The following is a 126106-nucleotide window of genomic DNA, read 5'->3' on the forward strand; positions in this document are numbered from 1 at the left end:
CAGGTTGATCTGCTCTGCCTTGTGTTTGGCAGCATGAAGATGTCCAAGTGGATGCTTTTATCATCAGGGCCAGATGCCTGAGGCCATGTCAAATTCAGCCAGTATTTATTGAGCCCCCATCATGAACCAGATGCTTTTGGGTACCAGGGATGCAATTCACAAGGCAGACAAGGCCCCTGCTCTCATGGCTAATGTACTAGTTGAAGGAGCAACAGAATAAACAAGTAAATAAAACCTCAGGGACCTCTCTGGTGGTTCAGTGGCTAAGACTCTATGCTTCCAGTGCAGGGGTCTTGGGTTTGGTCCTTGGTCAATGAACTAGATCCCACAGGCTGCAACTAAAGATTTCTCATGCTGCAGCTAAGACCCAGGGCAGCCTAATACAATGCCCAAATAAAAAGAAAACCTCAGTCAATGTGTTTTGAAGAAATAAAATCGCACATTGCACTAGAGAGTACAGTGGAGGGTTTGTGGGGGCAGTGTTAGATAGTGTGGTCAGAAAAGGCCTTTGTCGTGAGGTGGTCTGAGTGGGAGGAGCCAGCAGTGGTGGGTGTGGGAGGAGCCAGTGATATGAGGGGTTCTGGTGGGAGCCTGGTCGAGGTCTCAGGGGGAATGACAAAGTCTCTGATCTGAGGCTAGAAGAGCCCATGCAGTCCAAGGGGAAGGAGCTGGAGTGCAGGAAGAGGAGGAGTAGCAGACAGGGTGGAGGTGGTCAGGAGCATGATAGCTGGGCTCTTTTTAATTATGGTGGAGAATTTCAATTTTATTCTAAATTCCACAAGAAAACACTAGAGAGTTTTAAGCAGAAAAGTGACATGGTATGATTTAGTTTTAAAATCTGGGAGCTTCCATGGTGGCTCAGTGGTAAAGAACCCGCTTGCCAATGCAGGGGACACAGGTTTGGTCCCTAATCTGAGAAGATGCCACATGCTGCAGAGCAATTAAGTCCTTGCACCACATCTGTTGAGCCGGTGCTCTAGAGCCCAGGAGTGGCAATTACTGAGTCCACGTGCAGCAACTACTGAAGGCTGCGTGCCCTAGAGCCCATGCTCCCCAATAAGAGAAGCCCCTGCAATGAGAAGCCCGAGCAACAGTTAGAAAGTAGCTCCTGCTCACCACAACTAGAGAAACCCCGTGCCACAAGGAAGGCCCAACACAACCAAAAATAGTAAATAAATAAAAAAGACAGCTCTGGTTGCAGGGTCTAGGCTGGAGATGGTGTGAGGATAGGGATGGGTGGCAGAGAGATACAGGAAATGGGACGGATTTTGTAGGTACAGCTGTTAGAACTTGCTGCTGGATTGGATTAGAGGGTGAGGGCAGGAAGTGAAGGCTGACTCCTCGGTTTTTGGCCTCAACAACTGCAGGAATGGTGTTGCCCTCAACAGAGAAAGGGGAAACTGGGTGGAGCAGGTTTGGGAAGGAAAATAGTAGGTTCTATACGAAACACGTGAGATGGGAGGCAGAGATCTCTCCAAGTATAGACATCAAGTATCAATAGATGAATTGTATATGTAAGTCTCGGGAAAAGTCAGGGCTTGGTATATAAATTTGAGAGTCTTATTTATATAGATGGTGTTTAAAGCCCCAAGACTGGATATATTTGCCTAAAAAATTCATCTAATTTCTCCCTCCCTACTGGCTCTTTTAGGCTTTCCTGGTGGCTCAGTGGTAAAGAATCACCTGCCAATGCAGGAGATGTGGGTTCAATCCCTAGTCCAGGAAGACCCTCTGGAGAAGGAAGTGGTGACCCACTCCAGTATTCTTACCTGGGAAATCCCATGGACAGAGAAGCCTTGAGGGCTAAAGTCCATGGGGATGCAAAAGAATCAGACACGACTGAGCAACTGAACAACAACTGGCTCTTTCATTTCATTAAATAAGCATGCACAATTATTTCTCATGCTAAATGGGACAGAAGTCGAACCGATCCCCGGATCAATCAGCCAAACAAAATAATCTTTTCTCAGCCATGAATACCCCCACCCCTAGCCTGGCCCCTATCTCAAGAAGCCAAGCTCCTTCAGGATCCATGCTGAATCTGATGGAGCAGGGTTTGCCTTGACCATCAAAGGTGTTGCAGAGGACACTGACAGATGACGAGTCGCTCCCTGGTGACTGGGGGTGTTGCATGCTTGTTGGCCCTGCTTTCATTTACATGGGCTAGGAGGAAGGGGGAGAGTATTGGAACAGAGCTTGTCCATGGCCAACTGATAAGAGACTCAGAAGAGAACTTCACAAACCACACACAGGATTCTCAAGAAAATGTCAATAGAGCACAAAAGGACTTCTTTGGACTGAAAAACATTATTATTTTTTTTAAAATTATTGAGGTATAGTTGATTTACAACGTTGCCTTAGTTTCTGCTGTACAGCAAAGGGAATCATTTATACATATATGTATATGCATTCTTTTCTTTTCCCGTGCAGGTCATTACAGATTATTGAGTAGAGTTCCCTGTGCTATACAGTTGTTTAGTTGCTCAGTCATGTCTGACTCTTTTGCAACCCCATGGACTGTATCCTGCCAGGCTCCTCTGTCCATGGGATTCTCCAGGCAAGAATACTGGAGTGGGTTGCCATTTCCTTCTCCAGGGGATCTTCCTGACCTAGGGCTTGCACTCATGTTTCCTACATTGGTAGGCAGATCATTAACCACTGAGCCACCAGGGGACCCCAAATACAGTAGGTGCTTATTACTTAACTATTTTGTATATGGTAGTGTGTACATGAAGATCATGGCATCTGGTCCCATCACTTCATGGGAAATAGATGGGGAAACAGTGGAAACAGTGTCAGACTTTATTTTTCTGGGCTCCAAAATCACTGCAGATGGTGACTGCAGCCATGAAATTAAAAGACGCTTACTCCTTGGAAGAAAGTTATGACCAACCTAGATAGCATATTCAAAAGCAGAGACATTACTTTGCCAACAAAGGTCCGTCTAGTCAAGGCTATGGTTTTTCCAGTAGTCATGTATGGGTGTGAGAGTTGGACTGTGAAGAAAGCTGAGTGCCGAAGAATTGGTGCTTTTGAACTGTGTTATTGGAGAAGACTCTTGAGAGTCCCTTGGACTGCAAAGAGATCCCACCAGTCCATTCTGAAGGAGATAAGCCCTGGGATTTCTTTGGAAGGAATGATGCTAAAGCTGAAACTCCAGTACTTTGGCCACCTCATGCGAAGAGTTGACTCATTGGAAAAGACTCTGATGCTGGGAGGGATTGGGAGCAAGAGAAGGGGATGACAGAAGATGAGATGGCTGGATGGCATCACTGACTCGATGGCCGTTAGTCTGGGTGAACTCTGGGAGTTGGTGATGGACAGGGAGGCCTGGCGTGCTGCGATTCATGGGGTCGCAAAGAGTTGGACACGACTGAGCGACTGATCTGATCTGATCTGACATGTCTATCCCAATCTCCCCATTTATCCTCCCCCTTTGCCCCTGGTAACCATAAGATTAATAACACGATTTTCTAAGTGAAAATGCAATAGAGAAACAAAGGAGGACGATCACTACTGAGAACCAAACTAATGGTCTGAAAAGCAAGCAAAAACGGTAGAAAGTTATAGAAAAGCAGACATAATAATGAGGGGAAAGACAAGGGATTGGGATGACAGATCTAGGAAATCTAATGTGTAAAACTTAGAAACTGCAAAAGAAGAATAAATAAATAAGTAAATTAAATGAATAATGAAAATTGTCCTGGGGCTCATGGCTCAATTAAAAAGCTCTTACAGCATCCTACCAACCCAACTGAGACCAGGAAGCACAATTTTTAATTAATCTTAAAAGCTCTACTGAGCCCCATATAAGATTAATTGAAAACTGTGTTTCCTAGCGTCAGTTGGGATGATGGTAGGATTCTGAATAGCAGAGGCTGTTTGGAAACAGTTAATCATAAGAGCAAGGCAGCCATAATCACTGTAATAGATGGCAAGGTTGGAGTGGAAATCAGATGACCCTGACCCATAGGAAACTAGGGCAATGACTAACAGACCGTAGTGTTCCATGGAGTGAGTGGTGGATAGTCCAAGAGAGAATTGCAACGTGCTGACGTCAGTTGCTGCGATGGAAAAGCATGATCCTGTGACCAGGTTCAAGGTCTTAGTTATTGATTGAAAGGAAAGCTACTTTCTTTTGAAAGGAATCCTGCAATGCTACCACAAATATATTCAATAAATATTATCCAAATCCTCTCTGAAGAGACCTATGGCTGTATATCAGAGTACTCATATACTAGACAAAGGAGAACAGCCAGATTTTCAAGGGACCTACAATGCCGTCAGTGACCTTGCCTGGTAAACTGAGGAGTGAATGGAAGCTGGGAGTAAATACAGCTGGGACCCAAATCTTTCTCCTAGTGGGTCTAATGTGTTTCTTTCAGCATCTAGCTTTTCCTGACTAATGCAATTAGGTAATAACTAAAACCATCCTCCCCTCTGGTTTCCCAGATTGGAAACCTTTCTTCCCAACTCTCCCTCTCTCCCACATCCCATCAGTTACTAAATTGTAACTGAGCCTTCCTTATTCATTGTTTAAAATGATCAGTTATGTAACTCTTGCTACAAAGACTTCATTCAATTTAACATATAATTTATGAACACAATCAAAAAATTCCTTTTAACTTCACAAGAATGCTATCAATAACATTGAAACTCTGTGCCTCCCTTTGTTTTATCTCCCTGCCTTTTCCTCTGAAGTAACCACTATCCTACTTTTTACAAAATACTTTTATCACACATTTATGCTTCTCTAAACAGTAATGTGTTTATTTTAGAGTTTTCTAAAAATGATATTCTGTTGTAGTTTTCTGAGATTAGCTTACAATTCAACATTGTATTTTGCAACCATTCTTATTTTGGTGCAGAGCTGCAGTTCACAAATATTACTCAAGTTCTTTGTTCATCCTTCTGTTGATTAATATTTTGGTTGTTTCCACTTTGGGCTATAATGAATGAATTATTGCTATAAAATATTCTTGTTGCTGCCTCCTGGTGCACATGGGCAAGAGATTTTTGAGTATATCCCAAGGAGTAGAATTATGAATGTTTAATCTATAAGACAATGCTTAATTGTTTCAAAATTAAGTATGCCAACTTCCATTACCACCGGCAGTGTGTAAGAATTCCCACTGATTTGTATCACCTGCATACTTAGTGTTGCTGGATTCCAACTTGTTCTCTAACTTGGTATTAACCCTTGTTGTTCAGTTGTTAAATGGTGTCCAACTCTTTGTGACTCCAAATGCAGCATCTTAAAGTTTTACTCAGGTTGTGCAAATGGGCTAAGTTAGTAGTCTATGGAATTTATACTAATGACTAAGATTAAGAAAATCATTTTAAAAGACATTATTTGAATTATTAAATTTAAACATTAATAGAATAAACTTATTTAAACATCCATGTGCCCACCTACATACTTTTATATGCTCTTAATAATGACAAAGGTAATAACTTACTTTATCTCTACAGCAAGTATAAGTAATTTAGGATGTTTCATTTAATCTAGGCTTCTAGAAAGAAAAATTCAAAGTCTTACATAAGGGTTAATGCCATATTTGCATTTTTATTTTACAATGTGGGAAAAATCAGAACAAAAATATACAGAAATCTTGTATGTCCAAAGTTCATATACCAATTTACTTCAATTTGAGTTAATTTGGATTAAAATTTAATTCTTATTTATTTTTGCTATTGTAACTTCTATTTTTTGATTTTAAGATCTTAGGACAAGAAGATTTTAAAATATCTTTCAATTTGCAACAATACATTTGAAGGGAATTTAGACCTGAAATCTTCTGTATTCATTTTTATTTTCTCTTCAGCCTTTTATGGGCTGATTGCCCATTAGCTTATTGTCCATTTGTATTTCTTTTGAACTTTTTTTTGGGAACAGTGCGGGAACCCTGAGATCATAAAACCAAAGTAACATTTCTTTATTTTCATTCAAAAGCCCTTTAAAGGATATTTTTTTTTCCTTAGAAAATTATTAAGAATTTGTTAGTTTATATACACTCGTCCATATGTGTCTAGTCTTTTCCTTCTTGTCAATGTAGTATTTACTTCTAATCAAAGGATTTAAAATTCAAAGCATTTCAATGTTTCATTTGAAAAATTCTTTTCCAAGTAGAAAATCTCATCATTTTAAGATTTAGTTCTATGGGAATTCCCTGGAAGTCCAGTGGTTAGAACTTGATGCTTTCACTACCAGGGTCTGGTCTGGGTTCTATCCCTGGTTGGGGAACTTAAGATTTAAAAAAAGAGTTAGTCTTATGGACTATTAGTTCATAGGAGACACTAATATATTTAATATATTTGGGCAAACTGGAGTGTAGCTGTGTAGACTGTACTTTCATTTTCCAACTAGAAAGTGAGTGAAAGTGAAAGTTGCTCAGTCATGTCCGACTGTGATTCTCTAGGCCAGAATATTGGAATGGGTAGCCTTTCCCTTTTCCAGGGGATCTTCCCAACCCAGGGATCGAATCCATGTCTTCTAGCATTGCAGGCAGATTCTTTACCAGATGAGCCACAAGCGAAGCCCAAGAATACTGGAGTGGGTAGCCTATCCCTTCTCCAGGGCATGTTCCTAACCCAGGAATCGAACCGGGGTCTCCTGCATTGCAGGCGGATTTTTTTTTTTTACCAGCTGAGCTATCAAGGAAGCCCTTTAAACTAGGAAACTTCTCAACGAGCCAGTGTACTTAAAGTTTGGCTGGATATTTAGATTTTGTTCAGGTCAGTTCAGTTCAGTTCAGTTGCTCAGTTGTGTCAGACTCCAATCCCAAAGAAAGGCAATGCCAAAGAATGCTCAAACTACCGCACAATTGCACTCATCTCACATGCTAGTAAAGTAATGCTCAAAGTTCTCCAAGCCAGGCTTCAACAGTACATGAACCGTGAACTTCCATCTGTTCAAGCTGGAATTAGAAAAGGCAGAGGAACCAGAGATCAAATTGCCAACATCCATTGGATCATTGAAAAAGGAAGAGAGTTCCAGAAAAATATCTATTTCTGTTTTATTGACTATGCCAAAGCCTTTGACTATGTGGACCACAACAAACTCTGGAAAAGATGTATTAATTTTCTCTTGCTGCAAAAAAACCAAAAACCAAAAATCACCCCAAAACTTAGTGGCTTAAAATAACAACAATGCTTGATTTCTTCTTCTTTTTTTTCTTTTTAACATATGTCTCCTCCCTCTTGAACCTACCTTCCACCTCCCACCCCACCCCACCCCTCTAAAATCAGGTGCTCTGTGCTTGATTATTTCTCATGATCTGAGGGTTGGCAGCCCAGGTAGTTCTGCTGTACTTACTTGGGTCCCTTTATGGGGCTGCCCACAGTCATCTGATGGTTCATGCAGGGCCCATGATTGTTTAGGGTGTCAAAAGGGAGCCAATAGGAATTACAAGACCTTTTATGACCAAGTCTCCGGGGCTTACGCAGTCTGACTTCTGTCACTTTTTACTGGTCAAGGCAAATCACTTATTTTACAAAATTATACGTGAAATGTCAATTTAAGGGTGTGAAGAAATAGACTTTGTCTCTTGATGAGAAGAGGTGACACATCACAGAGATGTAGATACAGCAAGTGTGAGTTCTTTTCTGTTTTTCAATATAACTCATTTTATTATGAGCCAAACTCATGAATGGAGAAGGCAATGGCACCGCACTCCAGTACTCTTGCCTGGAAAATCCAATGATGGAGAAGTCTGGTAGGCTGCAGTCCATGGGGTCACTAAGAGTCGGACCTGACTGACCGACTTCACTTTCACTTTTCACTTTCATGCCTTGGAGAAGGAAATGGCAACCCACTCCAGTGTTCTTGCCTGGAGAATCCCAGGGACGGGGGAGCCTGGTGGTCTGCCGTCTATGGGGTTGCATGGAGTTGGACACGACTCAAGAGACTTAGCAGTAGCAGCAGCAAACTCATGAGTAAACTTTCATTATACCTTAGCTGTGTTGGGAGGCGTGGTGCAAAATAGCCTTGAAGGAGAAAGTCCTCGGGGAAATGATGAAGGGCCAGAAGTACCCAGGCATTGTGTACTGATTGCTGAAGAACATTTCCTGCCTTTGGCTATGCTCGGCGCCAAGATTTAACAATTAAACATAAAAGACGTTGCTTGAGAAAATGGGTCATAGATAAATACATGGGTCATTAAGAATGCGTTGTTCCTTGAAGTATCTTTTACTGATTATATCTTAGTCTTGTACGTGTTCTGCTGGCCGTATGCTCTAAGCTCTTTGTTCCTTGCTCCTATAAAAAGGCTTGACTGCAGAAATAAACTTGTCAGTCCTTGCAGAGACTGTCCAAGTGTTGTTCTTTCAGGTTCGCCGTTTCCAAGTCCCGGGGAAAAATCCCCACAAGTAGCGCCACGAACAGGGACTTGAAGGAAGACTGAACAAAGTGGCGAGCCCTGCAGAAAGGGGTAAGCAGGATGGGACAACATAGCAGTAAGATCCCTTTCATTTCTATAATGCATCACTTTTTGAAACAAAATGGTGTTAATGTTTTAAGAGATCAGTTGAATGACTGCTATCATATTTTACTGGAACATAATCCGTGGTTCCCAGAGGAGGGGATGCTCTATCTAGACATATGGAAAAGGGTTAAGAATAATGTTTTGTGAGCATATCGGCAAGGTTACATGGTCATTCATACGGGCTGTCATAGAACAAATTGAAGGGCATAAAGTTGATTTGGAAGTAGAGACTATTCAGTCTTTACATGAATATGAGCTTAAGGAACAAGATATGCAAGGTGCTTTGAAATATAAGAATGTTATGCTCAATCAGACACAATCCCTGGAAAAACAGCTTGGAGATGTATGTATACAGGATATGTCAAAACTGAAACCACTTAGAGCAAAGGTCATTTCATTCAGCGAACAGCCCAAACCTGAGGTTTTTCTTTCTGCTCCGCCTGTAACAGCAATTGCTAACTTTGCTTGTACTAATCATTTCACTCCTCCTCGGGAGATGCCTGCTTGCGCTTTCGCTTTCCCAATACAGTTTGATCAGCTTGCCCAAGGCCAGAATGCTTGGGCTGGTCTAGATTTTGGTATGTTGTCCAGCTTTAAGAAAGCATGCTCTCTGTATGGACCTACTTCTCCTTACTGTGTAGAACTCCTCAGAGGATGGGCTGATCATTGGATGCCATATGATTTTTTTCAAGTAGCAAAGATGGTTCTAAATCCTCAACAATTACTTTAATGGCAAATGTGGGTTAATGATGAGGCCCAACAAATGATGATTGACCAGCAATCTCATGGTAACCCTGCCAATTTGACCTATAAATACTTACTGGAACGGGAGCCATAGCTGATTGCACAATTAGCTAATCTTACCCCTCAGATGTTGCATTTCATTAAAGAAATTTCTTGCAGAGCATGGGCAAAGGTTAATAGTGTTAACTCTGTTGGTTCATTTGTCAAAAGAGGAATATATCCAATTTATAGAAAAATTAAAAGATGCCATCAAAAAATCTATCAGAGATGAAACCTTACAAAATATTATTTTAAAAAAAATTGCCTTTGAAAATGCTAATGAGGAATGTCGATCTGTGCTCAGACCAATTCAAGAAACCGATTCTCTTATGGAGTATTTGAAAGCTTGTAGAGATATTGGATCTATGTCCTATAGAGCAAAATTAACGGCACTAGAAACTTTTAATGTGCAAAAGGCTGCTAATGCTAAATGTTTTAACTGCGGGAAGGCTGGCCATATGAAAAAACAATGCCACATGCCAATGCAGACAGCTAAAAATAATAATACTTCTAATAAAAAAAAGACCCCTGGGAGTTTGCCCAAAATGTAAAAGGGGATTCCATTGGTTGAATAAATGTTATCCAAATTCGATAAGGATGGAAATGCATTGACACCAGAGGCACAACAAAAACAACAGGGAAACTAATAAAGGGGCTATCCTCTAGCCCCACTACAAAAGGAGGACCCAACATTATGACACCGCAAGCAGCTACATCTAAGAGTGCTTGCATTGATATACCTAGTCCTTATGATATGGAATTAATAGAATTATATAATCCTCATAAAATCCCCACTGGATATTATGGTCTGATCCCACCTGGAACAGTTGGACTAATTTTGGGATGTAGCAGCTGTACAATGAAAGGTTTAGTAGTATTGACTGGAGTTGTGGATGAAGATTATAAAGGAGAGATACATGTCATAGTGAATGTCATAAAATTAGGAAATGTATATCTACAAAAAGGGGAATGCTTTGCACAATTATTACTTTTGCCATATGTCAAACCAATGAGGGCATCTGATAAAATTAGGCAGGAAGGTTTTGGTAGCACCAATCTTACTGCTGCACTATCTACCTTATTAAAGGAACATCAAAAGCCTATGCTTACTCTAAAGATACGGGGAAAAAATTTCACAGGTATGTTGGATACAGGAGCCGACATTTCCATTATTAGAACTGAAGAATGGCCCCTTGAATGGGGTAAGACTATGGCTCCTTCCAGACTATTGGGGATAAATAAGGCTGATGCTACACAAACTTTCATCAGTACATCCTATTTATAAGCTTATGGTCCTAATCAAATTGTAGTTTATATCAAACCATATATTACCAATATCCCTATTAATTTATGGGGAAAAGATTTTCTCGAACAAAAGCCACAATTTCTCTAAATGAGCCTTTTTGGTGGGGGCCACCGAGTTAACACCACTGCCTCTTGAATGGGAATCTAATGCCCCAGTATGGACACCTCAATGGCCCCTGACTAAAGAAAAGTTGGCAGCTCTCCCACAATTAGTAAATGAGCAATTACAGAAAAATCATATAGAGCCTTCATTTTCCCCATGGAATTCTCCTGTTTTTGTAATAAAAAAGAAATCAGGAAAATGGCGAATGTTGATAGATTTAAGAAATGCTAATAATACTATGATTCCTATGGGGCCATTACAACCTGGATTGCCCTCCCCTTCCATGGTACCAAAAGGCTAATCTGTAATTATTATTGATTTACAAGACTGATTTTTTACTATACCTTTGCATCCTAAAGATAGAAAACGTTTTGCTTTTTCAGTTACTTCTATAAATCGCATGGCTCCTGTTAAAAGATTTCAATTGAAGGTTTAACCTCAGGGAATGATGAACTCTCCTACCATTTGCCAATATCTCATATCTGTTTTATTACAACCCATCAGAGATAAATATCCTACTGCCTTCATAATTCATTATATGGATGACATACTCCTTTCCATGGAATCTGAACTCTGTTTACAACAGCTATATGACAAAGTCACCACCACTCTTCAAAATCATGGCCTACTTGTTGCGCCAGATAAAATTCAATTGAAAGCACCCTTTAATTACTTGGGACATGTTATGGAAGAATCTAAGATAAAACCTCAAAAAACTCAAATTTCTGTGCATTCTCTATGCATGTTAAACGATTTTCAAAATTAATAGGAGATATTAATTGGCTTCGGTCATCTATTGGCATTCCCACCTATGCATTACAAAATTTATTTAAGATTTTAGAGGGACCTCCTGACCCTACTAGTCCTAGACAGCTAACAAAAAAAGCGAAAGAAGAATTAACATTTGTTGAAAAATACATTCAACAATCTTTCTCAACTCGGCTGGACCATACCCAACCAGTCTATTTATATATATTTCCCACCAAACATTCACCTACTGCAATCATAGCTCAAAACAGCCCAATAGAATGAGTATATCTACATACTAAACAGTCAAAGAAAATCGTATCATACATTGAGAAAATAGGACAGCTAATTGTATCAGGAAGGAGCCGTGTACAAACCTTAACTGGATTTGATCCATATGCAATACATGTCCCCTTGACAAAAAAGGAATTACAAATTGCCTTACAGTATAACACGACCATGCAAATAGCATTAAGTGATTTTCAGAACGTTATCTCATTCCATTTGCCGAAAAGAAAATTACGGGACTTTTTACAATTTACTAAATTTATAGTAACTAATATCATTGCCTCCCAGCCTATTTCAAATGCACCTACCTATTTCATTGATGGCAACAAGAAAGGCATAGCTGGGACTGTCGGCCCTGATATCAAAGAGAAATTACCTACTACCTATTCTTCAGTACAAAGAATTGAATTATATGCTTTATATGCTCTTTTGTCTCTTCAACCATTATCCTTCAATGTCTATACTGATTCCAAATACCTTGCTTCCCTTTTCCCCGATTTTGTTACCGCTTTTTTATACAACCTAGATGAAGAGTTATATATTATCTTTTCAAAGACTCAAGCCTTAATTCAATCATGTACGGAACCTTTCTTCATTGCACATATACGTGCTCATTCAGGTTTACCTGGCCCCCTGGCAGCAGGAAATGATGCTGTTGATAGGTTCATAGCTCCTGTCTTTACGTCTGCTATGGATGAACACGCTAATCTTCATACCAATGCTAAAAGATTGCACTCTAAATACCATATTCCCCTCACTGAAGCGAGACATATCATTAAGTTCTGTGATGTCTGCGCTCCTCTGCACTTACGTACCACAGTTTCAGGAGTTAATCCTCGTGGGCAACAGCCTAACTCCCTTTGGCAATCTGACTTCACTCATTGCTCCTTGGGAAAGTTCTCTTTGCTTTTTGTCTCAGTTGATACATTTTCAGATTTTATATGGGCAGTGCCTGTCTCTTCAGAATCCAGCAAACACGCCATTTCCACACTTTTACTCACCTTCCCTGTTATGGGACTACCTTCGGTCTTAAAAACAGATAATGGGCCTGCATTTACCTCTCACTTGTTTCATTCATTTCTAATGGAATGGAATATAACACACATCACAGAGATACCCTATAACCCCCAGGATCAAAAAATTATCAAAAGAGCCCATTGTACTCTTAAAACTCATTTATTAAAACAGAAAGGGGGAATATGGAAGAGGAGATACACTTCTTATCCTATGAACCCTCAATTGTTATTACCTTTAACTCTTTATTCCTTAAATTTTTAAAATTTACTAAAAGATAGTTCTGATACTCGTGCAGACAGACATTTTGCAGAGGAAAACAGTAAGAAACCGTTAGAAGCCAACACACCAATATGGTATAAGCAGTTTAATCAATGGTTGCTAGGAATCTTACGACTCCTAGGCAGAGCTTACGGTCTTGTCATTGCAGATGGAGAAGAAATCTGGGTTCCACCTCACCATGTCCATTACTGAGAAGGACCCCAAGACCAGACTCCCCCGACAGGTGACACAGCTGACGCGAAAGGTCACGTCAATGACCATAGAGAAGCCGAAGAGAAAACGTCAACGTCTGAACCCCTACCGTAGGACCTGAGCAATGGCATGTGTGGAAGATTGCTGCTGCATTGGAGTGCTTTGCCAGTGTGTATGGGACTGCAAAAGCCTTAAAACCTCAAAACTATACCTTTTTATACGATAGTACAGGTTATATCCAATCTTGTGTGCACCTCCCGTACATGTTTATTGTAGGTAACTTCGACATAGATCTTTCTGCTAAGGTTGTTAACTGTATAACACATGCCTTGTATACGTGTTTAAACCATACTATTTCATATCATTATGTCAACATTGCAATAGTCAAGCAAAGATCTGAATTGTGGCTTCCTATTAATCTCACAGAACCATGGACCGACTCTGTATTTCTCTGTTTTGCTCAAATATGGCTTAAGGAGGTCAAAGCGCAGAATAGGATGGATTATTGCTGGCATTCTTAGTCTAATATCTATTGTTACAGTAGGAACCCTATCTGGTATGGCACTACATAATTCTATACAGATGTCTCTACTCAAGACTCCATGCCTCCTATGATGGAGTCCAACTAGCAGCTGCCGTGCTTAAACTAAAAACAAAAGGAGGATATGTTGGGAGGCACAGTGCAAAATAGCCTTGAAGGAGAAGGTCCTTGGGGAAATGGTGAAGGGCCAGAAGTACCCAGGCATTGTGTACTGATTGCTGAAGAACATTTCCTGCCTTTGGCTATGCTCGGCGCCAAGATTTAACAATTAAACATAAAAGATGTTGCTTGAGAAAATGGGTCATAGATAAATACATGGGTCATTAAGAATGCGTTGTTCCTTGAAGTATCTCTTACTGATTATATCTTAGTCTTGTACGTGTTCTGCTGGCCGTATGCTCTAAGCTCTTTGTTCCTTGCTCCTATAAAAAGGCTTGACTATAGAAATAAACTTGTCAGTCCTTGCAGAGACTGTCCAAGTGTTGTTCTTTCAGGTTTGCCGTTTCCAAGTCACAGGGAAAAATCCCCACAAGTTGCTTCATTTACTCCACAATAGTTTAATAGATGCTATTCAGAAAAAAATAGTTCTTGAGTAAGCATGACATTTTTTTGTTCTCAAATATATAGTCAGACAGTTTGGAAAAAATATGAGTAAAATTAACATTTATTATAAATCAAACATGTCTTTTATAATTGCCAGAGAAGAAACTCCAGAAAAAATATTATTCACCCATTGCTAGATTAAAAAAATCCAAACTAATCAGAAGAATGACATTTTAGCTATGAAAACATTTAAGACAATTAAGTTTCAAGTTTGTATTCTAAATTTTTTACAAAGGATGAAATATAAATACAGATTTAAGATAGTAATTGCAATTACTATCACATGTGAATCCTCAGGAAGTGTGATTTCTTTGAGGACTGTGTTACAGTGATCTACCACAGTAGCCTTTGAGATTTCTTCCAGGATATATGTAGAATGCTTAATGGGCTTTCTTATATCATCCATAGCAATTGAGGCATTTGCTGGCCTTTAAATTTAAAAATATTCTGCTGCTGCTGCTAAGTTGCTTCAGTTGTGTCCGACACTGTGCAACCCCATAGATGGCAGCCTACCAGGCTCCCCTGTCCCTGGGATTCTCCAGGCAAGAACACTGGAGTGGGTTGCCATTTCCTTCTTCTAGAGACAGGCAAATGAATCTCAGTCAAATTTTCCTTTAATGGAGAATATACAAATGGTTTTTTTTTTTCCAATTTATCATTTCTTCTTTTTTTAAATTGTTGCTGTTCAATTATTAAGTCGTGTCCAACTCTTTGTGACTCCATGGACTACAGCATGCCAGGTCTCCATGTCCTTCACTATCTCCTGGAATTTGCTCAAACTCATGTCCATTGAGCTCGTGATGCCACCAGAAAAAAAATTAAATTGAAGTGGTAGTTGAGTACTGGAGTGAGTTGCCATTGCCTTCTCCAATCTTTTATTAGTTTCAGGTATATTGTACAACAGAGTGATTCAATCTTTTTGCAGATTATACTCTATTAAAAGTTATCACAAAATAATAGCTATATTTCTCTGTGTTGTACAAAATATCCTTGCTGCTTATCTATTTCATACAGTGTAGTTTTATCTCTTAATCCGTTCAGTTCAGTTCAGTCACTCAGTCATGTCCGACTCTTTGCAACCCCATGAATCGCAGCACACCAGGCCTCCCTGTCCATCACCAACTCCCAGAATTCACTCAGACTCACGTCCATCGAGTCAGTGATGCCATCCAGCCATCTCATCCTCTCTCGTCCCCTTCTCCTCCTGCCCCCATTCCCTCCCAGCATCAGAGTCTTTTCCAATGAGTCAACTCTTTGCATGAAGTGGTCAAAGTACTGGAGTTTCAGCTTTAGCATCATTCCTTCCAAAGAACACCCAGGGCTGATCTCCTTTAGAATGGACTGGTTGGATATCCTTGCAGTCCAAGGGACTCTCAGGAGTCTTCTCCAACACCACAGTTCAAAAGCATCAATTCTTTGGCGCTCAGCCTTCTTCACAGTCCAACTCTCACATCCATACATGACCACAGGAAAAACCATAGCCTAGACTAGACAGACCTTTGTTGGCAAAGTAATGTCTCTGCTTTTGAATATGCTATCTAGGTTGGTCATAACTTTCCTTCCAAGGAGTAAGCGTCTTTTAATTTCATGGCTGCAGTCACCATCTGCAGTGATTTTGGAGCCCAGAAAAATAAAGTCTGACACTGTTTCCCCATCTATTTCCCATGAAGTGATGAGACCGGATGCCATGATCTTCGTTTTCTGAATGTTGAGCTTTAAGCCAAACTTTTCACTCTCCTCTTTCACTTTCATCAAGAGGCTTTTTAGTTCCTCTTCACTTTCTGCCGTAAGGGTGGTGTCATCTGCATATCTAAGGTTATTGATATTTCTCCCCACAATCTTGATTCCAGCTTGTGTTTCTTTCAGTCCAGTGTTTCTCATAATGTACTCTGCATATAAGTTAAATAAGCAGGGTGACAATATACAGCCTTGACATACTCCTTTTCCTATTTGGAACCAGTCTGTGGTTCCATGTGCAGTTCTAACTGTTGCTTCCTGACCTGCATACAGATTTCTCAAGAGGGAGGTCAGGTGGTCTGGTATTCCCATCTCTTCCAGAATTTTCCACAGTTTATTGTGATCCACACAGTCAAAGGCTTTGGCATAGTCAATAAAGCAGAAATAGATGTTTTTCTGGAACTCTCTTGCTTTTTCGATGATCCAGCAGATGTTGGCAATTTGATCTCTGGTTCCTCTGCCTTACCCCTATCTTAATTTCCTATATCTGTGATTCAGTTTCTGTTTTCAATTTACCCATTTCTTTTCTCCAGAAATATATCACTGCTGCAGATGCTGCTTTTGAGTCCAAAGTCTGGGATTCCTTTGCAGTCCTGAAATTGTGGTTTTCTGCTCACTGTCTTTCAATGTTCCCAGGCACTCATATAGGGAAACCAACTCCCAGTTGTTCAAACATTAGATGAAAATTATTAAAGTTTAGTCACATTGGCCATTACAGGGAGTCTTGTGTTTCAAAGAAAAAAGAAATAGTCCAATCAGGGGGAAAATCCTTGCCCCTAATCTCAGGAAAAAATACTTAAACAAAGTGTCCTAGGATTTCTAGTAAATCACACATTTATCCCACACTTTAAGGCAGTGGGGCCCTTGTCTTGAGAAAAGGCTATCATCTAAATCTGTATCTTTTGTTCTCCTTTAAGTTCTATTTTGGGCTTCCCAGGTGGCTCAGTGGTAAAGAATCCGCCTACCAATGTAGAAGATGTGTTTGATTCCTGGGTCGGGAGATTCCCTGGAGGAGGAAATGGTGACCCACGCCAGTATTCTTGCCTAAAGAATCTCATGGACAAAGGAGTCTGGTGGGCTACAGTCCATGGGGTTACAAAAGAGTCGGACACAACTTAGTGACTAAAGAACAACAGCAACAAATTCTATTAATATTCCAGTAAAAGTATCCTAGCAGTTTGGGAACACTCAAACCTCATTCCTGCTGGGCAACTTAAATGCAAATGTAACAAAGAAAGAAATTATTAGTCTCAAGTTGAATAAATGTGTATCTAACTTGATAGCATCTTCAAATAATTTTGAAAAAATTCAAGAGGACAGAGCTTAGATCACTTTTCCTCTAAACTTGACTCCACAGGCTTCATCGGTTCAAAATATTTATGTGCTGATGCCACTAACAACATCTGGGAACCACCACTGTGCAGAAAAAACTATGATTGCCACCACTGTTATATATCTGAAGTCCTCTTACGTGCCGATGGTTCTGAAAGCCAAAGTAATTTCAAGTTCTTTGGACCAGGTTAAGGTAAGCACAAGTCAGACCAGCTCCAAAACTCACAGAGAAAAACTCGTTTTGGAATCATCATCTTCTGCTTTTGAATCCTTCCCAGTTTAATCAACCAGTTCAAGTCATCATAAGTTAAATGAGAACCAGTTAATCTCAGTCTCTTTATTTAAATAAATGATCCAAACATAAGAAGAAAACATCACACGTATATGATTCAGTAAGAGGAAGACAAAACCATTAGAGGGAATCCAGACCGTTTGCTAGTGCCAACCCCGAATCAACAGCAGATGGCGCCAGAGGACCTTAGTAGGAGCCAATCGCTTTGCTACCTCCAAGATTACCTTTTATTTCCCACACCATTTACCCAGGATTTCTAGGGAAGGAGTCATGGTTCAGACCATAGATTCTGGAGTCAGACTGCCTGGCTTCACAATACCGCATTTGCTCGCTGGGTGACCTTGGACGAGTCTTGAACTTGATTTTCCTCGTTGTAGAATAGGGATGTTAAAAGCTCTATCTTGCAGGATTGCTGTGAAGATTATGTGAATTCTTACATATAATCACAGGCAATGGCTTTTTGTACACAATAATCTTTCAAAGTGTTATTTGTTAGTGGACACACAATATAAAAAGAAGTTCTGTTGTGAGAGCAAAAGCATAATATTTAGGAGGGTGAGAAAAAGGGTAAATTTTGTGGAGGATTGAAATTAAGTTGCTATCTGAATAAAATTAACTGTCAGTTCTCTCTGTAAAGTGTCTTTTGTAAGCTTCTTGAAAACCAAAAAGTAAAAACCTACAGTAGACACACAAAAGGTAGAGAGAAGGACATCAAAGCACACCATCATCCAAAATTATCAATTCACAAAGGAAGATCACAAGTAAGGAAGAAGCAAGGAACTAAAATGTGGGGGCAAGAAAACAATAGGATGGCATTAGTAATTCCTTATCTATCAGTAATTATTTTAAATGTAAATGGATTCAATCCTCCAATCAAAATAGAGTGGCTGAATGAATAAAACAACAAAGCCCAGCTATATGTTGCTACAAGAGAGTCACTTCACTTTTAAGGATACTGAAACGAGATGCCAGTCCAGGTTCGATGCACGATACTGGATGCTTGGGGCTAGTGCACTGGGACGACCCAGAGGGATGGTGTGGGGAGGGAGGAGGGAGGAGGGTTCAGGATGGGGAACACATGTATACTTGTGGTGGATTCATTTTGATATTTGGCAAAACTAATACAATTATGTAAAGTTTAAAAATAAAATAAAAAAAAGGATACATATAGGCTCATTAAATAGATGGAAAATTATATTCCATGAAAATAGAAACGCAAAAGAGAGCCGAGGTCCTATACTTATATCAGACAAAATAGACCCTAATTCAAAAGCTGTAAAAAGAGACAAAGATGGCTATTATATTAGAATAAAGGGTTCAATTTATCAAGGATAAGCAATCATCATTATATATATACATCCAACATCAGAACATTTAAATATAAAAGCAAGTACTAACATCTCTAAAAGGAGAAATAGATTACACTACAGTCAGGAGGCTAAGAATAGTCAGTGGGGAAAGGATAGTCTTTTCAACAGAAAGTATTGGGAAAATGGATAACCATGTGCAAAAGAATAAAATTGCATCCCTATCTTACTCAACACATGCACACCAACTTGAAATGTATTAGTATTAAAGACTGAAATGTAAGATCTGAATCTATAAAATCCTAAAAGAAAACATAGAGGAAAACACCATAACGTTGGTTTTAACAATGATTTTCTGGAAATGACACCAAAAGCAAAAATCAAGTGGAACTACTTCCAGCTAAAAAGCTTCTGCTTTTAAATGAAAACGAAAAGGCAGCCTGTGGAAAGGAGGAATATATTTTCAGACCATATATTTGACAACAGGTTATTATCCAAAATACATGAGGAGCTAATATGATTGCATGGCAAAATAGTAAATAACCCGATTAAAAGATCTGAATAGACATTTTTTTCCCCCAGAAAAAGACATACAAATAGCCAAGAGATACACAAAAGGATGCTCAACATCACTAATCATCAGGGAAATATACATTAAATCACAGTGAGATATCATCTCACATTGTCAGAATACCTGTCATCAAAAAATTAGGAGGTAAGTGTTGGTGAGAATTTGGAGACAAGGAACCCACCCCATAGGCACTTTTGGTGAAAAAGTAAACTGTTGCAGCCACTATGGAAAATGGTTTGGAGGTTCCTCAAAAAATAAAAGCAGAATTATCATGTAATTCAGCAATCTCACTTCTGGATATATATTCAAAGGAAATGAAATTATTATTTTGCAGAGGTATTTGCAACTCCATGTTCATTGCAGCATAGTTCATAATAGGCAAGACAGGGAAACAACTTGCATGTACATCACTGGAAGAATTTTAAGGACAATATATACATGTACATATATACATGTGTGTGTACATACACACAGAGTGGAATATTATGCAGCCATAGAAAAGGAAATCTTGCCATTTGAGACAACGTGGTGGGACCTTGAGGGCATTATGCTAATGTAATAAGTCAGATCAAGAAATAAAAATAGCTTTTTTTTTTTCACCTGTTCTCTGCTGGCTATACTTCTGCTCCCCAGGTTGTTCTGGCATCTGGGCCCTGGTCACTCAGTACCTTCCACCATACCCAGCAACTCGCTCCACATCTTGAATCTCTCCGAGGCTCGGAGCATCTCGGCAGTGCGTCTTTGTGATGCCACCTCAGCCGAGGCCTGCAGCGTGCAGTGAGTCAGTGCAGACCCAACCCCGAGTCCCCGCAGCTCCGTTGGGGCCACCGTCTCGGGTTGCCCCACACAGTGCTGGGTGGCCGCCATGGGCTGTTGGTACTGCAGGCTGCTCCTGATGCTGCTGTTCCTGGTGCCAGGCTCTGGCAGCGCCTGCGAGAGCACCTTCGAGCTGCCTGACAATGCCAAGCAGTGTTTCCACGAGGACATCACACAGGGCACCAAGTGCACCCTCCAGTTCCAGGTAATTACTGGTGGTCACTGTGATGTAGATTGTCGACTAGAAGATCCTGTTGTACAAGGAGATGAAGAAACAGTATGATAATTATACCTTCACAGCCTCAAAAATGGGACATACAAATTTTGCTTCAGCAAAGAATTTTCTACTTTCACACATAAAAATGTATATTTTGATTTTCAAGTTGGAGAAGATCCACCTTTGTTTCCTGGTGAGAATCGAGTCAGGGCTCTTACCCAGATGCAATCTGTCTGTGTTTCAATTCATGAAGCTCTGAAATCTGTCATTGACTATCAGACTCACTTTCGATTGAGAGAAGCTCAAGGCTGAAGCAGCGCTGAGGATCTAAATACATGAGTGACCTACTGGTTAGTAAGAGAAGCCCTCATTCTTCTGGTGGTTAGCATAGGGCAGGTATTTCTTTTAAAAAGCTTTTTCTCAGATAAAAGAACCAGGACAACTTGTGTTGAATCTTAACTACATTTTGAGAATTGATTACATTGCCACTGTAATATTGCTGTCCTCTAATTAACTTTAGGTACAGAAGAAGTTAATATTGGCAACATTTTTAGAATCTTACTCATACACCTGTGGGGGTGGGGGGAGGGATGTACAATGCATATCCCCAAGCTGTGGAAAGGACACCTTTTTTTTATTTGTAAAGGTAGAAAAACTTTGGGGCTTATTTTGGGCTATTCAAAAATATTCAACACAATGATCTACATTTTTATGGGTTGTTACTATCTACTCTTTGCACACTAAACTTTAGTCATTTTGATACCTTTTAACTATTTAAAAGTACTTTTCTGGTAAGTTGTGGATATTTTAAAAGCCTTTAGTTTAATGTCAACATGTGTTGTGGAGGAAGAAAGTTACCTTTTAGTTGTTTATAGTAAATAAAGTTTTGTTTTTAAGAAAACCAAATGTGATTAACTGTAGCCAAAGCCCTAATCTGCACTGTTTAATTTTATGAGGACACAAATCTACCATAGAAATGTTAGTTAATATTGATAAAATTTTAAATTGACACATCACGGTTTAATTTTTTTCTCAGTAGCTTGGAAAATGTCATTTTTGTTCTTTGGGTTTATTCTATGATCTATATAACCAGTTATGTTATTTTTTTTCTTTCATAAAGATATTCTGACCTCACAGGAGCAAGTATGTTTCAGTAACATAATAGAGTTTACACAAACCTTAAAAAAATCAGACTATTGTTAACAGGTAGAATAATTACAGAATAATTTAAGACACTACAATGGGGAGCAAAATGACATGAGAAAACTTTTAGTGAGTTATTAGCACATGTTACATTTTCAGTGCTTTTACAAAGAAAAAAGGTGATCTGTTTCATTGTAAACATTTGAATTGACTAGTTCTTGCTCTAATGTGGTTTTAAGGTCTGGAGTCATTCCCAGCTTAAATTGACAGTTGTTAATATGAAAGTTATGAAAGTAGTGGAGAAGGCAATGGCACCCCACTCCAGTACTCTTGCCTGGAAAATCCCATGGATGGAGGAGCCTGGTAGGCTGCAGTCCATGGGGTCGCTAAGAGTTGGATATGACTGAGCGACTTCACTTTCACTTTTCACTTTCATGCATTGGAGGAGGAAATGGCAACCCACTCCAGTGTTCTTGCCTGGAGAATCCCAGGGACAGCGGGGCCTGGTGGGCTGCCATCTATGGGGTCACACAGAGTGGGACACAACTGAAGTGACTTAGTAGTAGTAGTAATATGAAAGTAAAAGTGTAAAAGTGCCATACATTTTATTCTAGTGGGTGTGATGCACTGAGTAGTTGGTTTCTGTGGTTTTTTCTTTCTTTTTCTTTTTGTTGTTATTGTTTTTTTGTCTTGCACATGTAATTCATACAATTTCTGATTTAGCAGCCCTATGGCAGAAAGTGAAGAAGAACTGAAGAGCCTCTTGATGAAAGTGAAAGAGAAGAGTTAAAAATGTTGGCTTAAGCTCAACATTAGAAAACTAAAATCATGGCATCCGGTCCCATCACTTCATGGCAAATAGATGGGGAAACAGTGGAAACAGTGTCAGACTTTATTTTTCTGGGTTCCAAAATCACTGCGGATGGTGATTGCAGCCATGAAATTAAAAGACGCTTGCTCCTCGGAAGGAAAGTTATGACCAACCTAGACAGCATATTCAAAAGCAGAGACATTACTTTGCCAACAAAGGTCCGTCTAGTCAAGGCTATGGTTTTTCCAGTGGTCATGTATGGATGTGAGAGTTGGACTATAAAGAAAGCTGAGCTCCGAAGAATTGATGCTTTTGAACTGTGGTGTTGGAGAATACTCCTGAGAAGACTCCTTGGACTGCAAGGAGATCCAACCAGTCCATCCTAAAGGAGATCAGTCCTGGGTGTTCATTGGAGGGACTGATGTTGAAGCTGAAACTCCAATACTTTGGCCACCTGATGCAGAGAGCTGACTCATTTGCAAAGACCCTGATTCTGGGAAAGATTGACGGCAGGAGGAGAAGGGGATGACAGAGGATGAGATGGTTGGATGGCATCACCGACACAATGGAAATGGATTTGAGTGGACTCCAGGAGTTCGTGATGGACAGGGAGGCCCTGGCGTGCTGCGGCTCATGTGGTCACAGAGTCAGACATGACTGAGCGACTGAACTGAAGATGATTTAAAAATTTAGAATGTTGTGTGTGTTTTTCTTATTTGATAATCTTCATTGGGTTCATTGGGTTGTACTGCATTCAATGAGTATTAAACAATGCATTTTCTATACACCATAGGGTTTAGTCTGTGTTTATATTTTATAACTTGTATAGATTGAGCTGACTGAAATAAGATTTTGCTCCAAGTATTCTAGGATAGAATACAAGATGATGAAAAATTGTGTTTAAAGCTCTTATGCTGTTAAAAAAAAATTACTACTGCTTTTTCCATGTTTCTCTTCCCCACCTAAAAGTGATGAGTGCTGGCAATATGAATGGCATATTGTTAGGACTTTGGTATGTGGTACCACAGAATACTGATTGGACAGCAATTTTAGTCACTTACCACCAGGGACTAGAAGTTAGCTCTTAATTCTTAGTTGTCTTAAAATGCACATACACTTCTGCATGTAAGAGCAAGATGAATTCAGGTTGTCCTGCTTTCTAATTTAAAATGCTACAGTGTAGCAAAGGATGAACATATTTTCAACCCTTTAATTCTAAAATGTTTGAAGACCAAATAGCTACTCCTTCAACAATATTTATCAATGGATTAAGCACTGAAGTTTAAGATTTTGCAGATTTCTCTGTTGGGGTTCTTATATTGGAGTTGTCCTACAGCTTTTTAAGTGTCCCTCTATATTTAGATCGGCAAATTTTAAACAGTAATGTTAAAGTGATTAACCTGAGAGTATGGTAAATGTCCTTTTCTGGTTGTCTGCCTACTCTGTTGTGTTCAGATAGTTACACCACAATTAAGCAGAGTTGGGTATCATCAAAGTGCTGAGTTTGGCATAGATAATGCATTTATTTAATCTGTGCCTATCAAAACTTCATGATATTTAAAGACTATTACCACAAATAACCTGTGATGAAACTATTGAAGTATATTAAAAAGTTTTAAATCACCACTGTTACTTGTTGTAGAAAATAATACTGACTTAATCTAGTCTGTAACTTGTTAAAGTTTGATGGCTTGTCTATACTTAATAGGTATGTATATAAAAATTAGAAAATACATGTCTACCTGCATATGATTACTACGTAAACTTTTCCTTCTCCTATATAATTTGTAGCTCATCTTTTTTCTTTAATCCTTTTATAACTTGTTGCAACAGTTTGAATTTCTCAAATGTTTATATTTGGACACTTGGCTGAGAATACTTATTTAAACATCATTAGCTGTATATATTTTTAAAGTAGAATAAATAATGGGAAGGGACTTGATATGCAAGTTTATACTAAAATTCCAACTGTGTGAAGATACATTTAAAAATATTACTTTGTTAATAATCTAAACATTCTTTTTATTAAAGAAGCAGATGGTCTGGGGTTCACAGCTTTATTCCTGGTTTGATGATAATCAGCTTTGAAAACACAGTGGACTGAAAAGCAATTTTATTCTTTTAAAGGTTTCCTTTAAATCTCTATACTATCCATTTTTGCTTCAGTTTGTAAATGTGTAACATTTTTTTGTTAAATAGGACAAAGCAGACCCTATGACTATTGTTTTCAAAAAAAATTAAACAAATTTATATATATATATTTATTTAACTTATTTAACTTTTTATTTATTTAACTTATTTATTTAACCATTTAACTTATATGCAGAGTACATCATGAGAAACGCTGGACTGGAAGAAACACAAGCTGGAATCAAGATTGCCTGGAGAAATATCAATAACCTCAGATATGCAGATGACACCACCCTTATGGCAGAAAGTGAAGAGGAACTCAAAAGCCTCTTGATGAAGGTGAAAGTGGAGAGTGAAAATGTTGGCTTAAAGCTCAACATTCAGAAAACGAAGATCATGGCATCCAGTCCCATCACTTCATGGGAAATAGATGAGGAAACAGTGTCAGACTTTATTGTTTTGGGCTCCAAAATCACTGCAGATGGTGACTGCAGCCATGAAATTAAAAGACGCTTACTCCTTGGAAGGAAAGTTATGACCAACCTAGATAGCATATTGAAAAGCAGAGACATTACTTTGCCAACAAAGGTCCGTCTAGTCAAGGCTATGGTTTTTCCTGTGGTCATGTATGAATGTGAGAGTTGGACTGTGAAGAAGGCTGAGCACCCAAGAATTGATGCTTTTGAAGTGTGGTGTTGGAGAGGACTCTTGAGAGTCCCTTGGACTGCAAGGAGATCCAACCAGTCCATTCTAAAGGAGATCAGCCCTGGGATTTCTTTGGAAGGAATGATGCTAAAGCTGAAAATCCAGTACTTTGGCCACCTCATGCGAAGAGTTGACTCATTGGAAAAGACCCTGATGCTGGGAGGGATTGGGGGCAAGAGGAGAAGGGGACAACAGAGGATGAGATGGCTGGATGGCATCACTGACTCGATGGACGTGAGTCTGAGTGAACTCTGGGAGTTGGTGATGGACAGGGAGGCCTGGCGTGCTGCGATTCATGGGGTCGCAAGGAGTCAGACATGACTGAGCGACTGATCTGATCTGATATATATATATATATATATATATATAAAGAAATAAAAATGCAGTATGATTGTTTTGCAGAAAGTTTTCACTTTTGTCTCAGGTTCAAAGGATTTTTTAGCAAAATAAGTCACTCATTCTATACAAATAAATTATATTTCTTAGAGAATTATCTAGCTTACTTTCAACATACTAACATTAAAAGAAAAGAGAAATAGAAGAGGACACATCACTAAATTGGGTTTTGACCAACATCCAGGCTTAAACAGCGCTGGGAAGTCCTCTGACACAGCACATCTGGGATCCTCACTGGGAAAAGGTCCTAGGCAGCCCATCTGTCCATTCCATGGGTGAGGCTTTGGACTGCTGTCTGTGGGTTCCTGCTTACAATCTCCAGGCTGCAAATGGTATCATGAGCCTGTGAGCAAAACTGCAGCTCTGCTATCATGTTAATTATTATTATTATTTTTTTACAATGCTGTTTGCTTTGGTCTGCAAATCTTGGAATGTAGTTAAGTCCCCAGTTGGCTAGATCCTCTCCAGGGGCTCAACAAACTCCGAGATCCACCCTCTGTCTATGGTGCCTCTCAGCCAGCAATGACAGCAGGCATGGCTGACACAGGAGTAGTTAGGGCAGGGTCAAGCAGGTTAGAAGCAAGGTCTGAGGCCTGCTCTGCTTTGCCTCTGAAGCCTAAACAAGACTATCTATTTAATTTCTCTCACTTATATGTGGGATCTAAAAAAGCCAAACTCATAGAAACAGAGACTGGATATTAGCTGACAGGAGCTGGGGTTGGGGGAAATGTGGAGATGTTGACAAATGGGTACCAACTTCCAGTTATAAGATGAATAAGTTCTGGGAATCTAATGGACTGCATGGTGACTATAGGTAACAATATGGTATTATATACTTGAAAGCTGCTGAGAGAGTAGATCTTAAAAGTTATCACTGTAAAATTAAAAAATGGTAATTATTGTATTGTATGTATGTGAAAATCGCTTGGTCATGTCCAACTCTCTGCAACCCATGGACTGTAGCCCGCCAGGCTCCTCTGCCCATGGGATTCTCTAGGCAAGAATAGTGCATGGGTTGCCATTTCCTCCTCCAGGGGATCTTCCTGACCCAGGCATCGAACCTGGGCTCCCACATTGCAGGCAGATTCTTTCTGTCTGAGCCACCAGGGACATTTTGCAATATTTACATGTATCAAATGATCATGCTATGTATCTTATATTTACAAATATGTTAATTATATGTCTAAAGAACTGGGAAAAAAAGAGTTCCTATTTTGTTTTACGATGGGGAAATGTTATATTGCAAGGAGCAGAAGCTTCTGGGTATTGAGAGCCTGGGTATGGAGGTTGTACTGGGCTAGTCATGCTGTTTAAGAGGGCTGAGGACCCCATAGATTCGGATGGTGACTATTAACATATAGTTAACGATATTAGCTCAGCAATATGTGAACCATGAACTTCCAGATGTTCAAGCTGGTTTTAGAAAAGGCAGAGGAACCAGACATCAAATTGCCAGCATCCACTGGATCATGGAAAAAGCAAGAGAGTTCCAGAAAAACATCTATTTCTGCTTTATTGACTATGCCAAAGCCTTTGGCTGTGTGGATCACAATAAACTGTGGAAAATTCTTCAAGAGATGGGAATACCAGACCACCTGATCTGCCTCTTGAGAAACCTATACGCAGGTCAGGAAGCAACAGTTAGAACTGGACATGGAACAACAGACTGGTTCCAAATAGGAAAAGGAGTTCGTCAAGGCTGTATATTGTCACCCTGTTTATTTAACTTATATGCAGAGTAAATCATGAGAAACTTTGGGCTGGAAGAAGCACAAGCTGGAATCAAGATTGCAAGGAGAAATATCAATAACCTCAGTTATGCAGATGACACCACCCTTATGGCAGAAAGTGAAGAGGAACTCAAAAGCCTCCTGATGAAAGTGAAAGAGGAGAGTGAAAAAGTTGGCTTAAAGCTCAACATTCAGAAAACTAAGATCATAGCATCTGGTCTCATCACTTCGTGGGAAATAGATGGGGAAACAGTGGAAACAGTGTCAGACTTTATTGTTTTGGGCTCCAAAATCACTGCAGATGGTGACTGCAGCCATGAAATTAAAAGACATTTACTCCTTGGAAGGAAAGTTATGACCAACCTAGATAGCATATTCAAAAGCAGAGACATTACTTGGCCAACAAAGGTCTATCTAGTCAAGGCTATGGTTTTTCCAATAGTCATGTATGGATGTGAGAGTTGGACTGTGAAGAAAGCTGAGTGCCAAAGAATTGATGCTTTTGAACTGTGGTGTTGGAGAAGATTCTTGAGAGTCCCTTGGACTGCAAGGAGATCCAACCAGTCCATCCTAAAGGAGATCAGTCCTGGGTGTTCTTTGGAAGGACTGATGCTAAAGCTGAAATTCCAGTACTTTGGCCACCTCACGCAAAGAGTTGACTTATTGGAAAAGACTCTGATGCTGGGAGGGATTGGGGGCAGGAGGAGAAGGGGACAACAGAGGATGAGATGGTTGGATGGCATCACTGACTCAATGGATAAGTTTGAGTGAAGTCCAGGAGTTGGTGATGGACAGGGAGGCCTGGCGTGCTGCGATTCATGGGGTTGCAGAGTCGGACACGACTGAGCAACTGAACTGAACTGAATGATATTGTGTTGTGTATTGGAAGTTGCTAAGAGAGTAGATCTCAGAAGTTTTCATCACAAGAAATAAACTGTAAAATTGCCAACATCTGCTGGATCATGGAAAAAGCAAGAGAGTTCCAGAAGAACATCTATTTCTGCTTTATTGACTATGCCAAAGCCTTTGACTGTGTGGATCACAATAAACTCTAGAAAATTCTTCAAGAGATGGGAATACCAGACCACCTGACCTGCCTCTTGAGAAATTTGTATGCAAGTCAGGAAGCAACAGTTAGAACTGGACATGGAACAACAGACTGGTTCCAAATAGGAAAAGGAGTACGTCAAGGCTGTATATTGTCACCCTGTTTATTTAACTTATATGCAGAGTACATCATGAGAAATGTTGGACTGGAAGGAACACAAGCTGGAATCAAGATTGCTGGAAGAAATATCAATAACCTCAGATATGCAGATGACACCACCCTTATGGCAGAAAGTGAAGAGGAACTAAAAAGCCTCTAAAGGTGAAAGTGGAGAGTGAAAATGTTGGCTTAAAGCTCAACATTCAGAAAACGAAGATCATGGCATCCAGTCCCATCACTTCATGGGAAATAGATGAGGAAACAGTGTCAGACTTTATTTTCTGGGCTCCAAAATCACTGCAGATGGTGACTGCAGCCATGAAATTAAAAGACGCTTACTCCTTGGAAGGAAAGTTATGACCAACCTAGATAGCATATTCAAAAGCAGAGACATTACTTTGCCAACAAAGGTCCATCTGGTCAAGGCTATGGTTTTTCCTGTGATCATGTATGGATGTGAGAGTTGGACTGTGAAGAAGGCTGAGTGCCCAAAGAATTGATGCTTTTGAACTGTGGTGTTGGAGAACACTCTTCCAACACTCTTGAGAGTCCCTTGGACTGCAAGGAGATCCAACCAGTCCATTCTAAAGGAGATCAGCCCTGGGATTTCTTTGGAAGGAGTGATGCTAAAGCTGAAACTCCAGTACTTTGGCCACCTCATGCGAAGAGTTGACTCATTGGAAAAGACCCTGATGCTGGGAGGGATTGGGGGCAAGAGGAGAAGGGGACAACAGAGGATGAGATGGCTGGATGGCATCACTGACTCGATGGACGTGAGTCTGAGTGAACTCTGGGAGTTGGTGATGGACAGGGAGGCCTGGTGTGCTGCGATTCATGGGGTCGCAAAGAGTCGGACACGACTGAGCAACTGATCTGATCTGATCTGATCTGGTAGTGTGATGGATGTTAACCACACTGGTGCTAAACATTTTGTAACATATGCATTCAGTAATCCCCACTTACCTGTAGTTTCCCTTTCTGATGGTTCAGTTATCACCTGAAAATAGCAAATGGAAAATCCCATAAATAAATAAATTAATATGTTGCAAACTGTTCACTGTCCTGAGTAGGGTGATGAGATCTTGCACCTTCTTCCTTCCTCCAACCTGGTGTATGGATCAACCCTTTGTTCAGTGTATGCAGTTGTAGGTCCTACTCACCATTCATTGCTTAACAACCGTCCTCAGTTACCAAACTGACTGTCTGGACATTGCCGTGCTTGTGTTTAAATAACCCTTATGTTACTTAAGGGCTTCCGTGATAGCTCAGTTGGTAAAGAATCCACCTGCACTGCAGGAGATTCCGGTTTGATTCCTGGGTTGGGAAGATCCACTGGAGAAGGGATAAGTCACCCACTCCAGTGTTCTTGGGCTTCCCTTGTGGCTCAGCTGGAAAAGAATATGCCTGCAATGAGGGAGACCTGCGTTTGATACCTGGGTTGGGCAGATGCCCTGGAAAAGGGAAAGGCTACCCATTCCAGTATTCTGGCCTGGAGAATCTCATGGGCTGTATAAGTTGATGGGGTCGCAAAGAGTCGCATATGACTGAGTGACTTTCATTTTATGGTACTTATAATGGCCCCGCAGCACAAGAATAATGATGCTTGCAATTCAGATATTCTCTTACTGTGCCTAATTTGTAAATTAAACTTCATCACACATAGGTATTGGAGAAGGCAATGGCACCCCACTCCAGTACTCTTGCCTGGAAAATGCCATGGACGGAGGAGCCTGGTAGGCTGCAGTCCATGGGGTCGCAAAGCGTCGGACACAATTGAGCGACTTCATTTTCACTTTTCACTTTTCACTTTCATGCATTGGAGAAGGAAATGGCAACCCACTCCAGTGTTCTTGCCTGGAGAATCCCAGGGAAATGGGGAGCCTGGTGGGCTGCCGTCTATGGGGTCGCACAGAGTCGGACATGACTGAAGTGACTTAGCAGCAGTAGCAGCAGCACACATAGGTATGTATAGGAAAAAGCAGTTTGTAATAGGATTTGATACTGTCCATGGTGGCAGGTATTCTCTGGGGTCTTGGAATGTATCTTCTGAGAATAAGGGGAGACTGCTGTATATCAAATGATTATGTTGTACACATGAAATGAACATACTATTATATGTTAATTGTAGCTCAATTAAAATAAAAGGATTAGGGAATAGAGACAATGGCTGGAGGGGCATATATGGTCAGAGACCCTCTCTTCATGGGTGAGACAGAAGTCATTGATGTACTGGAAGATGAAGTGTTGGCCTCCTCCTTAAAGTGTTACGATGGTAAATCTCCTTAGTATGGGGACCAGAGTGGATTACATCTGGAGAATCTCACCAGAAAATAATTCAGAAATCCTCAGGGCATCAGGAAATGGATTTAGTCCTAAGCCATGCCGGTTCCAGAAAGCTACAGGTTGGAGTCTTCACCCTAGCCTCCTCCAAACTGCCTCACTTTCTTCCAGTGAAGGACTCTTAGGACAGAGAGAAGTTCTTCACTATTAACCTGTGTTCCAGGGACTAAGGCACTCCATTTCTGTAACACACAGTTTATATTCTTCTTACTTCTCACTTGACACTTTTTCTACCATCCTCTAAATAATCTTGCGCTTTTGGTATTGGTGAGGTTTCGTACAGATGCTTCATTGGTTGTATTGTTTACCCAGCCTTCAGCCCATCGTCCTATGGTGGGAGGAGGCAGATTCAGTTTTAGCTGCAGTCTGCCCATATTGACCATACCATTCAGGCATCTGCCTTCCTTCTACGTGAGGAATACCACTTTCTTTAAAACATGTATTTTGTGTGATGCGAGGATTTCCATGGGCTTTCTCTTCTACTGTCTCTTATGGGAAAAATTCCTACAGTAATCATTCTGGTAAATTCATATAAAAATTCCTACAGGAATCATTCTGGTAAATTCATATAAAAGATGATTTTGGATTTCTAGTTGGATTCTATAATTCACTGTCTTCTGGGTTTCAATATCTTGATTCTTTCTTTGTCCTTGTAGCTCTTTGCCTCTGAAAAGTGGTATTTAGCACTCATAATTCTTTGTGCTAAACCTCCCTGGCTGTTTCCACCAAACCCCACAAGTACCTTTCTGCTGAGAGTGTGGGTGGCATGGTGGCGTATTCTTGGTATTTTTACTGAATGTTTTGGTAAGCTAAGTTGGTTTCTTGTTACTATATACAAATATTACAGTTTATCAATTTTGGAAAAGTCCATATAGAAAAGCCTTACCAGCCACTCTATTTCCTAAAACTTGGAAAGTTATGCAAATTCATAGCCAAAAAGAACTCAAACTGGACTTTCCTGGTGGTACAGAGGATTAGAATTTGCCTGCCAATGCAGGTGCACAGGTTTTATCCCTGGTCTGGGGAGATTCCACATGCCGTGGATAACTGAGCCTGAGTGCCACAACTGCTGAAGCCTGGTGATCTAGGGCCTCTGCTCTTCAAAGTGAAGCCACTGTAATGAGAAACCTGTGTACCAGAATGAAGAGTTCTCACTTCAACTAGAGAAAGTGATCACATAGCAACAATGACCCAGCACAACCCCAAATAAATAAATTATAAAAAAGGGGATATGAGACTTCAAAACAAGTATCATTTTTTAAAAAAAAGAACCCAAACTTCCTGTGTTTGATCATGAACATCTGTGAAATCCAGACAATAGAGCCAATCAGTCAATTAATTAACTTATTATTAACTTCCCTATAAGGTTGCCTGTCTCTGCAGTCTTTACTTGGATGGATGCCTCAAAGCCCCTGTTTCCTGGCCCTCTCTCATACTTTGATTTCTTTCCTTCCCTTCTCACAGTTAAGGTTACATCCTGCTACATACCCTGAGTTAATGTAGTGACATGTGTGTGTATGAACATTTAATTTCATCTTTAATGACTAATTTCTTTCTGCTTTGGGAAAGCAGCAATAAGTTACAGATCAGGGAGGTCCAGACTTCTTGGGCCACTGAGTCTCCTGGGAAAATCCTAGCAATTTGTCAGGACTAATACGTCCTGTCTCTGTAGCCTGACCCTCCTGCTCCTCCTCTGACAGGTTGTGCAGAGCAGTTGAGCTGTCTGAGTTCTACAGCATCCTTTGAGATCAGATCCAGAGGGCTCTCCTCTCGTAAAGTGAAAGACTAATGAAGCTGTTTTCGTTTTTATACAAAAGAATTCTTCCTGCTCATCTTCTTCCTGATGTCATATAGATGAGGCTGCAGTACTTTTTTAATTGCAGTTTTTCTTCCTGTGATGTTCCTGCGTGGTTTTTACTTGAAAAGCAGCCAAATGATAAATCACATATAAATATCCTGTCTCCTCTATCAGATCTGATAAGACTTAATAAGAAGCCACATTGCCTCCACCTTCTGGTATATTGTGGTTTGTCTTGTATATCTTTCAAGCCTGAGATTTGCAGAATTGGTTGTTATGTTAGCAACAAACTGCTTGTTTTTGAACATTAAATTTGCCTTATTAATTGCTGAAATCCTATGTTTAAAAAAAATAGTTATTTACTTATTTTTATTTTGGACTGTGCTGGGTCTTTGTTGTTGCACAGGCTTTTCTCTAGTTGCAGCGAGCAGGGCTACTCTCTCTCAGGCTTCTTATTGCAGTGGGTCCTCTTGTTGCAGAGCTCGGGCTGTGTGGCTTGTGGGCTTCAGTAGTTGCAGCTCATGGGCTCAGTGGTTACTGCTCACAGGCTCTAGAGCACAGGCTCAGTAGTTGTGGTACACGGGCTTAGCTGCTCCAAGGCATGTGGGATCAGGGATAGAGCCTATGTTTCCTGCATTGGCAGGTGGATTCTTTACCACTGAGCCACCAGGGAAGCCCCTGAAATCTTGTATTTTTAAAGTGAAAATAGCAATAACCTAAGTAATGTCATAAAAATATTCCTTCTTATTTGAGGTAATTCCTTTTAAATGTCTAGCACAGTGCCGTTTAGTCTTTCAATAGACATTAATTGTGGTGGTGGTGGTTTAGTCGCTAAGTTGTGTCCAACTCTTGCGATCCTGTAGACTGTAGCCTGTCAGGCTCCTCTGTCTGTGGGATTCTCCAGGCAAGAATACTGGAGTGGGTTGCCATTTCCTTCTCCAGTGGATCTTCCTGACCCAGGAATTGAACCCAGGTCTCCTGCATTGCAGGCAGATGATTTACTAACTGAGCTATGAGGGAAGCCCCCCTGACATTAGTTGAGCATCTATTAAATTATAGAGAGTGGCAATACAGAGCCAGTCTCCTCGAAATCTGGTTTGGGAGATTAAGTGGCACATAACAAAATGAGCTAAAAATTTCTGGGGAAGGAAAGAGACACTAGAGAGTCATACTCAGACTTTTCATGCTTCCACTTACAAGTGACACAGGTGACACCACCCACGTTTCATTGGCCAGAATGAATCACCGAGGACTAGAAAAATAACTATTTGATGAGTATTACTGTCTATGCCACATCCTTCAGTACAACTCTTGATAGCAGTGCTGTCAGTTTTTTCTTGCCTTGGAGAAGCTTCTGAGATACAGCTTTGTGCAGAAATTGAACGTGATCTGACCCTCCCTGAGTAGGATTTGAAAGCATTTTCTATGTGATTCCTTTGGCTGGTGTGTCTCTGACTCCTTTGGTAATAATTATCTTGCTGATTCTAGGTTCACACTCCCTGCTGAAATCAATTTTTCAGCAGACATCTTCACTGTTTATCCTTCCAAGATGGTGTCTGGGACAAGGGGGTTTCTTACTCTCCAGTGGCAGTGGGCAAGTGTCCTTGGTCTGCGTGCTCTCTGCTTAGAATCTGCTTGTTTTTGATTTAGTAGCTTTGATCTGGTCTGGTCTCTGGGCATCTGATTGCTGGACCTGTGGAGAAATGAATGAGGTCAATTCAGGGCCAAGCTCTTTGTTAGATGTTGCTGATCATAGACTGCAAAGGGCTGAACAAGGATGATGGGCTGGACCTCAGTCAGCTCGTGACCTTGCTCTTTCCTTCCTGCCTTTGTGATAAAGTGGTCTTTGGTAAAGGAGCCTTTACTAATCCTGGTACATCATGCAAGGAACACAGATGGTGAGGTGGGTCTCCAATAGTTTGGTATAATATCTCAATTAATTATTTCCTTTTAAAGTTATATAAATCATTTTGAAATCAAAACTATTTTGTAATTTAGTCACTAATTGGTCCTAAGGGAATGTTGCTCATGCAAGGATGCTTAATTATTAACTTCCAAAGGAAAGAGATTAACTTAGCATCTTAAACTTCCATTTTCTAATGTGCAAACTGGGAATAATACTGCTACATTACAATGTTGTTGTAACATATTGTACTGCCTTACAATCCATCAGGCCAGTTAAAGTTGTCCTAAGTCAAAGAACAGAATTCTCTCTGCTCTTTATTTCTGCACTTCTCAATACAGAAACTATTGAGCGAAATGTTTTTTATAACAAAATTTTCTTCCTGTTACAGTCATGTGTGGTTTGGATTGAAAATGTGACAAATGGTAAATATATCAACATCCTGCCCTCTTGGCCATATCTGATTAAGACCAGAACATGAGACTTCACGGTCTTCACCTGTCAGTGAGCTCTGGTTTGTCAACTGTGTATTTGGATACACAGATATGTGCTGCATCTATATGGTTTTAGAACTGGCTGTCTCAGCACTGCTCTGAGAATGGAGTTACCTTTGTTTCTGGCTATTGGAATTTACTGTATTCATTGCAAAATGTCAAAGTTGTAGTGAACTGTACATCGCTTGTACCATTTAATAGTATTGAAATGTCATTACAACAAATGATGTAAATTGCATTGTGCTATTAAACCCTCACAACAAGTTGAATTATGTTTTCAAAACAATTCTTTTTGATAGGGATGATTTGTGTAAAACATTTCTCAGTACCATTCATTCATTTATTCAACAGACATCGTTTTGCATTTTAAATTATCCAGGCACTGGGGATATGGGGTTGAATTAGACATAGAACTTTTACCAAGTATATTCCAGCTTATAAAGCAAAATGAGCAAGTACACAACTTAATTCATGACAGTGCACAGATGGCAAGATAGTTTCATGAGCAGTACAATGGTGGCACGGGCTTCCAGGGTGGCTCAGTGGTAAAGAATCCACCTGTAATACTGGGAAACATGGGTTTGATCCCTGGATCTGGAAGATCCCCTGGAGGAGGAAATGGCAACCCACTCCAGTATTCTTGCCTGGAGAATTCCATGGACAGAGGAGCCTGGTGGGCTACAGTCCATGGGGTTGCAAAGTGACTGAGTGACTAATGCTTTCACTTTCACTTTTCTGTCTGGGGCAGTTCCTTTAACTTATATTTTGTATCTTCTTTAGGTATGCTTTATAGTACAGTTGTGTTCAGAATCCTACCAAATCAAACCCTCAATATACAAAGGGGGAAAATGTGAAGTTTAGAAATGCCTCGTCTTTCTAAATTATGTATTTTCTTCTTAGGACTTCAAAATCGTATATTGGAGGGCTAGAGTTGAATGATGACTCCTACTTTCTCTTTATTTCCTGTAACAATCTCTTTCTCTCCCTGAAACCTCATTTGGTGACAATCTGAAATGTAATAAAAGGAAGGGGATTTAGCATGTATAAAAAGCCCCTTATATACACATATTGTGTCTCTGTATCTATGTATGAATATATTCATCTATCACCATCAATCCATCCTTGAATCTACCTAATCAATTTATTTAGTATCTATATTTCTATTGTAATTTATTTCTTTATAGTTCAAACAATGAAAATCCAATGTCTTCATCAACAGACCATTCTAAGATGTTTAAATATGAAAATAATATTGTGATCGTTTAAAAAATACCATGGACTTAGATTTTACTTGACCCTACCTTCTAGGAATTTGTCATTCCCAGCTCTGCCGCCTTGTGGTATTCCTGTAAACTGCATGCTTACAAAGTGGAACCTGATAGCGATTGATATTAGCTGAGCAAGGTAATGCTCAAAATCCTTCAAGCTAGGATTCAACAGTACGTGAACTGAGAACTTCTAAATGTACAAGGTGGATTTAGAAAAGGCAGAGGAACCAGAGATAAAATTGCCAACATCCATTGGATCATAGAAAAAGCAAAGGAATAAAAAAAAATCTACTTCTGCTTCATTGACAATGCTAAAACCTTTGTGTGAATCACAACAAACTGTGGAAAATTTTTAAAAAGAGATAGGAATACCAGACCACCTTACTTGTCTCCTGAGAAACCTGTATGCAGGACAAGAAGCAACAGTTAGAATTGGACACGGAACAATGGACCGGTTCCAAATTGGGATAGGAGTACATCAAGGCTATATATTGTCACCCTGCTTATTTAATGTATAAACAGAGTACATTATGAGAAATGCCAGGCTGGATGAATCACAAGCTGGAATCAAGATTGCTGGGAGAAATATCAACAACCTCAGATATGCAGATGATACCACTCTAAAGGCAGAAAGCAAAGAGGAACTAAAGAGCTTCTTATGAAAGTGAAAGAGGAGAGTGAAAAAGCTGGCTTAAAACTCAACATTCAAAAAGCTAAGATCATGGCATCTGGTGTCATAACTTCATGGTAAATATATGGGGAAAAAGTGGAAACAGTGACAGATTTTATTTTCTTGGGCTCCAAAATCATTGTGGATGGTGACTGCAGCCACAAAATTTAAAGATGCTTGCTTCTTTGAAGAAAAGCTATGACAAACCTAGACAGTGTGCTAAAAAGCAGAGACATCATTTTGCTGACAAAGGTCTGTATAGTCAAAGCTATAGTTTTTCCAATAGTCATGTATAGATATGAGAGTTGGACCATAAAGAAGGCTGAGCTTTGAAGAACTGATGCTTTTGAATTGTGCTGGAGAAGACTCTTAAGAGTCCCTTGGACAGTAAGGTGATCAAATCAGTCAATCCAAAAGGAGATCAATCCTGAATATTCATTGGAAGGACTGATGCTGAAGCTGAAGCTCCAATGCTTTGGCACCTGATGTGAAGAGCTGACACATTGAAAAAGACCCTAATGCTGGGAAAGACTGAGGGCAGAAGGAGAAGAGGGTGGTAGAGGATGAGATAGTTGGATAGTATCACTGATTCAATGGACATGAATTTGAGCAAACTCTGGGAGATAGTGAAGGACAGGGAAACCTGGCATGCTGCAGTCCATGGGGTTGCAAAGAGTTGGACATGACCTAGCTACTGATCAATATCCATGTAAGAAGCTGAAACCTTCATGTGTTGGGCAAGTGCACTGATATAGTGAGTGGACTATGATTTGACCTTGGACTTCTGTTGTAAAAGTTAATTTTTAAGTATTCGGAACTCAGAAGGCTAGCGCCCACCAAGGACTATGTAGAGAACTATGTATAGACTATACAGAATGTCTACTTGAGTGGAGGGCCAGCAGTGAGCCCTGGAAAATGTCAGGGGTACAGATTGAAAGGAGCCATCAACACAGACGTCTCCTCTGCCTGGAATACTCCAACCCCGCCACTCCTGGGAGAGACAGTAACCTGGACCTGGAGTGGAGTGAAAGAGAGAGGTTTATTTTTTCCTTTTCCTTTTTCAAGAAGGTTGAATGATTCATAAGAGAACAGATAGACTTCCGGGTGCTATATGGCAATATGGTAAAAAATGTAATATTTCTGAAAAATAATTAATTCCTATTCTGCAAATATAGTAATTCCTGTTTTTAGTATCAGTTACAAGTAAATAGTCTGAGATGTGAACAAAAGTTACGTTAAACAATTTTTATGGTAACAGGGCATGCATGTTAAGTCACTTCAGTTGTGTCCGATTCTATGTGACCGTGTGGACCATAGCCCACCAGGCTTCTGTCCATGGGATTCTCCAGGCAAGAATACTGGAGTGGATTTCCATGTCTTCCTCCAGGGGATCTTCCTGACCCAGGGATTGAACCCGTGTCTCTTGAGTCTCCTGTATTGGTTGGTGAGTTGTTTACCATTAGATTAATTACATAAAAATGAAGATATGGAATTTTCCTTTCCATCTTCCTTCATATCCTTATTCATTTCTTCCTTTTTCTCTCTGATAATGATTGATAAATTATTACTATTAATGAAGCTAACTATTAACAAAGTAAATCCTTACATATGAACCTTCAGATTGTGAACTTTAAAGATATGGACATGCATCCCCATGTCCGAACACGTAAGGTTGTTCACCTGTGTGTTGTACATTGTCAGGTGCCTGCATCCTTGACAAGGGGTTGTGCTTTTGTGTCCTTTATTGTACCTGTGTAGAGTATAGGCTTCCCTGGTGATTAATTGTAAAGAGTCTGCCTGACAATCCAGGAGACACATGAGACGAAGTTACCATCTCTGCGTCAGGAAGATCACCTGAAGGAGGAAATGGGACCCACTTCAGTATTCTTGCCTGGAGAATCCCATGGACCAAGGAGCCTGGAGGATTAAAGTCCATGCAGTCTTTAAAGAGTTGGATATGACTGAGCACACATGTACGTGATCCAGGACCCAGTCTCCAGATCATTTTGAGAAGGAGGGAAAGACCAACAATTTCATCCCCTCAACTTGATGGTTTCCATCTCACCCTCTCCGCACTCACCTGTGAATTCCCACACATTTTTTTTCTGCTGGCCTGATAATTATTCTTGAGTTTCAAGCCTTCTTGGAGTTCTCTGCTTCCACCCAGAGCTCAGTCCCAGGGAATATCAGTGCCTGATTCCACCAGAGATAGTCTACACAGGTCAACCAATCCCACACCCTGACCCTACCGGATCTCATAGTTTGTGGGGATCAGCCAGGATGATCAGGGGAGAGAGAATCACTCATGCTTTTTAATGCGACTTTTCTACACCACCCCAGTCATGGCATCTGGTTCTCAGGGACCACGGAAGCAGGAGGTCAAGGGACCATGTTGCTCATATAAGGAGATGTTGAAGATGCAGAAGCTCATTGGTGTCTGAGCTGCAGAAAGTGGCAGATGCAGCCTCCGATAGTGCCTGAAATGGTGAGAGGTGTCGCTATTGGCTCTTGGGAGGGAGGGTGTAAGGGGTGGTCTATATAGACCCCAGTCGGCACCCTGACACCTCCTCACAGGCTGATCCTGCAGCTGGGACTGTGACCTTGAGGACGTGGGGTCAGGATGGCTCTGGGCAGACACCTCTCCCTGTGGGGACTCTGTGTCCTCCTCCTTGGCACCGTGGTGGGTGGTCAAGGTAAGAGCTGCCCCTCTGTCCTGTTTCGCAGCAGGGAGTAGATGCCTTGGTGAAGGGAAAGGTGTCTGGAGTTCTGGAGCCCAGACAGCCTCACTGTTTTTGACCAAAAAGGAGCCATGGTGACTGTGAATACTGGTTCCTCTCCTGTGCGGGGTCCACTGGTCATAGCAGCAGATTTTACAGAGCAGTGAGGTTTTACCTGGACCGAGCTGGGTCAGCCTGAGTCTCTCCACTGTCTCCCTTGTTCTCAGGGAGCTTCTAGGGTCCCATTGGCTTCCAATGTGCGGAAGTTCCAGCGACTGACCCAGCTGGGACTCTGGGCTGTTCCCACACGCTCCACATGCCTGGTGTGTGAGCACTGACTCTAGATCCCCATGTTTCCTGTGTCTGTGCTCCTGTAGGCTCTGTGCTTGTGTGCATGCATGTGTGTGTGTGTGTGCGTGTGTGTGTGTGTGAGAGAGAGAGAGAGAGAGAGAGAGTATGTGAGTGAGGAGTGTGTGAGGGTGAGTGAGGAATGTGTGAGGGGTGTGTGTGTGTGTGTGTGTGTAAGGGGGGTGGAGACTGTGTGAGAAGAACTGGGCTGCTGAGCAGGGACTGTGTCCATTGGTCTGTGAAGCACACAGGGTCCCACAGGGCTGGGGGTCATGGCTGCTACATGTAACCAGATCAGAGATACTTTGCACCTGTCTGTCTCTCTCTGGCTCCTCTCCCCTACCCCCTGGGCTCCCTTCTGCTTGTTGACATGTCTGCCCAGCACTGGGCTCTGTGACAGACTCTGCCTGCTGGCCTCGCCTGTCTCCACCAGGTGTCCATTATGGAGCAGAGAAGCCCACAGCCAGGAGAGGGGACCTCTTGTCTGTAGAGATCAGTTAATGTGCAGCCCCAGGTGTATAAATTCCCGAGTCCCTGCCCTAGTCCCTCTGACATTTCCTGATGTGCTGGGGGCCTGGGATGGTCCTTACCTCTCCCAGGATCTGCTGAGACTCTATAGGGAGCTCTTTCTCTCTCATGCCCTCTCCTGTCCCTCCCTGGAGCTGGTTTCCCTGAGTGAGAGGATGGCGGGGGTCAGGGATGAGGCTGTGGAGAATCTGGTCTCCAGCCTGGAGAAGGTGGCTCTCTCAGATGTGGGTGCTGGTCTGCTGAGACTCAGTGCCACCCTGTCTTGTCTCAGAGCTCGCTGTTGTCCCCTAGACCTCAGCCTCCAGTCCACAGCTGTCCTCAGGAAGCCCCCTCTCTTCTTGTATCTGCTCCTTGAGTGCTGAGCAGATGCTCAACAGTCTTCTTCTGAGGGCCTCTGGTGGGCAGAGGTGGGTTTGGTTTCATGAGGAGGAAGATAATGGATGTTCTGACACAAGTTCCCTGCTCTAACTAGGCAAACTGTAGACCATTTCCTCAGTAACTTTTTAAGAAGCAAGAGTGTTTCACCAAAGCAAGCACTCTTTTCATTTTCTTTGCAACAATACCATTTAGAGTTATCCTACTAAAATTTTAGACTTCTGTTTCATACAACATTGGACTTTCTCCTTTTAATATGATAGTCTTGGCTTTTCTGAGCATCTGATGATTTCTGAGCTGGGCACACATTATAGGTGTCTTCAGCCTTGAAATTCATGTTGGACGTAGCCATAAAATTATCCTGCAGATGCAATTTATGTCATTAGACACAAAAGCTTAGACCCTCAGTATTAAATAATTTAGTATTAATATATATTATTTTGTAACCTGTTTCTATAATCAGTAATATATTTTGGACATTTTTCTATATCATTACCTATTCTTTTACACACTAAAATATTTTATTGCAGAATTAAAAAATACAGGATATCATAGAAATACTATTGAAATTTTTAATTGCCTCCAGTTAATTCATTATATGACTGAAAGGCAATATACTTACCTAACCATCTCTATTGGAAATTTAGTTGTTTTCAATGTTTTTGCCATTATGAAAAAAGTTGCTCTGTACTTCTTTACATTTAAGTAAGGACCATCCACAATTGTTTCTCTTAATCATATACTAAAAGTGAAGTTTTGATTTGCATTTCTCTAATAATGAGCGATGTTGAGCATCTTTTCACATGTTTATTAGCCATCTATACATCTTCTTTGGAGAAATGTCTCTTTAAGTCTTCTGCCCACTATTTTTTTTTTTATTTTTAAACTTTACAATATTGTATTGGTTTTGCCAAATATCGAAATGAATCTGCCACAGGTATACATGTGTTCCCCATCCTGAACCCTCCTCCCTCCTCCCTCCCCATACCATCCCTCTGGGTCGTCCCAGTGCACTAGCCCCAAGCATCCGGTATCGTGCATCGAACCTGGACTGGTGACTCGTTTCATACCTGATATTATACATGTTTCAATGCCATTCTCCCAAATCATCCCACCCTCTCCCTCTCCCACAGAGTCCATAAGACTGTTCTATACATCAGTGTCTCTTTTGCTGTCTCATATACAAGGTTATTGTTACCATCTTTCTAAATTCCATATATATGTGTTAGTGTACTGTATTGGTGTTTTTCTTTCTGGCTTACTTCACTCTGTATAATAGGTTTCAGTTTCATCCATCTCATTAGAACTGATTCAAATGTATTCTTTTTAATGGCTGAGTAATACTCCATTGTGTATATGTACCACAGCTTTCTTATCCATTCATCTGCTGATGGACATCTAGGTTGCTTCCACATCCTGGCTGTTATAAATATTGCTGCGATGAACATTGGGGTACACGTGTCTCTTTCCCTTCTGGTTTCCTCAGTGTGTATGCCCAGCACTGGAATTGCTGGGTCATAAGGCAGTTCTATTTCCAGTTTTTTAAGGAGTCTCCACACTGTTCTCCATAGTGGCTGTACTAGTTTGCATTCCCACCAACAGTGTAAGAGGGTTTCCTTTTCTCCACACCCTCTCCAGCATTTATTGCTTGTAGACTTTTGGATCGCAGCCATTCTGACTGGCGTGAAATGGTACCTCATAGTGGTTTTGATTTGCGTTTCTCTGATAATGAGTGATGTTGAGCATCTTTTCATGTGTTTGTTAGCCATCTGTATGTCTTCTTTGGAGAAATGTCTATTTAGTTCTTTGGCCCATTTTTTGATTGGGTCATTTATTTTTCTGGAGTTGAGCTGTAGGAGTTGCTTGTACATTTTTGAGATTAGTTGTTTGTCAGTTGCTTCATTTGCTGTTATTTTCTCCCATTCTGAAGGCTGTCTTTTCACCTTGCTTATAGTTTTCTTGGTTGTGCAGAAGCTTTTAAGTTTAATTAGATCCCATTTGTTTATTTTTGCTTTTATTTCCAATATTCTGGGAGGTGGGTCATAGAGGATCCTGCTGTGATGTATGTCGGAGAGTGTTTTGCCTATGTTCTCCTCTAGGAGTTTTATAGTTTCTGGTCTTATGTTGAGATCTTTAATCCATTTTGAGTTTATTTTTGTGTATTGTGTTAGAAAGTGTTCTAGTTTCATTCTTTTACAAGTGGTTGACCAGTTTTCCCAGCACCACTTGTTAAAGAGATTGTCTTTAATCCATTGTATATTCTTGCCTCCTTTGTCAAAGATAAGGTGACAATAGGTGCGTGGATTTATCTCTGGGCTTTCTATTTTGTTTCATTGATCTATATTTCTGTCTTTGTGCCAGTACCATACTGTCTTGATAACTGTGGCTTTGTAATAGAGCCTGAAGTCAGGTAGGTTGATTCCTCCAGTTCCATTCTTCTTTCTCAAGATAGCTTTGGCTATTTGAGGTTTTTTGTATTTCCATACAAATTGTGAAATTATTTGTTCTAGCTCTGTGAAGAATACCGTTGGTAGCTTGATAGGGATTGCATTGAATCTATAAATTGCTTTCGGTAGTACACTCATTTTCACTATATTGATTCTTCCAATCCATGAACATGGTATATTTCTCCATCTATTAGTGTCCTCTTTGATTTCTTTCACCAGTGTTTTATAGTTTTCTATATATAGGTCTTTAGTTTTTTTAGGTAGATATATTCCTAAGTATTTTATTCTTTCCATTGCAATGGTGAATGGAATTGTTTCCTTACTTTCTCTTTCTGTTTTCTCATTATTAGTATAGGAATGCGAGGGATTTCTGTATGTTGATTTTATATCCTGCAACTTTACTATAATCATTGATTAGTTCTGGTAATTTTCTGGTCTGCCCACTATTTGATTCTGTTCTTTTTCTGGTATTGTACTTCATGAGCTGCTTGTATATTTTGGAGATTAGTTCTTTGTCAGTTGTTTCATTTGCTATTATTTTCTCCCATTCTGAGGGTTGTCTTTTCATCGTGCTTATATTAATAGTTTCCTTTATTGTGCAAAAGCTTTTAAGTTTAATTATGCCCCATTTGCTTATTTTTATTTCCATTACTCTAGGAGGTGTGTCATAGAGGATCTTTCTGTGGTTTATGTCAAAGGGTGCTCTGCCTAAGAGTTTTCCTCTAAGAGTTTTATAGTTTCTGTCCTTACATTTAGGTCTTTAATCCATTTTGTGTTTATTTTGTGTATGGTGTTAAGAAGTATTCTAATTTCAGATTTCCCAGCACCACTTATTAAAGGGACTGTCTTTCTCCATTGTGTATTTTTGCCTTCTTTTTCAAAGTTAAGGTGCCCATAGATGCGCGGATTTATCTCCGGGCTTTCTATCTTGTTCCATTGGTCTACAATGAGGCATCATCTCATATCGGTCAGAATGGCAGTCTTCAAAAAGTCCACAAATAATAAATGCTGGAGAGGGTGTGGAGAAAAGGGAGCCCTCTTGGACTGTTGGTGGGGATGCAAATGGATACAGCCACTGTGGAGAACAGTGTGGAGACGCCATAAGATGCCAGGAATAAAACTACTATGTGACCCAGCAATCCCACTACTGGGAAAATACTCTGAGAAAACCATAATTGAAAAAGACACATATACCCCAATGTTCATTGCAACACTATTTAAAATAGCTAGGACATGGAAGCAACCTAGATGTCCATCAACAGATAAATGGATAAAGAAGTTGTGATACATATACACAATGGAATATTCCACAGCTATAAAAAGTATGCACTTAAGTCAGTTCTAATGAGGTAGAAGAACATAGAGCTTTGTATACAAAGTGAAGTAAGTGAGAAAGAAAAAGAAAAATATTATATATTAATGCACATATATATGGAATCTAGAAAGATGGTGTTGATGAATTTATCTACAGGGCAGCAGTGGAGATGCAGATATAGAGAACAGATTTATGGTCATAGTGGTGGAGAGAGAAGCTGGGATGATTTGAGAGAATAACACTGAACCATATACATTACCATATGTAAAGTAGGTAGTCAGTGGGAATTTGCTGTATGACACAGGGAACCCAAAGCTGGTGCACTGTGACAACCTAGAGGGGTGGGATGGGGAGGGAGGTGGGAGGAAGGTTTAAGAGGGAAGGGATACATGTATACTTATGGCTGATTCATGTTGATGTATGGCAGAAGCCATTACAATATTGTGATTGTTCAGTTGCTCAGTCCTGTCTGATTCTTTGCAATTCCATGGACTGCAGTATGCCAGGCTTCTCTGTCCTTCACTAACTCCCAGAGCTTGCTCAAACTCATGTCCATTGAGTTGGTGATGCCAGCCAACCATCTCGTCCTCTGTCATCCCCTTCTCTTTCTTCCTGTCTTCAATCTTTTCCAACATCAAGGTCTTTTCCAGTGAGTCGGCTCTTCACATCAGGTGGTCAAAGTATTGGAGTTTCAGCTTCAGCATCAGTCCTTCCAATGAACGCTCAGGACTGATTTCCTTTAGGATGGACTGGTTGGATCTCCTTGAAGTTCAAGGGACTCTCAAGTGTCTTCTCCAACACCACAGTTCAAAAGTATCAGTTCTTTGGTGCTCAGCTTTCTTTATAGTCCAACTCTCATATCCATGAAAATGTTAGTTTTCACATAACCTCACCAACTTTGTCTTCTTATGAAATTTTAAAATCTTAGCCTGTCTTTATAGCAAAAACTCGTGTGTATTAACTAATTTAATCCTTTATTTGTGAATTATTTTCTCATGACATTTGTTCTTTTTAACTTGCGATGTTTATCGTATTTTCATGACTTATATGGAAGCTCTTTATACTACTACTACTATCTACTACAACTACACTACCACCTATACTGCACTCACTTATAGGAACTCATTTGAGTGTACAACAATCCTACAAGGCAGAATATACTTTTTATCCCCGGAAATAGATCACTGAGGCAAAGCAAAGTCACTTGCCCAAAATGAGTCAGTTATAAGAAATAGAGGCAAGACTTGAACCCAAATAGTTTGGGTGCATGTCCTTGTCCTTATTGAATTATTCCATTTCTAGGCTGAAGATGTTTCTTTCAGTCTATTGTTTCATTTTATCTTTCCCTTGTTTTCAGTTTCATGGGATTTTCTTTTCCTTTTCCTTTTGGCTTGTACTACGTGGCACGTGGAATCTTAGTTCCTGCAGCAGGGATTAAACCTGCACCCTCTGCAGTAGAAGTACAGAGTCCTAAGCACTGGATACCAGGTAAGTCCCTCAGGGAAGTTTCTAATAATATTAATTGCCTATTAAAATTTCCTGTTGGTTGGCATCACTGACCTAGTAGACATGAGTTTGAGCAAGCTCCAGGAGATGATGAAGGACAAGGAAGCCTGGTGTGCTGCAGTTCATGGGGTCTCAAGAGTCAGACATGACTGAGCAACTGAATAATAATAAAAATTTCCTGTATTTGCTTCTACTTTCAGAGCCTTCTTATAAGTGTTCTTTTCCCTATCAAGTTTAAGAAAATTATTTTATCCTTACTCTTATGATTTTGTGAATATATTTAAATATATGTCAGTACTAAATAACTGTGTAAATTATTTTATATATGATGTCAAGTTCTATCTAATTTTATTTTTTCAATATCATACTTGAATTGTTTCTTATTCTTTTCTCACTGATTTTAATGCCACAGAGAAATGCACTAAATCACATCATTTCCACATGTCCTTTTTGGAATTTATTTAGACTTTCATCCACAAATGTTTATTGATTTAAAAATGGGCTTGTGTGCTCAGATGCTCAGTTGTGTCTGACTCTGTGACCCCATGGACTGTAGCCTTCCCGGCTCCTTTGTTCATGGGATTTCCCAGGGAAGAATACTGGAGTTGGGTGCCACTTCCTACTTCAGGGTATCTTCCCGGCCCAGGGATAGAACCTGCATCTCTTACATCTCCTGCATTGGCAAGAGGATCACTCGTGTGGTATGAAATCCATACCCTTTGCAGTTCCCCAGATGCTGAGGCCCCCGTGGTGATGAATGAAGCTCCCTGGCTCATAAAACTTATAGTCTAGTGCAGTTGGGCACCAAAACAAGAATTTATAATAAACTTTGATAACTACCATCAGTTGGGACATCAGCAGGGTTACTTAATCTAGCTGGGAGAAGCAGAGAAGGTGTCCCTAAAGAGACAAAATTTAAACTGAGACTATGCATTCTGGAAATGAAGTTATTCATTTAGAATTTATAGTAATGACAGTAAAACCTTATATATAAACTCATATGCACTCATGTTTAGTATATGTCAATTGTATATACTATAATTTATCTAAATTGCTTATTTCAAGTATTAAAGGCTGAGAAATATATTCCAAGCTCCCATAACCATTATTCCTCTGTCAATTTCCCCTTACATTCAAAAAAGTTTTAGTCTATATCTCAGCTTTATTGGGATATAATCACCATGTAATAAGGTATAATATCACACCATATATGTATGGTGTATGGTGTATGGTGTGATGGTTTGAAATACATATATACATTCTTCAAGGAAGATATACAGGTGGCCAAAAAACAGGTGAAAATATGCTCAACATCCCTGATTATTGGAGAAATGCAAATCAAAACTACAATGAGGTATCACCTCACACTGGTCAGAACCGCCATCATCAAAAATCTACAAACAATAAATGCTGGAAAGAGTGTGGAGAAAAGGGAACTCTCCTACACTGTTGTTGGCAATGTAAATCGGTGCAACCACTATGAAGAACAATATGGAGATGCCTTTAAAAACTAAGACTAGGACCACTAACTGGTCTGGCAGTCCCACTCCTGGTCATGTATCCAGAGAAAACCATAATCTGAAAGTACACATGCACCTTGGTGTTTATTGCAGCACTATTTACAAAGGCAAGACATGGAAGCAAGCTAAATGTCAATCAACAGAGAAATGGATAAAGAAGATGTGATCCTATCCAATGGAATATTACCCACTATAAAAAAGATTGAAGTAATGCCATTTGCTGCAACATGGGTGTAGGACATTATCTTACTAAGTGAAGTAAATCAGACAGAGAAAGACGAATATCACATATGTACGGTGGTACATTACTCAGCCACAAACAGGAATGAAATTGGGTCATTTGTAGAGATGTAGATGGATCCAGAGACTGTCATACAGGTGAAGTCAGTCAAAAAGAAAAATGAATATCATGTATTAAAGCATATACGTGGAATCTAGAAAAATGGAACAGATGGTTTTATTTGCAAAACAGAAACAGAGACACAGACATAGTGTGGACACTGGGGTGAGGGGAGAAGGGGCTGGGATAAATTGGGAGATTGGGATTGACATATATACACTACTGCTACTCTGTATAAAATCGATAACTAATGAGAACCTACTCAGGGAACTCTACTCAGTCCTCTGTGGTGATCTAAATAGGAAGGAAATCCAAAAAAGAAGGGATATATGTATACATATGGCTGATTCCTTTGCTGTACTGCAGAAACACAACATTGTAAAGCAACTACACTCCGATTAAAATTAATTTTAAAAACATACAAATAAACTTATTTACAAAATAGAAACAGACCTACAGATACAAAAAACAAACTTATGGTTACCAAAGGGGAAACACTGGGAGTAGGGGAGAGACATAAATCAGGAGTCTGGGATTAACACACACACACCCTACTATATGTAAGATAGATAACCAGCATGAACCTACTGTATAGCACAGGGAACTCTAATCAGTGTTCCATGATGATCTATACAAGAAAAGAATCTAAAAAAGAATGAATATATATGTGTATGTATATATATATATATATAAACAAATCACTTTGCTGTATACCTGAAACTAACACATCATTGTAAATCAATTATACTCCAGTAAAATTAAAATATTAAAAAGAATATATATATTATAGAATGATTACCACAATTAAGTTTACTAACACATCTATCACATCATATAATTATTTTTTCTGTGTGTGTGTTATGAGTACTTTTAAGGTTGACTTTATTAGTAATGATCAAGAATACAGTCCAATATTAACAACTAGTCACACGTACATTCCATCCCCAAAGCTTATTAATGTCATAGGAAGTTTGTGCCACTTGATGATCATCACTCCTTCCTCCCACCCCCATTCCTGCCTAGGCAACTACCAATTTACCCTCTGTTTCTATGAATTTAGTTTTTTTAGATTCCACATATAAATGAGATCAAAGAATGTGTTCCTTTGTTTTACTTACTTCATTTAGCATCCTGCCCTCCTACATTAGTTATATGTTGCTTCAGATTATTGCAAAACTTGGCAGCTGAAAGCAGAAAACATCTAGCATCACATGATTTCTGGGGGCAGGAATTGACATGACTTACCTGGGTCTCTGCCACATGATGTCTCACAAGGTGCAATCATCTGAAGTTTCAACCACTCAAACCAACTCACCTGGATGTCAGCAATATTCAGACCTTGCTGGACTATTTAACTGAGAGCCTCAGTCCCTTGCTGGCTGTTGGTTAGAGGCCTGCCTCAGGCCCTTGTCATGCAGGTTTCTCCATAATTAGGTCATACCATGGCAACTGGCTTCAACAGAGTAAGACAGAGAGCAAGATAGGGGGAAACCAGAGTCATCTTGAACCCTGATCTCTCAAGTGACAGTGTTTTTGTTGTTCAGTCACTAAGTCATGTCCAACTCTTTGGGATCCCATGGAGTGCAGCCCATCAGGCTCTTCTGTCCATGGAGTTCTCCAGGCAAGAATACTGGAGTGAGTTGCCAATTCCTTCTCCAGGGGATCGTCCCAGATCAGGGATCAAAACCCTATCTCCTACACTGATTGGTACACAGATTTTTTTTTTTAGACATTAAGCCATCAGGCAAGCCCCTTAAGTAACATAGCTTTTGTCAAATTTCATTTGTTAGGTGCATGTTACTAGGTACATTCGAGTGTGGCAATTACACAAGGACGTGAACACAGGCGGCAGGAATAACTGGGACACTTTAGAGCCTCTTACCCCAGCCCTCTGTTCCTAGGCTGGATGAGATGCTCCTTATGGACAGGGAAGGAGAGGGAAGATTCCTTCCTGGATCCTGGGCCATGAGCTGTAACTGAGACGGGGAAGCTGGGCCCTAGTAGCCTTGGGCACATTTACAGGGAGGGCAGCATCCAGAGTCTCTGAAGGCCTGTCCTCGGTGGTGTCCCTGGAGCTGGTTCTACAGGCTTGTGAGAAACACCTGTTGCCTCCCTTCCTGCTCCAGGTTCAGTGATGGCACGTTGGGGGCTTTGAGTTGGCCATGGTTGGAATATTTGTACCACAGAAGTCAAGAAATGCTATTCACAGGGATTTTTTCCTCTCGGACAACTGACTTTTAAATACGTATCAGCACACCACTACATGGTCTCCTAAAATCTCTCCTGAGTCCTGTGTCTGTGTCTCTGTAGAAACTCTGGAGCTGAGGCTAAAGGATGGAGCCCACAGGTGTGAGGGAAGAGTGGAAGTGAAGCACCAAGGAGAATGGGGCACAGTGTATGTTCAGTACTGGTTTCTGGAGGATGCAAATGCATTGTGCAGGCACTTGGAATATGGACTTGCCACTGATGCTCCCAGAGGGTCTTATTTTGGACCAAGACTTGGCATTATTTGGTATTTCTATCTTTCCTGCAACAGGACAGAGCCTGAATCAACTTTGAGTATCAATAACTGTGTTCAACCTGATTTTAAAAACTATACTCATATCTTGTCTCATGACCAGGATATTGGAGTAGTCTGCTCAGGTAAGTCCTGTCTGGTCTGGGAGGGGATATCCAGCAGGAAAGACCTCAGTCTCATTCCCAGAATGATCACGGGAAAACCAGATCACAGACTTTAGAGTGTCCTTGGGGGAAGACTCTGGTCACAGTGGTTGGAACCACAGTGGATCAGTGGTTCCTGGATGATTAGGTCCTCAAGAGAGTGTAAGGGCTTGCTTGGCCCTGGACAGTATAGACTTCAGACCTGTGGACAGTTGGACTTTTCACATCTCTATGATGTGTCATAAGAGGCAGGGAGGTGAGGTCAAATGTTACAAATAAGTACAACTACTGAATTGTACTTTTATTTAAAAGTATGCTGAATCAGTTTCATTTTGGTAGCTGCTTTTTATTCTTTTGGGATGGCCAGTCAGGTTTGGCCACAAGAGAGGACATAAGAGAGGGGCAGGCACACATAGTTTATTATGCTTCTCTGGTCTCAGAGAAACAGAGTCACCAAAGGCATGAGGGGACTGTATCAGGGAGGCTGCAAGGGAGCTGGCTCAAGAAAGCATGGGGAGCCAAAAGAAAAAGGCACACAGACAAGTGACAAGTGACAACACTGGGGTCGGGGTGCAGTTACACAAGGAAAAGTCATGAGGGTATTTCACTGGTTCATTTGAATGCCACTAGATCACATTCAGGGCCAGAAGGAGGATTTGTGGCAGCAGCTAGAGTCATCTTACAGGTGCACCTGGTCACCTGGGTGGGGAGCTCACATCCCATTAGTGGGGATGTTGACACAACAGGGAAACATGACTAGCAAAACATGTACTAAGGGCAGTGAGGCTAAGAGGACCTGAATGACTTATGAGATGTGTTCAGTGCTAAGTGTGTTTGACCTGTGTCAGGGTGGAGGCAGTGAAGACAGCAGTGAAACTAGGGCTTGAGGAGTTATCACAGTATCTTCCAGAGATGTTTCCAGTTGTTACCACAATGGTGGAAGAGACACCATAGACATTATTCCCAATAGGCCAGGTGGACTAGAGGAAAATCAGGTATCACAGTGAATTCCTAATGTAGGTGGTTGAGTCTTTGAAAATGGTCAGCCATCTGGTGGGTGGGACAGGGGGAGCCCTGAGAACATCTGCAATAGGTTTCTAGCAGCTCGTAGCCAATCAGCTCTTTTGGGGATGGTCTCTGCAAAAGTGATTTTTCCAGTCTCACCCTCAGCAAATCTTTGATGATACTTGTTGAGACCCCCTAAGCAAAGAATTACTTTCATTTTTAAGTTACTTTGAAGTATGGATGACATACAAAAAGCTGTATATATTTAATGTATACAACTTGAAACTTAGGGAGGTAAGTATACATCTGTGAAATCATTACTATGGTGTGTGCATAAACCTATTCAACATTGCAAATATTTTCTTCTGTTATTATTATTAAAAATAATTATTTTCAAGGGGCATTTGAATTTCAGAAAGAAATTTTTCTTTTAAGAAAACCTTTTTTCCAGCATTTCAAGTAACATTCTTTATTGTCACTATGCCCTAATCATGATTCCAACTGCAGGTAAACTGGTGGAAACACTACAGCAGTCTCTTGCTTTATTTTGATTAATCAGCTTGTAAATGAAAATGGAGTGTGCAATGTTTGAACTTTGAGATATTGAAGCCTCTAATACTATTATTTTAAGAAAAATGATGTCTTGATGGGCTTCCCAGGTGGCGCTAGTGGTAAAGAATCTGCCTGCCAATGCAGGAGACATAAGAGATGTGAGTTCGATCCCTGGGTCAGGAAGATCCCCTGGAACAGGAAATGGCAACCCACTCCAGTATTCTTGCATGGAAAATCCCATGGACAGAGGAGCCTGGTGGGCTACAGTCCATGGGGTCTCAAAGAATTGGACATGACTGAAGTGACTTAGCATGCAGGCATGTAATGTCTAGATATTAATTTCTGGTTAAGATACACTTGAAAATTAAAAGGATGCTCTGGCATTTAAACCTTGATAACAGTTTTTAATTCCTAGCACTGCTTTACTTTAGGCTTTCACATATTTATGAACTGTTTTGTTTTTTTTCCTGCTAATCTCTTCGTCAGTTTTATCTCTCTGGTCTATCCCTTCTATATTTTCAGAAACATGTTTTAGTGATGTTTGAGTGGAGGTAGGCCAAAGTGGTGATGAAGAAGCGGTAAGAAGAGAATAGCATGTCTGTTCGATTCTCTAACTGAAATTGAAGTCTTGGAGTTCCTTCTTCTTCTCAATTTTAGGAAAGTGGATGTGAAAGAGAGTTTCATCTCCTTTACTGGATTGTTGGAAGTGAAGTATGTTTAGGAGAAATCCAGAGTAGAAACAAGGACCTGAGAAGAATGTAGAGGAGCTTGCATGAAATACAGAGATGACTTCAAGAGGTTCAGGAGGAAGATTTGGGAGGGGCTTCACAAACTGAGGACTGTGGTGCTGAAGTGCAAAATGGTGAGGAGATGAAGATGCAAGGATTGCAGGAAGGGAGGTTGGGAATCAACATCCAGGGCAACTCCCACATTCACCACAGCCTCTGCGTTACACTTCCCTCCTGCTCTCATTCCTTCCTGCCCTCTCTGCCTTTATTTTAATGTGGGAGTTGTTTCTGAGCTCCATGGAAGAGCTGGCATTTCAAGGCGGCAATTTTCCTTGTGGGAAGTTTTTGTAGTAAGGATTCTATTTCTTTAACAAATACAGGACTGCTCAGATTTTCCAATTTTTGTGCTATCAAATTTTGGTAGTTGTATTTTCAAGTAGTTTTTAAGGACTCAGACCAGTTTTCAAATTGTGATAAAGTTTTTTTTATTCCTCATATCTTTTAAATATTGGTAAGATCTATAAGGGTAGCCAATAAAGAATCTGCCTGCCGTGCCAGAGACCTGACTTTGATCCCTGGTTTGGGAAGATTCCCTGGAGAAGGGAATGGCAATCCACTTCGGTATTCTTGCCTGGGGAATCTTATGGACAGAGGAGTCTGGCAGGCTACAGTCCATGGGGTCACAAAGAGTTGGACACGACTGAGTGACTAACACTTCAAATTCAAAGGTCTATAATGTTAACCCCCCTTTCATTTATGGTGGTATTAAATTTCTGTATTCTCTCTTTTTTTTCTTGATTGATTTTTTTTTAGCTAGAGGATTATCAGTTTTATTATCCTTTCAAAAAGAATTACCAACTGACTTTATTGATTTTATTTTTTGTATATGCTTCCTATTTTATTGATTTTTGTTAGTTTTTTATTCTTCTCTTTTGATTTCCTGTATTTTTATAGGTTCTTGAGATGGAATCTTAGATCATTTGCTCTCAGTTTTATTTTCTATTACAGTGTAGGTATCAGTTCAGTTCAGTTCAGTTCAGTCGCTCAGTCATGTCTGACTCTTTGCGACCCCATGAATCACAGCATGCCAGGCCTCCCTGTCCATCACCAACTCCCGGAGTTCACTCAGACTCATGTCCATCGAGTCGGTGATTCCATCCAGCCATCTCATCCTCTGTCGTCCCCTTCTCCTCCTGCCCCCAATTCCTCCCAGCATCAGTGTCTTTTCCAATGAGTCAACTCTTCACATGAGGGGGCCAAAGTACTGGAGTTTCAGCTTTAGCCACATTCCTTCCAAAGAAATCCCAGAGCTGATCTCCTTCAGGTATCAAGGAAGCATCAAAGCTATAAATTTTCTTTTAAACACCATATCAGTTGCTTCACACTGATTCTGAAGCTACATAATTTCTTTTGCATTTTATCATCATGAAATGTTCCTTTTTTCTCTCTGAATATATTCTTTGTTCTATAGTCTTACTTTGTACAATATTAACATAGATAGTATAGCTTTCTCTTATCAGTGTTTGCATGGTTTATCTTTTTTGACCTCTATAATATGTTTCCATGTTTATATTATGTTTGTTTTTGTATACAGTGTATGATTTTGTCTTACTTTTGTCTAGTTTGATTATCTTGCTTTTATTTGGAATGTTTAAATTATTTAAATTTAATACAATCATTTATATAGTTGGGTTTAAGTTTACTAACTTGCTGTTTGTTTTGTTTTCTTTGTTCCTATTTTAATCTTTTATTGGAAGTTTTTAATATTTTATTTTATGTACTTTATTGGTGTATTAGCTATGCTTTTTTTTTTCAGAGTTTACCATAATGTTGAAATTATTATTCTTTAATCACATTTTTCTTTAAATTATATCAGAATAATTCAGAGGTTTGTGATTTCAGGGAGATCAGAAAAGAGACAGGCTGATTTAGAGAAGAGGCAGAACAAGGAGATTGAAGGCTCTGTGTTGTCATTTGGTAATTTGGAGAAATAACAAGACAGTGTCTCTTGGTTTTTAAATACTGGGACTTGTTCTATTTGATTGAAAATAAACTTAGAGAGAACCAAAACAGAATAATTAAAATTAAGTTAAAAAGATACAAAGAAGAAAAGAAGTCAGACTGAAGGAAAATACTTCAAAATATTATCAGTATTTATGTCTGGGAGTAGGAGGACAAATGATTTTTATTTTTCTCTTTGTATTTTTTTACTTTACAGTTTCTTTCTATTAAACACTGTCACCACAGTGCAGCTGTTCAGGTTGTCTGTTCAGGTGAGATGCAGATCAGGACTTTAACTTCCCTGCACACTCTGTTAAGGTGAGAAAACATGAGATTTAGTTGAAGTTTTATCTTTTCCAACCATCATACACAGAAGTCCGGCTCATGACAAATGGCTCCTCTTAGTGTGAGGGGCAGGTGGAGATGAATATTTCTGGATGATGGAGAGTGATCTGTGCCTCCCACTGGACTCTGGCTAATGCCAATGTTGTCTGCCATCAGCTCAGCTGTGGAGTTGCCATCTCCACCCCAAAAGGAGCAGAAGGAAATGATCAGCTCTGGAAAGCCCAATATCACTGCTTGGGGAATGAGTCCTTCCTGTGGGAGTACGCTGTAACTGCCCTGGGTGGTCCTGACTGTTCCCATGGAAACATGGCCTCTGTGATCTGCTCAGGTAAGAGAGAGAAGGGCTACTGGTACCCAGGATGCTCATGGAGTGAAATGGTCTCAAGAGCAGAGTGAGGGAAAACTGGCTTCAGAAGTTAGAAGTTTCACAATGAAATACAGGTTCCATTGTTATTCATTCATTTTTCAGATCAGGGGCAAGAAGCATTAAGGGAAATACATTTGTTAAGTAAACATGGCTATTTAAGTATAGTCATGGAGAGCGATGTATAAGAAATAAGTATATACCTCAGTCAGGTTTTTTTTTTTTTTCCTGCTGAAGCATGTGAGAATTACCATACCCATCAGATTCCTTTACCAGATAGCTCAGCGTGTGTTTCTTAAGTACAAATACATTATTCAAATTCAGGAAATTCTGATTTCACAAGTTATTATTAACTGTTTTTTTTGTGAAATACACCTGAACCTGAAGTTGTTTTCTTTTGGTTTCATAGTAGGAAAATTTAAATACAAATTCTGTATTTTTTAATAAATTAGAATGATTCAGATTTTCTGCTGGTTCTTGTGTCATTTAAATTGGTACTATTCAAAGAATTTTCACTTTAGCTAAATGTTCAAGTCTTGGTAAAGAGGAAATGATGTCAGTATCATAGTGGTATAAGATATCCCTCCTATTTGCTTCTCTTTATAACAAGTAATTAACCATACATCCATGATTAAAAGAGCTTCTGTGAAAGTTGTGGGATCCAATATGAGGATGATCACCCACCTGGGAATCCAGTAATAGGCAGATAGATGTTGGTACAGATTGGACTCAGCCAGAAGCTAGTGAACCTGTCCCAACCCCCTGGGCTATGGTCATGCAAAATCTGGAAAAACCTGGTGAGTGCTGACTTGGTTAGACACCTAGAAAATTTGTTAGAAGTCCAGGATTCCTGAGGGGAGATTTCAGTACTCTGTTGAAGCCAAAATAAAAGTTTGAATGATTGGAGAGATCAATGAATTTTGCCAGTGCTGCCCCTCACTCCAAGGTGACACAGCATAAATTTGAACTATAAAGTGGGGCCTCTCCAATGGGGGAAAAGGAGAACAGTGAGCTAGTGGCCACTCAATACTGCCAGGGAAACCACTTTTTCTCCAGCAAAACCCAGAGTTCCGGGGTTGAAGCTCCTTGACTGTGGGGAGACAGGAAACATGAAAGGTCATCAAAAATGTCAAATGGAGTAAAAGGGATGCAACTCATACTGACTATGCTCAGGGCTTAAGCAGGAAGCCCATCCATAAGCCTCTAGGAAAATGTCAAGAAAAGTCTCCCTCCTTAGGCCTGTGGATACTACAATTCCCTGAATACTAAACTCATACTTACTGTCACTGTTCTGACAGCTGCTTTTGTATGTTCTCAAGTGTGGAAATGAGAGCAAACTCCAGTAAATGGAGTGATCTCAAAAAAAATAGACTAGGGTCTGTGGGCAAGCAGGTAATCACAGACTTGAGATGTAGCACTACATTCTGCAAAACAGAAGAGAGGTTTCCTGGTGAGTTGTAAGCACCAGAGAGGCTTAAAAGCTTGTTTCTGTTACAAGAAGGAACAAGAAATGTAGAGCAAGTGAGTCTATATAAGGTCAGAGAAGAGTACACTCTCCCTTAGGGTAATTAGTAAAGATTTGATGGGGTGTCTTCTTGCCTGGAGAATCCCAGGGATGGGGGAGCCTGGTGGACTGCCGTCTATGGGGTCGCACAGAGTCGGACATGACTGAAGCGACTTAGCAGCAGCAGCAGCAGCTTCTACATCTAAAACAAAAGCAGCAGGGCAAAATTACAAGGAACTTGAAGAATCAAGGAAAGATTTCATCACCAAAGAGTAACAGTAACTTTGCAAAACTGACAAAGATACACATGTCAATGACATGGAACTTTGTGATCTAGCTCATAAAGAATCCAACACAGCTGTTTTGAGGAAACTGAATGAACTACAAGAAAAGACAGAAAGACAATTTAATTAAGTCAGGGAAATAATAGATGAACAAAATGAGAAATTTAATAAAGAGAAGTTATAAAAAGAACGAAATAAAAAATCTGGTGCTGAAGAATTTAATAAATGAAATGGAAAAAAATGTAATAGAGAGCATCTACAACAAAGCAGGTCAAATTCAAGATATAATCATTGGCTACAGGATATAACCTTTGAAATAATCAGTCAACGGAGAACCAATGGAATGAGTGAAAAAGAACAAAGATATCCTATGTGATTCATGGGTCTCCATCTGACATACAAATATTATTGAAGTAATTGGGGGTCTAGAAGAAGAGAGAGGGTGGGAGAAAGTGTATTTAAATGAATAATAGCTGTGAACTTTTCTAACTTGGGGAGAGGCTTGAAAATTCAAGTTGATAAAGCTAATAGGTCACCCTACAATCCAAATGCAAAAGACCTTCTCTCAGAAACACTATAATTAAACTGTAAAAAAATCAAAGATGAAGAATCATAAAAGTAGCAGAAAAATTATTGAATAAAGTGGAATAACTAAATGAATATAATGTGCTGTTTAAAATTTGAAACTCCACTGGTCACATGCAGGACTAGCTTGTTCACATTTCTTATGGCCTCAGATTGATGACTTATATACAGTTTATCCACATACACAAACTGTCTTCACGAATGATCAATGAAGCATAAAGCAAACATAAGTGGTATTTTTTTTAATAGTAGCAAAATATAGGGAAAATTTGGAAAAACTCTACTTATCATAGTATAAAAAAGTGAAGTCACTCAGTCATGTCTGACTCTTTGTGACCCCATCTACTGTAGCCTACCAGGATCCTCTGTCCATGGGATTTTCCAGGCAAGAGTACTGGAGTGGGTTGCCATTTCCTTCTCCAGGGCGTCTTCCTAACCCAGGGATTGAACCAGGTCTCCCGCATTGCAGGCAGACTCTTTACCATCTCAGTCATCCGACTCCCTTTATCATAGTATGAAGACTGTTAAATTTGTAGGAAGAAGCTTAACAAAATATCTAAAGGACTTTACATTGAAAGTCACAGAGCATCTAAAAAAAGAAAGATGTATACCAGGTTCATGGATTTGAAAACATAAGAGGGTTGTCAATTCTCTTCAGCTGATCTATATGATCAATCTAATTCTAATCAAAATCCAAGCAATATTTTGTAGAACTTTATAACTCAATTCTAAATTATATATTTAAATGTGAAGGAACTAGAATGGACAAAACGATTTTGAAAAAGAAGGGTGAAAATAGAAGCAAGCTAACTTCAAGTTTTGTGCAATGTATCCAGAGCAATGTGGTCATTGAATAAGGATAGATAAATAGATCAACAGAACATAAAAGACACAGAGATATTTCAAAGGGGAAAATATAATATCTTCAAAAAATAATCTGCTAACTGAATATCTGCATGGGAGAAAATAAACTGCTATCCTTATTTCACATTGTTAAGTCCCATTCCCTCCATCTTCACTCTGCAGAAAGCCCCCAATCCATCAAAGTAGCTCCAATAAATGGTTATTCCCATAAAAATTCAATTATAAAACTTGTAGTAGAAAATATAAGAACAACTATCATGATCCTGGAGAAGGCATTAATCGTTAAAAAATGAGAAGTGATTTTCATCAAAATTAAAATATTTTTCTTTTTGAAAGAAAACATTAAGAAAATGAAAAGGCATTCCACTGATAGGAAGAAATTAATTGCAATGAATATATCTAACAAAGGACTTGTATCCCAAGTAAGTGAAAACTTTATAACAGAAAAATAAGAAATACCCAGTTTAAATGTGGGCAAAAGATTAAGAAAGACAATTCTCCAAAGATGATATACAAATGGCCAATAAATAAATGAAAAGATACTCAATATCACTAGTTACTAAGGCAATTCAAATTAAAGCATGAGATATAAATTCACAAACTAGAATGGCTTGAGTTAAGGAGACTGACAATTCCAAGTTTGGAGAAGGATACTGATCCACTAGAACCTTCATATACTGATGATGATAATGTATAAGAAAATGGCTCTTAGACAACTTTATGTTACTCAAAATTTCTATTACCCAAGAGGAATGAAAAGATATGTCCATAAAAAATTTAAGCTAGAAAAGCCAGAATATTTTTATTTAAAAGAATGATATACCACTCTAATTTTCTTTAGAGAAAGAATGGAAAACAAATTATGGCATATTCAACTATGTAAGGGTTTAAACAATACAAAGAATAAACTACTCATAAATCCAACTACACAGAAAATCTCAGTGTGTGCTAACTGAAAGAAGCCATGTGAAAGGGATTACCTATTGTATGATTTTATTAAATCCTAGAAAACACAACTAATCTACTGTTGTAACCTGGAAGGGTTAGTTTTAAATTTACATTGAATCTTCTTCTGTGACTTTAACTCTTTTTTGTTATTGTAAACCTATATGATGGCCTGCCTCAGGGAGATAACCTGCGTTGCCCACCTGTGAAGAAACGCTGGGCTGGATGAAGCACAAACTGGAATCAAGATGGCTGGGAGAAATGTCAATAACCTCAGATATGGAGATGAAACCACCCTTACGGCAGAAAGTGAAGAACTAAAGAGCCTCTTGATGAAAGTGAAAGAGGAGAGGGAAAAAGTTGGCTTAAAACTCAACAATCAGAAAACTAAGATAATGGCATCTGGTCCCATCACTTCATGGCAAATAGATGGGGAAACAATGGAAACAGTGACAGACTTTATTTTTGGGGGCTCCAAAATCACTGCAGATGGTGATTGCAGCCATGAAATTAGAAGCTGCTTGCTCCTTGGAAGAAAAGTTATGAACAATCTAGACAGTATATAAAAAAACAGAGACATTACTTTGCCAACAAAGGTCTGTCTAGTCGAAGCTATGGTTTTCCCAGTAGTCATGTATGGTTGTGAGAGTTGGACTATAAAGAAAGCTGAGCACTGAAGAATTGATGCTTTTGAACTCTAGTGTTGGAGAAGACTCTTGAGAGTCCCTTGGACTGCAAGAAGATCCAACCAGTTCATCCTAAAGGAAATCAGTCCTGAGCATTCATTGGAAGGACTGATGCTAAAGCTAAAACTCCAATACTTTGACCACCTGATGCAAAGAACTGACTCATTGGAAAAGACCCTGATGCTGAGAAAGATTGAAGGCGGGAGGAGAAGGGGACGACAGAAAATGAGATGGTTGGATGGCATCACCGACTCAACGGACATGAGTTTGAATAAACTCCAGGAGTTGGTGATGAACAGGGAGGCCCAGCGTGCTGCAGTCCATGGGGTCACAAGAGTTGGACAGGACTGATCGACTAAACTGAATTGAACTGAAGGACTGTAAGGAAATGAAACTAATACATCCCCCTGCCTGAGGACAGCCATTCTAGGGGACATTTGCAAAGGTTGAATAGTCTTTTTACTTTGTTTCCTCACCTCTCACTCATCTCTGATCCATAAAGGAACCTGACAACCAGGCCCTGATAAGATGGTTATTTTGAGGTGCTAGCCTTACATCCACCCCGCAACCGTCTTCCCCATTAAAGTCTCTTCCTTGTCTCAACCACTCGTCACTTGGATTCATTGTTCTGCTGTGCGGTGAGCAGAGTGAGCTTGGATTCGGTAACACTGTGATGGAAGATGGATCAGTATTTGCCTGGGTCTGCGTTTGTTGGGCTTTTATTGGTTGCAAAAGGCATGTAGGAACTTTTGGGGTAATCCTATATATGTTGAATTTTAATTGTGGTACATTGGCACATGTGATTGTCAAAACTTATGAAAATATGCTCAATATATTTTGTTGCATGAATATTATACCTCAGGAAAGAAGGTTTTACTATCTGTCTTCTGTTTTTAGCTTAATTCTACTTTAGTAAAAAAAAATATTAAAAAAAATGATTTTAGCCCTTAAAATTTTTTTTGGATCTGACTTCTTGTATATGATAAGCCCTAGGAAATGGCCTGTAAGTGCTTGGAATAAGGTGTATTCTGTAATTTTGAGATGTATGTTTGTTAAATCTGTTAACTTAAAAAATAGTCATAACCTAAAAAAAAAAATAGTCACAACCTAGAAGTTAAGAATTCTGTTCCGTTTGGTGGGAATTCTCAAGACTTTGAGGCTGGGGGACAACATGTCAAGCAGCCTTGAGAAACTGCTCCAAGGAGGTGGGGAAGGAGTCAGGTTATATCAAAGTTGCAACAAAGGAGGTGGGTAGTCTGAACATCAAAGATCATTGTTCATTAAGGAAAACCAGATAACTTAGCACTCTTCTATACATGGGAAGATGCAAGCAGCCAGGCTCACTGAATTCATTCTTTTTATATGCATCTCAGCTATCTGGGGCCAGGATCCAGCTTCTTGATTTTATTACATCCTTAGTTCTCTGCTCACTGCTCACTGTAGGGAGTTGAGGCAGCTGATAGCTGCTGGATCACAGGCATTGTTCTTCCTTTGGGGCTTCCTTTGTGGTGCCCCCCAGGCTCAGAGATTCACATTTGGAGGCCCCCAATTGCTGATGATTGTGACATTCTTGTTTACTGATGCGGCAGGACATACTCCATTTTGTAATCACACCATTCGGATCTTCTAAATATTTAGTGATTGGTTTTGCTGCTTCACTACTGAGTTGCTGAAGCTGAGAGTGTTTTCTAGTTACTGTTCCCACGAAACAAAATGACTTTAAAATATAGTCATTTAAAGTGACCATTTTATTCTGCATAACACAGATCACCGTGCATTTTTCCTTCAGCCCCAGTGGTATTTCCTCACTTCCTTTCAGTCCTCATCGACAGCATTGCCCAAGCCCATCAGGTTTCTGCTAATAATCTCCTCCACCCCATCTAGCTTCTGCCTGTTGCTTTGTTCCAAAAGCAATGTCACCAGTGTTAGGTGGCATCCCAAATTTGATCATTATGGATAAAGATGCTATGCATATGCATATACAAGTCCTTTTGAATACAATACACACACTTCATTTGTCTTCATAAATTCTTAGTGATATAGTAAGTTTAAGTGTTTAGTTACTATTGCTGCATAACAAAATTTCCCTCAAAACTTACCAGCTTAAAACTCCTTTTAATCTTTTCTCATGGTTTCCTGCATAAAGAATTAGGGATGTGCTCAGATTTGTATTTGTCTTGGAGTCTTATCAGGTTGTAGCCCAATATCAGCTGGGGCTGACATCATCTGAAGACACAACTGGGTTGGGAATCCAAGATGGTTCATGAACAGGCCTGGCAGATGGATTGAACTGAGTGACCAGAGACCTGCACATGACAATCTCTGCAGGACAGAGTCTCAACAGGGTAAAGACTTGCCTTAAAGCAAAGTCTTAAGTGATTGCATAGGAAGCTGCCTGAGTTTTCAGACCTACTGCTGAGAGCCAAGCAATGTTACTGTCAGGCGAGTGTATGTTCCTCGGTTTTTGTCTCGTCACAACAAAGATTTGGAGCGACGGATATTAAAGCCCCCTCGGCATGTCACAGCTCTCGGGTCTTGGATAGACCGTGTTATAGCTCTCAGGTCTCGAATGGACCATGTTATAGCTCTTAGACAAATCAGTGTTACAGCTCTATTTTATTTAGAAGATAGCAGGAAAATCCATCTTCGAGGCATGAGGGCACGTTGGTCCAAAGATGCAAAGAGAAGAGCGCCCCAGTGAGTGGGAGAGAGAGCAAGCGAGCTAGCTTTGGCTCCTCTTTTTATACGTTTTTTTTTTTTTTTTTCTCCCTGGGCCTGTCTTATGTAAATTGGGCCAGCCAAGAGTGTTGTTTGTTTTACCTGAGGTCCTCACTCCAGTCCTCGGACCTTCTTTTGTTCTATTTTCTCAGGCTTTTCCCTTCCCTGTCTTTTAGCCACCGCCATTTTGGACTCTTTCTTCCTATTCTACCTACCTAACATTACTTTCGCCACCTCATGAGAAGAGTTGACTCATTGGAAAAGACTGATGCTGGGAGGGATTGAGGGCAGGAGGAGAAGGGGACGACAGAGGATGAGATGGCTGGATGGCATCACCCACTCGATGGACGTGAGTTTGAGTGAACTCCAGGAGTTGGTGAGGGACAGGGAGGCCTGGCGTGCTTCGATTCATGGGGTCGCAAAGAGTTGGACACGACTGAGCGACTGAACTGAACTGAACATTACTTTCACTCACTTCTATTGGTTACTAGGAATTCACGAAGGTCAGCAAAGCTTCAAGAGGAGTCATAGATCTGAATTCTCAGTGGATATGACAGTAAAGATTTTGCAGATATGTTTAAGAACTTCCAACCCTCCCAACCCTCTGATCATTGCTGTTTCTGCAGGAAACCAGGCCCAGGTGCTGCCCCAGTCCAACGATTCCCGCTCGGAACCAGCAGGCTCTGCGGCCTCAGAGGAGAGCGCCCCCTACTGCTCAGGTGAGGGTCCCACAGGACAGAAGACCCTTCTCAACCCCTGGGGTCACCACCCCACTGTCCCAATTCTCTCTCCTCAGGCAGCAGACAGTTCCGCCTGGTGGACGGGGGCAGTCACTGCGCCGGGAGAGCGGAGATCCTTGACCAGGGCTCCTGGGACACCATCTGTGATGACGGCTGGGACCTGGGCGATACCCACGTGGTGTGCAGCCTTATTGAGGGCTGTGGAGAAGCCCTCAATGCCATGGGGTCTGCTCACTTCGGAGCGGGCTCAGGGCCCATCTGGCTGGACAACCTGAACTGCACAAGAAAGGAGTCCCACGTGTGGAGGTGCCCTTCTCGGGGCTGGGGGCAGCACTACTGCAGACACAGGAGGATGTGGGGGTCATCTGCTCAGGTCTGTGCTGCACACTGTCCACAGTCTGGGGTATGGGTAGAACCCTGGAGTACGGGGTCTAAGCCCTGAGGGAGAGATGCTGAAAGGACCAGAGATGGAGGCTTCCTCCCATTGAGCCTGACTTTTCAGCAGACCTGAAGAGGAGGTGCTTTCACTTCCTCCTGCATCAGCTGAGATTCTGGTCCTTTCTTCTCACCAGTGTTTCGTGGCAGAGCCGTTTCTCACAGTTTCCATGTGAAAGTAGGGCTCTTTCCTCTGTTCCCTGTGGTAGTACAGTCTGGAGATCCTGTAGATGTTGTAATGAAAGCACAATCTTACTCTGTTCAGTTCTGTATGCTAGGAGTCTGATGAGGCTCTCCGTGGGCCAACATCCCAGTGTCCACAGGGCTGCGTTCTTCCTGAAGGGTCTGGGGAGGACTCCTTTCCCAGCCTTTCCTGGCTTCAGTGTGGCCTCATTTCTTGTCTCAGAGCCCTCTTTCTTCTTCTTCAGACAACATTCTGTCCTCTGACCTTTCCTCCATGTCTCAACTTCCTCTGTTCAGTTCAGTTCAGTTGCTCAGTCATGTCCGACTCTTTGTGACCCCATGAATCACAGCACACCAGGCCTCCCTGTCCATCACCAACTCTCGGAGTTCACTGAGACTCATGTCCATCGAGTCAGTGATGCCATCCAGCCATCTCATCCTCTGTCGTCCCCTTCTCCTCCTGCCCCCAATCCCTCCCAGCATCAGAGTCTTTTCCAATGAGTCAACTCTTCACATGAGGTGGCCAAAGTACTGGAGTTTCAGCTTTAGCATCATTCCCTCCAAAGAAATCCCAGGACTGATCTCCTTCAGAATGGACTGGTTGGATCTCCTTGCAGTCCAAGGGACTCTCAAGAATCTTCTCCAACACCACTGTTCAAAAGCATCAATTCTTCAGTGCTTAGCCTTCTTCACAGTCCAACTCTCACATCCATACATGACCACAGGAAAAACCATAGCCTTGACTAGACAGACCTTTGTTGGCAAAGTAATGTCTCTGCTTTTGAATATGCTATCTAGGTTGGTCATAACTTTCCTTCCAAGGAGTAAGCGTCTTTTAATTTCATGGCTGCAGTCACCATCTGCAGTGATTTTGGAGCCCAGAAAAATAAAGTCTGACACTGTTTCCAATGTTTCCCCATCTATTTCCCATGAAATGATGGGACCAGATGCCATGATCTTTGTTTTCTGAATGTTGAGCTTTAAGCCAACTTTTTCACTCTCCACTTTCACTTTCATCAAAGGCTTTTTAGTTCCTCTTCACTGTCTGCCATAAGGGTGGTTTCATCTGCATAACTGAGGTTATTGATATTTCTCCTGGCAATCTTGATTCCAGCTTGTGTTTCTTCCAGTCCAGCATTTCTCATGATGTACTCTGCATAGAAGCTAAATAAGCAGGGTGACAATATACAGCCTTGACATACTCCTTTTCCTATTTGGAACCAGTATGCTGTTCCATGTCCAGTTCTAACTGTTGCTTCTTGACTTGCATACGGGTTTCTCAAGAGGCAGGTCAGGTGGTCTGGTATTCCCATCTCTTGAAGAATTTTCCAGAGTTTATTGTGATCCACACAGTCAAAGGCTTTGGCATAGTCAATAAAGCAGAAATAGACGTTTTTCTGGAACTCTCTTGCTTTTTCCATGATCCAGCGGATGTTGGCAATTTGATGTCTGGTTCCTCTGCCTTTTCTAAAACCAGCTTGAACATCTGGAAGTTCATGGTTCATGTATTGCTGAAGCCTGGCTTGGAGAATTTTGAGCATTACTTTTCTAGCATGTGAGATGAGTGCAATTGTGTGGTAGTTTGAGCATTCTTTGGCATTGCCTTTCTTTGGGATTGGAATGAAAAGTGACCTTTTCCAGTCCTGTGGCCACTGCTGAGTTTTCCAAATTTGCTGGCATATTGAGTGCAGCACTTTCACTGCATCATCTTTCAGGGTTTGAAATAGCTCAACTGGAATTCCATCACCTCCACTAGCTTTGTTTGTAGTGATGCTTTCTAAGGCCCACTTGACTTCACATTCCAGGATGTCTGGCTCTAGGTCAGTGATCACACCATTGTCATTATCTGGGTCGTGAAGATCTTTTTTGTACAGTTCTTCTGTGTATTCTTGCCATCTCTTCTTAATATCTTCTGCTTCTGTTAGGTCCATACCATTTCTGTCCTTTATTGAGCCCATCTTTGCATGAAATGTTCCTTTGGTATCTTTGATTTTCTTGAAGAGATCTCTAGTCTTTCCCATTCTGTTGTTTTCCTCTATTTCTTTGCATTGATCACTGAGGAAGGCTTTCTTATCTCTTCTTGCTAGTCTTTGGATCTCTGCATTCAGATGCTTATATCTTTCCTTTTCTCCTTTGCTTTTCGCTTCTCTTCTTTTCACAGCTATTTGTAAGGCCTCCCCAGACAGCCAGTTTGCTTTTTGCATTTCTTTTCCATGGGGATGGTCTTGATCTCTGTCTCCTGTACAATGTCACGAACCTTATTCCACAGTTCATCAGGCACTCTATCTATCCGATCTAGGCCCTTAAATCTATTTCTCACTTCCACTGTATAATCATAAGGGATTTGATTTAGGTCATACCTGAATGGTCGAGTGGTTTTCCCTACTTTCTTCAATTTAAGAATTTGGTAATAAGGAGTTCATGATCTGAGCCACAGTCAGCTCCTGCTCTTGTATTTGTTGACTGTATAGAGCTTCTCCATCTTTGGCTGCAAAGAATATAATCAATCTCATTTCGGTGTTGACCATCTGGAGATGTCCATGTGTAGAGTCTTCTCTTGTGTTGTTGGAAGAGGGTGTTTGTTATGACCAGTGCATTTTCTTTGCAAAACTCTCTTAGTCTTTGCCCTGCTTCCTTCCATATTCCAAGGCCAAATTTGCCTGTTACTCCAGGTGTTTCTTGATTTCCTACTTTTGCATTCCAGTCCCCTATAATGAAAAGGACATCTTTTTTGAGTGTTAGTTCTAAAAGGTCTCTAAACACAGTCAAAAAGAGAACTCCAGTTTTGCAGATGGTAGGTCTAAGGATGTTATTGTGTGTATGCATGTTGAATTTTTCAGTCATGTCTGTCCCTTTGTGACCCCACAGACTGTAGCCCACCAGGTTCTCTTGTCCATGGAATTCTCCAGGAAAGAATACTGGGGTGGGTTACCATTCCCTTCTCCAGGGGATCTTTCTGACCCAGGGATCGAACCTGGGGCTACTGCATTGTAGCAGATTATTTACCATCTGAACTACCAGGGAAGCCCAAGAATATGATTACATTGGGTTTACTTGGTTAATGCATAATGTTGCAGGTTAATATCACCATCCCAAGGTCCTAAGTTTCTAGTCTTAAAAATATCTGGAAAGTCTCTCTTGAAAGGTAACATTGACAGCTTCCAGGGATTAAGACTTAGACAATTGTGGTTCAATATTCTGCCCACTTCCCCAATATCCACATCACTTCCCTTTCACATACATTTTTAGAGGTTTTGTCAGGAAGAATGATTCATCTCCTCTCCCTATAGAAGTCCAGGTTGGTCTTCCTTTCTGTTCGTATCCACTACATCATTGTAATAGAAGTAGAAAGACAGACGTTAAAGGACAAAGTCAGTTGAACTGGAGACAAATCTTGTCTTCAGTCTTGTCACCTAGTGGGTATCTCCTCCTCAGCAGGGTCAGGAATTTATGGTCACAGTTTCTTGAGGAGAGGAAAACCCAGAGCACTGAGCGGAGTGCTAACTGTGTCCTGTCTCCTCCTATTTCAGTCAGAGTTCCTGGCCCTCAGGATGGTGAATGAGGACCAGCAGTGTGCTGGGAGGCTGGAAGTTTTCTACAATGGGACCTGGGGCAGCGTCTGCTGCAGCCCAGTGGAAGACATCACCTTGTCCGTGATCTGCAGAGAGCCTGGCTGTGGGGACAGTGGAACCCTCAACTCTTCTGTTGCTCTTAGGAAAGGTTCTAGACCCCGGTGGGTAGATGGAATCCGGTGTCAGAAAACTGATACCTCTCTCTGGCAGTGTCCTTCTGACCCTTGGAAATACAGTTCTTGCTCTCCAAAGGAGGAAGCCTATATCTCGTGTGCAGGTGACTTACTGTCTGTTTTTGTGTCTGTCCCAACCCTGTAGGGTGTTGTTAGAGTGATTTTATATTTTCCAATCTAAGGGATGAGTTGAAATTGACTCTACAAAATGTGCATGTGTGTGTTTGTGTATCTCTGTGTCTGTTTGTTTGCTTTTGTTGTGCGATGTGGAGACTGGTAAACAAGTAAATAGAGAAAGTTTTTTGAACTGGTGCTAAGATGCAGTGAATGTCTCAGCCCAGTAGATAATGAGCCTCTGTTTACACCTGTTATTTGGATTGAGCCAAGGACCTTAGATAATATTATTTGGGGACAGGACCACCCTCAGCTGTTCCTGATCCACTGTTTCCCTGTTGTGTGCAGGAAGAAGACCCAAGAGCTGTCCAACTGCTGCCCCCTGCACAGGTGTGTCAGCCCCGCCCCCTCCCCTGTGGCTCCCAGGGGCTCCTTCCTCCCACCAGGGGAGTCACAGGAGGGGCTGCTGCCTTTTCAGACAGAGAGAAGCTGAGACTCGGAAGGAGACACCGAGTGCTCAGGGCGGGTGGAGGTGTGGCACAGCGGTTCCTGGGGCACCATGTGTGATGACTCCTGGAGCCTGGCAGAGGCCGAGGTGGTGTGTCAGCAGCTGGGCTGTGGCCCGGCCCTGGAAGCCGTGCGGGCTGCAGGGTTTGGCCCTGGAAATGGAAGCATCTAGCTGGACGAGGTGCAGTGCGGGGGCTGGGAGTCCTTGTGAGACTGTGCTGCGGAGCCCTGGGGGCAGAGCGCCTGCAAGCATGAGGAGGATGCTGGTGTGAGGTGCTCTGGTGAGTGAGGGACTCGGGGTCCACCCTGGGTGAGCTGGGGCAGTGCAGGGGCAGTGGGCTGGGCTGGGGGTGGTGGGGAGTTTGTGTTCAGACAATGTCCCGATCCTGGGGCCCTGATCTAGGATGGGGGAGCCAGGAGGACTGGACATTGATGTTGTGGAGACTGAGGGGTGATTTCAGGCTCAGGAGGGAAAAATGAACTGCCCCGCATTCTGGCCAATCACCCTGCTCTAGACTCCTGTTTTTCTCTTTAGGTGCAAGGACAACATTGCCCCTGAGTACAGCAGGTACTGTGGTCCATCCACAAGCAGGGGAGAATACTCAAATACTGGGGACCTGTTCTGTGGGCTCTCTGACAGCTCAGGAGAGGAAAGAGCCTGAGGAGCCCTGGCTGGTGGGGAGGAGTCGGGGCATTACTTTGGGGAAATCCCCTGCTTTGGTTCCCAGGGTCAGAAGGTTGTCATACCCAGAATCCAAGTGAGTCTGGTTCCCATGGTGCAGATTCTAAGGTTCTCCCACCTGTCCTTGAGTGTTGCTCCTCATCTGTGAGGTGCAGGTCCCAGGACTGTTGGACACTCTGTCTCCTGAAGCCCAAGGAGAAGGGAAGAGCTGGGTCTTCAGAAGCTATCTCGACAGGGCATCTCCCTGATAATCCCCAGCTCTGCCTCAGCTGGAGTGGAGTTGACTTGTCTCAGGATGAGACCTGGAGAACCCCAGTCACTGTCAGTGCACTTGGGTCTGAGGCTGGGATATCATTGTCCGGAGCTCCCTGGAAATGCTGGCACAGGGGGTTTCTCTGTGCCCAGGACCTTCTCCAGCCCTCTTGCCTGTTCTCCTTAGGGACCAGAACAACCTCAAATCCTCTCCCTGGCATCTTCTCCCTGCCTGGGGTCCTCTGCCTCATCCTGGGGGCCCTTCTCTTCCTGGTCTTCATCATCCTGGTGACTCAGCTGCTCAGATGGAGAGCAGAGCGCAGAGGTGGGCTGCAGGGGGAACTGGGGACCAGGGAGAGTATGTGGAGGCAGGAGATGGGGCAGGTGTGAGCAGGGGAACCTGGGCCAGGTCTCTGTTCTGAGTCTGCAGAACTCAATATGCTCCATGCTGAGCTCTAAGGGTTGAATAGACAGAGGTTCTTAGGACTGGGGCGTGAACTCTCATAAGTCATGGCCTCTCTTATGAGACCAAAAAGAGTTGGGGCTGAACTGTGGATTCAGGTGACAGGGGAGAAGGTGCCGAAACAGTACATGGAGTGGGAGACAATGCCGAGGTTCAGGCAGCCCTGTGTGAGCACAGGGGAGATGAAGGGTGGGCCTGTTGGATCGGGGTGTTTGGGGCAGCATCTCTGACCTGCTGAGCATCTCTCAGCCTTATCTAGCTATGAAGATGCTCTTGCTGAAGCCATGTATGAGGAGCTTGATGACCTTGCAACACGGAAGGAGTGTCTTCTGGGCAGCCCAGGTGGGTGTCTCTGCCTTCCCTCCTTGGACTTCTGGTTGTCACCACTCACTGGCTGTGCATGTCTTCTCAGCATCAGCAGACTCCACTCATGCCCCAGGCTCACAGAGGTGGCTCCTTCAAAGTGGCAGGATGGCCTCTCACAGCCCTCTGAGCCCCCAGCCTTCATCTACACTGCAGGAGCCAGGCCTGTCCCTTCTCAGCTGTAACTCAGGCCCTGTGGGTATGGGAGGGTCATTCTGTGTGCTGTGTGATGTTTTTCTCCACTTTAGGCTTCCTGTCAGATGGTGAGGACAGCCATGACTCCAGATCTGCTCCAGGTAATAGAGGTGGACCTGCTTCAGCTGAGTGTTGGGAGGAGAGTCCCTCCTCATAGAGAGGATATGTAACGGGAACAGTCTTCCTTTGATGGACCAGAGGGATCCCTTGTGTCCAGATTGGGTCTGTCCTTCTTCTTCTCTGGCTGTTCTGTGATGTCTCACATTTGTGGCTGGGCTGTCTGTGTTCAGAATCACAAGTGACACACACTGGTTTTAAAAATAACATCTGTAAAGCACAGTTTGTCAAAATATTTTAGTAATGTTCAATGGTGGGAGAGTTGCTTTGAGATATATATTTTCAATCAGGAAATATTAAGATATTTAAAATCATGTTTTGGTTTATGGACACATCAAAATGAAACATGGTCTCAGAGAAAAAAATCTTTTGAAACAAGGAGTGACTGGTGCCTCTATTTAGCATCTCAGAAACTCTGGGTCAGAAGGGATCTTAGGTATTTCCCAGATCAACCCCCTTACTGTGGTTTCATCTGATCCCTGCTCTGCCCTCAGAAGTGCCAGATCAAAGGACTGATGCCCCTGGTAAGGATTACAATGATGCTGAAGAGGTACCAGTGCCTGGGGCTCCTCCTGCCTCTCAGGGGAGTGAGGAAGAAGTGCTCCCAAAGAAGGAAGATGGGATGAGGTCTCAGACAGGTGAGTGGGATTAGCTGATCCCCTGTAATCTTTGGTCTCTGTCTAGGAAAGTGTGAATTTGAGCTCCTCAAGGCCAAGCCTCTCTACAGTTTCAAAACATGGGCAATCTCATGCTTTTGATGGGCTTCCCTGGTGGCTCAGGTGGTAAAGAATCTGCCTGCAATGCAGGAGACTGGGGTTTGATCCCTGGATCAGGAAGATCCCCTGGAGAAGGGAATGGCTACCCTCTCCAGTATTCTTGCCTGGAGAATCCCATGGACAGAAGGGCCTGATAGGTTACAGTTCATAGGGTTGCAAAGAGTCAGACACAGCTGAATAACTAGCACTTCACTTCACAACCAAATGCTATCTTTAATGATGTCAGACTCCTTGGGGATGAGGAATAACTGTATTTTTAGCATTTATGTCTCCATAATGTATGGAGATGGAGAATGCAATGGCAACCCACTCCAGTATTCTTGCCTGGAGAATCCCAGGGACAGAGGACCCTGGTGGGCTGCCATCTATGGGGTCGCACAGAGTCGGACACGACTGAAGTGACTTAGCAGCAGCAGCAGCAATGCATGGAGAAGGGAATGGCGACCCACTCCTGTACTTTTGCCTGGAAAATCCCATGGATGGAGGAGCCTGGTAGGCTACAGTCCATGGGGTCATGAAGAGTTGCACCCGACTGAGCAACTTCACTTTCACTTTTCACTTTCATGCATTGGAGAAGTAAACGGCAACCCACTCCAGTATTCTTGCCTGGAGAATCCCAGGGACAGAGCAGCCTGGTGGGTTGCCATCCACGGGGTCACACAGAATCGGACATAGCTGATGTGACTTAGCAGCAGCCGCAGCTCTATAATGCAACATAAATTTTCACTTTATATGTGATATGCTTGCATTAAAATGTATAGATTAGGGACTTTTCTGGTAATCCAGTGGTTAGGACTCTGCACTTTCACTGCTATGGCCTGGGTTCAATCCCTGGTGAAGGAACTAAGATCCCACAAGCATTGTGTAGTGGCCAAAAGAAATAGATCGCTTATAGATTAATTGAGCATATTTATGAAATCCAAAAATAGACAAGTGTTTTTTATAACATCTCAGTGCTGTCCTGTATATGAAAGATAGAGATTTAAAAACTATTGCAGTATTGAAATTTGTGAGGCATTCTGGTAATTTAAGATTAGCTCTGTTTATAAGGTTGCAATGACATGTACAGAGTCTATGGTATATGGCGGCCTTAACATTAAGCCATGTTGGTGGATCATTGTGTCGGGGGAGTGTGTGATTTCCTTGGTTCTGTCTCACTACAGCAAAAATTTAAAGTGGCAGATGGACCAGAGTTACAGCTCAGTTATAGCTCAGTTTTATTTGGCAAGCAGAGGAAAATACATCCTTGAGTTGTGAGGGCAGGTTGACCCAAAAGAAGCAAAGAGAGGCGATGATAGAGGCTCAGTTTTGGCTCTTCTTTTTATATGTTTTGTCTCCTCCCCTGAGCCTGCTCTATGTAAACTGGGCTAGCCAGGAGGGCTCTTTGTTTCACCTGAGGTTCTCATTCCAGTCCTTGGACCTTCTTTTGTTCTATTTTCGTGGGTTTTTCTCTTCTTTGTCTTTTAGCCACCGATATCCTGGACTCCTTTTTCCCATTCTAACTACCTAACAATTGATTCAGAGTTTGTGATCAGCTAAGGTCTAATTTCCTCCAGATATTTTAGTGGTCAAGAGAAAACATTCTTTCTCTGGAAAGGAGCATTTCTCCATCTGAGGGCCTGTGTGGTCCCTGGGGAGGGGCCATCTGTGGATGCTCCAGTGATACTCTTTGTGGACATTTAGGAACATGCATCAAGGCTACTAAGAGCAGAGTTGGTTTGTGATTGAGGAACTCAGAATTTTCCTGTCTCCACTCTCCATCTAATTGTGATTTCACGTTTGTCAGTTGTGAAAGGAGAACATTTAAATTCATTGTTATGCTCTTACAATTCCTGGGCATTTCATTGCTGATTGTATAGCCTGAAGGCAGATCTTCACATACCTCCTGTGTGAGCACAGATCTCCTGTGATGCAGGGTTTCCACAGGAGCTGAAGTCCCAGAGACCACATGGACTGGATCTGAAAGGACAGCTGGGATCCATCCTCATTGTAACTGACATGAAATAGTCTGAGTTTCCCTGCCCACACCTGGGTCCCAGGGATGGTTTGTTATCACAACTTGCTTAACTAGCTTCCACCGCACTGTTTGGTCCCCTTGTCTCAGATCTAATCATAGTTTTCTTTACTATTTCAGGCTCTTCTCTGAATGTCTTTAGAGAGGAAGCTGATCCTGGGGAAGGAGAAGAGAGCCCCGGCTGCTCCAGGGGGAGAAAAGGGACCCTGGATACGATGATGTTAAACTCAGTGCCCCTGGAACTTGCAGAGTGACTTTCCTGTGATTTGTATTAAATACAAGATAATGCCTCAGATATTCTAATTGTCTGTATTCAATAGAGTAGTGGTGACTTGTGATTGTGTTATATGGAAATTGCTCAAAATGAAATATTCTGAATAAAGTGGCTTTTTTTGCTTTGTTAATAATTACCACGTTCCATGTCAAATGATTTTAGAGGATTGGTCTGCAAACACCATTTTCCTCAAAGGAAATACATGATGAGTGCACTGCCCTGTTTTCTCACCTTCTTCAAAGGCTAATGAGGCCATGACTTAGCCCAGGAACACAGATGCTCCGGTCACTCTTACTTAGAAAACACATCTAAACTTGTTTCACATTCACACCCTCCTTCCTAGCAAGATGAATTGTCCACCAAAAAATATAGTCAGAACCTGGTAGGTTATTTTATTTGGTGGGAATGCTTAGGATTCTAAGCCCTGGAGACAGCATCTCAGTAGCTCTGAGAAAACTGCTCCAAAGAGGCAGGAAGGGAAGTCAGGCTGTATGCAATTTTGCAACAAAGGGAGCAGGCAGTCTGAAGATCAAAGATCAGGTACCAAGTTAAGGAATTTAGCTTTTTATGTATGGGAAGATGCAAGCCTCTGGTCTCCCTGAATTCAGTTCTTCCATATGCAGCTCAGCTATCTGGGGCCAACCCTGTTTCCTTGTTCACCTTAAGGAGTGGCAGATGGCTGCTTCTTGCTTTCCCCCAGCTCCTCAGCAATCACCATGGGGTGTGGGAGCATCCCCTGGATCAGTTTTGGGAACCCTCATTCATGTTTGGAGGCCAGAAATCACTGATGGTTGTTGTATTTCTTGTTTATTTATATGACAGGAGATATTTTCATTTCACAAAATCATGGTAAAAACCCAATCCTGAACATTCCTGTATGTTCTTCCCTGAGACATCACATCACCTGTTTTTAACCTGTTCTTGGTCACCAGACTTCGGTGTGGGTTTCAAAGTGGGAATTTGCTGGTGGAGGAGAATGGATACACCTTTCCTTATTCTGCTTAAGCGTTCAAGGGTCAATTAAAACTCTAACTCTAGATAACTACCTCTGCCTTTTCATCTCTCATTCCCTAGGTTACTTTATCTGTTTATTCCTCAAGGAGATATAGATTCCTCCTTGCTCTTCTCCCATGTCTAGTTCAAATCCTTATGAATCCATTCTTTCCATCCCTGCCTACTGTTTCTTCAGAACATTGCCATTTCTTGTCTGTCCAATTATCTATCCCTCTGAGCAAATTATATCAGCTCATATCTCTAAGTTGATGGATGGCAAATTGGTGCTCACCCACACCCTGCATCCACGTGGGGCAAGAGGGCAACAAAGTGAGACCTAGACAGAGGGGATCCAGAAGAAGGGATAGATGGGGAAATCAGGTACGTTGTCTATTTATGTTTCAAAGATGTGGATGGAGGGGTCTCATATGACTGAATTCTTAAAGGAAGAATTTCAGACTAATGGGCTCCTCTGAAAACAAACTGTTTCAAGATTGCTTTAATCTGATTACTACTGAAAAAGTTAACGTGATCCTGCTGTGATTCTTCAGGGTAGAGAGAGCTGTCACGTAGGAGTGGCCAAGTAAAGATTACATTTCACAACACCCCCCTCCCCCCCAATTCCATTATGGACATGTGGCGAGGCTGCTGAACTAATCTAAGACCTGAGAGTGGTGGCCTGGTTGTGAGTTGAACCCACTCAGTTCCTGGCTGATGGCTCTGCATGGTGTCCAGTGCTCAGATCTACAGTCATGCTTACAGTCTTCATAGTTCTAGGCTGTGCTTGGGGATGGGAAGATACCCAGGACTTCTCCCAGGGCAGCTCACATAGCTATTCACCATTGGGAAGTAATGAAATAAATGACATATGATGAAAGAAATAAAGTATACCCACCAAGAAGCTCAGGGAGCTCCAAAAAACACAGATAAACAATCAAATCCAGGGAAAGAATATGTGAACAAAATAAGATTAAAAAATTATTATTTATTATTATTATTATTGCTTTCAATTTTTGGTTTCATGGGTCTTTGTTGACACACATGGGCTTTGTCTAGTTGTGGCAAGCAGGCACTACTCTTCTTTGTGGACAGCAGGCCTCACTGTGTGGGGGCTTCTCCTGTTGTGGAGCACAGGCTCTAGGTGCACAGGCTTCAGTACTTGTAGCATGCCGGCTCCTATGAGCAGTTTGCGGGTCCTAGAGCACAGAGTAGTCGTGCCCAGGCTCTGAGTTGCTCTGCAGAATAAATTCCGTTTTTTTTTTTTTCTTTCTGTACAGAGACTGAAATCATAAAAACGGAAGCAAACAGGGAGTTTGCTGATGGTTTAGTGGTTAGGATTCGATGCTTTCACTGCTGTGCTTGTATTCTATCCTGGTCAGGCAACTGTGCAATGAGGCAAAAAAGAGATCCCTCAAGCTGTGCAATGAGGCACAAAAAGAGAAGGAACCAAACAGAAATTCTGTTGCTTAAGATTACAATGAGTGAAATGCAACAAAATAAAAAATGCTACAGAGAGCATCAACAAAAGCAGAAAAATCGTTGAGGCACAAGACAAGAAAATTGAAATTAGCCAGCTAGAGGACAAAGAAGAAAAAAGAATGAGAAGGTGTGAAAGAACCTGTGTGAACTATGGGATAACATTCACAGTAACAACCTGCACATTATTGGAGTCCCAGAAGGAGGAGAGAAGGAGAAAGGGACAGAGGTTGTACTTAAAGAAATAATACCAGGTAAGTTACACATCTGATGAGACTTAGGCCTCCAAGTTCATGTAGCTAATAGGTCACCCCTCAGAGTTCACTCAAAATGATTGTATCCAAGACACATCGTTTATAATCAAGACCAAGAGAGGATTTTAGAAGCATCGAGAGAAAAGCAAATGCTCACAAAAAAGCAATTCCCTTAAGAATATCAGTGGACTTCTGAGAAGAAACCTGTCAAGCCAGGAGAGAAAGGGATGGTATATTCAAACTGAAGAAAGTAAACCTGCCAGCCAAGAATACTTTTCTCAGGAAGGTTGTCTTTCAGAAATGAAGACGAGATAAAGATGTTCCCAAACAACAGTTGAGGGAGTTCACCAACACAGGTTTGTCTTACAAGATTGCTGAAGGGAGTTCTTCAAGCTAAATGAAGGATGTTAATCATTATATGAAAGAAGTGAAATTTTACAACAGACTTGTAAATGTAAATGTGTAATCCAATACAGAATACTCTAACACTGAATATGGTAGTGTGTTAACCAGTTAGCTCTAGTCTAGGGGGAAGAATAAAATAACTATAGAGAAAAATATTTTGTTAGTGATATACAATATAAAGACAGGTGAATTCTGACATCAAAAACAGAAAGTGTAGGGAGGGGATCAAAAGGTAGAGCTTTTGTATGTGGTTGAAATTAATTTGTTATCAGTGTAATAGAGACTACTGTGTCTATAAGATATTTTATGTGAACCATGTGGCAATAAAAGTGTAAAAACCTACAGTAGATTCACAAAAAGTAAATAGAAAAAAAATCAAAGCACATCATTATCCAAAATCATCAATTCACAGTTCTAACTGTTGTACAGAACAGTCGAGTTGTCCTGGTCTCTACAGCATCCTTCAAGATCAGCCCCAGAGGACTCTCCTTACACAAAGTGAAAAACTAATTAGTCTGTCTGTTATTATAAGCCAAAGAACTCTTTCTGCACCTCATCTCCTTCCTTATATCATATAGATGGTGCAGCTGTACTTTTTTAATTGCAAATTTTCATCCTGTGACATTCCTCTGTGGTTTTAATTGAAAAACTGCCAAATGATAAATCATCCCAATACTCTGTCTCCTCTGTTGGTTCTGATTAAGACTTAATAAGAAGACATGTGAGTGTGTTGTGGTTTGTCTTGTGTATCCTTAGAGATAGAGATTTTCAGAGTTTGTTGTGATGTATCTGGTGGTGATATGCACCTTCTTTTTGAAAATCAAATTTTGAGAACTCTGCAGTCAAGGAGGAAAATACTTCTTGCAGCAAATGAAACTTAAAGCTATGGACTCTTCAGTTGCTTTCACATATAACCAGAGGACTAAAAAGTTTCCTTAGCCAGTGACTGTACCTTTTTGACTCCAAAGAACCTGCAGCTACTTCTGTGGCGTTGGGCTTCAACTAGATGTTTTATCAATGGTGCTGTATAGAAGGAGAAGTTTTGAGACTGCTGTAAAAATAAGACAGATAACTGGAAGCAGGAGGCTTAAGTCCAAACCCTGACTCCAGGGAACTCCTGACTCCAGGGAATATTAATTGACAGGAGCTCATCAAACGCCTCCATACCGACACTGAAACCAAGCACCACACAAGGGCCAACAAGTTCCAGGGCAAGTCATACCAAGCAAATTCTCCAGCAACACGGGAGCACAGCCCTGAGCTCCAATATACAGGCTGCCCAAAGTCACTCCAAAACCATAGACATCTCATAACTCATTACTGGACACTTCATTACACCCCAGAGAGAAGAAATACAGCTCCACTCACCAGAACACCGACACAAGCTTCCCTAACCAAGAAACCTTGACAAGCCACCTGTATAAACCCACACACAGCGAGGAAACGCCACAATAAAGAGAACTCCACAAACTGCCAGAATACAGAAAGGACACCCCAAACTCAGCAATTTAAACAAGATGAAGAGACAGAGGAATACCCAGCAGGTAAAGGAAAAGGATAAATGCCCACCAAACCAAACAAAAGAGGAAGAGATAGGGAATCTACCTGATAAAGAATTCCAAATAATGATAGTGAAATTGATCCAAAATCTTGAAATCAATGTGGAATCACAGATAAATAGCCTGGAGACAAGGACTGAGAAGATGCAAGAAAGGTTTAACAAGGACCTAGAAGAAATAAAAGAGAGTCAATATATAATGAATAATGCAATAAATGAGATCAAAAACACTCTGGAGGCAACAAATAGTAGAATAACAGAGGCAGAAGATAGGATTAGTGAATTAGAAGATAGAATGGTAGAAATAAGTGAATCAGAGAGGAAAAAAGAAAAACGAATTAAAAGAAATGAGGACAATCTCAGAGACCTCCAGGACAATATTAAATGTTACAACATTCGAATCATAGGGGTCCCAGAAGAAGAAGACAAAAAGAAAGACCATGAGAAAATACTTGAGGAGATAATAGTTGAAAACTTCCCTAAAATGGGGAAGGAAATAATCACTCAAGTCCAAGAAACCCAGAGAGTCCCAAACAGGATAACCCCAAGGTGAAACACCCCAAGACACATATTAATCAAATTAACAAAGATCAAACACAAAGAACAAATATTAAAAGCAGCAATGGAAAAACAACAAATAACACACAAGGGAATTCCCATAAGGATTACAGCTGATCTTTCAATAGAAACTCTTCAAGCCAGGAGGGAATGGCAAGACATACTTAGAGCGATGAAAGAAAATAACCTACAGCCCAGATTACTGTACCCAGCAAGGATCTCATTTAAACATGAAGGAGAAATCAAAAGCTTTACAGACCAGCAAAAGCTGAGAGAATTCAGCACCACCAAACCAGCTCTCCAACAAATACTAAAGGATATTCTCTAGACAGGAAACACAAAAAGGGTGTATAAATTCGAACCCAAAACAATAAAATAAATGGCAACGGGATCATACTGATCAATAATTACCTTAAACATAAATGGGTTGAATGCCCCAACCAAAAGACAAAGACTGGCTGACTGGATACAAAAACAAGACCCCTACATATGTTGTCTACAAGAGACCTGGCTCAAAACAGGGGACACATACAGACTGAAAGTGAAGGGCTGGAAAAAGATTTTCCATGCAAATAGGGACCAAAAGAAAGCAGGAGTAGCAATACTCATATCAGATAAAATAGACTTTAAAACAAAGGCTGTGAAAAGATACAAAGAAGGTCACTACATAATGATCAAAGGATCAATCCAAGAAGAAGATATAACAATTATAAATATATATGCACCCAACATAGGAGCACTGTAATATGTAAGACAAATGCTAACAAGTATGAAAGGAGAAATTAACGATAACACAATAATAGTGGGAGACTTTAATACCCCACTCACACCTATGGATAGATCAACTAAACAGAAAATTAACAAGGAAACACAAACTTTAAATGATACAATAGACCAGTTAGACCTAATTGATATCTATAGGACATTTCATCCCCAAACAATGAATTTCACCTTTTTCTCAAGCGCACACGGAACCTTCTCCAGGATAGATCACACCCTGGGCCATAAATCTAGCCTTGGTAAATTCAAAAAAATTGAAATCATTCCAAGCATCTTTTCTGACCACAATGCAGTAAGATTAGATCTCAATTACAGGAGAAAAACTATTAAAAGTTCCAACAAATGGAAACTGAACAACACTCTGCTGAATAACCAACAAATCACAGAAGAAATCAAAAAAGAAATCAAAATTTGCATAGAAACGAATGAAAATGAAAACACAACAACCCAAAACCTGTGGGACACTGTAAAAGCAGTCCTAAGGGGAAAGTTCATAGCAATACAGGCATATCTCAAGAAACAAGAAAAAACTCAAATAAATAACCTAACTCCACACCTAAAGCAACTAGAAAAGGAAGAAATGAAGAACCCCAGGGTTAGTAGAAGGAAAGAAATCTTAAAAATAAGGGCAGAAATAAATGCAAAAGAAATGAAAGAGACCATAGCAAAAATCAACAAAGCCAAAAGCTGGTTCTTTGAGAGGATAAATAAAACTGACAAACCATTAGCCAGACTCATCAAGAAACAAAGGGAGAAAAATCAAATCAATACAATTAGAAATGAAAATGGAGAGATCACAACAGACAACACAGAAATACAAAGGATCATAAAAGACTACTATCAGCAATTATATGCCAATAAAATGGACAACGTGGAAGAAATGGACAAATTCTTAGAAAAGTACATCTTTCCAAAGCTGAACCAGGAAGAAATAGAAAATCTTAACAGACCCATCACAAGCACGGAAATTGAAACTGTAATCAGAAATCTTCCAGCAAACAAAAGCCCAGGTCTGGACGGCTTCACAGCTGAATTCTACCAAAAATTTAGAGAAGAGCTAACACCTATCCTACTCAAACTCTTGCAGAAAATTGCAGAGGAAGGTAAACTTCCAAACTCATTCTATGAGGCCACCATCACCTAATCCCAAAACCTGACAAAGATGCCACACAAAAAAAGAAAACTACAGGCCAATATCACTGATGAACATAGATGCAAAAATCCTTAACAAAATTCTAGCAATCAGAATCCAACAACACATTAAAAAGATCATACACCATGATCAAGTGGGCTTTATCCCAGGGATGCAAGGATTCTTCAATATCCACAAATCAATCAATGTAATACACCACATTAACAAATTGACAAATAAAACCATATGATTATCTCAATAGATGCAGAGAAAGCCTTTGACAAAATTCAACATCCATTTATGATAAAAACTCTCGAGAAAGCATGAATAGAAGGAACATACCTCAACATAATAAAAGCTATATATGACAAACCCACAGCAAACATTATCCTCAATGGTGAAAAATTGAAAGCATTTCCTCTAAAGTCAGGAACAAGACAAGGGTGCCCACTTTCACCATTACTATTCAATATAGTTTTGGAAGTTTTGGCCACAGCAATCAGAGCAGTAAAAGAAATAAAAGGAATCCAAATTGGAAAAGAAGAAGTAAAACTCTCACTGTTTGCAGATGACATGATCCTCTACATAGAAAACCCTAAAGACTCCACCAGAAAATTACTAGAGCTAATCAATGAATATAGTAAAGTTGCAGGATATAAAATCAACACACAGAAATCCCTTGCATTCCTATACACTAATTATGAGAAAATAGAAAGAGAAAGTAAGGAAACAATTCCATTCACCATTGCAACGAAAAGAATAAAATACTTAGGAATATGTCTACCTAAAAACTAAAGACCTATATATAGAAAACTATAAAACACTGGTGAAAGAAATCAAAGAGGACACTAATAGATGGAGAAATATACCATGTTCATGGATTGGAAGAATCAATATAGTGAAAATGAGTATACTACCCAAAGCAATTTATAGATTCAATGCAATCCCTATCAAGCTACCAATGGTATTCTTCACAGAGCTAGAACAAATAATTTCACAATTTGTATGTAAATACAAAAAACCTCAAATAGCCAAAGCTATCTTGAGAAAGAAGAATGGAACTGGAGGAATCAAACTACCTGACTTCAAGCTCTACTACAAAGCCACAGTTATCAAGACAGTATGGTACTGGCACAAAGACAGAAATATAGATCAATGGAACAAAATAGAAAGCACAGAGATAAATCCACGCACATATGGACACCTTATCTTTGACAAAGGAGGCAGGAATATACAATGGTTTAAATACAATCTCTTTAACAAGTGGTGCTGGGAAAATTGGTCAACCACCTGTAAAAGAATGAAACTAGAACACTTTCTAACACCATACACAAAAATAAATTCAAAATGAATTAAAGATCTAAATGTAAGACCAGAAATTATAAAACTCCCAGAGGAGAACATAGGCAAAACACTCTCCGACATACATCACAGCAGGATCCTCTATGACCCACCTCGCAGAATACTGGAAATAAAAGCAAAAATAAACAAATGGGATCTAATTAAACTTAAAAGCTTCTGCACAACAAAGAAAATTATAAGCAAGGTGAAACGACAACCTTCAGAATGGGAGAAAATAATAGGAAATGAAGCAACTGACAAACAACTAATCTCAAAAATATACAAGCAATTCCCACAGCTCAATTCCAGAAAAATAAATGACCCAATCAAAAAATGGGCCAAAGAACTAAATAGACATTTCTCCAAAGAAGACATACAGATGGCTAAGAAACACATGAAAAGATGCTCAACATCACTCATTATCAGATCAGATCAGATCAGATCAGTCGCTCAGTCGTGTCCAACTCTTTGGGACCCCATGAACTGCAGCACGCCAGGCCTCCCTGTCCATCACCAACTCCTGGAGTTCACTCAGATTCACGTCCATTGAGTCAGTGATGCCATCTAGCCATCTCATCCTCTGTCGTCCCCTTCTCCTCTTGCCCCCAATCCCTCCCAGCATCAGAGTCTTTTCCAATGAGTCAACACTTCGCATGAGGTGGCCAATGTACTGGAGTTTCAGCTTTAGCATGATTTCTTCCAAAGAAATTCCAGGGCTGATCTCCTTCAGAATGGACTGGTTGGATCTCCTTGCAGTCCAAGGGACTCTCAAGAGTCTTCTCCAACACCACAGTTCAAAAGCATCAATTCTTCAGTGCTCAGCCTTCTTCACAGTCCAATTCTCACATCCATAGATGACCACAGGAAAAACCATAGCCTTGACTAGACGGTCCTTTGTTGGCAAAGTAATGTCTCTGCTTTTGAATATGCTATCTAGGTTGGTCATAACCTTCCTTCCAAGGAGTAAGCGTCTTTTAATTTCATGGCTGCAGTCACCATCTGCAGTGATTTTGGAGCCCAGAAAAATAAAGTCTGACACTGTTTCCACTGTTTCCCCATCTATTTCCCATGAAGTGATGGGACCAGATGCCATGATCTTTGTTTTCTGAATGTTGAGTTTTAAGCCAACTTTTTCACTCTCCACATTCAGTTTCATCAAGAGGCTTTTGAGTTCCTCTTCACTGTCTGCCATAAGGGTGGTGTCATCTGCATATCGGAGGTGATTGATATTTCTCCTGGCGATCTTGATTCCAGCTTGTGTTTCTTTCAGTCCAGCATTTCTCATGATGTACTCTGCATATAAGTTAAATAAACAGGGTGACAATATACAGCCTTGATGTACTCCTTTTCCTATTTGGAACCAGTCTGCTGTTCCATGTCCAGTTCTAACTGTTGCTTCCTGACCTGCATACAAATTTCTCAAGAGTCAGATCAGGTGTTCTGGTATTCCCATCTCTTTCAGAATTTTCCAGAGTTTATTGTGATCCACACAGTCAAAGGCTTTGGCATAGTCAATAAAGCAGAAATAGATGTTTTTCTGGAACTCTCCTGCTTTTTCAATGATCCAGCGGATGTTGGCAATTTGATGTCTGGTTCCTCTGCCTTTTCTAAAACCAGCTTGAACATCTGGAAGCTCACGGTTCACGTATTGCTGAAGCCTGGCTTGGAGAATTTTGAGCATTACTTTACTAGCGTGTGAGATGAGTGCAATTGTGTGGTAGTTTGAGCATTCTTTGGCATTGCCTTTCTTTGGGATTGGAATGAAAAGTGACCTTTTCCAGTCCTGTGGCCACTGCTGAGTTTTCCAAATTTGCTGGCATATTGAGTGCAGCATTTTCACCGCATCATCTTTCAGGATTTGAAATAGCTCAACTGGAATTCCATCACCTCCACTAGCTTTGTTCATAGTGATGCTTTCTAAGGCCTACTTGACTTCACATTCCAGGATGTCTGGCTCTAGGTCAGTGATCACACCATCGTGATTATCTGGGTCGTGAAGATCTTTTTTGTACAGTTCTTCTGTGTATTCTTGCCATCTCTTCTTAATATCTTCTGCTTCTGTTAGGTCCATACCATTTCTGTCCGTTATCGAGCCCATCTTTGCATGAAATGTTCCTTTGGTATCTTTGATTTTCTTGAAGAGATCTCTAGTCTTTCCCATTCTGTTGTTTTCCTCTATTTCTTTGCATTGATCTCTGAGGAAGGCTTTCTTATCTCTTCTTGCTATTCTTTGGAACTCTGCATTCAGATGTTTATATCTTTCCTTTTCTCCTTTGCTTTTCGCTTCCCTTCTTTTCACAGCTATTTGTAAGGCCTCCCCAGACAGCCATTTTGCTTTTTTGCATTTCTTTTCCACGGGGATGGTCTTGATCCCTGTCTCTGTACAATGTAACGAATCTCATTCCATAGTTCGTCAGGCACTCTATCTATCAGATCTAGGCCCTTAAATCTATTTCTCACTTCCACTGTATAATCATAAAGGATTTGATTGAGGTCATACCTGAATGGTCTAGTGGTTTTCCCTACTTTCTTCAATTTAAGTCTGAATTTGGCAATAAGGAGTTCATGATCTGAGCCACAGTCAGCTCCTGATCTTGTTTTTGTTGACTGTATAGAGCTTCTCCATCTTTGGCTGCAAAGAATATAATCAATCTCATTTCGGTGTTGACCATCTGGTGATGTCCATGTATAGAGTCTTCTCTTGTGTTGTTGGAAGAGGGTGTTTGTTATGACCAGTGCATTTTCTTGGCAAAACTCTATTAGTCTTTGCCCTGCTGCATTCTGTATTCCAAGGCCAAATTTGCCTGTTACTCCAGGTGTTTCTTGACTTCCTACTTTTGCATCCCAGTCCCCTATAATGAAAAGGACATCTTTTTTGGGTGTTAGTTCTGAAAGGTCTTGTAGGTCTTCACAGAACCATTCAACTTCAGCTTCTTCAGTGTTACTGGTTGGGGCATAGACTTGGATTACTGTGATATTGAATGGTTTGCCTTGGAAACGAACAGAGATCATTCTGTTGTTTTTGAGATTGCATCCAAGTACTGCATTTCAGACTCTTTTGTTGACCATGATGGCCACTCCATTTCTTCTGAGGGATTCCTGCCCGCAGTAGTAGATATGATGGTCATCTGAGTTAAATTCACCCATTCCAGTCCAATTCAGTTCGCTGATTCCTAGAATGTCGACATTCACTCTTGCCATCTCTTGTTTGACCACTTCCAATTTGCCTTGATTCATGGACCTGACATTCCAGGTTCCTATGCAATATTGCTCTTTACAGCATCGGACCTTGCTTCTGTCACCAGTCACATCCACAGTTGGGTATTCTTTTTGCTTTGGCTCCATCCCTTCATTCTTTCTGGAGTTATTTCTCCACTGATCTCCAGTAGCATATTGGGCACCTATTGACCCAAAGAGTTTCTCTTTCAGTATCCTATCATTTTGCCTTTTCATACTGTTCATGGGGTTCTCAAGGCAAGAATACTGAAGTGGTTTGCCATTTCCTTCTCCAGTGGACCACATTCTGTCAGATCTCTCCACCATAACCCGCCCATCTTGTGTTGCCCCACGGGCATGGCTTAGTTTCATTGAGTTAGACAAGGCTGTGGTCCTAGTGTGATTAGATTGACTAGTTTTCTGTGAGTATGGTTTCAGTGTGTCTGCCCTCTGATGCCCTCTTGCAACACCTACCATCTTACTTGGGTTTCTCTTACCTTGGGCATGGGGTATCTCTTCATGGCTGCTCCAGCAAAGAGCAGCCATTGCTCCTTACCTTGGATGAGGGATATCTCCTCACCACCACACTTCCTGACCTTCAACGTGGGATAGCTCCTCTAGGTCCTCCTGCGCCCGTGCAGCCACGGCTCCTTGGATGTGGGGTTGGTCCTCCCAGCCACTGCCCCTGGCCTTGGGCGTGTGGTTGCTCCTCCTGGCTGCAGCCCTTCACCTCGGGCGTGGGAGCGTGGGGTAGCTCCTCCTGCCCACCACCCCTAACCTCGGACGCGGGGTAACTCCTCTCTTCACCACCCCTGACCTCGGACGCTAGGTATCTCCTCTCTGCCATCCCCCCTGACCTCGGACGCGGGGTAGCTCCTCTCGGCTGTTCCTGCACTGTCATAGTCTGGTTCTCTCGGTCACTGCCCCTGACCTCAGATGTGGGGTAACTCCTCTTTTCACTCATTATCAGAGAAATGCAAATCAAAACCACTATGAGGTATCATTTCACGCCAGTCAGAATGGCTGTGGTCCAAAAGTCTACAAGTAATAAATGCTGGAGAGGGTCTGGAGAAAAGGGAACCCTCTTACACTGTTGGTGGGAATGCAAACTAGTACAGCCACTATGGAGAACAGTGTGGAGATTCCTTAAAAAACTGGAAGTAGAACTGCCTTATGATCCAGCAATCCCACTGCTGGACATACACACTGAGGAAACCAGAAGGGAAAGAGACACATGTACCCCAATGTTCATCGCAGCACTGTTTATAATAGCCAGGACATGGAAGCAACCTAGATGCCCATCAGCAGATGAATGGGTAAGAAAGCTGTGGTACATATACACAATGGAGTATTACTCAGCCATTAAAAAGAATACATTTGAATCAGTTCTAATGAGGTGGATGAAACTGGAGCCTATTATACAGAGTGAAGTAAACCAGAAAGAAAAACACCAATACAGTACACTAACACATACATATGGAATTTAGAAAGATGGTAACAATAACCCTGTATACGAGACAGCAAAAGAGACGCTGATGCATAGAACAGTCTTTTGGACTCTGTGGGAGAGGGAGAGGGTGGGATGATTTGGGAAAATGGCATTGAAACATGTATAATATCATATATGAAACGAGTCGCCAGTCCAGGTTCGATGCGCGATACTGGATGCTTGGGGCTGGTGCACTGGGACAACCCAGAGGGATGGTATGGGGCGGGAGGAGGGAGGAGGGTTCAGGATGGGGAACACATGTATACCTGTGGTGGATTCATTTTGATATATGGCAAAACCAACACAATATTGTAAAGTTAAAAAATAAAATAAAATTAAAAAAAATTAAAGAAAAAAGAAAACCAAATTTTGCCCTATTAATTGCTGAAAGCATTTGACTTTTAAAAAAAGGTATCAATTAGCTAAATGATGTCCTCAAACTAGTTCTTTATGTTTAAGATACTTTCTTTTAAAAGTCTAGAATAGTACCATTCAGTCATTCAATAAACATTAGCTGAGCATCTATTAGTCAAGGCTATGGTTTTTCCAGTGGTCATGTATGGATGTGAGAGTTGGACTGTGAAGAAAGCTGAGTGCCAAAGAATTGATACTTTTGAACTGTGGTGTTGGAGAAGACTCTTGAGAGTCCCTTGGCCTGCAAGGAGATCCAACCAGTCCATTCTAAAGGAGATCAGTCCTTGGTGTTCATTGGAAGGACTGATGTTGAAGCTGAAACTCCAATAATTTGGCCGCCTGATGCAAAGAGCTAACTCATTGGAAAAGACCCTAATGCTGGGACGAATTGGGTGGGCAGGAGGAGAAGGGAACAACAGAGGATGAGATGGCTGGATGGCATCACTGACTCGATGGACATGAGTTTGAGTGAACTCTGGGAGTTGGTGATGGACAGGGAGGCCTGGCGTGCTGTGATTCATGGGGTCGCAAAGAGTTGGACACGACTGAGAAACTGAACTGAACTGAACTGAACTGAGCATCTATTAACTTATAGAGAGTAGAAATACAGAGCTTATACACAGGAACAGGCCTCACTCCAATCCTGGGCCTTGGCAGGGCCTCAGCAGATGCCTGCAGCCTGTAGGAGCCTTGGAGAGCATGCCCAGATGCGGAAAGATTCAATGATAAGGAAAAGAGAATCTGTTCACAGACTTTTAGATGTTAAAGGAGGAGCACATTTTGCTGTGTTTCCAGTGTTCTTATCCTGGTCTGCAGCCTGGACTCAGCTGCACCAAAGCTCCATGTGCAATAGAGCATCAGTTCATAGAGTTCAAGTCTGAGCAACCACACAGGCTTTGAACTATGAGGGCCATCCCAGTGGCACTAATCTTGGGTTTAAGAGGCTTAAGAATGACCACCCACAGGAGCTCAATAGCTCTGGAGTTGGTCATTACATCAACTCTGAGCAGAGGTGGATTAATCATGAAGCTAATGAAGCTTCACTTTCACAGCCTCTCCTTACACCAGCCCCTTCCAAGTCCCATGAGGGAAGCCCTAGGGCTGTGCTCACAAGGATATAGGTTTTGAAACAGCCATTTTCTTGAGATGAGGAAAAAAATATTCAGCAAAATCATTTCTTAACCAAAGGTGAAGTAGTTTATTAAGTTTATTAAGTGCTGTTGCTGCTGCTGCACCCATAGACAGCAGCTCACCAGGCTTCAGTCATGTCTCCCGAACTCTGTGCAACCCCATGAAAGTGAAACGGCAGCTCACCAGGCCCACCCATGGACTGCAGCCTACCAGGCTCCTCCGTCCATGGGACTCTCCAGGCAAGAACACTGGAGTTGGTTGCCATTTCCTTCTCCAATGCATGAAAGTGAGAAGTGAAAGTGAAGTCACTCAGTCGTGTCCCACTCTTAGTGACCCCATGGACTGAAGCCTACCAGGCTCCTCCGTCCATGAGATTTTCCAGGCAAGAGTACTGGAGTGGGGTGCCATTGCATTCTCCATTATTAAGTGCATGGAGCACTAAATCCAGGAATCAGATTTGTTCAGGAAATCAAGAAAAGACTTAGGGGGCTTAGAAAGTACATGTTGCCTTTTCATTAGTACAGGATTGGTGGAAGGTAAAAACAGGATCAAAGATGATGAACTGACTAACTCAGAGGAAAGAAGAGCTGTTTAAGGATGAAGGTCAAGATGCTAAGAGACAAATTCGGGAAACTGAGCCTGACTGTCAGCACAGAGTGATGTAAAGGGAACAGGAGATGTACCAGGGGTGGGTGCTCTTAAATAGGACTTAGATCTAGTTGTTGGTCAATCAGAAATGGTGACTGAGAAACAACCAAGCCCAACAGAGGAAACAAGGTGAGACCTGAGGGAGCAGCTTGGGATGAAGACACAGAAGGAAGGGGAGATCCAGGAAAGTACCTGCTTCATGTGACAGATTCTGTCTTCTTTTCAAGTCTTCTTTCTCCTTTGTATCCATCAGAAGAGACTCTGCTCTGCTGCTGGATAAAGTGACCCCCAAATCTCACACACACACACACACACACACACACAGATACAAATGCACACATACACACACTCATATACACACACATGCACACTCATCACAACCTACAGATGTTTGTGGTCAGTGAGGCTCTTGCACATGCACCATCTGGAACATGCAGCCTCTGGGGCAGGAAAAAGAGAGAGACTAGAGAGTCACATTTGGGCTTTTCATGCCTCCACTCAGAAGTGACACAGGTGACACCACCCATGTTTCATTGGCCAGAATGAGTCACCGGGGAGTAGAAATACAGCTATTTGATGAGTATTACTGTCTATCCACATCCTTCAGTAGAACTCTTGAGAGCAGTGCTGTCAGTTTTTTCTCACCTTGGAGAAGCTTCTGAGGTACAGCTTTGTGCAGAGATTGAACGTGATCTGACCCTCTGGAGTGGGCTTGAAGGCATTTTCTATTTGGATCCTTTGGCTGGTGTGTCTCTGACTCCTTACTCCACCTCAGTCTGTGCCGAGGGGGATTAGTCAGATTTTGCCCCCACCTCCCTTCCCCACTCAGTATCACTAACTGCATAGTGATTTCAGCATTTGTTCATGCGTTCATTTCTTATCCAATGTTTGTTATACTCCTTCTATGTGTCTTTACTTGACCTTATAGAGACATTGAAGAACAAGACACAATGCTTGCTCTCAAGAAGCCCCTACTTTAGAGACAATAAGAAAGTTTTTACAGATTGAAGAGACACAGCAGTAATTTTGAGCTGGAGGAATTAGAAAGAGTTCATGGAGGTGACAACTCTGTGCATCTAAAAACAGGGAAAGATATATGTATTTTCTTTCTGTAGTGGGCTTGAAAATGTGTCCTCTAGGATTCAAATATGCATAAATGTAATATTCACTATTTTTATAACTGATTTCATCTTGTGCAGTAGCAAGTGGTGTTTGCATGGATTGAAAGTTCCACAAAGTTAACACAGACTCTCCCATTTAAAATCGCAGACTCTCCCATTTAAAATTTGTCCCCCAAGTTAGCTTGGGTTTATGGTAATAATTATCTTGTCAACTCTTGTTGACGCTCCCTGCTGAGACTGATTTTCCTGTATTTAAGGAGACATCTTCTTGTCTCTCCCCACCGAGATGGTGTCTGGGGTGGGAGGGTTTCTTACTTCCCAACAGCAGTGGGGAAGGGTCCTTGGTCTGCATGCTCTCCATTTAGAATCTGCTTGTCTTTGATTTAGTAGCTTTGATTGCTCTGGTCTCTGGGTATCTGAAGCTGCACTATGGAGGAATGAATGAGGCCAATTCAGTGCCACGCGCTCTGTTAGATGTTGCTGGTTATAGACTGTAAAGGGCTGAAGAGAGAAGAAGGGCTGGACCTCAGCCAGCTCATGCCCAAGCTCATCACATGCCCTTGTGATGAAGTGGTCTTTAGTAAAGAAGCCTTTACCAACCTTGGTCTCATCCATACAAGGAACACAGATGGTGAAGTGGGTCTCCAAAACTTTGGTGTAACAAATCAATTAATTGTTTCCTTTTAAAGTTGTATAGTTATTTTTATTTTTTTTTATTATAAATTTTATTTTATTTTTAAACTTTACAAATTGTGTTAGTTTTGCCAAATATCAAAATGAATCCGCCACAGGTATACATGTGTTCCCCATCCTGAACCCTCCTCCCTCCTCCCGCCCCATACCATCCCTCTGGGTCGTCCCAGTGCACTAGCCCCAAGCATCCAGTATCGTACATCGAACCTGGACTGGCGACTCGTTTCATACATGATATTATACATGTTTCAATGCCTTTCTCCCAAATCTTCCCACCCTCTCCCTCTGCAACAGAGTCCATAAGACTGTTCTATACATCAGTGTCTCTTTTGCTGTCTCGTACACAGGGTTATTGTTACCATCTTTCTAAATTTCATATATATGTGTTAGTATACTGTATTGGTGTTTTTCTTTCTGGCTTACTTCACTCTGTATAATAGGCTCCAGTTTCATCCACCTCATTAGAACTGATTCAAATGTATTCTTTTTAATGGCTGAGTAATACTCCATTGTGTGTATGTACCATAGCTTTCTTATCCATTCATCTGCTGATGGACATCTAGGTTGCTTCCATGTCCTGGCTATTGTAAACAGTGCTGCGATGAACATTGGGGTACATGTGTCTCTTTCCCTTCTGGTTTCCTCAGTGTGTATGTCCAGCAGTGGGATTGCTGGATCATAAGGCAGTTCTACTTCCAGTTTTTTAAGGAATCTCCACACTGTTCTCCATAGTGGCTGTACTAGTTTGCATTCCTACCAACAGTGTAAGAGGGTTCCCTTTTCTCCACACCCTCTCCCAGCATTTATTGCTTATAGACTTTTGGATCACAGCCATTCTGACTGGTGTGAAATGGTACCTCATAGTGGTTTTGATTTGCATTTCTCTGATAATGAGAGATGTTGAGCATCTTTTCATGTGTTTGTTAGCCATCTGTATGTCTTCTTTGGAGAAATGTCTATTTAGTTCTTTGGCCCATTGTCGTTTATTTTTCTGGAGTTGAGCTGTAGGTGTTGCTTGTATATTTTTGAGATTAGTTGTTTGTCAGTTGCTTCATTTGCTATTATTTTCTCCCATTCTGAAGGCTGCCTTTTCACCTTGCTAATAGTTTTCTTGGTTGTGCAGAAGCTTTTAAGTTTAATTAAGCCCCATTTGTTTATTTTTGCTTTTATTTCCAATATTCTGGGAGGTGGGTCATAGAGGATCCTGCTGTGTGTATAGTTATTTTTTAATCCAAAAATATTTTGTATATTAGTCACTCTGATTGGTCCTGAAAATGTCCCTCTACCAAGGATATTTAATTATTAGTTTTCCCAGCAAAGAGATTACTTAACCTCTGAAACCTCCATATTTTCATGGTGATTTGGGTATAATAATGGTACATATTGTAGTGCTTTACAATCCATAAGATGAAATAAGCAGTCTAAGTTAAAGAACAGGATTCTTCCTACTCTTTACTTCTGCACTTCTAATTCAATACAGAAGCTGTTAAACTAACTTTTTTTTATAACAGAATTTCTTCCTGTTACAGTTATGTGTGGTTTGAATTGAAAATATGCCAAAAGATAAGTATATAAACATCTGGACCACATGGCCATATCTGATTAAGACCAGACCAGGAGGCTTCATGGTGTTCACCTGTCAGTGTGCTGAGGTCTGTCTTCTTTATCTTTGGATATACAAAGATGCAGCATTTTTGTTTAGAACTGGCTCTCTCAGCACTGCTCTTGGAATGGGGCAAACCTTGTTTCTGGTATTGCAATTGACTGCATTCATTGCAGAAAAGTGTAGAAGTGAACCATACATAGCTTATACCATTTAATCATATTGAAATATTACAACAATTGACACAACTTGCATTGTGCTGTTAAGTCTTCATATCAAGTTAAATTATATCTCAAAAGATTTCTTTTGATTGAAATGATTCGTGTAAAATACCTGGCTGACATTCATTCATTCAGGTATACAAGAGACATCATTTAGAATTTTTAATTAGCAGGCATTGGGGATAAGGAGGTGAATTAGACACAGAACTTTACCAAGTCCATTTATAAAGTAAAATTAGCAAGTAAACAACTTAATTCATGAGGTTCACAGTTGGTAAGGTCGAGGTTCATGAGCAGTAGAACCTCTGTCTGGGGCACAGAGAGAAAGGGCAATGTGTGGAAGACTCACAACTCTGGCCCCAATCACTGTCACAGCATGTGGTTCCTGGGAGAGTTCTGACATCTCCAGTCAAGGCTCCAGGTAACAGAATTGAATTCCTGTTCTAGAGTCCTGGGATTCCTGGGATGGGATGGAGAGAGGGGCCCTAATATTGTTTCTCCACCAAGATGATGTACTACTGTTGACTAGTTATATCTCTTACTAATGCCAACTCATTTAATTCTAACCAAAACTCTGTCATCTATACACAAGTATAACTCTTCTTTTACAGACAAAGCCACTATACAGAGAGTGTAAGGACCCTGTTCAAGGTCACACACATGGTATGTGGCTGAGCTCTGAGTCAGGCCAGGCAGACTGGTTCCTGAGCCTGTTCTCCTGACCCCTGAAGTTCATATGGACACAGCTGGGTTAGTGTCCTCCCTAAAGCTTCCCTCCTTCAAATCTTGGATAAGATGGGACACTGAGATTTCCTTATGTGTCAGAGAAGACGAACCTTCATCAGAGGGTGAGTTGGTCCATGCTGACCCTGCATCCCCAGCTCTGGGGTAGAGGGTGCTGCCTGGGCACAGCCTGCCAGGCCTGGGTTAACCCCTCCTTCCAGCCCACTCCATCCTTATAATGGGGTATGGAGTCCCTAACAGTATGTTACCTACGAGATCTCAATCCTGAGGTGAGACCACGTGTACCTGGTTCACTAAACGCATCCCTGTGTCATCCTGTGGGAGGAATGACTGGACTCCAGGAAGCACGTCCTGTGTTCTAGGTGTTTGTCTGGTGGTTTCCGGTGATGCTGCAGAGTCCATAACTGGGTAAGGAATGGTGACTCTGGGTCCCAGGGGGAGTAGAGCATCGACTCTAGTGACTGAGCAGATCCTGTTCCTACCCTAGCACCTGAGTTTATATTCTGGTTCTGACATTTATAATCGGTTATTATCACTACTGTGTTAAGCATCCAGAAGGAGATGGGGTTCATGTACAGATGGGGGCTTGGAAGTCAGAGGAACACAGGACAAGTAAGTGTTATAAAATAACAGGTTAATATTAACATATTTAGAGGGAGAAAAGCATGTGTTCAATTGACTTTTCTCCCTTTTCATTTACCTGAGTCTCAAGTAGGAAGGATGGGTATGGCAGGACAGAGAAACTGTGTCTGCTGACTGGGATGAGGGGTCCTTCCAGTGGGGGATGTGACAGGCCTGTGGACTGGTCCACAGCTTCCCTCCGTGTTGGCTTCATTAAGACCTTCAGGTGTGGGTGGGGAAGGGTGTGACGCCATCTCTGAGCTCTGGTGGGGACTCTGGGGCATTTGTGTCACAGGTGGGTCCTTCCCAAGTTTGTGCTGAAATGATGAGAGTCAGGGTGAGGGGGCCTCACGGTGGGTTTGTGTGGACCAGAAGGTGTATCATGGGAATCTTGAGCCTGAGGGAGTATGAGGAATGAGGGCAGTTTGTTAGTGACCTTGACTTTCGATGGGGGAGCTCTGTCTTGCATCCTTACTGCTCTTCTCTGTCTCTATATGCATCCCTGGGCTACTTTCTGGAGAGCATCTGGGGGCTTCTCTGATCAGTGGGACACAACAAGGCAGCAATGGCCACATTGGACATCAGTCCCTCCTGCTTGGCTCTGTGCCCTCAATCCACCTGGAATTCCATTCTTGCCACCAACTTTCCTCTTGAACTCAGAATGAATGAACCCTCTTCTCTTTTCTCCTTCATTCGCCTCTTCTTTGCCCCTTGCCTGCAGCCACTGTGCAGCAGAATACTTTCTATTTATCCTTCTGTCTGCGGGCAGTTCCCTTAAATAATATTTTGCATCTTCTTTAGTTATGGCTAATAATACAGGTGGGTTCTGAATCCTATCAAACCAAACTCTCCCTTTCCAAAGGCAGAAATCGTGAAGTTTAGAAAATGTTAATCTTTCTAAGCTATATATTTTCTTCTATAGAGCCCCACTCCTATTTTGGAGGGTTAGGGTTGAATGATGACTACTACTTTCTCTTTGTTTCCTGTAACAGCAATCTCTTTCTCTCCTGAAGCATCATTTGTTGACTAGGTGAAAGGGGTATTTCATATAAAATGAAATGCAATAAAGGGAAAGGGATTTAGCATGTGTGAAAATCCCTTATAGGGCTTCCCAGGTGGTTCAGCAATAAAGAACCCCCTGTCAATGCAGGAGACACAGGAGACATGGATTTGATCCTTGGGTCTAGAGGAACCCCTCGAGAAGGAAATGGCAACCCACTCTAGTATTCTTGCTTGGGAAAGCCTATGGACAGAGGAGCCTGGCGGGTTACATCCCAGGGGTCACAAAGAGTAGGACACAACTGAGCATAAATACACCTTCTCCAGGACCCAGTCTCCAGATCATTCTGAGAAGAGAAGAAAGACCAGCAGACTCATCCCCTCAACTTAATGGTTTCCACCTCACCCTCTCCATGGTCACCTGTGAATTTCTGCAGTCCTTGTCCTAATTTTCTTCTGGCCTGACAAATATTCTTGTATTTCAAACCTTCTTCTAGTACTTGGCTTCCATCTTGAGCTCAGTACTTGGAAGACCAGTGCTTGATTCCACTAGAGTTATTGCCTGCGGGCCAATGGATTACACAACTTGCCTCTGAAAAATCTCACAGTCCTTGGGGATCGGCCAGGGTGATCAGAGGAAGGAAAGGTACTCATAGTTTTCTACACCAGCCCTGATTATGGGGCCCGGCTCTCAGGACCATGGAAGCAGGAGGTCAAAGGACCGTGTTGCTCATATAAGGAGATGTTGAAGATGCAGAAGCTCATTGGTGTCTGAGCTGCAGAAAGTGGCAGATGCAGCCTCCGACAGTGCCTGAAATGGTGAGAGGTGTCGCTATTGGCTCTCAGGAGGGAGGGTGTAAGGGGTGGTCTATATAAACCCCGGTCGGCACCCTGATGCCTCCTCACAGGCTGATCCTGCATTTGGGACTGTGACCTTGAGGACGTGGGGTCAGGATGGCTCTGGGCAGACACCTCTCCCTGTGGGGACTCTGTGTCCTCCTCCTCGGCACCGTGGTGGGTGGTCAAGGTAAGAGCTGCCCCTCTGTCCTGGGTCCACAGCAGGGAGTGGATGCCTTGATGAAGGGAAAGGTGTCTGGAGTTGTGGAGCTGCAGTCTTAGTGTTTTTCACCAAAAAGGAAGCACTGTGGCTGTGAATACTGGTCCGTCTCCTGTGGGGGGTCCACTGGTCATAGTGGCAGATTTTACAGAGCAGTGAGGTTTGGTCTGGACCGAGCTGGGTCAGCCTGAGTCCCCTCCGCTGTCTCCATTGTCCTCAGGGAGCTTCTAGGGTCCCAGTGGCTCCCAGTGTGTGCAAGTTCCAGCGACTGACCCCAGCTGGGACTCTGGGCTGTTCCCACATGCTCCACGTGCCTGGTGTGTGAGCACTGCCCCTGGGTCCCCATGTTTCCTGTGTCTGTGCTCCTGTAGGCTCTGTGCTTGTGTTTTTTTTGTGTGTGTGTGTGTGTGTGTGTGTGTGCAGGTGAGGAGTGTGTGAGGGTGTGTGTGTGTGAGGGTATGTGTGTGTGTGTGTGTGTGAGGAGTGTGTGAGGGTGTATGTGTGTGTGAGAGTTTATGTATTTTTGTGTGTGAGGGTGTGAAGTGTGTGTATGTGTGTGTGTGGAGTATGTGAGGAGTGTGTGAGTGGTGTATGAGGGTGTGTGAGGTGTGTGAGGAGTATGTGAGGGTGAGTGAGGGTGTGTGAGGAGTGTTTGAGTAGCATGGGAGATTGTGTGTATTTGTGTGAGAATATGTGTGTGTATGTGGGAGTGTGTGAGGCTGTGTGTGTAAGGGGGATGGAGCCTGTCTGCATGAGAGGAATGGGGCTGCTGAGCATGGATTGAGTCCATTGGCCTGTGAAGCACACAGGGTGTCCACAGGGCTGGGTGTCACGGCCACTCCTTGTAACTGGATCAGAGATAATCGTGCACCTGCCTGCCTCTCTCTGGCTCCCCATCCCCAGGCTCCCCTCTGCTTGTTGACGTGTCTGCCCAGCACTGGGCTCTGTGAGAGGCTCTGTCTGCTGGCCTCGCCTGTTCCCACCAGGTGTCATTAGGGAGCAGAGAAGCCCGCATCCAGGAGAGGGGACCGCTTGTCTGTAGAGATCAGTTGATGCATAGCCTCAGGTGTCTAAGTTCCCAAGTCCCTGCCCCTGGTCCCTGTGACTCATTTTCTGATGTGGGGACCTGGGATGGTCCTTTTCCCTCCCAGGATCTGCTGTGACTCTGTAGGGAGCACTTTCTCTCGTGCCCTCTCCTGTCCCCCCTGGGAGCTGCTTTCCCCTGAGTGAGAGTGGAGTATGTTATCAATCCTTCTTCATGGTCTGCAAGGTTTCTTTGGACAAATATGCTGATCTCCTTATGGGAGTCCTCTTGGGTGACAGAATTTTTTTCTTCTCTTTAGACATTTAGAATTCTCTCTTTGTCTTTGCTTTTGGATAGTTTACTCTGTGTGTCTTGGAGAAGGTTGTTTTGAATTGAAATTTTGGGGTTACTTATTAGCTTCTTGAACTTACATGTCCAGATTTCCCCCAGGTTTTGGAAATTCTCAGTCTTTCTTTCTTTGCTAGGTCTCCTGGCTGCATGCGGGCTTTCTCTAGCTGTCAGTAAGCAGGGGCTGCTCCTCACTGCAGTGCACAGACTTCTCATTGTGGTGGCTTCTCTTGGTGCAGAGCACAGGCTCTAGGTGCACAGGTTTTGGCAGCTGTGGCACACCAGCTTAGTTGCTCTGTGGCATGTGGAGTCTTCCTGGACCAGGGATTGAACTCATGTCCCCTGCATTGGCAGGCGTATTCTTATCCACTTCACCACCACCAAGTCCTCAGCCATTATTTCTTTTCTCCTTCACTTCTCCTGTGACTCCATTCAATACATTGTTTCTTTTTATGGTGTGCATAGTTCCCACTGCTTTCTATATTCTTTTCATTCTCTTTTTGTTCCTCTCTTTGGATACTTTCAACTGATCTTTCTTCTAACTTACTTTTCTTTTTTTTTTTTTTTTCCTTGGTCAAGTTTGTTGTTGAATCTCTGTACTGAATTCTTCAGTTTACTCATTGTATTGTGTTCATGCTAAATCACCTCCATCATGTGTGACTCTTTGTGACCCCATGGACTGTAGCCCACCAGGGTCCTCTGTCCATGGGATTCACCAGGCAAGATTACTGGAGTGGGTTGCTATGTACTCCTTCAGGGGATCTTCCAGACCCAGGGATCGAACATGAGTCTCTTACATCTCCTGCATTGGCAGACGGGTTCTTTACCACTAGCATCACCTGGAAAGCCCATTCATTTATTATTCAGCTTAAAAATATCTGGTTAGTTTTTTTTTAAAAAAGTATATGTCTTTATTGCTCTTATTTTATTTGTATTATTTTCCTGTTATCCATAAATATTTGAATTCTTTTGTAACTCTCTGAGCATCTTTTGAAGTATTATTTTGAATTCTTTGTCAGGCAATTCTTGGATCTCCATTAATTTGAGCTGGTTACAAGAGGTTTACTGTATTCCTTTGGTGTCTTATTCTCTTGTAGATGTCTGCACATTTAAAAAAGCTGTCCCCTCTGCCAGACTCTATGTCCTGATTCAGTAGAGAAAGCCTTTCACTTCTGGGTAGTGGCACACTGGAATGTTCTGCAGGGTGCCAAGTGCAGAGGCATAAGGTGGCACTGGGTCTGGGAGGGCATGAGGCTGTTTGGCTCAGGCTGCTGATGTCCACAGCATTGACAACTGTGTGGTGTTTGGCAAGTGTTGCAGGGGGTCTGCTGTCACTGGAATGGTAGTTAGTGTTCTCAGCAGTGCCTCTGGTTCCAGAGCCTAGGGTCATGACCAGCGGTGGTGGTGGCCAGAGCCAATGGTGTGCACACATTTGGCTTTGGGGGCCTGTTGCAGGTGCCTCTGTCGGGGAGTTGATGGTTGCAGGTGCTCAGGTTGTGGGAAGGCCTAGGAAGGCAGCAAAGGCCAAGACCAACAATGGCTCATTGCTCAAACTCATGTCCATTGAGTTGGTGATGCTATCTAACATCTGATCCTGTGCTGCTCTTCTCCTTGTCCTTCAGTCTTTCCCAGCATCAGGGTCTTTTCCAATGAGTCAGTTCTTTGCATCAGGTGGCCAAAATATTAGAGCTTCAGCTCCAGCATCAGTCTTTTCAATAAATATTCAGGGTGGATTTCCTTTAGGATTGACTGGTTCTATCTCCTCCCTCTCCAAAGAACTCTCAAGAGTCTTCTCAAGCACCACAGTTTGAAAGCATCGATTCTTCAGGGCTCAGCCTTATTTACTGTCCAACTCTCACATCCATTCATGACTACTGGAAACCATCATCTGTGCTGTTATTAATTCTTTCAGGGGTAAAATCTGCTGCATCTGTCTGCAGAGCAGGTCACTGTGAACTGTGATTTCTCCTGCCATGTGGTTGCTATTGGTCCTTTGCTCTTCTTTCTTATGCCTAGCCATCTCTCTAAGACTGGCTCAGCTTTGCAGGTCTGCGTGAAGTGAACCTGAAGCAGGACTTTCATATGGTGCCCCCAAAGGCTAGGGACACTGGTTACTCAGCCTGCTCTTACCCTCCTGGTGAGAGGAACTCTCCTGGCACCCTTGACACTGAGTGATTCTGGTTTGGAGGATGTAATGATGCCTCCAAAATGATAGTATCTTGGCATGGTCAAACTTCTTAGGGTACTCAGATCTTCTGGAGCTGTTTTTGTTACTGATGGCTGTCTAAGTTTGGTCTTTTTTCATAGGATGGAGGCTGCTGTCTCCTACATCAGCATTTTGGTAATGGCACATTTGAGGTCTTTATTCTTTGAGAGAATGGTTTTGAGTGTAGAATTTTAGATTGGCAATTTTATTTTTTTCTTTCAGTAAATCTAAGGCTTCAGTCTACTCTACCCTGACATCTCTTTTTGTTCTTGGGGTTTTAGATGTTAGTATAGATGTTTCTCAATTTTATATACCTAGTCTTTATCTTAGTATTTTTCTTTCTGTCAATTTTCTGCTGTTATTTTCCATTTTAGTAAAAGTAAGCTAGGTATGGTGCAGTAAAAAAAAATACAAAATGTATCCTTATATAACATGTTCTGTTCACTTTGGCAGGACTTCTGCTATGGTAATTCTTCAAGCACTCAGGTTGTTGGATTCTCCACCATTGTATTATATCCCACTGTGATACAAGGCTGCAGTATTCACTGTGGTAGAAAAATATACTGGCTCTTAAATGTTTCTATGTGGAAGTGACATCATTTGTTCTGCCACTTTGTTGAATGAGCCAGATCACATGGTTATGCTTAACTTCAAATAGGCAAGGAAGTATTACTATTTCCACATGCTCATAAAAAGAGAATTTTAAATGTTGTTGAACACTAGTAATGTCTCCATCTATAATGTTCCTACAAATGAACTCCTTTTAATGCAGAAACCAGAGTCATCTTAAAACTTAATTGCTAAAGTGACATTTGATCACTTTTGTCAAATTCCACTTGTTAGATGTGTGTTACTAGGTACATTCGAGTGTGGATTACACAAGGACATGAACACCAGGTGGCAGGAATAGCCAGGACATTTCAGAGCCTGTTACCCCAGCCCTCTGTTCCTGAGCTGGATGAGATGCTCCCTATGGACAGGGAAGGAGAGGGACGATTCCTCCCTGGATCCGGGGCCATGAGCTGTAACTGATGGGGAAGCTGGGCCCTAGTAGCCTTGGGCACATCTACAGGGAGGGCAGCATCCAGAGTCTCTGAAGGCCTGTCCTCGGTGGTGTCCCTGGAGCTGGTTCTACAGGCTCGTGAGAAACACCTGGTGCATCCCTTCCTGCTCCAGGTTCAGTGATGGCACATTGGGAGCTTAGAGTTAGCCACGGTGGGAATGTTTATATCACAGAGGTCAGGAAATACTATATCCCATGCACTTTTTTTTTTCTTTACAGTTATTTATTTATTTATTTTCTCCTGCACACCTCAAGAAACAAGAAAAAGTCAAATAAATAACCTAACTCTACACCTAAAGCAACTAGAAAAGGAAGAAAAATGAACCCCAGGGTTAGTAGAAGGAAAGAAATCTTAAAAATTAGAGCAGAAATAAATGCAAAAGAAACAAAAGAGACCATAGCAAAAATCAACAAAACCAAAAGCTGGTTCTTTGAAAGGATAAATAAAATTGACAAACCATTAGCCAGACTCATCAAGAAACAAAGGGAGAAAAATCAAATCAACAAAATTAGAAACGAAAATGGAGAGATCACAACAGACAACACAGAAATACAAAGGATCATAAGAGACTACTATCAACAATTATATGCCAATAAAATGGACAACGTGGAAGAAATGGACAAATTCTTAGAAAAGTACAACTTTCCAAAACTGGACCAGGAAGAAATAGAAAATCTTAACAGACCCATCACAAGCATGGAAATTGAAACTGTAATCAAAAATCTTCCAGCAAACAAAAGCCCTGGTCCAGACGGCTTCACAGCTGAATTCTACAAAAATTTAGAGAAGAGATGAACACCTATCCTGCTCAAACTCTTCCAGAAAATTGCAGAGGAAGGTAAACTTCCAAACTCATTCTATGAGGCCACCATCACCCTAATCCCAAAACCTGACAAAGATGCCACACAAAAAAAGAAAACTACAGGCCAATATCACTGATGAACATAGATGCAAAAATCCTTAACAAAATTCTAGCAATCAGAATCCAACAACACATTAAAAAGATCATACACCATGATCAAGTGGGCTTTATCCCAGGGATGCAAGGATTCTTCAATATCCGAAAATCAATCAATGTAATACACCACATTAACAAATTGACAAATAAAAACCATATGATTATCTCAATAGATGCAGAGAAAGCCTTTGACAAAATTCAACATCCATTTATGATAAAAACTCTCCAGAAAGCAGGAATAGAAGGAACATACCTCAACATAATAAAAGCTATATATGACAAACCCACAGCAAACATTATCCTCAATGGTGAAAAATTGAAAGCATTTCCTCTAAAGTCAGGAACAAGACAAGGGTGCCCACTTTCACCTTTACTATTCAACATAGTTTTGGAAGTTTTGGCCACAGCAATCAGAGCAGAAAAAGAAATAAAAGGAATCCAAATTGGAAAAGAAGAAGTAAAACTCTCACTATTTGCAGATGACATGATCCTCTACATAGAAAACCCTAAAGAGTCCACCAGAAAATTACTAGAAATAATCAATGACTACAGTAAAGTTGCAGGATATAAAATCAGAAATCCCTTGCATTCCTATACACTAATAATGAGAAAACAGAAAGAGAAATTAAGGAAACAATTCCATTCACCATTGCAATGGAAAGAATAAAATACTTAGGAATATATCTACCTAAAGAAACTAAAGACCTATATATAGAAAACTATAAAACCCATGCACTCTTTTACTCCTCAGAGAGCTTACATTTTAAACATACACCACTACATGGTCTCCTAAAATCTCTCCTGTGTCCTGTGTCTGTGTCTCTCTTGCAGCTCTGGAGCTGAGGTTGAAGGATGGAGCCCATCGCTGTGAGGGGAGAGTGGAAGTGAAGCACCAAGGAGAATGGGGCACAGTGGATGGTTACAGGTGGACATTGAAGGATGCATCTGTAGTGTGCAGACAGCTGGGGTGTGGAGCTGCCATTGGTTTTCCTGGAAAGGCTTATTTTGGGCCAGGACTTGGCCCCATTTGGCTTTTGTATACTTCATGTGAAGGGACAGAGTCAACTGTCAGTGACTGTGAGCATTCTAATATTAAAGACTATCGTAATGATGGCTATAATCATGGTCGGGATGCTGGAGTAGTCTGCTCAGGTAAGTCCTGTCTGGTCTGTGTGGGGATCTCTAGCAGGAAAAGCCTCTGTCTTATTACCAGAATGACTGAGATTATGGATACAGCCTTTAGAGCATACTTGGGTGAAGGATCTTTGTGATGTGTCACAGGAGACAGAGAGGTGAGGTCAAAAGTTTCATACAGATACAGCTTCTGGGTTCGACTTCTGTGATGTAGTCTCATCATGGTAATTGTTCTGTTTTCTTTGATGTAATGGTCACTAGGGTGTGGCTACATGGTGAGGGAGGGGTCATAGAAGAGTTGTGGGCAACAAGGTTTATCATACTCATAGGGTCTAAAAGAGTCACACTCCTCCATGTTGGTATGTGGAGGATGTGACAATAGAAAACGCTCAACCAAGCAATCGTGACCCCAAATGGCATGTGAAGACCCTGCGGACAAGTGACCATACCAGGGGTCAGGGTGCAGTTACACAAGGAAAAGGTGTGAAGGGATTTCACTGGTGCATTTAAATGTCTCTAGGTCACAGTCAGAGGAAGCCAAAGTGGGACTTGTGGCAGAAAACAATCTCATCACACTGGTGCACCTGATCAACAGAGTGGGGAGCTCACATCATCATTTGCAGGGATGTTGAGGGAGCAGGAAAATGCAGTCTTGAAGTTTACAACACAGCAGCTGAAGTGCATCACGTATAAGAGGCAGTGAAGCTAAGAGGACCTGAAGTGACTCCTAAGAAGTGCTCAGTGCTGTCTATGTGTTTGACCTGTGCCAAGGTGGATGCAGTAAAGACAGCAGTGAAACTAGGGTGTGGGTGGGTGGTCACAGTATTTGACAGAGAGGCTTCTAGTTGTTATCATAATTGTGGATTAGATGTCCAGGATATTAATCCCATCAGAGCAGCTGGACTGGAGGAAGATATTGTTGGTTATCACAGTGAGTTTCCTGAAGTAGGGAGCTGGTCTTAGGCAAGAATCACCCCATCTGATGTGATCATGGGACAAGGGAGCCCTGAGGACATCTGCAGTAGGTCTTTAGCAGCCACAGCCAATCAGCTCTTGGGTGTTTATGTTGAGGAAGATCATTGGAAAAGTGATCTTTTCTAATCTCACCTTCAGCAGATCTTTGATGATTCTAGTTGAAGCCCTTAAGAAAACAATTCTTTTCCTTTTTAAAAGGTACTTTATTGAGGTATGACTGACATACAAAACTGCTTGATAAGTATGCATTTGTGAAACCATTACAGCACTATGTCATAAATCTATTCATCTCTTCAAAAAGTTTTCTTCCATTCTCTTTATTATTCTTATTAAAAATAATTATTTTCAAGGTGCTTTTAAATTTTAGTTAGAAACTTTTGCTTTAAGCAAACCTGTTTTCTGGCATCTCAAGTAACCTTTGTCATTGTCACAATGTCCTAATCATGGTTCCAACTGCAGATAAATTTGTGGAAACACTACAGGTGTCTCTACCATATTTTGATAAATCAGCATCTGAATGAAAATGGAGTGTGTGATGTTTGAACTTTCTGTGAAATTAGAACTCCGAATGTTATCATCCTAAGAAGATTGATGTCTTGATATTAATTCCAGTTAAGATACACTTAAAAGTAAAGAATTGGAGAATGCTCTGATATTTAAACACTGCTTGTGGTTTGTACTCCCTGACTACCATTGCTCTAACTTAGGCTCTCACATTTTTATGAATGGTTCCAGGTTCCTTCTGTTTCTCTTTTTGTCACTAGTTCCCTCCCCTTGGTCTGTCTTTTCTGTATTTTCAGACATGTTTTAATGATGAAGTTAAGTGGTGGTGATTTAGTAGAGATAAGATTAGAATAGCTTGTCTTTTCATTATCTTAATCAAAATTGAACTCTTGGAGTTTCTTCTGCTTAATCTTAGGAGTCAGGTATGGAAGAGAAATTTCAGCCTCAGTAGTGGATTGTTGGAAGTGGAGTACTGTGTTTAGGAGAAATCTAGAGTAGAAACAATGACTAGAGAAGACTGTAGAGAAGCTTGTTTGAAATAAGGAGGAGATTTCAATGAGGGGCTAAACAAATTGAGAAGGACTGTGGTGCAAGTGTTCCAAGTTGCTTCAGTCCTGTCCTACTCTTTGTGACACCATGGACCCTAGTCCACCAGGCTCCTCTGTCCATGGGATTCTCCAGGTAAGAATACTGGAGTGGGTTGCCATTTCCTTCTCCAGGGGATCATCTTCACCCAGGGATCAAACCTGGGTCTCCTGCATTGCAGGCAGAGTCTTGATTATCTTCTGAGCCACCAGGTACTACAGTACTGAAGTGTAAAATGGTGAGGGGATGAAGATGCAAGGATTGCAGGAGGGGAAGGTTGGAAAGATGCAGGTCAACTCGTACATTCACCACAGCCTCTGTGTTGCATTTCCTTCCTGCCCTCATTCTCTCCCTCCCTCTCTTCCTTTATCCTGTTGTGGGAGTCATTTCTGAGCTCCGTGGAAGTGCTAGCATTTGTAGCTGGCAGTTTTCTTAGAGGAAAGTTTTTATAATATGGATTCTGTTTATTTAACAAATATAAGTTTACTCATATTTTTCTCTTTTTTTGTATCAGATTTTGGTGAGTTGTGTTTCACAAGTAATGCGTTTTCAAGGACTAGGCCCACTTTACAAAAAATTTTCAAATTAGAATAACACTGGTTCATATCTCTTATCTTTAAATGTTGGGAAGATCTATAATGATATTCCTCCTTTTGTTACTGGTGTTGTTAATTTGTGTTCCTTCTTTTCTCTTAATTGGTTTTGCTAGAAGATTATCCGTGTTAATGTTCTTTTTAAGAGAATCACTAATGGACCCTATTGATTTTTTTGATTTGTATTTGCTTTCTACTTAATTGATTTCTGTACTCAGTTTTCACTCCTCTTTTTCAGTTATGATTTTCTGTGATAGCTCAGCTGGTAAACAGTCTGCCTGCAATGCAGGAGACCCCTGTTTGATTCCTGGGTCAGGAAGATCCCCTGGAGAAGGGATAGGCTAACCACTCCAGTTTTCTTGGGCTTCCCTTGTGGCTCAGCGGGTAAAGAATCTGCCTGCAACACGGGGCACCTGGGTTCAATCCCTGGGTTGGGAAGATCCCCTGGAGAAGGGAAAGGCTACCCACTCCAGTATTCTGGCTTGGAGAGTTCCATGGACTGTATAGACCACGAGGTCATAGAGTCAGACACGACTGAGCGACTTTCACTTTCCAGTTATGATTGTTGTTGCTTTTGTAGATTCTTGAGTCTTGGATCACTTTCTTCTGTTTCTATGTTTATTCTAATGTAGGTATCAAGGAAGCATCAAGGTTCTAAATTTTCTTCCAAGCATCATTTTATTTTTAAGCCACCAGATTTGCTAGTATATAATTTCTTTTGTATTTTATTACCATAAAATGTTTCTTTTTTTCTGAATGTATTCTTTGTCTTATAGTCTGACTTTGTATGATATTAATATAGACACTGTATACAGCCTTCTCTGATTTGTGTTTGCATAGTATATAATTTTTTACCTTTTTAATATGTTTCTGTGTTTATATTCAAACACATATGTATTTATAGGCAGTATATTGTTTTGTCTTATTTTATCTGGTCTGATCATCTTGTTTTTTATTTGGAGTACTTAAATTATTTACCTTTAATGTAATTATTGATATAATTGTGTTTAAGTGTACTTGCCTGCTATTTGTTATATCTTTGTTCCTATTTTAATCTTTGAGTATATTATTTTATCTTAAAACTCTATTGGCTTATTAATCATATCAGATTTTTAGGTGATAATAATGTTGATTTTTTTTAATTTTAAAATAATTTTTATTTATTTTTGGCTGTGCTGGGTCTTCATTGCTGCATAGATTTTTCTCTAGCTGTGGAGATCAGAGGCTACTCTCTAGTTGCAGTGCACGAGGTCCTCACTGCGGTGGCCTCTCTTGCTGTGGAGCAAGGCTCTATGGTGCTCAAGCTTCAGTAGTCGTGGCTCCTGGGCTCTAGAGCACAGGCTCACTAATTGTGGTGCATGGGCTTAGTTGCTCCGTGGTATGTGGGATTTTCCTAGACCTGGGATCAAAACTGCATCTCCTGCATTGGCAGATGGATTGTTCGCCACTGAACCACTGGGGAAGCCCATGTTGAATTACTAATCTTTAATTACATTCTACCTTGAAATGATGTTATGTCACAACATGCAATGTCAGTCACTATACTTTTCTTCCACTTTGGTCATTGGTGCTGTCATTGTCATACATTCTACTTATAAATTTATTATGAATCTTGTAGTTTGTTGCTAATATTTTTGCTTTAAATCTTCTAACAGAGAATCAACATTTAGCACAGACTCTATACCTTTGAGTGGATCCATGTTTTCATCTGCTGTCATGTCCCTTTAGCTTGAAGAACTTTCTGAGGCAGTTTTGTGTAGTGTGTGTCTGGTGGCCTCCAATTCTATCATTTTTCATTTATCTGAAGTCATCTTAATTTTCATTCAGTTTTGAAAAGTATTTTTATAGGTGATTCAATTCTAGAGTAACAAATGCCCAACCCCAATACTTTAAATATGTTTTTACATTGTCATCTGACTTTCACTGCCTCCAACAAAAAGTCAGTAAATAATACTTATCCTTTTGTTCTGCTGTATATAGTTTGTCAAATTTCCCTGGCTGCTCTTAAGATATTTTTGTTTGTTTGTTTGTTTACCACTGAATTTCAGTATTTACATTGTCATGTTTTCTGAGAATGATTTCATTACTTTGTTCAGGGTTTGTTTAGCTTTTTGAATCAGTGGATTTATAGTTTTCAGTAAATTTGGAAAAGATTTCATTTATCTTTTCTTAATATTTTTCAGCACAGCCCTTATTCTGAATCTCCAAATACACATATTTTATATATTTTTATATTATCCTACATGCCATGGAGTTTCCATTCATATTTTTCTGCCTTTTTACTCTCTTTGGTTCAGTTTAGATAGTCTCTACTGCTGTGTTTTACTTCCCAGTTCTTCTATTCTGCAATGTCTAGTCTCTTGTGTAATTAATCCAAATAATTGTTCATTCCAATACTATATTTTTTCAGTTTTAGAAGTCTCATTTGTTTATTTTTCCTAGTTTTCCTCCCTGTTTATTTTGATTGTTTATTAAGCATATTGATATTAGTGGTTTAAAGATATCTTCAGCCAATTCAATCATTTCTGTAATTTCTGAAGTTGATTTAAATGATTATTTTTTTAAAATGTGTTATGGGTTACATTTTTCCCCTTTGGAAATTCTAATAATTTTCTGGTTGGATGTTGGGCATCACTAAGCAGTCCTTTACCAGTAAGAACTTTAGAAATAAATAATCAGAACACATCTAAAAATCAGGGAATTGTACTTGATGAATCAAATAAAGTTTTTTCATTGGGTTATTTTCATTCTGTTCAAAATGTGTTCCTCTGATGACCAAATGATGAACTTTTATTTTTAATAAAAAAAAAACAAACTTTTATTTTTCTCTCCTTTAGTTTTAAAACTTCCTTGATCCCACCTTGCCTGCCGTATGCTCCACCCACACCCTACTTCTACAGCAGTAGCTATCCTTTCTGATTTTCTTTTCCATTCATTTGTGTCTTTTAAAATTGTGTTTGCTTGTCTGAAGTGGGAGAAATGAAAAAGGATAGCAGCTTAAGTGGTAGATGGGAGGAGCAGAGGGTGATGTAATATGCTAACAACCTATTCAACAAGTGTTTCCCACAAATATTTACATATTTTGCCTGTACTGAGGCTTTTTCAACTTGGAACTCTCCAAATGATGGCTTGTTTGCTCACTTCCTCCTCCTTCTCCTTCTTCTTCCTCCTTTTAGAATTGTAAACCATTCAACATGCCATCTTCTTTTAGAATTGTAAAACATGCATGAAAGAAATTAAAGACAATATAATCAATGGAAAGTCATTCTGTGCTTCTGGGCTGGAAGAAGTAATATTGTTAAAATGCCTGTACTTGTCAAAGTGATCTACAGATTTAATGCAATTCCTATCTAAATCCCAATGGCATTCTTAATAGAAATAGAGAAAACAGTCTTAAAATAGAAGAGTGTGGTTTAATTTTTATATATTCATGAATTTCCTGTTTCCTTATTACTATTGAGTTTTATTTCCATTCCATTATGGTCATGAAAGATATTATTTTAATATTTTTGAATTTGTTAAGACTTATTTGTAACCTAGCCTGGAGAATATTTCATTTGTGCTTGAGAAGAATGCATATTGTTCTGTTGTTAGAATTAGTACAATGATAGTATTAAAATCAATTAGCATTTTCTATGAGTCCTGTTTCAGAAGAAAAACCTTTAATAGGAGATGATCTGGAAACTCAGCTGTCTGGTAAGGTCCCACTGAGAACACACACTCTACCAGGTCCTTTGACAAATCCTAGGATTTCAAGCGAGGTGGCCGGGACTCTCTCTCTGTGACTCTCTGAGTTTTCTTAACTCATCTTCTTTCCCACTAAGGTCACTGAAGAAATTAATGGAATTTTTGCCATTGAAAAGACAAGATGTGATGACATAAACACGAATTAGTAATAGTGTCCATATTTCTTCTCTGGAGGCGTCACCCATCTACAGGTTGGCATCCCCTCATGGATCCAGCCTCAAGACTTTCCCTCACCTAAGTCACTTGAGGACTAGCTCCTGGGAGAGAAAACTGATCAGAATATTAGCCCCACAAGTTCCAGGAAAGCTTTCTAAGCTTGTCTGGATGCTAGGTCTCTCATATCATAGCCCATGTTTCTCTGGGTGGGTTCCGTTCTGCATATCTCTACTTTCAAGTGCTGGCATATTACACATTATCCTTGGATCTGTAGGTATTAGGCTGCTAAATGAGAAATTCACTTCTTCAACCAATGCTAAAAGATGTGTTTCCAGTATTCAGCCATTCCAATGATCTGAATTGGGCTCTGTAGTTTCTAGGCTCCTAGACCGAGGAATTCAGATTTCTAACCAGTCTCAAAGTGTATGTTCTTAGGATTCAGCCACTCCAAACTGACCTTGTAATCCTCCTGAATTTCTGTTTAGAAACCTGCTCAAGAAAATTCAATTATGACACTAACTATCAAAGACTCTCTACATGCTCCACTTCTAAAAAGAAAAACTTTCACACCATGGCCTGTAATGTGCAGTTTCAAGTCAGTACCATGAACACTGGTTTTGTTGTTTCCTCTTAGGATTTGTGCGTCTGGCTGGAGGGGATGGACCCTGCTCAGGGCGAGTAGAAGTGCATTCTGGAGAAGCTTGGATCCCAGTGTCTGATGGGAACTTCACACTTGCCACTGCCCAGATCATCTGTGCAGAGCTGGGTTGTGGCAAGGCTGTGTCTGTCCTGGGACATGAGCTCTTCAGAGAGTCCAGTGCCCAGGTCTGGGCTGAAGAGTTCAGGTGTGAGGGGGAGGAGCCTGAGCTCTGGGTCTGCCCCAGAGTGCCCTGTCCAGGGGGCACTTGTCACCACAGTGGAGCTGCTCAGGTTGTCTGTTCAGGTGAGATGCAGGTCAGGCCTTTCACCTCTGTGAACACCCTATTCAGGTGAGAAAGTCATGTGATTTTGCTGAAACTCTGTCTTCTTCTACCAGCATACTCAGAAGTCCGGCTCATGACAAATGGCTCCTCTCAGTGTGAGGGGCAGGTGGAGATGAACATTTCTGGACGATGGAGAGCGCTCTGTGCCTCCCACTGGAGTCTGGCCAATGCCAATGTTATCTGTCGTCAGCTCGGCTGTGGAGTTGCCATCTCCACCCCTGGAGGACCACACTTGGTGGAAGGAGGTGATCAGATCCTAACAGCCCGATTTCACTGCTCAGGGGCTGAGTCCTTCCTGTGGAGTTGTCCTGTGACTGCCCTGGGTGGTCCTGACTGTTCCCATGGCAACACAGCCTCTGTGATCTGCTCAGGTAAGAGAGAGGAAAGGGCTACTGGTACTCAGGATGCTCCTGGAGTGAAATGTCCCCAAGAGCAGAGAGTGAGGGAAAATGGACTTCAAAGTCAGATATTTCATGGTGAAATATGGATCTTCTCATTGTTCCTTCATTTTTCAGGCCAGGGCAAGAAGTGTGAAGGGGAATAATATATTTTTAAGCAACATTGTTGCTTACTTATAATCATAGAAAACAGTGTAGGAGCAGTAAGTATAGACCTCAGTATGAACCCCAACCCAGAGCAACAGAGAGAATGTCCCCAGCACCACAGTCACTGTCGTCCCTCTCTGGACAGGGAAAAGCACTTACTGAACTTCTACTAACGTAGAAAGTTTTATCAATTTTTGAACTTTATATAAAATGATGCAGTATGATGCATCTTTTGTATCTAATTTCTTTAGACTCAAAATTATGTTTGGGATTCACTCATGATGTTGTATATTGTAGCACTTTTTTTTTTTTTATTACTGTAGAGTATGACTTTGAATGATCACATGGCCATGTACTGATCAATTCTACTGACAGTTTAAATCTGAGTTGTTTCCAGTTCTTGACTATTATAAATATGATATTACAACTTACCATGACAATGTCTTTGGATGCAAATATGTGTTACTTACTTTCCATGTTTAACCCTTGGTCTTTTATTTTCTTTTTCTTAATCAAATGGTGTCCTTTGATGAACTCATTTCTTAATCTTATGGAAATTTATTTTATTTTATTTTTTTTCCTATTATATTTATTTTTTTTATAGCCTTTAAAAATGACTTTGATTATATGGCCAAGATCATAAAAACATTCTCCAAGAGCGTCTTATGGAAATTTTATTATTTTCTCTTGCATATAATTGTGCATTCCTTCTGGGATTGATATCGGTGTAAGAAGAGGGTCAGGTTTCATATGGACATCCAATTAACTCAGTCTTTTTCTGAAAAGATTCTTTTCCCCACTTTAGTGCCGCCTTTGTCATAAGCAGAAGGGCAAGTATGTCTGTCCTTTTAAGACTCTCTATTCTGTTCCATGTTATCATTTGTCTATCCTTGCACCATTACTGCATTTTCTTAATTATCATAACTTTGTCATTGTTGTTGTTCAATCGCTAAGTCATGTGTGACTCTTTGTGACCCATGAACTACAGCTCACCAGGCTTCCGTGTCCTTTACTATCTCCCAGAGTTTCAATGGAGAAGGCAATGGCAACCCACTCCAGTACTCTTGCCTGGAAAATCCTATGGACGGAGGAGCCTGGTAGGCTGCAGTCCATGGGATAAGACTAAAGATTCTGTTCCATGAGTGACATTTCACTTTCACTTTTCACTTTCATGCATTGAGAAGGAAATCATAAATCCACTCCAGTGTTCTTGCCTGGGGAATCCCAGGGATGGGGAGCCTGGTGGGCTGCCATCTATGGGGTTGCACAGAGTTGGACATGACTGAAGCGACTTAGCAGCAGCAGGAGCAGAGTTTCAAACTTTGTAGTTAGTCTTAATAACTTTAATTTACAAGAGTTACTTTATATTAACTCCTCTAACTTTGTTGCTTTTCTTACCAACTGTGATGGTCATTCTTGGTTGCTTGTATTTTGTATCAATTTAGAAATCAGCTTGTCATTTTTGCCAAAAGAAAAGCTTAAGGGTACTTTCACTGGGATTACATTTAAAAATTTGAGAGGAGACAAAGAAATTTGAGGATGATTGACATTGACAATGTTGAGTTTTCCAAATCATTGACATAATACATCCCTCCATTCAGTTAGATCTTGAATTTTTCTCAGAGATTTTGCCCATCTTCTACTAGGATTTCTCCTAGGTATTTTATTTTTGATGTCATGAGTATTTTTGTGAAAGTGTCCTGGCAATGAATTCTCTTTGAGTTGTTTTCATCTTTTAATTTTTAAAATTTTGATGTCATTTGAGACATTAAAATGTTGGGAAAGTTATATAAAAATTCCTTTATGACCTTTACCTGGGTTTCTAAATGTTAGTATCAATATTTCCCTTTAATCTCTGTGTGTGTGTGAGTGTCTTTCCTTCTGATTCCCCTTCTGCCCCATTTCTTCCTGAATATGTAAAATCTTTCTGAATTAAGTTGAAGCCATGATGTTCCTTTACCCTTAGGACACTTCTGGGAATTTCCTTACAGAACCAGAGTTCAGTCAAGTCTTTAAATGACTTCAGCCCCAGGTGACATCTAATTGCAGCACTGAAAGACCCCACTGGAAGACTGCCAAACTGAGTCTTTTTCTGATTAATGACCCAAAGTCATAAGCAAAATGAAGTATATATTCTTTTTCTTCAGCTAAAAGTTAAGGAAAAACTTTTTCATGTTGATCAAATTGCTAACATCTGTTGAATCACAGAAAAAGCAAGAGAGTTCCAGAAAAACATCTACTTCTGCTTTATTGACCATGCCAAACCTTTGACTGTGTGGATCATGACAAACTGTGGAAAATTCTGAAAGAGATGGGAATACCAGACCACCTGACCTGCCTCCTGTATGCAGATCAAGAAGCAATAGTTAGAACTGGACATGGAAAAAGAGACTGGTTCCAAACTGGGAAAGGTGTATGTCAAGGCTGTATGTTGTCACCCTGCTTATTTAACTTATACGCAGAGTGCATCATGTGAACTGCTGGGCTGGATGAAGCACAAGCTGGAATCAAGATTGCCAGGAGAAATATCAATAACCTCAGATATGCTGATGACACCACCTTTATGGCAGAAAGCAAAGAGGAGCTGAAGAGCCTCTTGATGAAAGTGAAAGAATAGAGTGAAAAAGCTGGCTTAAAACTCAACATTCAAAAAACTAAGATCAAGGCATCCAGTCCCATCACTTCATGGCAAATAGATGGGGAAATAATGGAAACAGTGACAGACTTTATTTTCTTGGGCTCCAAAGTCACTGTAGATGGTGACTGCAGCCATGAAATTAAAAGACATCTGCTCCTTGGAAGAAAAGCTACGACAAACCTAGACAGAATATTAAAAAGCAGAGACATTATTTTGCTGACAATTGTCCATTTAGTCAAATCTATGGCTTTTCCAGTAGTCATGTATGGATGTAAGAGTTGGACCATAAAGAAGACTGAGCTCTGAAGAATTGATGCTTTTGAACTGTGGTGTTGGAGAAGACTGTTCAGAGTCCCCTGGACTGCAAGGAGATCAAACTATTGGATCCTAATGGAAATCAGTCCTGAATATTCATTGGAAGGACTGATTCTGAAGCTGAAGCTGCAATACTTTGGCCACCTGATGAGAAGAATTGACTCATTGGAAAAGACCCTGATGCTGTAAGATTGAGGGTGGGAGAAGAAAGGGATGACAGAGGATGAGATGGTTGGATGGCATCACCGACTTGATGGACATGAGTTTGAGCAAGCTCCAGGAGTTGGTGATGGACAGGGAAGTCTGGCGAGGTGCAGCCAATGGGGTCACAAAGAGTTGGACATGACTGAGTGACTGAACTGAACTGGGCTAAATTTTGGGGGAAAATCTTCTATACAACAATGTCACCAGAACTCTTATCATGTGACCTGAATTTCTACATTGAAGACTATCCTCTGATCTTGCACTGTGATGTTTCCACCTTATGCTGAGCTAGTGCATGACTACTATTATTCTTTAGTTCTTAATTTCAGCTAACACATTTTTCAGCTCTAGAAGTACTTCACTTTTGTTATTATTTCTCTGCAAAGATACACATTTTGTCTATTATTTCCATAAACACTTTAATCGTGGCTATTTAAATTCTCTGTCAGGTAAATCTAGCAGGTGAAAAATCTGGGAAATTCTTTCCAATGTCTCCTTTTTCCTTTCTGTTTTTCATGAGATCTATTTTATTTAAGTGTTTGTTTTAAAGTTAGACATTGAAGAAATTGTAGAAATCCTTCAGAAAGAATTTTGTTTTGCTTTTACTTATGGATAGATTTGGCCTTCCTTGGTGACTCAGATGGTAAAAAATCTGCCTGCAATGTGGGAGACCTGGGTTTGATCCCTGGATTGGGAAGATCCCCTGGAGGAGGGCATGGCAAGCCACTCCAGTATTCTTGCTTGAAAAATCCTATGGGCAGAGGAGCCTGGTGGGCTATAGTCCATGGGGGTCACAAACAGTCTGACATGACTGAGCGACTAAGCACAGCACAGGGATAGATTTAGGGATACAACAACTTATTTAACTCATTCTTATAGCAACACTTGGGTTAAAACAAAAATTGTGATACTGTCAGAAGCAGAACTCTCCACAGAGAAGGTGAACAATAAGAGTATGATAACTTTACTGCTGGGTCACCGCTTTCATAGCAAACATCCTCTTCCAACAACACAAGAGAAGACTCTACACATGGACATCACCAGATGGTCAACACCGAAATCAGATTGATTATATTCTTTGCAGCCAAAGATGGAAAAGCTCTATACAGGCAGCAAAAACAAGACTGGGAGCTGACTGTAGCTCAGATCATGAACTCCTTATTGCCAAATTCAGACTTAAATTGAAGAAAGTGGGGAAAACCACTAGACCATTCATGTATGATCTAAATCAAGTCCCTTATGACTATACAGTGGAAGTGAGAAGTAGATTTAAGGGACTAGATCTGATAGACAGAGTGCCTGATGAACTATGGACAGAGGTTCATGACATTGCACAGGAGACAGAAATCAAGACCATCCCCAAGAAGAAATGCAAAAAAGCAAAATGGCTGTCTGAGGAGGCCTTCCAAATAGGTGTGAAAAGAAGGGAAGCAAAAAGCAAAGGAGAAAAGAAAAATATACCCATTTGAATGCAGGGTTCCAAAGAATAGCAAGGAGATAAGAAAGCCTTTCTCAGTGATCAATGCAAAGAAATAGAGGAAAACAACAGAATTGGAAAGACTAGAGATCTCTTCAAGAAAATTAGAGATACCAAGGGAACATTTTATGCAAAGATGGGGTCAATAAAGGATAGAAATGGTATGGACCTAACAGAAGCAGAAGATATTAAGAAGAGGTGGCAAGAATACATAGGACTGTACAAAAAAGATCTTCACAACCTGAATAATTGCCGAGGTCCAGCCCCGGCTGATCCAGGGTATTCGAAGGAGAGACGGCCTAGGTGACTATTCAAATGTTAATTAGAGATATAAGAGTAATAGAATGAGGATAGCTCAGTAGGAAAATTCAGTGGAGAAAAGAGGCTGAGTAGCTTGGTTTACGTGGAAAATCAGTATAACCTGTGACACCAGGTTAGCTCTGACCATGGAGGCCGCAGGCACCCTCTCGAATAGCGGAAGGTGCCCCACCTTAGACACCTTCTTGAGTGGGTCTTAGAAGCCCAGGCAGATAAATGGTCGCAGAGGATATCCACGTTCCAGACGGAGACTTCAGCCAGAAGTTAAAGGGAAGAATGACATGGGGAGACCATGCGTTGGTGAGCAAGGCCCGTAGCTTTATTTTTAACAGGGGCTTATATACCCTAAGTTACACATAGAGGATAATAGGGGATGCAAAGTCAGTAGTTTTTGATCCTTATCAAAAACCGAGGTTTCTTTCCTGCAAATTTATTATATACAAATGGTTTAGGTGATTTACATCATCTTCTGGCCAGAAGGCCTATTAACATTTTATGACTCTTGACAAGGACTTATCAACAAAGACTTATTTTCTCTAAGAGTAATTATTTTAAGGTTTGGCGCCATCTTCCGAAGATAAAATTGCATTCCTATAGGGCAGATGTGTAATGGGTTTACAACAAAGGAAAGAATTTATTACCTTAAGGGTCTAAAGTTACTAACACCAAGGCCATTACTTATTTTTTCTACGTACCAACTGTATTAATTAATACACATTCAAGGATACAATTCAGGGGATGTGGAAACTCTGCAACAAGCATTGGCTCATCAATGAAATCCTTTACTAGTTTATTCTGACAGTTTCTAACTCTCTGAGAGGTTCTAAACTATTTGAATATCTTAAGCTTCCTGTGCCTCTCGAGGCTGGGAACTGTAAACAATCGTATACATAGCTGTAGGAGTAGGAGGTAAATGAGTTAGAGAGCCATCTGAGGGGTTTGATTTAAACACTCTAATTGCCCAGGAACTTTATTAATTGGAGCTGAAAAACTCTTTGACAGCGAGATGGTGGTGGGGACAGCCCCAGTAAAGTCAGAGGTGAGAGCACAAAGCAATAAAGTAGGCAGACTCTGGTTTTTGGTGGGTAGATGCTCGAGAATATCCTGGGGACTCCTGAGGCTCATGCAAGCCTCCTTCCTCATGACCTTTGTCATGAGTGGAATGCCTCACCAGCTCCCGGCAGATAATGATGATGGTGTGATCACTCACACTCACCTAGAGCCAGACATCCTGGAATGTGAAGTCAAGTGGGCATTAGGAAGCATCACTACTAACAAAGCTAGTGGAGGTGATGGAATTCCAGATGAGCTCTTTCAAATCTGAAAGATGATGCTGTGAAAGTGCTGCATGCCATATGTCAGCAAATTTGGAAAACTCAGCAGTGTCCACAGGACTGGAAAAGGTCACTTTTCATTCCAATCCCAAAGAATGCTCAAACTACTGCACAATTGCACTCATCTCACATGCTAGGAAAGTAATGCTCAAAATTGTCCAAGCCAGGCTTCAGCAATATGTGATCCATGAACTTCCAGATGTTCAAGCTGGTTTTAGAAAAGGCAGAGGAACCAGAGATCAAATTGCCAACATCTGTTGGATCATCAAAAAAGCAAGAGAGTTCCAGAAAAACATTTATTTTTGCTTTATTGACTATGCCAAAGCCTTTGACTGTGTGGATCACAATAAACTCTGGAAAATTCTGAAAGAGATGGGAATACCAGACCACCTGATCTGCCTCTTGAGAAACCTGTATGCATGTCATAAAGCAACAGTTAGAACTGGACATGGAACAACAGACTGGTTCCAAATAGGAAAAGGAGTACATCAAGGCTGTATATTGTCATCCTGTTTATTTAACTTATATGCAGAGTACATCATGAGAAATGCTGGGTTGGATGAAGCACAAGCTGGAATCAAGATTGCTGGGAGAAATATCAATAACCTCAGATATGCAGATGACACCACCCTTATGGCAGAAAGTGAAGAAGAACTGAAAAGCCTCTTGATGAAGGTGAAAGAGGAGAGTGAAAAAGTTGGCTTAAAGCTCAACATTCAGAAAATGACGATCATGGCATCTGGCGCCATCACTTTGTGGGAAATAGATGGGGAAACAGTGGAAGAAGTGGCTGACTTTATTTTTTTGGGCTCCAAAATCACTGCAGATGGTGACTGCAGCCAAGAACTTAAAAGACGCTTACTCCTTGGAAGGAAAGTTATGACCAACCTAGACAGCATATTAAAAAGCAGAGACAATACTTTGTCAACAAAGTTCCATCTAGTCAGAAGCTATGGTTTTTCCAGTAGTCATGTATGGATATGAGAGTTGGACTATAAAGAAAGCTGAGCACCAAAGAATTGATGCTTTGAACTGTGGTGTTGGAGAAGACTCTCGAGAGTCCCTTGGACTGCAAGGAGATCCAACCAGTCCATCTTAGAAGAGATCAGTCCTGGGTGTTCATTGGAAGGACTGATGAAGCTGAAACTCCCAGTACTTTGGCTACCTGATGTGAAGAACTCTATCATGTGAAAAGGCCCTGATGCTGGGAAAGAGTGATGGCAGGAGGAGAAGGGGAGGATAGAGGATGAGATGGTTGGATGGTATCATCGACTGGATGGACATGGGTTTGGGTGGACTCCGGGAGTTGGTGATGGACAAGGAGGCCTTGCGTGCTGCAGTTCATGGGGTTGCAAAGAGTCAGACACGACTGAGTGAATGAACTGAAGTGAACTGAATACAGCTTTCATATAAGCTCCATTAGGAGGGATTGGGGCAGGAGGAGAAGGGGATGACAGAGGATGAGATGGCTGGATGGCATCACCGACTCAATGGACGTGAGTCTGAGTGAACTCCAGGAGTTGGTGATGGACAGGGAGGCCTGGCCTGCTGCAATTCATGGGGTCTCAAAGAGTCGGACACGACTGAGTGACTGAACTAACTAACTAACTAACTAACCAGGTCATTATTTCCCTTAATTCAGTTTCCTGTTCTTCAACCCTTCCAGACTTCTGATCATTGTTGTTTCTTCAGGAAACCAGATCCAGGTGCTTCCCAGTGCAACGACTCCTGTCTCAACCTGCAGGCTCTGCGGCCTCAGAGGAGAGCGCCCCCTACTGCTCAGGTGAGGGTCCCACAGGACAGAAGACCCTTCTCATTCCCCAGGTCGACGCCCCATTGTCCCATTTCTCTCTCCTCAGACAGCAGGCAGCTCCGCCTGGTGGACGGGGGCGGTCCCTGCGCCGGGAGAGTGGAGATCCTTGACCAGGGCTCCTGGGGCACCATCTGTGATGACGGCTGGGACCTGGACGATGCCCGCGTGGTGTGCAGGCAGCTGGGCTGTGGAGAAGCCCTCAATGCCACGGGGTCTGCTCACTTCGGGGCAGGATCAGGGCCCATCTGGCTGGACAACTTGAACTGCACAGGAAAGGAGTCCCACGTGTGGAGGTGCCCTTCCCGGGGCTGGGGGCAGCACAACTGCAGACACAAGCAGGACGCGGGGGTCATCTGCTCAGGTCTGCGCTGCACACTGTCCACAGGCTGGGGAGGGGTGGGGCCCTGGAGGACGGGGGTCTGAGCCCTGAGGGAGAGATGCTCAAAGGACCAGAGAAGGAGGCTTCCTCCCATGGAGCCTGTCTTTCCAGCAGACGTGAAGACGAGGTGCTTTCACTTCCTCCTGCAGCAGCTGAGATTCTGGTCCTTTCTTCTCAGCAGTGTTTCCTGGCAGAGCCTTTTTTTACAGTTTTTCTTGAAAGCAGGGCTCTCTCCAGTTACATACAAAAAATTTAAACCCACGGTACTAGTTTCCGTTTGCTTCAGTAACAATTTTAAATTAGTGGGTTAAAACAACATATATTTATTTCCTTTGGGGGAGAATCTATTTCTTGTCTTTTCAATGTTCTAGATTAAAAAAAAAAAAAAGAAAGTCACATAATCGTGTCTGACTCTTTGCGATCCCATGGACTGTATCCTGCCCTGCCCCTCTGTCCATGGAATTCTCAAGCTTCTAGAAACTGTCTACATCCCTTGGTTCACAGCCTCCTTCATCCATTATCAGACCAGAAATGCTGCAGGCCTCCAGATATTAGCCAGAGTCACATTTCTCTCTTTAGGCAGAGCTAAGAAATGTATTCCATGTTTAAGGATAGTGGGTCTAAGGATGTGCTCAGACTGGGCTCACATTGTTCATACAATATTCTAGCTTAATCTCACCATCCCAAGGTCCTTATCTTAATCACATCTGTAAATCCCTTTTGTCAGGTATGGTAACATATTCACAGGTTGCAGAGCCTGGGATGTAGACATTTTGGGTTAATTATTCTGCCTATCTCCCTAATATCCACATCACATCCCTTAACATACTCTTCAAAGATTTTGTTAGGAAGCAGAATTCAGCTGCCCCTCCCTGACTAGTGCCCACACAGTTTGGTCTTCCTCTCAGTTCATATCCACTACACCATTGTGGTAGAAATAGAAAGACAGACACAAATGGACAAAGTCAGTTAAAAGGGAGGTGATGTCAGTCTTGTCATCTAGTGGGTATCTCTTGAACAAGGTCAGAGATGAATGTTTATTATTTCTAGAAGAAAGGAAAACCTAGAACATGCAGCAAAATGGGTGTTTTCACTGTGTCCTGTCTCCTCCCCTTTCAACCTTAGAGTTCCTGGCCCTCAGGATGGTGAGTGAGGACCAGCAGTGTGCTGGGTGGCTGGAAGTTTTCTACAATGGGACCTGGGGCAGTGTCTGCCGCAGCCCCATGGAAGACATCACTGTGTCCATGATCTGCAGACAGCTTGGCTGTGGGGACAGTGGAACCCTCAACTCTTCTGTTGCTCTTAGAGAAGGTTTTAGGCCACAGTGGGTGGATGGAATCCAGTGTCGGAAAACTGACACCTCTCTCTGGCAGTGTCCTTCTGACCCTTGGAATTACAACTCATGCTCTCCAAAGGAGGAAGCCTATATCTGGTGTGCAGGTGATTTACTGTCTGTTTCTGTGTGTCTGTCCCAACCCTGTAGGATGCAGTGAGATTTGATATTTTAAAATCTAAGTGATGAGTTTAATTTGGGTCCACAAAATGACATTAAGTGAAAATGTTAGTGTCCAACTCAGTTGTGTCTGACTCTTTGTGTCTGCATGGACTATAGCCTGCCAGGCTCCTCTGTCCATGGAATTCTCCAGGCAAGAATACTGGAATGGGTTTCCATTCCCTTCTCCAGGGGATCATCCCAACCTAGGTATCACAATTGAGTCTCCCACACTGCAGTCAGATTCTTTACCGTCTGAGTCACCAGAGAAGCCTAAATGAGGTAAGGATGAAATTAATTTTATCCACATATTCCACTCTTGTTTGTTAAAATTTTTAATTGAGATGTAATTCTTGTAACATTATATTAGTTCTAAGTATAAAACATAGTGTTTATGTTTTTGTACATATTGGTAAATCATCACCACATGTACAGTAATATCCATCACCACATGTAGTTACAATTTTTTTTCTTATGATCCCACAAGTAAGAATTTGCATGCTGCAACTAAGACCCAGGACAATCAAATAAATAATTAATTTTCAAAGACAGCATTATTCTCTTCATAGTCTTGACATAAGAACATGCATCATTTTTTTTTTTTTTTAATCCACATTAGGGCTTCCCTGGTAGCTAAGCTGGTAAAGAATCCGCCTACAATGCAGGAGACCCCGGTTTGATTCCTGGGTCGGGAAGATCCACTGGAGAAGGGATAGGCTACTCATTCCAGTATTCTTGGACTTCCCTGATGACTCTGCAGGTAAAGAATCTGCCTGCAATGTGGGAAACCTAGGTGCAATCCCTGGCTTGGGAAGACCCCTGGAGAAGGGAAAGGCTACCCACTCCAGTATTTTGTCCTAGAGAATTCCATGGATTGTATACTCCATGGGGTCGTAAAGAGTTGGACATGACTGAGCAACTTTCACAAACACTATATACAAAAATATTATCTTCTTTCCTATATTACAGTTTTTTTTTCTTTTTTTTTTTTAATATAAATTTATTTATTTTAATTGGAGGTTAATTACTTTACAATATTGTATTGGTTTTGCCATACATCAACATGAATCCACCACATGTATACACATGTTCCCCATCCTGAACCCCCCTCTCTCCTCCCTCCCCATACCATCCCTCTGGGTCATCTCAGTGCACCATCTCCAAGAAACCAGTATCATGCATTGAACCTGGACTGGTGACTTGTTTCATATATGATATTATACATGTTTCAATGCCATTCTCCCAAATCATCCCACCCTTGCCCTCTCCCACAGAGTCCAAAAGACTGTTCTATACATCTGTCTCTTTTGCTGTCTCGCACACAGGGTTATCGTTACCATCTTTCTAAATTCCATATATATGCGTTAATATACTGTATTGGTGTTTTTCTTTCTGGCTTAGTTCACTCTGTATAATAGGCTCCAGTTTCATCCACCTCATTATTACAGTTAAGATATCTTTCATGACAATATTTTTTTCTCTAGAATGTTTTAAAATTTTTATTTATTTATAGGAACTCTCTATAAACAAACATCACTTCAGTTCAGTCGCTCAGTTGTGTCAGCTTCAACATCAGTCCTTCCAATGAACACTCAGGACTGATCTCCTTTAAGATGGACTGGTTGGATCTCCTTGCAGTTCAAGGGACTCTCAAGAGTCTTCTCCAACACCACAGTTCAAAAGCATCAATTCTTAGGTGCTCAGCTTTCTTTATAGTCTTATAAACAAACATCACTTACTCTTTCTTAAATATTTTTGTAAATATTTCCCCCATTTTTTGCATATATGTTTAAGGTTATATATATGAATGGGGGGGTTATGTTATCAAATCTATAATGGTTTACTTTTTGACTTCTGCCTTTAATGAAATGTTTCATATGCCATTCTTAATCTCAAAATAATATTGAATCAAGTTTTATTTTCTGCAAATAATTTTAAAGTTATTTGCAGAAATTTCTGTAAAACTGTAAAACTGTAAAAAGAATATTCAGAAAAACTGCAAAATTAGATTTTGAATTCATTTATTTATCTGAATTTATTTTACTATGTGTGATTGTATAATATCATCACCAGATAAGAATTATATTTTAGATATGTGATAGCTTCATCACAAAATAAAAACACATTGCTTCATGATTTCATGGATATGATGTCAAAAGTACAGGCAACAAAGCAAAAATAGACAAGTGGGAATATATCAAACTAAAAATCTTCAAGCCAAAGGAAACATCAACAGAGTGAAAAAGCAAGCTAGCACAAATTATATAAGGTATTAATTTCCAAACAAATAAGGAACTCCTGCAACTCAAGAAAAAAAAATCCAAAACCTAATAACTCAATTAAAAAATAGGCCAAGGGCTTGAATAGACATTTCTCTAAAGAAGACATACAAATGGCCAGTGGGTGTATGAAAAATGCTTGACATTGTCAATCATCAGGGAAATGTAAATCAAAACCAGAAAGATATCATCTCACACATGTCAGAATGACTTTTTTTTTTTTTTAAAGACACTAAGTGTTTGCAAGGCTGTGGAGAAATTGACACTTTCTGTGTACTTATCCACATGAAATGTATAAATTTTATTAATAAAGCTATGCAATCCAGGGTTAAATCTCTGGACTTTCACTGTCATGGGTCCAGGTTCAATCCCTGACCTGGGAACTAAGATCCCATGAGCCACAGCACAGCCAAAAACAAACAAACAACAACACAAAAACTATGACCAAAAAATCTGTATGATTTGTAGTGATGTCCCTTTTCATTCTTGGTTTTGTTAACTTCATTTACTCTCTGCTCTTCATTGGTATTGATCAGTGTTCATCAGTTTTCAATGAGCCATGTTTAAAGGGTTTTTTCCTATGTTTTCCATCTTATGCTTACCTTCTTTTCCATTCATTATTATTCCTTTTTTAATTAACCCCAACATTCTATATTCTTTAGGCTTTCTCATCTCCTAGTTTCTTAATTGAAGCTTACATTTTTTTCACTTTCAGTCTTTCCTCTTCTCTAAATCTAGGGTATAAAATCCCTTAGGCACTACTTGAGTTTCATTAGAAGAATTTATGATAATATAATTATTTTGTGTTTATTATCATTATTATTGTATTTTTATTATCATTATTTCACAATATTTGGTAAATTTTAAATTTATTCCCAGACTCAGGTGTTTTTTGGAAGGGTGTTGCTGAATTTCCCAAAATAGGGATGGCTAACAATATTTTCTTTTTAATTCTTAATTTTATTCCACTGTGGTCAGAGTAAATACTCTGTATGAATTCAAAGAGTGAAATATTTTGTCCTATTATGTGGTCATTTTTGATAATTGTTCCTAGTGCATTTACAATAATGTGAACTCTTGCATTGTTGGGTGCATTGCTCTATGTGTTACTTAGTTAAATGTGCTGATTATTTTGTTGTACATCTACTGTATTCTTTTTTTTTTGTATGTCTGGTCTGTATGCTATTGAAAAAGATACAGTAAAAATCCCCCATTTTGATTGTGATTTTGCCTATTTCTTCTTTTCATTCTGTCAAGTATATTTCAAAGCTATGTTCTGTTACCTTTCTTGAATTTTGATGTTTATATCTTTATTAAGGGTGCATCTCATTATAATCTTGAAAATTCTCTCTTTAATTCAATTAGTGTTCAGTTCAGTTCAGTTAAGTTGCTCAGTTGTGTCCAACTCTTTGTGACCCGATGGACTGTAGCATGCCAGGCTGCCCTGTCCACCACCAACTCCCAGAGTTTACCCAAACTCATGTCCATTGAGTCAGTGATGCCATCCAGCAATCTCATCCTCTGTCATCCCCTTCTCCTTCTGCCCCCAATCTTTCTCAGCATCGGGGTCTTTTGAAATGAGTCAGCTCTTCACATCAGGTGGCCAAAATATTGGAGTTTCAGCTTCAACATCAGTCCTTCCAGTGAGCACTCAGGACTGATCTCCTTTAGGATGGACTGGTTGGATCTCCTTGCAGTCCAAGGGACTCTCAAGAGTCTTCTCCAACACCACAGTTCAAAAGCATCAATTCTCCATTGCTCAGCTTTCTTTACAGTCCAACTCTCACATCCACACATGACTACTAGAAAAACCATAGCTTCTGACTAGATGGACCTTTGTTGGCAAAGTAATGTCTCTGCTTTTTAGTATGCTGTCTAGGTTGGTTATAACTTTCCTTCCAAGGAGCAAGCGTCTTTTAATTTCATGGCTGCAATCACCATCTGCAGTGATTTTGGAGCCCCCAAAATAAAGTCAGCTACTGTCAGCCACTGTTTCCATATCTATTTGCCATGAAGTGATGGGACCAGATGCCATGATCTTGTTTCCTGAATGTTGAGCTTTAAGCCAACTTTTTCACTCTCCTCTTTCACTTTCATCAAGAGGCTCTTTAGTTCTTCTTCACTTTCTGCCATAAGGGTGGTGTCATCTGCATATCTGAGGTTATTGATATGTCT

At 41.2% G+C, this 126106-nt stretch overlaps 1 protein-coding gene and 2 pseudogenes across 1 annotated transcript; all 3 read left to right on the forward strand.

Moving 5' to 3' along the window:
- Nucleotides 1–20445: 20445 nt before the first annotated feature.
- Nucleotides 20446–20952, forward strand: LOC102270659 (transmembrane emp24 domain-containing protein 7-like; annotated as a pseudogene).
- Nucleotides 20953–53294: 32342 nt separating this feature from the next.
- Nucleotides 53295–71382, forward strand: LOC102270932 (antigen WC1.1-like; annotated as a pseudogene).
- A 25333-nt stretch (nt 71383–96715) lies between these two features.
- On the forward strand, nt 96716–121600 carry LOC102279762 (antigen WC1.1-like; the record flags this gene model as incomplete). The annotated part of the gene is given in 8 exon segments (XM_070370164.1): nt 96716–96830; nt 103292–103612; nt 110789–111097; nt 111191–111508; nt 119661–119694; nt 119696–119751; nt 119828–120142; nt 121286–121600. Coding segments are annotated over 8 exon segments (1741 nt in total), but the record flags the coding sequence as incomplete, so codon positions are not given.
- Between the last annotated feature and the right edge of the window lie 4506 nt (nt 121601–126106).

Source organism: Bos mutus, chromosome 5, assembly GCF_027580195.1.
Source record: "Bos mutus isolate GX-2022 chromosome 5, NWIPB_WYAK_1.1, whole genome shotgun sequence".
Lineage (NCBI taxonomy): Eukaryota > Metazoa > Chordata > Mammalia > Artiodactyla > Bovidae > Bos > Bos mutus.